The sequence below is a fragment of the Prionailurus viverrinus genome, chromosome C2, assembly GCF_022837055.1.
Source record: "Prionailurus viverrinus isolate Anna chromosome C2, UM_Priviv_1.0, whole genome shotgun sequence".
NCBI classification, from domain to species: domain Eukaryota; kingdom Metazoa; phylum Chordata; class Mammalia; order Carnivora; family Felidae; genus Prionailurus; species Prionailurus viverrinus.
The window spans coordinates 140902979-141024874 of NC_062569.1; the positions used below are offsets into that span (position 1 = coordinate 140902979).

At 40.0% G+C, this 121896-nt stretch overlaps 3 protein-coding genes across 9 annotated transcripts; 2 read left to right on the forward strand and 1 right to left on the reverse strand.

Moving 5' to 3' along the window:
* Nucleotides 1–1944: 1944 nt before the first annotated feature.
* On the forward strand, nucleotides 1945–65462 carry JAM2 (junctional adhesion molecule 2). 4 transcript variants are annotated; one of them, XR_007155492.1, is made up of 11 exons: nucleotides 1958–2540; nucleotides 37577–37642; nucleotides 43741–43848; nucleotides 46054–46206; nucleotides 47833–48035; nucleotides 49876–49975; nucleotides 56531–56638; nucleotides 58557–58572; nucleotides 58923–59066; nucleotides 61197–61239; nucleotides 63375–65462. XR_007155492.1 is itself a non-coding variant. In XM_047874245.1 (10 exons), the coding sequence occupies exons 1-9, from the start codon at nucleotides 2474–2476 to the stop codon at nucleotides 61229–61231; spliced, it is 984 nt and encodes a 327-aa protein (XP_047730201.1). In that variant the 5' UTR covers nucleotides 1945–2473; the 3' UTR covers nucleotides 61232–61239; nucleotides 63375–65462. The 4 variants fall into 4 exon arrangements, 3 of the variants coding, with proteins under 3 accessions (XP_047730201.1, XP_047730202.1, XP_047730203.1); XM_047874245.1 differs by lacking the exon at nucleotides 58557–58572 and having other exon boundaries at nucleotides 1945–2540; XM_047874246.1 differs by lacking the exon at nucleotides 58923–59066 and having other exon boundaries at nucleotides 1962–2540.
* Nucleotides 65463–69845: 4383 nt separating this feature from the next.
* On the reverse strand, nucleotides 69846–79759 carry ATP5PF (ATP synthase peripheral stalk subunit F6). Of its 2 annotated transcripts, none has more exons than XM_047874248.1 (4): nucleotides 79635–79759; nucleotides 75272–75448; nucleotides 70583–70707; nucleotides 69846–70030 (listed from the first exon to the last, which is right to left on the reverse strand). In XM_047874248.1, exons 2-4 carry the CDS (start codon nucleotides 75433–75435, stop codon nucleotides 69993–69995), a joined length of 327 nt encoding a protein of 108 aa, XP_047730204.1. In that variant the 5' UTR covers nucleotides 75436–75448; nucleotides 79635–79759; the 3' UTR covers nucleotides 69846–69992. The 2 variants fall into 2 exon arrangements, with proteins under 2 accessions (XP_047730204.1, XP_047730205.1); XM_047874249.1 differs by lacking the exon at nucleotides 79635–79759 and adding an exon at nucleotides 79502–79629.
* GABPA (GA binding protein transcription factor subunit alpha) lies at nucleotides 79607–120491 on the forward strand. 3 transcript variants are annotated; one of them, XM_047874241.1, is made up of 10 exons: nucleotides 79607–79716; nucleotides 86960–87062; nucleotides 89635–89779; nucleotides 94224–94308; nucleotides 97942–98187; nucleotides 106388–106582; nucleotides 110964–111017; nucleotides 111956–112096; nucleotides 112330–112522; nucleotides 117024–120491. In XM_047874241.1, exons 2-10 carry the CDS (start codon nucleotides 86986–86988, stop codon nucleotides 117250–117252), a joined length of 1365 nt encoding a protein of 454 aa, XP_047730197.1. In that variant the 5' UTR covers nucleotides 79607–79716; nucleotides 86960–86985; the 3' UTR covers nucleotides 117253–120491. The 3 variants fall into 3 exon arrangements, with proteins under 3 accessions (XP_047730197.1, XP_047730196.1, XP_047730198.1); XM_047874240.1 differs by lacking the exon at nucleotides 79607–79716 and adding an exon at nucleotides 80059–80226; XM_047874242.1 differs by lacking the exon at nucleotides 79607–79716 and adding an exon at nucleotides 86523–86828.
* The last annotated feature ends 1405 nt before the right edge of the window (nucleotides 120492–121896 follow it).

A 121896-nucleotide genomic window follows, 5' to 3' on the forward strand; every position in this document is an offset into this window, starting at 1 on the left:
TCTATATCTGCACTGGCCAATAGATTAACCATTACCCCCTATGTTCCTATTGAGAACATCAAACATGGCTAGCGTGACTGGAGACTTGAATTTTAAATTTGACTGAATCCAAATTGACACAGCTACACGGATCTGGAGGCTGCCATATGGGATAGCACAGTTTTAAAACATGATTTTTTTTTCTTCTTTTCATATCCTACTCTAGTGCTTTCAAAAAGCTCTTTAACTGCAGGATAAGGTCCAGAGTCTGTAGTATGGCACTGAATGACTCTCATAATCCAACCGCCTTTTCGGTTCTCGCCACTTCCGCTGGCACTGTAGAACATTGCTTTACCTAAACAAGCCAGAATTTTCCAGCTTTCCATCTTGCTCTTTTCTCTACCTAGAATGCCATTTGCTTATTTTCTTCCTTTCAACAACTACAATTTTTCATGCCTTATAAAGCCCTGCACACACCCTTCAATAGAGGAATATCCCCCTTATTCTTGACCTTGAACAAGCCACTGGCATCTAGCAGTCCAGTTTTCATCTGCAAAGTGGGAATGATAACATTTTCTCCCTTACGGAGTTGTTGGGGGATTCAGTGTGGCACTAGCCAGACTCCCCCACTGAGAAAGCACTCAGTAAAAAGTGCTGTTATTATTTTCTGTTCTCCCACAACACTTAGGTGATATTAGAAATCTCTCCAGATGGGACTTTCTCTCTCCAGACCGTGAGCTCGTTAGTAGCAAAGACTCAGTCTTGTTCATCATTGTACCCCAGCATCCAACACACTGTAGCTATTTGACAAATGCTTTAACTGATGACAACTGAGTGAATCACTTGTTCACCTAGGATGTCGCAGAAAAAAAAAAAAAAGTATGCCTTTTTGTGTGTGTCTTTAGGGAGGAGCAAAAGAGATCCATAGTGGCAAGAACAAGAAAAGAGAATGCCAACAACTCTTGTAAAGCATTATATTTTTCTGGTCACTGCCCAGAAAACTGGCATAAAAATGTGTTGTTAAATCTGTGTCCTCTCCCCTTGCTTGACGGGAGTGTAGCTCTTACGTTTTTGCCATTTTGACTTTCTGGGTCTTCTGCCCGTCTCCTGCCTTGAGTATCCGAGCTTCCATCCCTGTCACCAAGGAAACAGCAGGGAGGTCTCATTCCTCACAGCTCCGCATATCTAAACTCTGGTCGCCTTTGTCCAGTGAGCTAAATTCTTCATGTGCACACCACTAAATCAACTGTCTTCTATTCAGAACTTTATCCATTATTCTACCTTTGAAAAACTGATGTATCACAATTTCTTCTCTTGGGAATGGCCTTTTTCCAGACCTGTCACTATTCTTGAATGCACCAGACATTTTTGGTCCCTGGGAGCAAATAGAAAAATTGTCTGTTTAGCCCTTGGAGTGTGTGCAGTATAAGTGCAGGTCAATTTTAAAGCAGGCAACAGAGCATTCATAATGGGTTTCCCTTTTAAAAGCACAGTAGACCAAAAATAAACCTGACAAAGGGCAGCTGTAGAGTTTTAACATGTGGAAAACTCCACAGGCAGCAGTTATGTAACTGGAAAGAAAAGAAACATAATAAATATTTCACACCGTTAGATGAACTTCCAACTCTGACACGTGAAAAGCAAAGAACACAAAACACACCTTAACTCTCCAAAGAGCACAAAGCTTACGCTGAGAAGGGGCCAAGGCTCTTGCTAAAATCGGAGCCCTGCCTTCCAGCGTGAGTCCTCATTGCTTTTTTTTTTTTTTTCTTTTTTTTCCCCTCTCGCGTCCAAGGCGGAGCCGGCGGATCCCATCTCCCGGCAGCGCCCCCGCCCCCCCGCAGCTTCGCCCGTTGGACAGAAATTTTCCAAAAATCTCCACCCCTAGGCTGAAAACCCGAAAAGTTTTGTGCCAAGGAGAGGGAAGAAAGGAGTTGGAGCGAGGCGGGCGGAGTTGCCCTCCACCGCCGCCTCCCCCCCCCACCCCGCCCGAGCGCCCGCCGCCCGTGCCTCCCGCCCCCCCTGGCTCCTCACCCCGGGGACAGCTGGCAGCCCCCGCGCGGGACCAGACACAAAGCCGATCAATCCCGGCGGCGCGGGGGCGGGGGGACGCCCGCCGGGGCTTCCCTTCCGCTCCTCGCCTCCTCCTGCCCCCTCATTAGGACCCAGCCCACACCTCGCCCGGCATCCACGGCCCTCCCGCTCCCACCCTCCACCCCACAAAAGGAACAGCCCAGACCACCCCCCCCAAGTCCCCGGCCAAGCCAGACCTGCCCCTAGGCGGCCGGCTGAGAAGGCGCCCCCGGCAGGGGGAAACTGACATCCATTGGGGTCCGCCCACCGCTCCCCTGGTCTCCCCGGAGCCGGCCTCTCCTCTCCTGCCCCAGAAGTTCAGCCCTCCCGGCCCCCCCCCACCCCCCCACCCGGGCCCTCCCGCGCTCCGGCCGCCGGGACCCTCGGCTTCCGAGGCGCAGCCAGCTCGGACCCCGAGAAGATGGCGAGGAGGAGCCGCCACCGCCTCCTCCTGCTGCTGCTGCGCTACCTGGTGGTCGCCCTGGGCTGTAAGTTGCTGGGGTACCTCCACCCTTCCGCCCGCGCGTGCTGGGACCGTTCCCCCCACCCGGACCTCCAGCCCCGGGACGCGGCGCGCGCCGACGGCTGTCTCTGGCGCCCCGGGCTGCGCGCGTGTGCCGCGGGGGCCGTCTGGCTTGGCACCCCGGCGAGCGGGAATCGGGGTGCGGGCCGGCGCGGGGGCGGCGGGGGGAGGGCGGGCATCCGCGGTCGATAGCCTCCGATTTTGTCAGTTCTGGTTCAAGAACATTAAGAGTCCACACCAGCAGGCTTCTTGCAAAGTTGGGGTAAGTTTTCAGAGACCCAGGGACGCGAACAGAACGCAAAAACTCAAGCACTACTTCTAAGATGCTAAGATCTCAAGATGGCATCACAGGGAGGCAGGCGCTGGCCACACTCCTCAGGACCAGAGAAGGGGGTCGGGTCAGAGTTTTTCTCGGGTTTCCGAGGCTCCCGACCGCACGGGTGCGACGCAGTGCACTTGTGGGGCAGCGGATGAGGGGAATTCGTGACTGCTGAGCCAGAATTCCTTTTATCCTCTCCACCTGCACTTCTACGTTCGGTTAGGGAAGTCTGGTCTGGGGATTCCAGCCAGCTGCTGTGTCCTCAGGGGACTTCCAGCGGAATGATTGTTAGAAAGATTCAGAAGCTGAATGAACGAGTAGCGGGGGGACGTCCCAAAGCCAATTTCACGGGGTGGTTCTAAACAGGATTTGCACGGATTCTGAGCTCATGAGATTTAAAATCCTGGGAACGTTTCCTATTATTTTGTTTTCTTCGCCTTAACTTTTTAGGAAAATGGGCGAAATTGCAATAGATCTGTAGCACTTAAGCAATCCTTTTGGTTTTATTTTTTTTTTCCTCTTTTTTTTTTTTTTTAACAGAATGGGTTATTGTTGCTATTCAAGTTCTGGTAATATAATATTTAAAATAACCCGCCGGATAAGTGTCTAATACCATAATACAGTGACTTTTTTCTCACGCTCTTACTGCCAAAGTGAGTATTCCTGAACTCGATGTGACGTGAGCTTTGTTCCTGGGGGAGGAAGGCACAAGTTGTCTCAGGGAACGGGGTGCGCTGACCTATATTATAGAAAATCAAACCGGGGAGGCAAGGCTTCACAATAAAACCATTATGCAATTTTGAAATATCAATTGGTATCAGGTTGAACACACAAAAGAAATGCAGTGATGAAGAAAGGCAGCAAAGACACACAGTGGGGCAACTGTAACAAAACTGCTGGGAAAGATACATATTTTGTTGATGGTCCTAAATTTCAAATTAAAACAAGTCTGACTTTAAGAATTGTCACTAATTGAAAACAGACCAAATGGTTTTACTCTGCTCCTTCTTATTCAGTGATCAAATGGGCAGAATAACCTCTTCTTCAGGCTTTGATTAAATCTAACTATTAGCTCTTCTAACCCTGACTCCAGTGGAGGAATAATTTGGGTGTGGGGGGGATCTTTTCTATATCGTTCCTAGGATGCCTAAAAGTCTGGCATTGCAAGAATGTTTTCATTTCTTTGTCTTTTTTTTTTTAATTAACTTTTATTTTATAACAGTTGATTTAAACAAATATTGTGAAGATAGTATGGAGATTTCCCATACATACCACACCCACTTTCTCCTTTTATTAATATTTTACATTAGTCCGTTACGTTTGTCATAATTAATGAAACAATTTTGACACATTATTATTAACTAAAGTCCACACTTTATTCAGATTTCTTTCATTATTATCTAATGTCCTTTTTTATTGCAGGATCTCATGCAGGATACCATATTACACTTAGTAGTCATGTCTCCTTAGGCTCTTGGCTGTGATAATTCCTCAGACTTACCTTTTTTTACCTTGTCAAGTTGGAGGAGTACTGGTGAAGTACTTTGTAGAATGGCCCTTAGTGGGTATTTTTCTGATGTTTTCTCATGATTTCTATACCAGTATGGGCTTGTGAATATTTATTTTATACTTTGGATTACAGTCTAATATGATTATATTTATTTTAGTGCTAACATTCTTCCAGCTTTGGCCATTGGGAGTTCTTCCAGTGGTTTCTGTATCCTTGGACATAACCCTCTCGTTGTATAAATGTATATGTGCATTTTTGTTTGTTTTTAGTGCTTCCTCACTTTCTGGCAACACAAAATGCTTCATGCTGATCGTGTATATTTCCTGCTCTAGTCCTAGGATGAGCCATTTCTCTCAGGAGCCCTGGTTCCTTTTAGTGGAGAACGGTTAGAAACCAACATGCTGTCAGTGTTGTTGAAAAACAAGAGTCTTCTTCAGGGCCAGGTTTCACTCCATAATCCTGTTTGTGGTTTATCCATTCAGGTTTCATGTCCAGATCCCAAAACTGGGTATTACAGGCTATGTATATATCAGCCACTGTTCTAGGGACTTTCTTGAATATTCTCTTTTTAAGTTCTCAAAAATGCACAAGACTGAACATATCTTCAACTTACAGATAATGAACCCCAAGGCTCAGGAAAGCTCACTTACGGAGGCTGAAAAGAAATGAAGCTGGGATTTGAGGATCTGAGGATTTGTTCCATAGATTATTGGACTTCTCTCTTTCTTTTTGAATCCAAGCACTGAACCCTTTCCGCTGTCTTCATTCAGGAAAAGACTTTGTGGATTTCTTATGCTCTAATTATATACTCATCTTCTTAATATCCACCCCAAATATAACTGTACCACCCTTTTATCCTTGATCCTATTATATATAATATCACACTTATTCCATTCTTTCATTTCTATTTGCCCGCATTTTCATCTCTTTCTTAGTAGTCTAGAAGATTTTTGTGGTTGCTGCTGTTATTTAAACTATGATTTCGGTGTACCTGTTGATATATGGACATTTATTTGTGTGTTTAGTGGAACTGTATTTTTCTTTACCATTAAAATGGGAACTCCACGAGGGGAAGAATTTCTTCATGTTTGCACACCACTGTGTATGTGCAATGCTGAGCACAGTGCCTGGCTAATAGTAAGCGTAAATAGATACCTGTTGACCAGCTCTGAAGAGAATGAGGTGGAATAAATGAAAGAAATGTATGGGTGGAATTAATGATTCTGATACACATCATGAAGCCCTAATTCTAAGTAGGTGACGTCTCAGATTTCTCTGAGGCGACATCTAAGCCAAGGAGTCAAATGTGAATGAGAGCAATGTGCTGTTCTTAACACTACATGGCTGGTAGCAGTCAGTCCTCAAATCTGGACTGGAACCAAAGCCAGGCCACTTGGCCTGTGAGTCTGTAATCTCTCATCAACTGATGAGGACTGTGGAGCAGAGAGAAATCTGGATCTTCTGCAAAATCACCAGGTTCTGCCCCAGGGGTGGGACTTACCCAAAACAGCACACCAGGGATCCAGTGCCAGGAAAATCCTGCCCTCTGTAAACATTGTTAAGAACAAAGCACAATCCATTTGTGGGGGGAGAACTGGCTCCATCCAGGCATGGTCTTAATTATTTGATGAACGTAAAGGTCAAACTGGGCTTGCTGGTAGACCTGATGACCGGTTTAAGACTCAGACACAAATGGCATTCAAAAATAAGTCTAAAACAAAAAGTTAGCATAAAGAGAACAGTGAGTTCCCCTTGGCTGAGAACACTCCTTTAACTTTCCCCCGGAGCAGTTTAATGAGAGGAGTCTGTGAATTTACGTATGTTTGCTCTACCCATTTTCTATCACTTTGGTTTCCTCCTGCTGGCCTTGCTGGTAGAGAAGATGTTTTGAACTATGCAAGCTAGCGCTGCTCTGTTTGTCGAAGTCGGACCAGAAGATCTCTGTAAAGGCCATTATTTAAAATAACCTTTTCATCCCATAGCACTGCTGACTCAGTACTCCTGTGTTGCCAGATTGATGCTTTGAGGAAGATAAAGTCGAGGAGGGGAAAAGGGGGCCAGGATGTAGGTCAAGTGCTTACTTTGGCAAAAGCAGAAAAAGAAAACTTAAAACCAGGTACTGTTTTCTTGGGAGGGGTTACTCTTAACATGACTGGGACTCAGAAAAACAACCCAACTGTGTTAGTTTCCTATTGCTGCAGAAACAAATTACCACAGATTTAATACAACACGGACTTATTACCGTAAAGTTCCGGACGCCAGAAGTCTGAAATAGGTGTCACTTGGCGAAAATCACATTACGCTTGGGGGCGCCTGGGTGGCTCAGTCGGTTAAGCATCAGTCCAACTGCAGCTCAGGTTATGACTGCACAGGTCATGAGTTCGAGCCCCGTGTCGGGCTCTGTGCTGACGGCTCGGAGCCTGGGGCCTGCTTCGGATTCTGTGTCTCCCTCTCTCCCCCCACCCCCTAGTCACACTCCATTTCTCTCTCTGTCTCTCAAAAATAAACAAACCCTAAAAAAAGAAAAAAAAAGTAAAATCAAAGTACGCAAAGGGCAGCTATCTTCTGGAGGTTCTAGGGGAGAATCAGCTTCCAAGGTGTTTTTCCAGCTTCTAGAGGCCACCGCCTCATCGTCCCATTCCTTCAGCCTCAAAGCCAGCGGTGCCAGGCTGCCACCAATCTGGTTTTGTCTCTCAGCCTCCCTCTTCCATTTAAAAGGACCCTCATAATTACATTGGGCCCACCTAGGTAATCCAGGATAATCTATCCATCCCAAAGTTAGCTGGTTAGCAACTTTAATTCCACCTACAATCTTAAATCCTATTGACCATGTAAAATAACACGTGTATAGGTTCCTGAGATTAGGATGTAGACATCTCTGGGAGGCCATCGCACCAACCAAAATTACGAAGTGCACAGAAGCAGTGCAATCAGTGCTGTAGCCAAGAAAGTTCTAGATCCCATGGGACAACTGTAACTTTTACCTTTATTATTTTTTAAATGGTTCTAATGTTTATTTATTTTTGAGAGAGAGAGAGAGAGAGAGAGAGAGAGAACAAGTGGGGGAGGGGTAGAGAGAGAGGGAGACAAATAATCCGAAGCAGGCTCCAGGCTCTGAGCTGTCAGCACAGAGCCCGACGTGGGGCTCGAACTCACAGACCTCGAGATCATGACCAGAGCCAAAGTGGGTCGCTTAACCCACTGAGCCACCCAGGATCCCCTGTAACAGTTACCTTTAAATTATAATTCATCGTGATATAGAATTGTGTTTTTTGAGTCATATTTCAGATCACGTATTGTAGCAGTAATGACCATGCACTCTGAGGCTGAGCTCTATGTTCAGTTACTAACTAACTGTATGACCTTGTACAAGTTATTTGATTTCTGTGTGTGTCACTTTATCCATCTGTACTGGCGATAATCCCAGTAATAGACTTACGTCCTAGAGGCGTAGGGAGAAAGAAATGTGTACACACGTATAGCACACATTAGAAAAATGGTCCTGTTAGTATTGACAACATTTGGAGGCAGTGGAGTTAAACATTCATGTTATTGTTTATAATGGATTTCCTGTATATATGAGAGTCCTGTCTAATAGGACTGTATATCTGTGTATCTATCTCCATGAAAAGAACATGCTAGGCAAGTCAAAGTGGGGGTGGAGACCACTTCAGATATGGAGGGAACGATGTTGCCCAGAGGTACTTGGGCAAGAGCAAGCAGGAATGGAAGAAGTCCCTTATGGCCAGAACGTGGAGGAGAGGAGAGGGCAAAAGGCAGCACCCAGGTGGTAGAGGGCCTTATGGGACAGATTTAGGATGTTTGAATTTATCCTCAAAACTAGGAGAAGCCCATTGAAGGTTTTTAATCACTGAATATCAGTTAGATTTGCATTTCAAAGAGAACATATTGGATGGAGTAATGAGAATGGGCAGGGTGGATGGATGGGAAGTTGAAGTGAGGAGCCCAGTGAGATGTTAGTAGAGTGGTCCAGGCTATCACTTCCTAAGTATTTCCTTGATATGGCTTATTGAAATCTATACATGCATATATATATATGTATATATAAAATATATATATATATAAATTTATATATATATATAAATTTTATATATATATATGTATATATATATAAAATTTATTTGTTTTTGAGAGACAGAGACAAGTGAGGGAGGAGCAGAGAGAGAGGGAGACACAGAATCCGAAACACGCTCCAGGCTCTGAGCCATCAGCAAAGAGCCCGATGTGGGGCTCGAACTCATGAACCATGAGATCATGACCTGAGCTGAAGTCGGACGCTCAACCGACTGAGCCACCCAGGCGCCCCTATATGTGCAGATATATAATTAGACATTTACATTCGCCCACGTGGGAAATCAAATACCTAGGTCCTGGTTAAGGAGATTATAGGGAACACATTACACTGCTTTCTGGCCCTGCTGAAAACAGCTGACCAGTATCTAGTCAATGATATATAGAAGTCAGGTCTTACCTGTACTCATGAATTCCTTGGACTGTGTTGGACTGTGTTATCTTATCTTATCTTGTTCTCCACCCTGCTTTCGACATCTGCTCTTTTGTCGTCTTGGGAAGCACACACTTCCCATACGTTCTTTCGGGCACGTAGCCACTGACATATTACGCAATGTCTTCCCTTTGATGTATGCCTAATAAATATGGGAGCTTGAGAGCAGCTTGGGGAGACTTCTCTTAGCCTCCCTCTCACCTCTCTTGACTTGCATGGAGTCTTGAGTAATTCTTTCTGCTGCCCTCAGCTTTGCTGGACAAAGCCAAAAGCTGAACCCACACACCCACAGAAAATTGTTTTATATCTGAGATGTAGTTAATTGAATTTAATCAGGTATTTGAGAAAAAATTGTTCATTGGTTTTTAAGGAATTTTTAAAAATTGTGTGTGCTGCAAATGCTTCTAAGTTTCTGTTCAGCCCCTAACATCTAAGCATGAAACAGTAGCTTTAGGGGCTACTATTTATCATTTTTCAGTATTATTCTCTTTCCCACCCCTGGGTTTGTCTTCCTTCAGTATCGTCTTACGTATTTCCTATGTTGCCATCCTTAGACAGGTGACTGGATTGCATTTGATAGGGAGAGGAGTAGCCTTCTGTGTTAGTAAGTATGTGAGGGTGTGCACGTATGAGTCGGAGACACAGTAAGAGAGAGGTAGGGGTGGGGAGAGAGAGAGGGAGAGAATGTGTGTGCTCACATGAATGCCTGGTAACAGGACCACAAAATCCTACTCTTGGGACCTTTAGGCCGGTGAGTGGATTGGAAATGTTCTGTAGTTTGAATTCTTCCTACATTTTCTGAACAGAGAAGCAAAGAGCTCCTGCACCTGGTCCCATGAAGGTGTTTCAAGAGCTACCCTCTTAGCTCTGCATGGTCTTGGGTCAAACAGCCCTGAGCAGGAAGCCTTGTGATCTTAACAGATAGGAGTTTCAGTGCTTAACTGAAAACTTTTGCCTTTCTCTCTTTCTTTCTTATGTCAACGGCATCAAGGTTTTATTTGTTTCATTAGATTTTCTGTTCTGTTTCAGTTTTCAACATTTTTTACAGGGACGGTTTGGGACTGAGTTGTTTTTATAATGGCAAAGAGTGAAAAAGCCTGACCTGGGCTTACTCCATTATTCTGGGTGTTTCTAGTTCACTCACTCTCATTTTGTCAAAACAGTCACTTGTTTTTGGTTTTTAGTTTTAGCTTTGCCCAGACTCTAAAAACTTGCTAAATACATTATTATGGCCATAATCAAAGACCAAAATAGATCACTGTTGAATGCATTTACTTACACGTTTCATTAAAAACAGTGTATGTATATGGTAAGTTCAAACAGTACAGAAAGGTTATAAGGTGAAAAATAACTCTCCAGCCCCCCACCCCTGGCCTTCTATTCCACTCCTCACAGATAACCCACTCTTAAGTTTTTGGCATATAGTTTCAGAAAACTTGGGGGAAAAAATATAGTCCTAGCATATATGAGCATACCTGTATAGTTTCTTTAAAAATAAAAAGTCAAAATTTAAGGGTACCTGAGTGGCTCAGTCAGTTAAGCCTCTGACTTTGACACAGGTCATGGCCTCACAGTTTGTGGGTTCGTGCTCCGCATTGGGCTCTGTGCTAACAGCTCGGAGCCTGGAACCTGCTTCGGATCCTGTGTCTCCCTCTCTCTCTGCGCCTCCCCCACTCATGCTGTGTTCTGTCTTTCAAAAATAAATAAATGTTAAAAAAAATTTAATAAAAAAATAAAAATAAAAATTTACTGTGCTTCTTGTTCTGTCCTTCCAACAAACCAAATCATATTATGTATATTCTGTGACTTCCTGCAAAGCTTTATTTTTACTAGTAATGAAGCCACAACCCAAAGCAACTTGTCACAAACAGGACTCGTGACAGCATCTCGCAGAGGCCTTTAAAATCCTTAAGGTATATAAAAAAAAAAAAAAAAAATCCTTAAGGTAAAATACAGCAAACCAACAAAAGTAAATAGTGAAACAAAGTGAATAGAACAAAACAGAGGGAGATAAATTCCCAGACCAGTGACGAAACCTAGGAAGGGAAGAATTCCAACTCAGATGCAATGAAAAAGTCCAAAGAAAAGTGTAAAGGCCAACGCCCAGAGAAAACCAACACCAGCACCAGCTAAGACTTACAGACAAGTGCAAACTGGTGCTATTTTTAAAGGAGACCAAAGAAGAAGTAATGACCGCAAATAAAAAGGGAACACGTTGAACTACTGGGAAAGTGCTAAATTTGAAAAGGCAGAATTGTGCTCATGTTTTAAAAAAGGCTCGAGAGGCACTTTCAAATAGGAATGGATTCTAATCAGAAGTCAGAACTCCCACAGTAGCATGAATAGTAACTTGAGTGTCTGTCCAATAATCTAAACATGCAGTTGGCTATGTCTTAAAAGATAGGATAAAAATTCTACATAAGCTGATTGGAGCCATGGATTGTTGCCCTTTGGCTCCGTGCAATACTTTTGGTCCCAGAACAAGTCAGGTGCTTTTGTGTCCTGTGTGTGTAAGGGAGTGAACTATGCCATTTTAGATACAGTGTTTCTCCTTCCCAGACATCTTCTCTGCTCTTCTGTTGTCATTGTTGAAATTTTCTCCATGTGCCAAATGCTACTCCTCCCTGAATGTCTAAGCCCCTTCCTCGTTCTCTTAACCCTCCTCAATTCCCCATTCCCGGTGATATTAGTGTGTTCCTGGTTCTCTTATGGTACTTACTGGGCTGTACCCTTACCATGTTTACATGTGCTGCTCTCTGGATTGTGAGTTTCTTAAGGCCAGAGAGAACACATCTTTGTGTCTCTAGCACCTAGAATCGTGCCTGACACCTAATGGTTCTCTAGTAATTAGTTGAATGTAAGTAAGTAACCTCAAGTGTAATGTTTATTTGTTTCTTACCTTCCTAAAATTACATTTAACAATTTTTTAAAAATATTTTTTGAGAGAGCGAGTGCAAGCAGGAGAGACAGGCAGAGAGAGAGAGAGAGAGAGAGAGAGAGAGAGAGAGAGAGAGAGAATCTTAAGCAAGCTCCACACTCCACTTGGAGCCTGACACAGGACTCAGTCTCATGACCATAAGATCATGATCTGAGCTGAAACCAAGAGTTTGACGCTTAACAGACTGAGCCACCAAGGTGCCCCTAGAATAACATTTTAATAACAAAAGTTGCAGGACATATATAAAATGAATATTTCCTAATGAATGCATAATTTTACTAAGAGAACTCCCTCCTCCCCTGTTAATATGGTTTCCCTAGAGTTTAGAGTTACAAGGTAATATACAGACTGGTCTGCCTTAGGGAGTTTTAAGACATTTTACTGATTGCCTGATGCCTCCTTGTATTGTAAGAAGAAGAAAAAAAAAACCCATATAAGCTCTTGGATTAGTAAGCATTGACTAAAAGCTCAGATGAATAAAAGAATACCTTCTCACAAGTTGCCTGAGATAAAACACAATACAGGATATTAGAGAGTGGTCAAAGTACTCTCTGGGATAAGGGTCCAGTTTTTCCCCTCACAGTCCAATCCCTTTGCCACAATTGGTATCATAGCAACCCATGTCCCACAGTAGGTAAAAGTTTGATAAAAGGTGGGGGGGGGGGGCTTATAAAGTTATCTTTATTTCCAAACCAAAGATGACTTTCCTAGGCATTCTTCTCCAGTAACCATATCTTCTTGTGGGATTTTGACACCTGCTCATTAGCAGGGAAAAATTTTTTTACTGGATCCAGATGACTCATCAAGAAGGTCCAAGGGTACCGTCTCATTGCAAATGCTAGGATTCGATGCATCCTAAGAAATTCAGCTCTTTGCGCTACTCACCCCCATAAAATCTAATGAGCATGTTGAAATGTTTGAACAACACTGCCTGGAACACTGGCCTTCCAGACTTTTTTTTTTTTATTCCATGTCCTACTTCTCTTAAAAAGAGCATGTGCCCCAACATACATTTTTAGTAATGGATTATATACATGTATTTCTGTATCAATATATTATACTAATTATAAAACATATGTAAAGTAAAAAAAACAAATGAGATAATGAAAAATAAGTAGTAACGTCTTGGGACAGAAATGAGGTGGTAATGGCCCCATATTACAGCCCTTGCTTGATATGATAAAACCTCTATCATTAAAACTCTGTGAGACTGGTACTGAATAGACTCACAGACTAATAGAACAGAATATAAGTTGGCCCAAGTTCATTGGAAATTTAGTATAGATGTAAGACCTATCTTTCTATTTATGTATATAAAATACTAGCATCTCAAACCATAGAGAATGCTTAACAAATATCATTATGATTGGGTAGCCATTTGAGGCAAAATGGATCTGATCCTGACACTGTGCATGAAGATAAACTCCAAATGGATCAAAGATCTAGATGTAAGTGAGTAATAAACTCACCACCCCCCCCCCAAAAAAAAACCCAAAAGCGTGGGTACATTTTTCTTTTTTTTTTTTTTAATTTGTTTTTTTCCAACGTTTATTTTATTTTTGGGACAGAGAGAGACAGAGCATGAACGGGGGAGGGGCAGAGAGAGAGGGAGACAGAATCGGAAACAGGCTCCAGGCTCTGAGCCATCAGCCCAGAGCCCGACGCGACGCGGGGCTCGAACTCACGGACGGCGAGATCGTGATCTGGCTGAAGTCGGACGCTTAGCCGACTGCGCCACCCAGGCGCCCCAACATTTTTCTATAAAATATATATGAAAAGAGCATCTTCATGAAAAAAAAATAACATACACAAGTCAAAAGACAAATGACTGATTAAAAAAAGATGTCTGCAATTTAAATCTCAACCAAACAGTATTGTCACTGACGTACGAACAAGCCCTAAATATGGAAAGAAAATAAAAATATAAAGAACAAAATAGAAAAATGGTGCACATACAACACAAACCCCAGAGAGTTCCCAGAAGAAAAATTGTAACAGCTCTTCAGATACAACGCTGCCCTCAACATCACTTAAATGCAAATTAAACTGTCACAGAGATAACGTCTCTTCGCTGCCAGATTAGCAAAAACACAGAACTCATCTGCATACTCTACTATTGAAGCTGTGTGCAAACAGGCACTCTCGCTGCTGACGGGCTGTGTAGTGATTAATCTACTATGGAGAGGAATTCAGCAATACATACAAAAATTACATGTCTACTCTGACTCATCAACCCCACTACTGGGAGGCTATGGAAGGACCAGTCTGTTATCACCTGAAACTACTGACTAATCTTAACATCATTAAACGTAGACATTCAAACATTGTATGATACAACAGGAGGCACATAGCGTTCCCCATGTAGTGTTTATGCTCATCCCTCAAAAAAAAAAAAAAAAAGAATAATTGACCTTTATTTGGATCAAGCCTCTAACCAAGCTAACATCTCTTTATACGAAGGTAGATACACAAATTAGAGATATGGATAAACTTAGAAAGTGGGTGGTTCTATAGAATAACTGACCAGCTTTCCATGACAAGTCAATGTCATGGAAGGAAAAAATAAAGGCAGAAGGGAGAAAAGGGCAGGTTAACTCTAGATTAAAAACAAGATGAGACACGGGGCGCCTGGGTGGCTCGGTCGGTTAAGCGGCCGACTTCGGCTCAGGTCATGATCTCGCAGTCCGTGAGTTCGAGCCCCGCGTCGGGCTCTGTGCTGACAGCTCAGAGCCTGGAGCCTGTTTCAGATTCTGTGTCTCCCTCTCTCTGACCCTCCCCCGTTCATGCTCTGTCTCTCTCTGTCTCAAAAATAAACGTTAAAAAACAAACAAACAAACAAAAAAAAAACAAGATGAGACAAAGAGCCCAGGAGGCAAGTGTAATACTGAAATGCGGATCCCAATTCAAGCAAGATATTAGGGGAATTTGACTAGGGTGAGGTATTAGATTATATTAAGGAATGAATTATAATTTGTTATTTAATGTTATCATAGCTATATGTCTTTAATTTGTATCGATACTACTAAAATAATAAAGAAAAGTGATTGATATGTGTGATTTGCTTTAAAACTCTCAACAACTAAAAGGATAGATGAAGTAAATGTAGCAGTCTTTACAACTGTTGAATCAAAATTAGGAATATATGGAGTTTATCGTTCTGTTCGCTCTACTTTTGTGTATATTTGCAAATTTGTTGTAGGGGTGCCTTGGTGGCTCAGTTGGTAAAGCGTGAGATTCTTGATCTCAGGGTTGTGAGATCGAGCCCCATGTTAGGTGTATAGATTAAACAAATAAATCTTTAGGGGTGCCTGGGTGGCTCAGTTGGTTAAGCATCTGACTCTTGATTTCAGCTCGGGTCATGATCTCAACAGTTCGTGAGTTCAAGCCCCGGGTTGAGCTCTGTACTGACAGTGCAAAGCCTGCTTGGGATTCTCTCTCTCCCTCGTTCTCTGCCCCTCATGTGTGTTCTCTCTACTCATACCCTCACGTGTGCTCTCTCTGAAAAAAAATAAACTTAAAAAAAAAAAAGAAAATTTGTCATACTAAAAAAACTAAACCCATAAAAACAGAAAAAAGAGTGTGATAAATATATAAAAAATCCAATATTTATTTTCTTCACCTGGGTTTTGTTGGACAATCCGCCTTAAAGTCTACTGGTTTAATGAAAGAATAAATAGACCAGAGTCTACTTGAAATATCTGAAATATATGCTCTCTTAAGCTCTATACCTTAGCCAGTCAGTATAAGAAACCCAAATTCTGTCTGAATAGCCCCCTCTTTAGTTAGTCTATTTCACACAAACAGAAAAATAAAATGCCTTAACACAAACAAAACACCCTGTCATTAACTGAACTCCAAGATCCTGGGTTATATGGCAAAATCCATTAGTAAATCTGCATAACAGCTACATTTTTCTTCATAATGTAGCATGAACCTTTTAGTGCATTTCCTTTGAAAGGGACTTTAATATTTTATTCCTTAAAATGTAAAAGTAGCCAATAGATGAATGCATGTCACAGTCATAGACTGATGGCAAGAAAGGTGAATGTAAAAAAGAGTTGATTAAATTCCTAAAAACGTAAAATTTTTCCCTTGCATTTATTTAATGGAGGGCGGTCTAATCAAGCCTCCTTTGTGAACCCTCTGGCTCTTCTGAACAACAGTCTTTTTTATGGGGTAAGGGCATATCCAGCATTTAATGTACCAACTCAAGCACATTTCAGAATTGCTCACGCTTTCTAAAATATTCATTTCACGTTCAAATCCGTGTCATTAATAACTTAATATCAAGTTCCAAATGAGTTCCTGGTAGGACTTAATTTCCCATAGTTCCTGTAACCTTGAGGACTCCAAAGCTCTAACGATTTCTCTAGAGAAGACTCTGGTTATGGGGGAAGAATGAAAGAAGTAGAGGCATTATGGGCAGCCCAGAGCCCGTGTCGGCAGCGTATGCACGCTCTCATTGTAGCCCTTTATGTCAGAAGCTGTTTCTATGCAGGATAACACTTACTCCAGATACACCACGAATTCATGAGCAAGAGAAAATAGAGGCGGGACTTTCACTTCACCTCCCATCCCCTGCAAACCTCTTAGGTTTAGAGTGGAAGGAAGCCCGCGTTCCAGTCCTCTAATAGAATTTATATTTATTTAGAGTCCTCCTTATGTGAACAAACAGGTCATGTCTCCCTTGCTTGTGCCTTCCCATACATTCAACTGCTGTCTTTGGTGGTGAGATACCGAAATTTGCCGAGTAATGATGAGATCAGTTAAGACAAGCCTTTACTGGGAGTGGCTCCGTCGGTTACGCATCAGACTCTTGATTTTAGCTCACGTCGAGATCTCACAATTGGTGAGTTTGAGCCCCACATCAGGCTCTGTGCTGACGGTGCAGAGCCTGCTTGGGATTCTCGCTCTCCTTCTCTCTCTGCCCCTCCTCCGCGTGCATGCGCTCTCTCTTTCTCTCTCTCAAACATTAAAAAAAAAAAAAGTAAGACTTTTTCATTTCATGGGCTAGAATGTTTGAGAAAATTTATTTCTTACTATTGGAAAATAAAAGGACAAATAATTTTGGAAATGGGATACAGAAACACTGCTTTTAGACAGCCGAGTTATCTCACCAGTGAGTGTGTTGAATATACATTGTTTTCTCAGAGGACAACGGATTCTCATCTTTTACCTGGAAGAGTATGAGTCACATTTCCCCTGACTGGGATGCTGGGCAGAATCACCTTCACTTTTTAAATTGTTCAGTTTTATAAATTAGAATTCTGAGTATGTTCGACTTTGGTACCTTGTTGGATTCATCAGTTAAATGTCCAGGTGAAAAGTCTCTACTGGAGGGTCAGAGGACCTCCTTATACTTTAAACCAGAAAGGTCACATGTTTACAAGGAAGCAAAAAGTATGGTCTAAATAAAATGGAGCTTGGGGGTGCAAAGAACTAAGGTGGTGTCAGTTCTGGTCTTGGTTATGATAAGGCTTTAGAAAACTATTTTATTTGCATCTTGTTTTCCTTATTTGTGAAATGAGGAGGTTTGATTTAATGATGATTAAAGTTCTTTATAATTTAATATTTTGTTTTCAAATGCAAAAAAAACGGACCATACTTAGATGATAAAATTATTTTGTATGGCATTGAGAATATGTTTTCGTCTAAACTGCCTTTTTCACAGTTCTTATTGGTTAGAACACAGAGCTTGTTCTGAAAAGAAGCAAAAGATGGCTTTGTATATGTGAAGTCAATTATATATTATGCCTAAAGTCTCTGTTTGATGCAGTAGTTATTAGGAAGTTGCTGGAAGTTTTGAAGGTTAAAGCAATATACAAAAAAAAAATGGGGGGCACCTGGGTGGCTCAGTCAGTTGGGCGACCGACTTTGGCTCAGGTCATGATCTCGCAGTCTGTGGGTTCGAGCCCCGCATCGGGCTCTGTGCTGACAGCTCAGAGCCTGGAGCCTGTTTCAGATTCTGTGTCTCCGTCTCTCTCTGACCCTCCCCCATTCATGTTCTCTCTCTGTCTCAAAAATAAATAAACATTTTAAAAAAATGGTATTTAAGGTAAACAATAATTTTGAGCCTTATATATAGGATAGACTTAGAAGGAAAGAGGTGACCATAGCCCAAGCATGAGGTGATGGGGTACAGGATTAAGGTAGCACCTGTCAACGCTATTTAGGAAGAGTTAAATCCAGAAGGCTTGGAAATTAGAAGTTGGTAAGATTTAGTGGCTGATTAAATAGAGGGAGACATCAAAGAAATCAAAACAGTAATTTCAATTTGTAAATTTGAAGAACCAGCAAAACCATAGTATTTAAGAAGGAATGATTATTTTGTATATATCAGGAGGCAACAAAATATGCAACTAAAAATGCCTCCATAGAGCATTGGAAAGAGGATGAAAGTGTAAATCATCTGTACCTATCCCCTGTACTTATGTGGCAAACAAAGACAGAAAGTTCAATTCACTCAGGGAGAAGACATTCTCTGGGAGAATACATGGAGGCTGATGAGTAGGGCCAAAGGACTGAACTCCTGAGAACACGCTCCGTTAAAGAATATAAAAGAGCAGAGACAATGAAGAAAAAGTGCCCCCGGGAAATAATAATAGACAGCCAACAGCACCAGCATCGTGGAAGTCATGGAAGCGGGGAGGAATTTTGCCAAGTCGGTTATTATCTGGAGGCCAGAAAGAACGAAGGGAGATCAGAGTGAAGTCTTGGCTAACCTGAAGGATTAAAAAAGAAAAATTAGCATTTGAATGGAATTACGATTGACAAAACACTTCACAGGAATTACATTACTTGATTTTCCTGTTAATGTTCCTGCAGGCTATCCTAGAACTATTTTTTATCAAGTCTTCATAAATGAGAAGCAGAGGCTCAGAATATTTTTACGGACACACAGAGGCAGAACTTGAAGAAATTGGAACTGCTGACTCCAGATCCCTTGTTTTTCCATGTGGGGGTTGAGGATACTGGAAAGTCTAAAGAAAGGTAAAGGATTGAGGAGATTTTGAAGGCGCTCTTTGAAGGTTCCATTGAAGGCGCTCTTTTCTGGTGTTCACTTTGGCACTATAAAGTCCCAAGGACAAAAGAGGGGGGCCCTCTCCCGTGTACAGATTTAGACTCAGCATACAGTATCCTGCAGGGGCACTGCAAAAATGGCTGATGTTTTTTGTCATAATAAGAAAATAATTCGAAGGGCACCTGGGTGGTTCAGTCAGTTGAGCATCTGACTTCTGCTCAGGTCATGATCTCAAAGATGGTGAGTTCGAGCCCCGCGTGGGGCTCTGTGCTGACAGCTCAGAGCCTGAAGCCTGCTTTGGATTCTGTGTCTCCCTCTCTCTCTGCCCCTAACCCACTTGCATTCTGTTTCTGTCTCTCTCAAAAATAAAGAAAAACATTAAAAAAAAATTAAAGAAAGAAAATAAAAGAATTTGAGTCCTCCATTTAGACCATGGTTAATGGCTTCAATATCATAATATGTTATTAAAATGCTTTCTCACATTTAGTATATTTGTAGCCTAGTTGTCTCTTAACATATACAAATGCCTTCTGCATTCGCAACTCAAATTGAATTCAAAGCGATATTCACCTGAAGGGTAAGCCATAAGCCTGTAATACATATTTCATGATCTGAAAAATATTGTTTATCTAAATGGGAAAAAATACTCAAACATGAGATCATTCAATATCGTTGAGGGATTTATTATCAAATTTAGTCACACTACAGCAACACAGATCATTTACAAGGGAAATAGAAAAAGTCCCCATAATTTTCTGGCTTGCTTTCTAAAAGTTGATATTAAAAGAAAAACATTAATGTTGTCATAAGCAAAAATAAATATTTTCATATATCACGCCCTTCCTAAATTTCTTATATGTATTACCTTTTAAATTACCATGTGCTACCTGATGATAGGAAACAAGGATTTTTTTTTCCCTTTATTTTGAAATGAAGAATAACTCCTTTAGCTAATTTCTGTGGTACCGTTTTGTAATTTCTTCTGGCTTTTACTACTTCCCAACTTTAGTTTCCATGGGAGCAGGATCAGTCAGAAAATATGTGGGACTCTTTCAGAATGTTGAGTCCAGGATTCCTAATTAGGCTTCAGGCACTTGCAGCTTAATTAACATGAGTCTCTGTGTTACATCTTCGAAGGTAAAGAAAAGTGGGTTATGATCGCACGATGTGTTTGCTTTTCAAAGATTTTTATTAAAGATTTGGGGCAGAGAGCTCTAAAAATCATTTAAGGGTGTGGGAGTGCATGCCTAAAAAAAAAGGAAAGAAATATCTTTAGGCTTACTATTCTTGACAGATAAGAAGACTTAAGAGACATCAATTATCTCAGTTAAATCATCAAAATTGGTTAAATGTGTCTTAGCTAAAAATGCTATCCTTTGAAACCAGCATATTGTGAGTAGGAAGAATTATATTGGGCTTAGATTTGGCAGTGAGTGATTAAAACTCAAGAGGTGGGATAGAAAATAACAGCATTGAAAAGCCACCAAACTGTACCCAAAAGGCCTCAGTAAATCCCGTGTCCTCTCCAAAACCTCCTTCGTAGTTTTCCTGTGCAAACAAGTACCACCAGTGGAACACGGGAAATCACAGGCCCTTAAAAAATTAACTTTATAAGCCACGTTCCCTCAGCTCAGTGGAGAACACTCAGTTTGTAATGCAAAGCTTCCAAGTTTCTGTTAGCTGAAAGTGTGTCCATGGAATTCAATGGGGGAGCTACCAACAGGAGGTGCCTCACTGCCCCAAGGAGTGTTGGGGGGGTTCCGGGGACCTATTTGTCACAAGAGTGGCTGGGTGCTATACATCTGCTGGGCAGGGACCAGAGCTGATAAATCTCTGTGTGCCAGACAATGTGGTAAAATAAAGAATGTTCTTGTGTGCCTCCCTCTGCAGGGACTCTCTCCCAAGTCTCACTGAATGTCCCTATAAGTGAGGACTTTATGACCATCTGAGCCTATGACTAACACTAATTTAGCTGTAAACAAAATTGTTTTTTGCACAACCTTCTTACATAACTAAATATACATGCTTCTATTCCAGTGTCCACAGTAAGCCTTTTCTTCATTTTCCTGTACCATTTGGAATGGCTTCTGTTTTTTTTTCTCCTAAATCCAATGTAACATTATAAGTACAGGCTGATATCTGAATTCTTCATCATTGTGTCGTTCTAGTGTATTCGTGTACAAACATTTATCAGTTGAAATATGTATTATTTTACTATAAATTTTCTTTTTATTTCTCTTTGACATTAAAAGAACATTATATTTAGTTTTCCAAATTTTTTTTTTTTTAATTTTTTTTTCTTTCAACGTTTATTTATTTTTGGGACAGAGAGAGACAGAGCATGAATGGGGGAGGGGCAGAGAGAGAGGGAGACACAGAATCGGAAACAGGCTCTGAGCCATCAGCCCAGAGCCCGACGCGGGGCTCGAACTCAGGGACCGCGAGATCGTGACCTGGCTGAAGTCGGACACTTAACCGACTGCGCCACCCAGGCGCCCCTTTAGTTTTCCAAATTTGATGTATGCATATATGTGTGTGTGTATATAACTATATATATATAGTTATATACATATACATACATATATATACATATATATAACTATATAACTATATATAGTTATATATATATAACTATATATATATAACTATATATATATACACACACATAACATATATATATGAACATATAAAATGTTATGTTACCCATAAAGTGTTTCAGGATAGTGAAGGGCATCAAAAATTTATTAGAAAAAGAGCTTCTGGTAGTGCTGAAAACCAACCAATTAAAATAAATGGATGCTGGGGCGCCTGGGTGGCGCAGTCGGTTAAGCGTCCGACTTCAGCCAGGTCACGATCTCGCGGTCCGGGAGTTCGAGCCCCGCGTCAGGCTCTGGGCTGATGGCTCGGAGCCTGGAGCCTGTTTCCGATTCTGTGTCTCCCTCTCTCTCTGCCCCTCCCCCGTTCATGCTCTGTCTCTCTCTGTCCCAAAAATAAATAAACGTTGAAAAAAAAAAAAATTAAAAAAAAAAAATAAAATAAAATAAATGGATGCAAATTACATGTATTTCATTACTACAGTAAATTCTTCAGTTTGTGGCAGTTGAAGACAGGAAATTTATTATATATTCTATTTTTAGCTTTTCCCTCTCTAAGGTTCATTCTTAGCTGATGTGAGAAAAAAAATTAAATGGGAGAAAAATGTTAAAATGACTCTGCAGAATGCACTGAAGAATACCTGTGTGTACAAGCACACACATTTCACTAAAATGTATGTCATTTTTTCCTTTTATATGTAGTCATGGTAAGGGTAGTTTAGATTTCTGCAGTGTGAAAATTGCTTGTAGATTTTTGTGCAAAGAGGCTATAAACCTTTAATGTTATCAAAGAATTGTTAAAATATAACTAAAGCCTAATACTATATTTTAAATCAACTAATATTTGTGGGTCTAGTATGCCAGGTGGTATGCTAAATTACAAAGATATGTTGTTTATACTATGTGTGTGTGTGTGTGTGTGTGTGTATATATATATATATATATATTAAGATTTTATTTTTAAGTAATCTACACACCCAGGGTGGGGCTCAAACCCAAAACCCCAAGATCAAGAGTCACACGCTCCACCAACTGAGCCAGCCAGGTGCCCCTATACTATATTTAAAATATATTTTATGCTATTTATAAATATAGTTATACTATATATAAAATACAGTAAAAAAAAGTGTGTACATCTCATTTGAAGACAAGACACGTTCAGTTTTGTTTACAACAGACATTTAATTATCTCTTCTTGTATGATGTAGATACAAAGTATGTATGATGTAGATACAAACATGTCAACAGTTCCTAACATCATCATGTTCCTAACACTATTCAATGGAAGAAACTGATATGTAAAAGAGAGTCTGTAATAAAAAAGTAATAAAGGCTTATAAAAAGTGCTGTGTCAGTTCGAGGGAGGGCTGACTATGCACTGAAGGATCGAAGGGGGTGGGGAAGGCTTTACCTTTCATGACATTTGAGTGGGACATGGAGTTATCCACAGAAGTTCACCATTTGTCAGAGGAGTATTGGAGGGAGGGGACTCCAGGAAGAGAGGATGGACATTGCAAATGTGGTGTTCAAGGAGCGTGGGAGCCCTGTGGGAGATGGGGGGACTTGAACATGGGGTTTGTTGGGGGGGGGGGTCAGCGATTGAGGGGGAGGCTAGAAAGACAAGCCAGTTCTGAAAGGCTATTTAAGGGAATTTGGCATTGATCCTGAAGTCAAGGGGAAGCCGCTGAAGGAAGCTACATAGGATCAGGTTGTATTTTAAGAAGCTACCTCATGGGGCGCCTGGGTGGCTCAGTTGGTTAAGCGTCTCACTTCAGTTCAGGCCATGATCTCACGGTTCCTGAGGTTCATAAGTTCCAGCCCTGTATTGGGCTCTGTGCTGACAGCTCAGAGCCTGGAGCCTGCTTTGGATTCTGTGTCTCCCTCTCTCTCTCTGCCCTTCCCCCATTTGCTTGCGCACACCCGTGCTCTCTCCCTCTCTCTCTCAAAAATAAATAAAATTTAAAAATTCTTTGTAACAAAAAAAAGAAGAAGAAACTACCTCATGCAGGAGTGAGGCAGATGAATTACAAACTTGTGCACATTCATTACTCATCCTTAGTAATTTCCCTCCTGAACCAAAGAGCCCTCCCTCCTGTTGAAAGCTAGTTTCTTTTGCTCATGAGAGTCTCCTTGGGCCCTTTGTTCCATCCTCCCTCATATACCTTCACCTTATTTTCATTGCCAGCTCTCTCATCATGGGTTACACACATGTTCAAGTCTCTACAATTTCAGTGGGGAAAAATACTCACCATGATTCTGTAATAAAGTTCTGGAATCGGTGATCTCTATTGGTCTCTGTTTTTTTTACTGACTGTTCAGCCCACTGCAGACTTCCTTTCTCATGCCATTGAACTTGCTATCACTGTATTGCCAACGATTTACTAGTCTCTAAATTCACAGCTTACTTTCAGTCAAAACTTTACTTGACCCTCTGGAACATCCAACATTGTTGACTCTCCCTCCTTGAAAGTCTGCCCATCCCTGACTTCCATGACATCATTCTGCCCTAGTTTTTCTTGTTTCTCTGATTCTCTTCTCTTTTATAGGAGTTTTTCTTGGGCTTTTTTCTCTCTTATTCTACTCCAGTGTTCATGCTCTAAATTACACTTCCTCTTGGAGAGTCACAATGCTTCCTAGCGTAAAGACTCTAATATTTCCCACAATGAAGAATTTTAATTTTTTTAAGATTTTATTTTTGGGGTGCCTGGGTGGCTCGGTGGATTGAATATCCAACTCTTGATCTTAGCTCAGGTCTTGATCTCAGGATTGTGATTTCAAGCCCCGTGTTGGGGCTCCACCAAGTGTGGAACCTACTTAAAAAAAATCTAATAAAGATTTTATTTTTAAGTAATCTCTACACCCAACATGGGGCTCGAACTCACCAAGATCGAGATCAAGATCAAGATCGAGATCAAGAATCGCATGTTGTACTGACTGAGCCAGCCAAGTACCCCCTGTTTAACTCATTAATGGAATTTTCTCAAACTTTCATGACCATGGAACCTTCATCCTTCTCTAAAATGCTAAAAGTCAGTGGCCAGTCTGAGGGAGAGGAGGCAGGAAAGGGGTGTCAGAGAAGAGAACCAGGAGAGAACGGTGTCACAAAAGCCATCCACTATGACAAATTATAAATGCTATTTAACTTTCTCTAAGTGGATGGGGAAGGAAAGTTCCATGGGTAGTCAAGATGTTACCTACAGCTCTGACAGGAGAACTTGCTAGAGGTGGTGAGACTTAGGAGAGGCCTTGAAGATTGGAGAGAATTTTAATGGAGAGGAGGCTGAGCTTCCACTCCTGTGCCCACCTCCTCTCCAAGTGAAGGCTGTGTGAAAAGATAAGGAAGACTACTCATTGTCCTTGAGGATATAGACATGGCTCAGAGCAGGGTGTTTGTTCTAGGTCACTCTTCTTGGAACATAAATGACTCTGGAACATTTTAAAATATTACGGTACATTGCTGGACCTCCGAAAAGAACTGCTAAGATACAAAGCACACTTGTATTAAAGTAGACACCCCCAAATTAATATATTACTGTAATTCATTATGATTCTGGTATTAGAGTTCTTCAGAGAAACAGAACCAAGAGGATGTGTATATAAATAAAAATATTTATTTTGAGGACTTGGATTGTGCGATTAAGGAGGCCAACAAGTCTAAAATCTGCAGAGTGTCCAGCAGGCTGGAGACTTAGGAAGAGCCAATGCTGGAAGAGCCAAGTCCAGGGGCTGTCTGCCGGCTGTCCTCTTGCTCAGGGGAGGTCAGTCCAACTCATTGGATGAAGCCCACCCACATTATGAAGGGCAAGCTGCTTGACTCGAAGACTGTCCATTGAAGTGTTAATTTCATCCTTCACAGAAACATCTAGAATAATCTCTGACCACATATCTGGACATTCTGGCCCACCCAAATTAACACAAAATTAACCATCACAATGTTATTTTAAATTATATATCAAAAGTTTTAAAGCAAATAATTTGACTTTAAAAAATAAAACTTCTCAGGGCACCCAGGTCTGTTAAGTGTCCGACTTCAGCTCAGGTCATGATCTTGTAGTTCATGAGTTTGAGCCCCACATCAGGCTCTGTGCTGACAGATCAGAGCCTGGAACCAGTGGATTCTCTGTGTGTGTGTGTGTGTCTCTCTCTCTCTCTGCCCCTCCCCTGCTCACGTGGTCTCTTGCTCTCCCAAAAATAAACATTTTTTTAAAAATTAAAAAACTAAAACTTCTCATCTTGTGTTATTAAAATTAGAATTTTTTTACTAAATTATACATTTTTAAGACATATTTCTAAAAACGAATGGTGATTAGTTTTAAAATCACATTTTAGGTAACTATTCCTACATACTACCTACTATCTACTGCTACCATTACAGCATTATTTTTTGCTGCAGCATAATGTGAAAATTATTCCACTGTGATAAAGTGTTTTTAATTTCACAATTAGCTGCTTCAAAATCTTTCACAGATCAATCTTGTGCAGCACATCTCTTAATTAAAAAAATTAAGCATAGCTCTTTATATTCCATTTTCATTCCCCCCATAAATTAACTTTGTTTCCATTCATTTGGCAAATATTTACTTAGTGTTTACTACATATCAAACACTTCTTGACCCTTGGGATACAGGTAGGAAAACAAAGGTCCCTGCCTTCAGTGCCTCAGTACATTATATAGTATGTTAGAAGGTGATAGGTACGATGGGAAAAAGAAACATCAAAGCAGGATAAAGGAAATCAGGAAGTTCGGAAGGAAAAAGGCCAGATAAAGGTGGGGTTGCAATATTGAATAGGATGCCCAGAGTAGCCTTCATTAAGGAGGTGTCCTTTGAACACAGTCGACATCTGAAGGAAGAGCCTTTGGGGCAGAGGGAGCAGCCTAAACCTGGCCTGTTTTGAGGATGAACCTGGAGGCCAGAGGGAGGGAAGAATTGAGAAGAGGAGGTTGAAAGGAAGTGAGACCAGACTGTGTAGGGTTTCCAGGCCAGTGTAAGGGCTTCTACCGTTAGTCTGGGGAAAATGGAGAACTGGTCCAAGGTTTTGAGCAAGACTTAGCATTTTAACAGATCACTCTAGTGGATGTGCTGCCATTAGATCTGAGAGGGCCAGGATAGAGTAGAAGACCAGTCAAGGGTCTATTGCAGTGGTCCAGGCAGAGAGTATGGTGCTCAGAGCAGGTGGTAGGAGTGGCGGTAGTAAGAAATAGTTCTGGATGCATGTTGAAGGTAGAGCTAATAGGATCTGCTGGTGAATTGGACATGGGCTATAGCAACGGGACTCATTAAGGACAAGTGCAAACTTTTTGGCCAGAGCAATTGGAATAATAGAGTTGCCATCATCTGAGGTGAGGTAAGTGAGGTAGGTTTAGAGAGAAAGATGAGGTTTGGACATAGTGTTTGAAATGTCTGTTAAGCCTTCCAGTGGCAAAGATAAATAGGCATTTGAATCCGAGTCCAGAGTTCAGCAGAGATCCAGACTGGACGCATATACTTGGGAATTGTTAGGATCTGGGGGTGTTTTGATGCCATGAGTCTGGATCACAGTATTAATGAAGAAGCGTAGAGAAGAGGAGAGGACCAAGAATAAGACTTGTGAGAAGGAAAAGCAGGGAAGCGTGTTGTCCTGGATGGTAAGTGTAGAAGGTGTTACCAAGGTGAAGGGTGTGGTGACTTGTGTCAGTGAAAGTAGTTAGGGAAGGCTTCATCATCATAAGTCACGCGTCATGTTTTGCAGCCCAAAGAGGCTATAGCTGTCCCAAATATGTCACAGCAAGCATAAAGAGGAGGTAGAATTTAAACACAGGACTTCCCACCACTCTGAGGAGCCACTGCAATGAGGACATCATGCTAATCATTTAAAAAGGAAGAAAAAATATAACCCTACCAATTCATTCACTATTTTTGCAATCCATCCATGCAATCTGTGGAATCATTTGTAATACACTGAACTCGCATCGTCACATTGGATAAAAAGCAGTCAAGTGAGAGGGGCGAGCTAAGAAGCAAACATGTGTAGAGCATCCACTGTGTGCCAGGAGGTGGGCTAAGCAATTACATACTTTATTTAATTTAATCTTATAACCAATGAGGGAAGGCACCACTAGCTTCATTTTACAAAAATGGAAACAGGTTTACAAGGTTAAGGCTGTAGCTTGCCCAAGGCGGTGTGACCAGTAATTCACAGCACTGGGTTTCAAAGCCAGTTAGGTCTCATTTTATCTCTGTTAGTTGTGACTTCCTGAAGACAAGGATTTATTCTGTCCTCATCTGTAATCAAGCCTTGGGCTGCCACCTTTAAACAGACAACCCTTTCCTCAGCCATCTGGGCTTGAATGTTGCTCTTTGTTTGATTTCAGATAATCAACAGTTTAGTCAAAAAGCCAAGCTGTTGAAAATGGCGCTGGTGTATTTCGCTCTTTATCCCATTGGATGAGAAGTCAGTTCTGATAGCACCTCATCAAAAAATGAAGTGCTAAGATTGCCTCTACATTGAAACTATCTGGTTGATTCTGTCACAAATCCAGTCTTCCCCACGCTACACAAGATGTCAAACAACCGTTTCACCTGAATTTTGTTGTGGCAATTAGACTTCTACACCCTATTTATGCACAGATACCTTTGTCCATTTTTAACTGCTTCATCTGAATAAGTTTCAAAAATCGGATCTTGAATGGTACCTGCTCATGTCCTGAGCAGCTCAGGACGCAGCTCTGATTTGAATGTCGACAGATTGTCTTAGTTCAGGCTGCAAGAGTGAAGACACCGTAGACCGGGTAGCTCAGAAACAAACCTCTATTTCTTGTGGTTCTGGAGGCTAGAAATTCCATGACCAAGGTGGTGGCAGATCCGGTGTCTGGTGAGAGCCTGCTTCCTGGTTAGACACTGCCACCTTCCTGTTGGGTCCTCACATGGCTGAGATGGGCATCTCTGGGGTCTCTCTCATAAGGGCACTATTCCCAGTTGTGAAGTCTTCGTCCTCATGACCTACTCATCCCCAAAGCCCCGCTTCCTGATCCCACCATATTGGGTGTTAGGATTTCAACGCACGAATTTTGGGAGTGAGGGGGGACGGACACAAACATTCAATCCATGACACAAACTTTCATTAAACCATTTCCTAGTTGACTGGTCTAGTAGACTGACCTTAAAAGGTATGTTTTGATGTTAGCTCACTGTTGGATGTGTAGAACCAGTTTCAAAATGAAAATAATGAGTGAGAGAACTGTCTTTACCTAAAAAAAAACAAAAAAAAAAAAAAACCAAAAAAAAGGGGGGGAGGATTATAGTCCCTGGATGTAAAGCACCTGAGAAATCAGGGTACTTAATTCTGAGGAGTCTTACCTAACAGTGGTAAAATATGACAGTTAAGCAATGCCAAACCATTGTTTCCATGTTCTGCATTTCAGAATAAATGGTTCTGGTTCCTCTGGCTTCCTGAAGACTAATGAAAGGAAACATGAAGCAACAATAAAAATTGGGAGGGTTTCCCTTAGTTTTCAAATCTCTTCTGCAAGTGTTTATGGTAATAGAATTTAATTAATAACATATGTATGCCCTGTAAGGGCTAAAGCTTTTATGAATCATCATCCAGCAGGAGAGATGAAAAATAAGATTCATGCAACCCCCATATTTTAAGAAATGAAAGTTGAGACAGAGGGAGAGGGCAGGGGTGCACTAAGTTGTTGACCATATAAAATCCTTAGTGCTTTAAAGGTTGAACTATCAGACAATGGTTTCTGGAGATCGCTTTCTTTATTATAGGTAGTCAAGTCTAGAAAGCTAAGTAAACTCAATATGGAGAAGCCCATAATTCTGTGCAAAGATGGATTATTAGAACCCTCGCTAAGAAAAATTTGGGGCGCCTGGGTGGCGCAGTCGGTTAAGCGTCCGACTTCAGACAGGTCACGATCTCGCGGTCCGTGAGTTCAAACCCCGCGTCAGGCTCTGGGCTGATGGCTCAGAGCCTGGAGCCTGTTTCCGATTCTGTGTCTCCCTCTCTCTCTGCCCCTCCCCCGTTCATGCTCTGCCTCTCTCTGTCCCAAGAATAAAAATAAAAACGTGGAAAAAAAAAAAAAAAAGAAGAAGAAAAATTGTACCAAGAAAAAAAAAATCTTGTCCTTGCAAGTTTTACAGAATGTACACCCATTGCTAGGCCTTCCCACCCAGGGCCTCGGAGGTGCTATTGTGAGGGAGGGCCCCAAAGCTTAAGCCTTGTTCAATTCACGTCTGGCCTCCCTTGATGCATTTATTCATTATTTGTAAATCTCCTAACTCAGAGAAAGATTTAAACATTAGCAGTGCTCTGTCTTCATTTAAGAAATGTATGGGAATGCAAGCTGGTGCAGCCACTCTGGAAAACAGTGTGGAGGTTGCTCAAAAAACTAAAAATAGGACTACCCTACGACCCAGCAATTGCACTACTAGGCATTTATCCACGGGATACAGGTGTCCTATTTCGAAGGGACACACGCACCCCCATGTTTATAGCAGCACTATCAACAATAGCCGAAGTATTGAGAGAGCCCAAATGTCCATCGATGGATGAATGGATAAAGAAGATGTGGTTTATATATACAATGGAGTATTACTTGGCAATCAAAAAGAATGAAATCTTGCCATTTGCAACTACGTGGGTGGAACTTGAAGGTATTCTGCTAAGTGAAATTAGAGAAAGACAAAAATCATATGACTTCACTCTTACGAGGACTTTAAGAGACAAAACAGATGAACATAAGGGAAGGGAAAGAAAAATAATATAAAAACAGGGAGGGGGACAAAACGGAAGAGACTCATAAATATGGAGAACAAACTGAGGGTTCTGGAGGGGTTGTAGGAGGGGGGATGGGCTAAATGGGTAAAGGGCACTAAGGAATCTACTCCTGAAATCATTGTTGCACTATATGCTAACTAATTTGGATGTAAATTTTAAAAAATAAAAAATAAAATTAAATAAAAATTAAAAAAGAAATGTAAAGATAACTTTATTTGCAGGCTATAAACTTGACACATTAGAAATATTAGAGAATATTTTCGACATTCTGTGCTAATCCGTGTAAAACTTAATTTGTACTCACTACTGCATGATTGTGCTTTCAAAACATGAAAACACTGGATGCATCAAAGTGATTCCCCAAATTCATTCAGTAAAGCAGAGAAGTAAGACTCTGGAGGTCCAACGAGTTTAAAACAAGCATCTATGTAGGGTCAGGGTGGAAAGAGCTTAGTCGATGGTAGAGTTCTCGCATATGTTGCTTAAGTGGCTTTATACATATCAAATGACTGCAGAATAACCATTTCTCTATCCCTTGACCCAGTCAGCCACTGAGTAATCTGTGTGTATCAGCTGTTAGGACATTTGGGGCAGGGATTCCCAGACTCACACACTTCGGTGATTCAGAACCAGAGTTCAGAACCCAGATTCAGAAACGTGGTTTTAGCTCTCTTTGCCCAGAGCTGATCTGAACTCTGGAGAAATGATTTAGAATACCTGCTCTCAAAAATTATTTATTTGACAATTACACTAGTATGTCCATTTCTGCTTAGGAATATAACGATCAGATATTGGTGGTGGTTCTGTACTTTGAATCGTGAAAAACCATATTGCAAGTTAGGAGTTAGTGACTACAATTTCAGATCAAAGGGCAATGAAGAATGTTAAGTTAAAATGTCATCAAGCTCTCAAAGCTTGATGCACCAACTCTAATAAAAGGATGTGCCTGAGACACAATCCAGACCACATGAGTCAATTAGTGAGGAGAGACACTCAGGTTTATTATTCTTTACCTCTCCCATTTTAATGTTCTTTGCTTTTACACCATGTGTCTATTTTGATATCTGGCATCTTTAGTAACAATTTATCTTACTTTTACAAAGATTTAGGCTTCCTGGCACCTTAATCTTAGGGAGAACCAATCAGAACATAGAATGGTCGACACCCATACCTTCCATTGAGTATGTGATTCATATTAACATCTCCATCTTTTTTTTTAATGTTTATTTATTTATTTATTTTGAGAGAGGGAGAGATGCAGAGAGAGGGAATCCCAAGTAGGCTCAGTGATGTCAGTGTAGAGCCCCATGCGGGGCTCCATCCCACAAACCATGAGATCGTGACCTGAGCTGAAATCAGGAGTCGGACACTTCACTGACTGAGCCACCCAGGCACCCTGGCATTTCTTCATCTTACCTTGAGAGCCTACTGGAGTTCAGTTGACTGTTGTCGTCTATCTAAAGTCTATGGTTAGGGGCGCCTGGGTGGCTCAGTCGGTTGAGCACCTGACTTCAGCCCAGGTCATGATCTCGCCGTCTATGATTTCAAGTGCTGCGTTGAGCTCTGTGCTGACAGCTCAGAGCCTGGAGCCTCCTTCAATTCTGTGTCTCCTTCTCTCTTTGCCCCCACCCCTCCTCTCCTCTGTCTCTCTCCCTCTCAAAAAAACATAAAAAAAAATTTTAAATCTATGGTTAATGTCATTGGTGAACATACTGTGTTTGACTGGGATTGTCACTTGGGGAATATTAAAGAAAGATCTCAGAATCCTAAAATGGTTTCTTTCATGTCCTAATGGGGAGTACCTAGTGAGAAATTCAGCCAGTTGATGGCTTTCCAATATCACAGGCCACCATTAAACATTGCAAGATGGGCTTGAAGAACATTTTAAACATTTTTTGAGAATTTATTTTACTGTAAGAAGTTAATTTACTTCATCTCTAATATCACCCCCCCCCCCCAAATTTAATCACTCAGTGGTTTTGGTAACAGAATCCCCTGAAAGTTTCCCTAAATATGCTAAAGCATGTAATTTATATGAAAACAACTATATACTCAATTCTGAAGCACCAATCATACTTTTTATACTCAAGTGATTAAAAAAACAGAAACGAGGAGAGGGCATAAAACTTTAGTGCAGTATATAATAAATATACAAGGTTTATTCAAATTATTCACTCATCATAAATATTTGCCCGTTAACACTTGCTCTGTTAAAATGACAATTTGTTACGTTTCAGAACAATATCTTTACAACCCTAAAGATTGAAAATGAATGTGGGGGTGCTGGCTGGCTCCGTCAGTTAAGCGTCTGACTCTTAATTTCGGCTCAGATCATGATCTCACGGTTTGTGAGATGGACCCCTGTGTCGGGCTCTGTGCTGACAGCACGGAGCCTGCTTGAGATTCTCTCTCCCTCCCTCTCTCTGCCCCTCCCCTGCTCACACTCTCTCTCAAAATAAATAAACTTTAAAAAAAAAAGGGAAGAAAATGGATGTGAAGCCATCTGCAGAGCTCACAGAATCCAGTTTTATATGACTTTCTCACAATGCCTTGTGCTGATTTGAGAATGAGAGGAGAGGGAAGGGTCTGTGCAGCCACACTAACTAGAAGAAACTGCACATCTTTGCTTCTCTGCTTTCTAACATTGTGACCTTGAGCAAGGACCTCTTTCAATCGTCACATCTGTCAAATGAGGATATTAACACAGTGGAGTCGCATCTTATTTAGATGCTAGGTTCTTAAGGGGAAAATTTATTCATAGTCAAAATCACCCTTTAATTCTTTAGATCATCATTAACTCATCAGGACATCAGCCACGGGTAGGTCCAAAGTCACATCTTTTATTTTTCCTTATACTTTGGCATGATTTCCCTTTCTCTGCATATAGGATATCAAGGTCTCGTTAAAAGGAAGGGCCAGAATGTCCAGTTTGAGAGACTAGGACACGTCTGTTTGTGTGTGTCTCTCTCTCCCTCCCCTTCCCTCTCCCCCTCTCCCTGATCCTCTCATCCTCTCCCCCCTTGCATGATAGTGAGATAGATAAGTATATTATCTAACTCCTAATTCCTACTTCATTGGGTTATTTCTACCTTATAAATACACTAATCCATAATAAATACTGGATGTTATTATTTTATCTATTACCACTAGCCCCATGCATCTTTTCAATATTCATTAGCACAATGATTGTATATTAGTGACTGTTAAAGCCACATTTTATTTTCATTTTTGAAAACCTATGAAATAACTAATATCCACAGTTTTTAGAACTTGCTTGGTACTCTCTGTAGTGTACTCTTAAAGCAAAAAAAACCTCTGTGACACATCAATTTTTCGTAACCATGTCCAATTAAAAGTGCTACTTTCTTTTTTCTTAAGTTTATGTGTGTGTGTGTGTGTGTGTGTGTGCGTGCGTGTGTGTGTGTGTGTGTGTGTGAGAGAGAGAGAGAGAGAGAGAGAGAGAGAGAGAGAGAGAATGAATGAGGGGAGGGAGAGAGAGAATCCCAAGCACGCTCCGTGCTTGGAGCCCACCTGAAGTTCAAACTCATGAACTGTGAGATCATGACCTGAGCCATGGAGGAGAGTTGGATGCTTAAAACAACTGAGCCTCACAGGCGCCCCCAAAGTGTTACTTTAAAAATACTTCTATGGTAAATTTTTAAATTGTGGCATAAATATAAATATTTATTCTTAATCATACTAGATTATTCTTAGACACACAAGAGTATTTTAGATGAGCGATAGTGTAAGAAATTTTATGTTTAGAGTTGGGAGAAAAGAAACATAAAAGGTTTCATTTGGTTAGGGATTACTTGACTTGGAGTTGTTAACAATTATGGAAATAATTCTCTCTTAACTTCATTTTATGAACTTCTGCCAGTGATTTTGGAACACATCCAAAAACTATTAGAGATGTTTTGTAGCTAACTTTAAAACAATTGTTGACCTCAGCCAGCAGACCTACAGGACAATTTTTTGTTTGTTTTCTTTTTAAACTCATTCTGGAAAAGTGAAGAAAAAATAAAAATCAGTTCAAGAAAACAGCCAACAGAGACTCTTCCTAAAATCTGTTAGTAAAATGTTGATATAAAACCCAACATTTGTTTTCATAAAGTTACCGGGTTCAAGTTAAACACCACCACCACCACCAACAACAACAAACAAAACACAACTGAATTCCAAGACCAAAAAGGCTTGAAACAAGACAGAAATCTTATAATAAATGATTTAAGATTCACAGCTTTCTGTTTAAATAAGTTCATCATAGATGACCACACATTTTTGATATTTTTACTTAAATAAAAGTGAGCCTAGAAGTAAATAGAACCAGAGGAAGCAAGGTAGCTAGAAGACATCACTTAAAATCGCAGAAATAAATATTCAGGTATCAAGAAGTAGCATCTATTTATTAATTTATTAAAACTAATCCCCTTTATAATTTTTTTGGCCTTCATAGCTTTTCCCATTCAGTCAGTCCTCTCTTAGTATCTGGGACACTTTTTTTTTTCTATTCATATGTATACATATACAAGTTCTGAAGAAATTGATCACGTTTCTGAAGTTCACCGCTGCTACTTTTCCATGGGACTTTTCAAGCGATTTTTGCAAATTTAAGAAATCTTTCTGAAAGGATGTTTTAGCAAATAGGAAACTGGGATTGAGAAGAGGGGAAAACAATTGAGCCCAGGGCTAACTCTTCCGATTTCAGATGAGACTAACATTCGCCTCAAATGAAAGCAGACCTAAGCCTGCTGAAGAAAATAAACTTTCTCAGTAGGCAGTGCAGTGTTTGAAAAGTTCAAAGATGTGATGATGTGGAGGGAACAAAGATTTTCTTTTTCTCTTTTGCCCAGATTTCTCCCTCAACTGGCTTCTAGGGAATAGAAATCTTCATTGTTTTGTCTAAAAAAGGTACTAAAATAGTTCAAAAATCACAAGAAATGCCTGTCACAATCAGAACTTCTCTGAGGGCACTAATTTACACATTGCTAACGGAGAATAGAGGCTTTTTCAAAGTGAGCTTTGAAAGTGTCACAGAAAAATGGTTTGGAATCAGAATCACTGGAAAAACAGTCCACGATCATGCAGCAGGAACGTATGAGATCCTGACTCTTTGAGCTTGGCCAGCTTAGGGTCTTCCCTCCCGATGATCTCTGGAGATCTGGATCCTCCCTTTGGGATCTACAAAACAAAGTTGGGGAAGGAGAGGAGAAACTGGAAAAGGAAGGCAAATAGGGGTGACAGTGGGGTTCAGAGGACTATGGCACATATTCTGGTATGTGACAGACATATATGGAAAAGGGAAAAGGGAGATACTTAAAAAGATTGCTTGGACCCCTTCATTTTTTTTTTTTATTACTATACAAGCAAAAGTGATATTATGAGATCATTCTTTGGTGACCTGAAGCCTCTCTAAGACTGAGCCACATAAGTCTGCTGTATATAAATATATTTACAACTGTGGGGGCACCTGGCTGGCTTAGTCGATGGAGTGTGTGACTTTAGATCTTGGGGTTGTGAGTTCAAGCCCTATGTTGGGTGTAGAGTTTACTTAAATATAAAAATCTTTAAAAATATATATATATATGTATACATATATATATATATATATTTGTGTATATATATATGTGTGTGTGTGTGTATATATATATGTATATGTATATATATATATTTACAAATGCCAATAAAAAGGACCAGCTCAATTCTACATTCTTCTCATAGACACCACCTTTGCTGACTTGCCTAACAAAGATGTTTGCAATTTAGAGATATAGAACCTGAATAGTTATACAGTGTTAGACAGGAGAGCTAGACATTTGAGGCCTGTAGGTTTCTGAGAGTTTTAATTTCACAGTTATATTTGCTGTCCAGGCTTCTAAGAGAGAGAAAAAGAAAGAAAGTTATCCAAAATAGCATGTATTCCTTAGGAGTGATGAAACCCAACACAGGGAAGATTAATTTACATGCCAATGTACATATGGATAAATCAAAGATGGCATGTTTTAGGAAACATTTTTTCTTCCTTCCCAGAAATGTAATGAATTATTTCATAGTTAAGAAATTCTAGGGGCGCCTGGATGGCTCAGTCGGTTAAGCGTCCAACTTCAGCTCATGATCTCACGGTTTGTGGGTTCCAGCCCCGCATCGGGCTCTGTGCTGACAGCTCGGAGCCTGGAGCCTGGTTCGGATTCTGTGCCTCCCTCTCTCTCTGCCCTCCCCAACTCATGCTCTGTCTCTCTCTCTCTCTCCCTATCTCTCTCTCTCTGTCTCAAAAATAAATATAAAAAAAAGTTTTGGGGTGCCTGGGTGGCTCAGTCGGTTAGACGACTGCAGCCCAGGTCATGATCTCGTGGTTCGTGGGTTCGAGCCCCGCGTCATGTTTTGTGCTGACAGCTCAGAGCCTGGAGCCTGCTTCAGATTCTGTCTCCCTCGCTCTCTGCCCTTCCCCCACCCGTGTGCTCTCTCTCTCTCTCTCAAAAATAAATAAACATTAAGAAAAAGTTTTAATTCCTGGTTCTACTACTTTGTTGTTGAAGTCTTAATCATGCCTACCACACCAAGTTGTTTTGAATGTTGAATTGTATCAAATAAAAAAAAAAGTAAAAGCTCTTTTTAAAATGAAAATTTCTGTGTAGGTTTATGAAAGTGATGATACGCCATCATCATCATCATCATCATATTATTATTATTATTATTATTATTAGATCACATTAGCCACCATAACTGGTCAGTCATTTCAATCCTATAGACCGACCAATCGTGGAAAAACATTGAAATGTTTGGGGGAAAAAATAAAGATATTCTGCTTGCATTTTTCATCAAAATTGTGTATATAAAATTTATATGCAGTATATATTATATATATGTTTCATAGTACAAAATACGTTAAATGACCTATTTCTATATAATATAGGTATAATCAAGGGACAAGTTTGTAAAGCAACTTAAACCCTTAAACAATTAGCTTTTATCTTAAAGGGACACTATCTTAGGCAGTATATTGCATATTAAGCTAAATTAAGGGCAAAACCACCGGTTTAACAATCAGGCTTTGTTAAGAGATTGTGTTGTCTGTCATGGAGCCCTAATAGATTCATGGGTTTGGCTTTGTGAAAGAAAAGCAGAAAACCACAGTACAAAAAAATGGAAGAGACATCCACGGTTTGGCTTCATTTTTCTTATTTTGATACTTTAACACCTATGTGTTACGAATGTGTGAAGCAGTCATCAAACTTTAGGCCATTTTTCCTTATTGTTCCATTCCATTCAGATAGTTGCAAGTGGCCTTTGGTACTGTTTTAATTGTCTTATCTGTTTTAATCTTTCAGATCATAAGGCCTATGGATCGTCTGCCCCAAAAGGCCATCAAGTAGTCACAGCAATAGAGTATCAAGGTAGAGTAACTTACTGATTTTCACGGGCTGGGTTGTTTACCTCAAAAGTATGATGCGTGTGATGTTATCTTTCTATTTGTTGGGACCCTTTGCCTTGCCTCATACTGATCCTTCCTTCCAACATGCCACTCTGTGCTATTTCCACTTGAGAATTCTTTCCCCACCCCCTCAATGGAAATTTTGGACATTTGATGAAAGACCTGATGTACAAAGAAGGCCTCTTATTGCGTAAATTATCTGCAACAAAGCAAATCTAATTTGTGAAACTGGTAGATGGAGGTCTTGCAAAGTTTCCAGCTAGCTGGATATGGCAAGTGGAAATTAACACTGCAAACCCCACTCTACCTAACGTATTGAAGATGACATTAATATAGCCCATTTTTTGTTATGATTTTGTCCTGTCAAGTATTTTTATAACAGGGAGTTGGTGTTTAATGGGTATAAAGTTTCACTTTTGCAAGATAAAAAGTTCTAGAGATTGGTTGCTTAACAATGTGAATGTACTTAACACTACTGAAAAATTAAAAATCATTAAGGTGGCAAAAAGTTAAAAGTTATTAAGATGGCAGAGGTTCTGTGTATTTAACCACAATTAAAAAAAAATTTCAAAGCTCTAATAACCAAGAAAAACTTTTTAAGGGCTTTATAAGTTTACTTCAAATATTGACTACCTGCTACTTTTCTGAAGGCTCTTTTACCTAGAACACAATAATACTAGGCAGACAGAAGAATTACTATTTCCTAAGTGTGCTGCTTGTTTAGGCCCGAGATTGTAAACATTTAAGAAACAAGTTTCAAATGTGTCTGATCCCTCTTCTTCAGGCACGTCTCAGGTTCCTGGAGTGTGGAGAGACAGGCTTGAAGGAAAGAGACAAAGATTGAAGAAGAGAACTGGGTGGGGAGGAGCTAAGTAGACTAGTATTTAACTAGTACTTGCACAGTGCCTGGCACATAGTGTTACCTAAGCTTGTGCAGTAAAAATGTGCTATCGTAACCACCAGCCTGCCATTCAAAAGTAACACATCAGTTGATAACAAAACACTTAACTAACTATTTCAGTCAACTGAGTTCTTTCAAAAGTCCTAATATCTTATATGATTAAGCTAACAAAACACTTCTTCTTTATCGTGAATTAGTTTTTTTTTTTTTTCAACGTTTATTTATTTTTGGGACAGAGAGAGACAGAGCATGAACGGGGGAGGGGCAGAGAGAGAGGGAGACACAGAATCGGAAACAGGCTCCAGGCTCCGAGCCATCAGCCCAGAGCCCGACGCGAGGCTCGAACTCACGGACCGCGAGATCGTGACCTGGCTGAAGTCGGACGCTCAACCGACTGCGCCACCCAGGCGCCCCTATCGTGAATTAGTTTTAAGTGGAAAGAAGTGGGAAGAGCAAATTAATGATTGGGGGTAATTTAGGGCTTTGGAGGATAAACAGGGCTGGACAAGATGTCAAAAAGTTGACAAGAAAGGCCAAAAGAGGGATCACACAGTGAGAAGAGAAGATGGGCCAGGATTCTGTGAGGGACAAAGGACGTGAACCGTCCTACTTTGTACTTTCCTGGAGGTTCTTACTGTTGGAACCAGCTGGGTACCATGAATATATGTCCCTGCCCCCGCTTCTGCCCAGGCCCTATGGCATGATATCTCAGTGAGGTCGCCAAAATTATATTCTTCAGTCTTACATTACTTTTCAACAAATGTATTGAGATGAGGGGCGCCTGGGTGGCTCAATCAGTTAGGCATCCAACTTTTGATCTTGGCTCAGGTCATGATCTCACAGTTCGTGAGTTCAAGCCCTGTGTTGGGCTCTGCACTGACAGTGTGGAGCCTGCTCGGGATTCTCTCTCTCCCTTTCTCTCTGCCCCTTGCCTGCTCCCTTCCTCTCTCTCTCTCTCTCTCTCTCTCAAAATAAATAAACTTAAAATGTATTGAGGTGAAATTCACATTCGAGTGAGTGATTCCGTAGCATTTAGTACATGCACAATGTTGTGTAACAACCACTTCTGTCTAGTTGCAAAAATTTCCATCGCTCCAAATAAAATCTTGTACTATTTACATTGCTTATTAATGCGTGTTTTATTTTCAATATAAAAAATCCTTCTATGATGTATTGCAATCAAATGTTAGTCTTACTCCCAAGTAAGCATTTTCTATTGTTTTGTTTCCCCTTTGCTTCTTTTACTTAAGAATTGTACTTTGATTCGATTTCATATGTGCTCCAGTCATTCCAACCTAGCTCTCCTTAAAGGCAAAAAATAGGGGCGCCTGGGTGGCACAGTCGGTTGAGCGTCCGACTTCAGCCAGGTCACGATCTCGCGGTCCGTGAGTTCGAGCCCCGCATCAGGCTCTGGGCTGATGGCTCGGAGCCTGGAGCCTGTTTCCGATTCTGTGTCTCCCTCTCTCTCTGCCCCTCCCCTGCTCATGCTCTCTCTCTGTCCCAAAAATAAATAAAAAAACGTTGAAAAAAAATTTTTAAAAAAAAGGCAAAAAATAAATTTCTATCTTCATCCACATTTTAGTTGCAGGATATCTTATGCAGTAACTTAATTTCAGTTCAAGTCTAAAATATTTTGTAATTTATGTCTCTGCGTAGGTACTTTCCACCTCATTCATTTTTTGTTTCTTGTCTCTACGATGTCAACAAATCATGAATTAATTCCTTCTTTTCGGTACTGCTGTTTTGTGTCACTTCCCATAGCGGTGCCAAGAACAGAACAAGACTGAAGCGAGAGCAGCTTTGCTAGGCTTATAAATTATATAAGCAGCCTTTATGCAGAGTGTCCAATCCTGAGAGCTATAAATCAGTTTAATAGAATGCCTTTTTCTCACAGAAGTAATTTCTTCATAAGTCTTCAGAACTGCTTTGGTAGCATCGATTCTGTTTTTGCGTTACATCAGATTCTGATGATTTTTTAACTTGAGCACAGAGAATAAAATCAAAAGATAAGTGGCAGTACAGAATCCTAGAAAAACTAAAACCCACAGTGCTTTCTATCGATGTGATTCCTAAAAGTGGCTGTTTTGCTACATGAAAATAGTTATTGCTAATAGTTCTTCTAAACAAAGAAATCTCTTTCCTCGAATCAAGAAAGACATGTTTTTGGAAATGAAATAATCATCTTATTTAAAAAACATGGTACATTTGTATGCTTCAGTATGCCTTGCTTTGGGAAAATATGATTTATGTCTGTATCCTATTTTTTGCTGTCTACAACTGAGATAACATTTTAGTTCAAATTCGAGTGATTTTTTTAGGTAAATTTGGGTTGTAGAAAGCGTGGGTTTCTATCACGTCAAGGCGTACTTCAACTACAATGACAAGAAGTTTCTCGTGAGTGAAAGCAGTTATAACCATTGATGGGGCACCTGCTGTGTACCAACTATATAAGTATATTACCTCAAGCATATAAGTATATATATAAGTACATACCCAAGTGTATATTACCTCATGTAATCTTCACAATAACTTCGTAAGATGAATACCATCATTTTTTTCCTTTATACAAATGCGAATATAACGTTCAAGAAGAGTTAAGTAATTTGCCCAACATCGCACACATTGTATATGGCAGAGCTCCAACTCCAAAGTCCGTGCCTTAAACTACTACATTAGGGTTTAGTAACCCTGAGGGCTACCTACAGAATTATTCTGATCATAGGTGCTGTATTTTAGCTGCAAAGAGAGAGGAGAGTCTGTGGTAGTTGGCTTCTCCATTCATTTGGTTCTTTATCCTCAGGTGTTGACGCCATGGTTCCATTTGACTTAGTGTTTCTCACAGTTCTGGAGGTCATGGTGTTGGCACCTTCAGATCTAGGCACTGGCCATTGCCTTGCTTGGAATACTCCCAAAGAAACACGTGATGAATTCCAGTTTCGAATTCTAGGAAATTTGTGTTTAAATTCTAAAGAATTCTAATTTCTTTTTTTAAGTCTTTGGTCAAATGTCACTCTCTACTCTAATTGAGTTGAACTCTGACTACTCCATTTCTCTTTTTCTTTTTACTGCACCCCAACATTCCTGATCTACTCAATTTTATTTCCATAGCACTCAGTCTCTATTCTGATTTACTCTAATTTATTTCCATAGCGCTCATTGCCTCCTAATGTGGTATTTAATTCACTTTATGATATTTCTCATGTACCTGACTCCCCCTGCAAATTGCAAGACCCAAAAGAACAGGGATCTTTGTTTTGCTCACTGATACAGCTCAGGAACAAAGGTGGACACACAGTAAGTACTCAATAGTTGCACCAATTGGAGAGAACATTCCTCCACATCTTACATGGTCATTGGAGTGAAGCTGGAGTGGTGTATTTAGGCAATCCATTGGTTTCATTTTTGAATATAATTTCTGCAGAGGTTTTCCATGGAGTAGCGAGGGGAGAAGTCAAATCTTCTTGGTAAAAAGAGCTGTGTGTGTGTATGTGTGTGTGTGTCTAGTTAAAAGTATATGAAATATATGAGCAGTGTGACTGAATACAAATTTATTCCTAAGATGTAGGCGTGTGGGCTAAAAATGAGTGTGGGTGTGTGTTTAATTGTTGGAAACTCAACAAAATACGGGAAGGAAACCTATCTAAAACTCAAGACTCCGGAAAGTCACCACCCATTCTCCTTAATCAACAGAACAGAACCGTGTTTCCTCAGACAAGTCCCTCAGCACACATTTGTCTTTGTGGCATAATTGTAAACATGCCTGTAAAATGATGTCTCTTCGTAATGTAAACCTGCTCTAAAAACTTCAGGCATTCTTGATAGCAAATTTTGTGGGCTTCCCCCCCCCCCTTGCCTTTCTTTTCTCTGTTCTGTTTTCTTTTTTCCATTACCTTTTATCCTAACAACATGTGTAAAACTAAAAGAAAAATTAGAAGCTACATATAACAAAAAGAAAAGTCATCATCCTATCTCACAAAAATCACCGCTGGGTTAATATTTTCATACATATTCCTACAGGCTTTTTGTCCATATTTGTGTGTCTATTAATAAACCTGGGATAGTACAAGAATTGCTTTCTAATCTACCATATCATGTAATATCCTGAGTTCTTTTTTAAAATGGCCTTCAATCTCCTACATCAAAATCAGAGATATGGAAAGGATTTTAACATAATGTCTCTTCTAGTCAAAGATTGGTGTTTTAGGGTCAAACTAGATGCGTCGTGGGGGAAAAAATCTCAGAAATATGAAGGTGACACTCTAGATTGCCTGATTGAAATGTGCCTTAAAAATATTTACAAGCAGAGTTTCCTTTGGTAACTCAAAGCAGACACAGGATTTCTCCCCACCTTGGTGATCTTGTTTGGACAGTTAAGTGGGGGTTCCTTCAAGGTTCCAGGAATTCTTTAAAGATGTGACTGCAGTAAATTTCCTGTAATAAAGTAACTGAAATGAATGAACTACAGGGAGGCAGTTAAACTTGATGCCAAGACTGAATCTTTTCATAATTTATCTGGATAAAGAATAGGAATCCATGATTTAGTAGAAGTCCATACTGGGTTTGTATTAATACATCCATAGAGAGGGTTATCAAAAAAGGAACCTGAATGAGATTGTAGCTTGTTGATGGAATGTTTGTGGATTCCACAGGCTGGACTGGGAGCCTTTCTTAGGCACTAGGTGTGAAGCACCCTCTCTGTTAACCTCCGTGGCACTCATGGCACTTATCACAATGGATCAAAATTACATGATCTTGTCTGCCTCTTCTACCAAACTGTAACCTTGATGACTGAGACTGGGAATAGTGAGATAAATCATTGACCATGACTGCCATTTTCACATTACTTACTATGTCCAGGCATGTGTGTTTTGCATATATTATTGTATTTGAGGACTCACTTTGACTCTAGGAAATACTGTCTCATTTTACAGATGGTAACCGAGGCTCAGGAAGTAGGGTGAGTAACATAGTGTCGTGCAATTATTATGGAGAAGAGCTGTAATGCTCTCAGGTTCATCATGGAGTCTGTTGAAGTGATTTATGAGTGAATTAATGAATGAATGAATGGGAATAGCTGAAGGCTGTTTAACAATTTACTTAAGTAAAATATAAATTCATAGGAACAATTAGAAAACAAGTATTTTTGTTGTTGTTCCTAGAGGTTATATTAGCCTGCAAATATGCAAAGAAGACCATGTCCTCCAGGTTAGAGTGGAAGAAACTGGGCCGGAGTGTCTCCTTTGTCTACTACCAACAGTCTCTTCAAGGTAAGATGCTGTAGACTTGAGAAGGTGAGAGCAAGAGAATACCAAGTGCAGCCCAGATTCTTTAATTTACAAATAAAAACAGGACAGGGCTAATTATGGACAATGTGGGGTTTTTAATCATTTTATTTTATTTTGTTTCATTTTATTTTATTTTATTTTATTTTATTTTATTTTATTTTATTTTATTTTATTTTAATTTTCATCATGATAACGATACTCTTTAATCCCTATATATTTCCCCCATTCCCCTACCCATCTCCCGTCTGGTAACTATAAGTTTGTTCTCTATAATTAAGAGTCTTTTTCTTGGTTTGTCTCTCTCTCTCTGTTTTTTTTTTCCTTTGCTCATTTGTTTCTTAAGTTCCACATATGAGTGAAAATCATACGGCGTTTGTCTTCCTCTGACTGATTTATTTCTTTTAGGGTAATAGCCTCCAGCTCTATCCATGTTATTGCAAATGGCAAGATTTCATTCTTTTTATGGCGGAGTAATATTCCATTTTGTATATATACCTCATCTTCTTTATCCATACATCTATTGATGGACACTTAGGCTGCTTCCATAATTTGACTATTGTAAATTGCACTGCAATAAACATAGGGGTGTGTGTTACCGCTTTGAATTAGAATTTTTGTATCTTTTGTGTAAATACCCAGGGGTACGATTCCTGGTCCATACGGTAGTTCTATTTTTAATTTTTGAGGAACTTCCATACAGTTTTCCACAATAGCTGCACCAGTTTGCATCCCCACAAGCAGTGTACAAGGGTTCCTTTTTCTCTATAACTTCACCAACACTTGTTGTTTGTTGTGTTTTCGATGTTAGCCATTTGACCAGTATGAAGTGATATCTCATTGTAGTTTTGATTTGCCTTGATGAGGCGTGATGTTGAGCATCTTTCCATGTGTCTTTTGGCCATCTGTATGTCTTCTTGGGAGAAATGTCTGTTCATGTCTTCTGCCCATTTTTTTAATTGGATTATTTGTTTTGGGGTATTGAGTCATATCAGTGCTTTATATATTTTGGATCCTAACCCTTTAGCAAATATATAATTTGCAAATATCTTCTTCCATTCCATAGGCTGCCTTTTAATTTTGTTAATTGTTTCCTTCATTGAAGAAACTTTTTATTTTGATGTAGTCCCAATAGTTTATTTTTGCTGTTATTTCTCTTGCCTCAGGAGATCTGTCTAGAAAAATGTTGTTATGACTGCTGTCAGAAAGATTACTGCCTATGCTCTCTTCGAGGATTCTTATGGTTTCAGGTCTCACATTTAGGTTTAATCCATTTTGAGTTTATTTTTGTGTATGGTGAAAGAGAATATGTTTTGTAAGTATGAGATGAAACCAACAATGACTGAGACCTAGAACACAACACCCCCAAAACAGGACAGAGAACAGAAGAAGGCGAAGTCCGTGGAGACCCTGGACCCTTCATGTCTCAGCTCATTTGTAAAGGATGTAAAATGCAATTGTTCTTGCTGGCTCAGTAGATTAGACTCTTGAGAGAAAGGAGGAAGGGATGGTGTGGAAGTGAGGTGGAGGGTCATTGCTCAGTTGTAATGTTACCCTATGTCCATATCACCATCTAGAAAGCTAGGCCATCACCAACAAGCCTAAGGAGTTAAGACTTAGGCTTATGGGGAGGGGAGTGGGTAGAGGGTAAATACAACTACCTTTAACTGGCGCTTTTTTTTTTGTTTTGTTTTTTAGTGTTTATTTATTTTTGAGAGACAGAGAGACAGAGTGTGAGTGGTAGAGGGGCAGAGAAAGAGAGAGGGAGACACAGAATCCGAAGCATGCTCCAGGCTCTGAGCTGTCAGCACAGAGCCTGACGTGGGGCTCAAACCCACAAACCATGAGATCATGATCTGAGCTGAAGTCAGATGCTTAACTGACTGAGCCACCCAGGCGCCCCTAGTGGGGCTTTATTTTTAATTTTTAATTTATTATACACTTCTTTCCACTTCCTGTTTTTCCTGTCGAATATGTAATGAGCTTTTAAAGCATTGATAATAATAGATGACATGCTAAAATAATTTGCCTCAAAAAATAAAATAAAATTAAATTAAATTAAATAAGTTGCCTCGAAATAATTGAGTGCTTAGAGGCACAAATAGAATAAAAGCGAGGTGACTTGAGGAAGGTAGTATAGGGAAAGTTAGTTGCATTCTTATTAACGTCATTGTCTTCTTTTTCTAAAAGGTGATTTTAAATATCGAGCCGAGATGATAGATTTCAGTATACGGATCAAAAATGTTACAAGAAATGATGCTGGGAAATATCGTTGTGAAATTAGTGCCCCATCTACGAAAGGCCAAAACCTGGAAGAAGATACGGTTACTCTGGAAGTACTAGGTATGATGCGCTTGTGTCTGTGGGATTACTGTTGTCCACCCTCCCTCCCTCATCCCCCAGCCCTGGGGCAGTGAGGCAACCTGGGGCCCCAGTTAGGAAAGTTCTAGAAATCAGCACCTTTCCTGCAAAATCTTGGCTATATCTCCTCTTCACCTCATTTGCTGCTGAAATTTTACTCTCACTAATTTTTTCTGACAAAATCTCTTATCATTTAAGATTAAGGTATCTTAATGGCCCTATCCTGTACATAGGAGCAGTTCCCCGAAGAGTTTATTTTTCAGTACCTTTCAGTATATGTGGTATATCTCTTACCACATAAAATCCTATCACATGAGATGATGGGAAAGCAATAAAACGAAAAAGTAGGCCAGAGAAAGTGTTAGAGGTTATTTGGTAAAGAGGGGAAATTAGCATTTACCGTGCAACTAGCATGTGTTAGGCTTTTTCACATATGTAATTTTACTTAATCTTCACTGACAACTTCATTTTTATAGATGAGAAAATAGAAGCTAAATGATTTCCCAAGTCTACACAGCCAATAAGTGTCTGGACCAGGATTCGGACCCTGGTGGAGTTAACTCCAAAGCCAATATATTTAGTTACTCTGAGACTCATCGATAGATCCTAATAGCTCATGCTGACAGTTAGTGGAGGAACATGGTCTTTTCTTCTCCATAGATATTAATATAAACTGTTGATCATAGAGAGTCAAATAACTCCTCTTCCTTTTTCTATACAACCCAGGGTCTTCCTAAAATGCTAGCGATGCACCAGTATAGTAGAAATTTAATTCAGAAAACCTTGCAGGAGATTCAGCTGGTACATCAGTCTTCCATTGCTACAGAACAAATGATCACAAGCCTAGCAGCTTAAAACACCAGCCACTTACAAGCTCACAGTTCTGTAGCTCAGAGAAGTCCAGGAGGTAAGGCTGTGCTCTCTGCCTAGGGTATCATAAGGATGAAATCAGGGAGTCAGCTGGGCTGAGTTCTTGCCTGGAGGCTCTGCAGAGATGTCCACTGCCAAGTTCACTACTGTTGGCAGGTTTCAGTTCCTGTGGCTGCACTACTGAAGTCTCCATTCCATGCTGGCTGTGAGCTGAGGGCCACACTCAGCTCCTGGAGGCGCCACATCTCTTGCCACGTGGCCCTCTCCACCTAGAGTCCGACAAAAGCATGTTGAATCCTTCCTGTGCTTTGAATCTCTGACATTCCCTTCTGTGACCAACCAGAGAAAATGACTTTTCAAGGGGTCATGCAATTAGGTCAGACCCATCTATGTTATCTCCCTATTTTAAAAGACAGTAGATTTGGGACCTTAGTTACAGCTCCAAAATCTCTTCGAAGTAGTACCTAGATTAGTGTTTATGGTCTAGAATCAGGTCTAGAAATGGCATGTATCACTTTTCCCATGTGCCATTGGCCAGAACTCATGCATGTGACTCCATCTGGCTGCAAGGGGCCTGGCACACGTGGTCTAGCTGTGTCCCCATGAAGAAAGGAAAGGGATCTCTTGAACAAGTAGCCAGTCTCTATCCCAGGGGTCCAATAAACCCATCTTTACCTGGCTGTTAAAATTCTTGTTTAGCTTATAAATAACCAGTGCCGTTTGGCTTCCATCCTTCAGTGGCTCCAGCAGTTCCATTGTGTAACGTCCCCAGCTCTGCTCTGAGTGGAACTGTGGTAGAGCTGCGATGTCACGACAAAGAAGGGAATCCAGCTCCTGAGTACACGTGGTTTAAAGATGGCGTCAATTTGTTAGAGAATCCAAGACGTGGCCCCCAAAGCAGCAACAGCTCATATACAATGAATACAAAATCTGGGACTCTGGTAAGGTCGTGATAAGCATTGGCCTAATAGCAGTCTTGTATTTGGAGAAGAAAAATTATTAGAACTAAAATGATGGAAAATAGAGGGCTGATAACCATTGCTTAAGTGGAGAGAGGGAGGGGGGTGCCGGAAAGATGGCACGTGCCCACGGAAGTGATGGAAAAGGAGATGGGAAGGCCATACAAACAACTAATAATAATAATTTTAACAACTGTCAAAAGGTTCGTTCCTTCAATCTACACGCGCACCGTAACATTTAAATACCAGATCCTCTGGGAAATAATAAAGCATATTGTTGGCTGTGGCTCCTTGAGGAGGGCCACACTCCAGCCCTTGCAGCGTCAGCGGGCTCAGTCAGCAGGTCCGATGAATTTTACACTGAGAACTTGGGCAGAAGACCTGCCGTCACACTTCGCTATATTTACTTTTCAAATTTATTTTTTCTCAGAGCAGGTGATAAAAGCCTCAAGGTGAGTTTGAAATGATATAGATTCACCTTCCCCACTTAGCCTCAACCCTTGAAATATCTTATGATGTCAAAGGGAGGCACCAGGGCAGGACAAGGATGGGTTATTTCCTGAGAAATAAGCAACAAAGACTCCAGTGGATGGATGATAATGACTTCCTTTCAATTATTACTTATGCACCAGTAAATCATTTATGGTTTTAGTCTAACTTGTTGTTAATACTTACCCTTGGCCTTACATTCCTGGTGAATATTTTTATAGTCTGGCTTTGGGGACAGTGAGAGATGATTTCATAAAGTGAAATACACGAGGAGAAGCTTTCTGTCCTATCATGTTGAAGTATACAGAAAAAAAGGGCGATGTGTAGGCGGTGGGTGATGGCAAGGGAGAGAGAAAAGGGAGTTCATGGATCAAAAGCCTGGTTTTTAGCAACATGTATTGCATGAGGATCTAAGACAATGAGGAGGTGCTCCTTAGAGATTCTTGGCTGTCATGGATGCAGTCCACAGTGACCACTGCAGTATTGAGGGTGTGACAGGAGGGCACCAAAAGAATGATTCTGAGTACCCCTCTCACCCTCTGCACTGGCAGGATCCTTTAAGGTGTTCAGGACCCACTGCATTCCCTCCCTCCCTCCCTTCCTTCCCAACCTCCCTCCTTGCCTGCCTGCCTTCCTTCCTTCCTTCCTTCCTTCCTTTCAGAAATTCACAAAGGGAATAAATCCACTAATAAAAACTACGAAGCCTATAATACCAAAGTCTTACCTTTCAGTTATTGTGGCAGAGAGTAGAAGGAGCAAAGGTCAGCCCTTTATTCTTTCAGAATTTTCAAGAATTCTACAACGGAGAGGATCTGTAACCCTGTAAGCTACACCAATTACGATTTTCCTAGGCCCTAAGCTACTTCCTGGTAGGAGTTCTGGCCCTTTAGAGGAAGTGTTGATTGTTTGCTGCTGCAGCGAGCTCACTCGTGGCTGATAAAACTGCATTAGCCCCTTCAGACCAAGGAGGCCTGCCTTTCCGAGGGGTACGTCCCAGGACTTAGAAATACTGACAAAACGTCATACCACCACATGCTGTCAACTTTGAAAAATGCCCACTGCCTTCTTAACCATACCGCCTCCTCAGTATCACAAAACAAAGACACTTCCCCGTATATATTTAAGTCCTTCTCTGTCAAAATAAACAAGAAGCCTAGCTAATTACGCCTGGAAGTCATGGCAGATTTTTGAATTCGCCGTAAAGGTATAAAGGCCTAGGTGGTGAAAAAGGAAAGGCCTACTGATGGCTAAAATTCAAGGGACGCGGTTGCTTTAGGAGTCTACTTAGAGATTTATTGCTTAACGTATATGTTTGTTTTTCTTCCGCAAATAGCAATTTAACACTGTTTCAAAAGTAGACAGTGGAGAATATTTCTGTGAAGCCCATAATTCCGTGGGACGTCGCAGGTGTCACGCGAAGCGAATGCAAGTAGGTAAGCATGAGATACTGGGAGGAGCAGTGGTTTGCAGCCAGAACGCACGAGTGCTTGGGGAGAAGGAGCAAGGGGTAGGATCGGGCCGAGTGATTGGAAAGATAAGCCAGACGGAGTGTTTAAAATTCGCTTGGACATGATGTGTTGCAAAAAGCACACATTCTGTTCTTAGTTCGTCTCCCAAACAAGCCAAGAATGTTTAGCATTATATTGTTGAAGTTTCTTAATTTTTCAGATAATTGTTTTAAAAATATGCTTGTCCAGGCGGCCTTTTTCAAACAAACACCGTGACTGTTATAAATTGCGCAGGGTCAAGGATTCGGTATGGTGTTGGATTTCTAGCTCCATCACTTCCTAGCTACATATTCTTGGGCAAATTATTTAGCCTCAGCCTCCGCAAGATGGAAGTAGTAATACGCTGTCTTCATAGGGTTATTATGAAGATCCAAATAATCAGTATTTGAGGGGGTGCCTGGCTGGCTCAGTCAGTACAGCATGAGACTCTTGATCTTGGGGTCGTGAGTTCAAGTCCCATGTTGGGAGTAGAGCTTACTTTAAAAAAACAAAACAAAACAGGGGCACCTGGGTGGCTCAGTCGGTTAAGCGTCCAACTTCCGCTCAGGTCACGATCTCACGGTCCGTGAGTTTGAGCCCCGCGTCGGGCTCTGGGCTGATGGCTCACAGCCTGGAGCCTGCTTCGGATACCGTGTCTCCCTCTCTCTCTGCCCCTCCCCCGTTCATGCTCAAAAATAAATAAAATAAACATTAAAAAATTTTTTTTTTAAACAAAAAAAAACTCAAAGGGTTATTGAAATAGCACTGGCAGATTGTTGGCTACTTTAGTTGTTGTTATCAGATTATTATTGGTAATTTTTTTCAATCTCCTAAAATACAGTGCTTTACTTATCAGAGTAGGCTCTCAAGGCAAACCATAAGAGATCTTACAAAGCACAAACTGAGAGTTGCTGGAGTGTGGGGGGGGGATGGGCTGTATGGGCGATGGGCATTAAGGAGGGCACTTTCGGGATGTACACGGGTGTTATATGTACGTGATGAATCACTACATTCTACTCCCGAAACCATTATTATACTGTATCTTAACTAACTTTGACTTAAATAAAAAAAAAAAAATGAGACATGTTAAATGTAGTTATGAATCCCTATTTGCTATAAAACATACCTGCCATATTTCGCAACGTAAGCTTCTTAGAATTCAAAAAATTAGTACTCAGGATTCTTTTCAGATTATATGAGTTCCAGAGCAGATACTTACTTTCATTTTATTTTTATATAATTTGGTTCAGTTCTCCCTTTGTGAAAGTCCTGTGTTTTGCAAATGGTTGTGTAATGGAGGGGTGTAGCTGGAGGTCGCACCTGCGGGGTGAAAGGTCACTCAGGAGGGCTGCACCCTGAAGCTGAATACCCATGGCTCCCCTGGGTTCAGGAGCTTGTCTTCATCTTTGTGAGGTCAGAAATTTGTTTTTTCAGTGTGCTCGGAGATATGCAGATACATGCACACTAATTTGTGTTGTTTATGTGCGGTTAAATTCTTGGCATTGTCTTTTAAAGAAAATATGATCTTGTTAGAGGTCAGGATACCCTAACGTATAAGAAACTCAATAGGGTATTCTAATTTCCACAAGTGTCTTTTGGAAATTCAGAGATGCATATTATCCACCAAATTCACTCCAAGTATTGATGGTAACTGACAAACATAAGTGTTTGCTTAAAATATCAGAAAGCATCCCTCTTGGGGCGCCTGGGTGGCTTAGTCGGTTAAGCGTCCCACTTCAGCCCAGGTCATAGTCTCGCGGTTTGGGAGTTCAAGCCCTGCGTAGGGCTCTGTGCCAACAGCTCAGAGCCTGGAGCCTGCTTTGGATTCTGTCTGTCTCTCTCTCTCTGCCCTGGCCCTGCTCGTGCTCTGTCTCTCTCTCTCTCTCTTAAAAATAAAAATAAACATTAAAAAAAAGAAAAAAAAAGAAAGTATCCCTCTTAGTGCTGCTTTGGAGTTATCATTAGAAAAATTTATCAGAACATGTTTAAAATTAATGCATTAGTACAGTGTTTCCCTAACTTCATTCATTCACCTACTATCCTCATGTTTTTTACGGTAGCCTTATTCCCCCTGCAGTATTACTGTTTTAGTTTTTTTTCTTTACATGGTCCCATTTAATTTCAGTGCCTGATGTAGTCTCACCTTGAGAAATCATATCTGTGAAGGCATGGTTTTAATGGACTAGTGAATGTTTTTCCCTGGCCTGGAGTAAATAAATACATACTAGATGAAATTCAGTAGTTGGTGTTTTGCTAGCTAGTATCACCACTATAATTTGACTAGGATTTTCCCATTATCTCCTCTTTCTGGTATAAGTTAGCTTACAAGTTACAATTAGTTTGTTTAATGCTCATCCATTGATCCTAGGTGTTTCATGCCCTTGGTTTGGAATGTATATCTTTTGAAATCCGTAAGAATTCATGAAATCACATATCAAAGGTTTTTTTGGTAAACCATCAGTAGTAACTTGTAACCCCAAACAGAATCTGTTAACTGCTTTAAAGAAGCTCTTTTTGAAGTTCAGAAAGAAGGTAAATCATGGGTCTGGTGATCATTCCCAAGCTGCCCCTGTAAAACTCCACAAGACCCCAGTCCCACTTAGTATTTTAACAGTTTGGCTCCTTTCCTTTCAGTGAGAATAATGATACCTTCCTTTCATACTGGACTTTTTTTTTTCCTCAAAGAAAGAACACAATAGGTTTGTGTGTGTTACATTTTCTCATTAGTAAGGCATAAGGCGGCTTTAGAACTTGCTCTCAGTCTCGCAGTAAATGGCAAATGGCATGAGAACATCTTACCTCTAACTTACAAGACTCCTTCCATTTCACTAAAAAAAAATAAAATAAAATTTATACTGTGTCTTACAGGAGAAGACATTTTTTTTTTCGTTGTTAGATGTCAAATTCACTGTCAAACTGTAAGACAGATTTTTGTCAGATAATAACCTTAAGGTTGAAAACTCCACAGATACCACATTCTTTGACTACTGCAAAGAAAATAGTAGATACAGTTTGGTTCTAAGGAGTTTCATTTAGTTACCAATTTGCCTTAGATTTTGATTATTGTGGATTTTTCCCCCTATTAATTTCATTTTGCCTTAGATTATGAATATTGTAGGGTGCCTGAGTGATGCAGTCGGTTAAGCGTCTGACTTCAGCTCAGGTCATGATCTCACAGTTTGTGAGTTTGAGGCCCACGTCAAGCTCTGCTTGGGATTCTCTCTCTCTCCCTCTGTCTCACTAAATAAATTTATTTCTCTCTAAATAAATAAATAAATAAACTTAAAGAAAAAAAGACTATGAATACTGTGGATATTCCCTCTCTGCTATTTTTATAAAGGTTATTTTGTTTTTAAAGTTTATTTATTTATTTTTGAAAGGAGGGGGCAGCGAGAGAGGAGAGAGAAAATCCCAACCAGGCTCCTTGCTGTTAGCACAAAGCCCGACTTTGGGCTCGAACCCACGAACCATGAGATCATGACCTGAGCCAGTATCAAGAGTCGGATGCTTAACTGACTGAGCCACCCAGGCACCCCTCCTCTATTGTTTTTTTTTGTTTGTTTGTTTTGTTTATTTTTTTTTAATGTTTATTTATTTTTGAGACAGAGAGAGAGCATGAACGGGGGAGGGTCAGAGAGAGAGGGAGACACAGAATCTGAAACAGGCTCCAGGCTCTGAGCGGTCAGCACAGAGCCCGACGCGGGGCTCGATCTCACGGACCGTGAGATCATGACCTGAGCGGAAGTCAGCTGCTTAACCGACTGAGCCACCCAGGCGCCCCCTTCCTCTATTGTTTTAAGTAAATAAATAGCTGGATCTCATTGACCTCTGAAGACTTAAGCAAAATTGAACTGAGTTTATTTTTTTAATTTTTTTTTTTTTTCAACGTTTATTTATTTTTGGGACAGAGAGAGACAGAGCATGAACGGGGGAGGGGCAGAGAGAGAGGGAGACACAGAATCGGAAACAGGCTCCAGGCTCTGAGCCATCAGCCCAGAGCCCGACGCGGGGCTCGAACTCACGGACCGCGAGATCGTGACCTGGCTGAAGTCGGACGCCCAACCGACTGCGCCACCCAGGCGCCCCGAGTTTATTTTTTTAAAATTTTTTAGAGGGGGAGGGCAGAGAAAGGGAGGGAAACACAGAATACAAAGCAGACTCCAGGCTCTGAGCTGCCAGCACAGAGCCCAAAGTGGGGCTCGAACTCATGAACCGTGAGATCATGACCTAAGCCAAAGTCAGATGCTTAACCAACTGAGCCACCAAGGTGCTCCTGAGTTGTTGTTTTGTTTGTTGGTTTACGATTTTACTTTTAAGTAATCTCTACACCCAACATGGGGCTCGAACTTACAACTCTGAGATCAAGAGTCACATGCTCTACCAATTGAGCCAGCCAGCTGACCCTAAAAATGAATTGAGTTTATACCAAGCCATAATTAATGCTTTCTACTCTGGTCAAATTACTCAGCCTTTCAAAAGGTGTATCCAGTTTTCTTTCTTAAAAAAATCAGTTAACATTTCAGAGATATATGAGAAAATTAATAACACGGCATTAGAAAAAAATTTTGTGGGGTGCCTGGGTGGCTCAGTTGGTTAAGTGTCCGACTTCGGCTCAGGTCACAATCTCACAGTTAGTGAGTTCGAGCCCCGCGTCAGGCTCTGTGCGGACAGCTCAGAGCCTGGAGCCTGCTTCAGATTCTGTGTCTCCCTCTCTCTTTGTCCCTCCCCCGCTTATGTTTTCTCTCTCTCTCTCTCTCTCTCTCTCAAAAATAAATAAAAATTAAAAAAAAAATTTGAGACCAGAGAGTTTTATGATAAGCATACTCACTTAAATAATGTTTCTTTTAAAAAAAATCTTTCCCAAAATGTGTGGTGCTTTTAAATATCTAAAATTACTGTTGAGAAAATGCTACCTAAAATTTTCTCCAAGTTATTTAATCACATGCTAATTAATACTTGCTTTTAAAAACAAGAAGCCTTTGAGGAATTGTTCCTTTAAAAAGTATAGGTAATCTACATATTAATCAATACACAGGCGGTACCCAAATGACAGAGGAGTGAGGCTCATGAAATCCTTATGGACGAGCTGGAGAAATGTGATCCAAATTAAATATTTAGACGGATTCACACATAGCTGGATCCCATACCCAGAGGGTGTAATAGATCCTATTATATGAAGGGGGTTGTATAATAGCCTCTTCCATAGTTATTTCCCTAACAAAATCATAATCATCATTTTATTAATTACTTGAATGAGGGTATTTTTGAGGCAGTTCCCAATGACATAAATATTAATCTCGAAAGGTTAATAATCTAATTCTTGGACAACAGAATCTTAAAAAGCCTCGCAGGTTGGTAACAATGGTAGTGATTTCAAAGTGAGTTCCAAAAAATCCAGTTGTATTAGGTTAGAGGGAAGATGACTTAATAACAACAGGAAAAAGTCTTGGGGAGTTTAGTTCATTTTAAACCTAATGGGATGACAGCTTAATGGCATATATGTAGGTGGGTGTGTATATGTGTATATGGACACACACACAAGCCTGATTAAATTAAAGAAAGATGTTACTGATTCTTAGTTTTATAGAACAACTGTGGCACAGCTTTCTTTGGAGTTGAGTTTTCCAGCATTGGTGAAATTGACACAGATGATGATGTAGAAGAATTTTAAGTAGAATTTGGGGGGTATGTGGTGGTGTAATACTTGAATTCACTGAACTTTGAAGGTCACTTCCAGTGTGATATTTAATCTTTTGAAGTTTTACCTCTACAAATGACTGCAAGAGAATATACCATACGTATTATTTCTGAATCTAGAATTTCTTTAAATGTAAGATTCTTGCAAAACTTAATTTTTTTATTAAAAAAATTTGTTTAATGTTTAGTTTTGAGAGAGAGGGAGAGAGAGAGACAGGGTGTGAGCGGAGGAGGGGCAGAGAGAGAGAGAGAGAGAGAGACAGAATCTGAAGCAGGCTCCAGGCTCCAAGCTGCCAGCACAGAGCCCAATGCAGGGCTCGAACTCACAAACTGTGAGATCATGACCTGAGCTGAAGTCGGATGCCCAACCGACTGAGTCACCCAGGCACCCCAATTCTTTTTTTTTTTAAGTGTATTTATTTTGAGAGAGAGATTGTGTGCGCAAGGGAGGGAGGGGCAGGGAGAGAGGGAGAGAGAGAATCCCAAGCAGGCCCTTCACAGACCCTGAGGTGGGGCTCAATCCCACGAACAGTGAGATCATGACCTAAGCTGAAACCAAGAGTTAGCTGCTTAACCGACTGAGTCACCCAGGTGCCCCTCAAAACTTAATTCTGTTAATATTTTCAAGCAATTTTGAACCTTGTCCTGGAAGTGAGTCAATTGAACAGGCTTTAACAGCATGAAACTATCCATGTTTATGGTATAGAAGCCAAGGGGAGCTTTTGTGATTTTTTTTTCAATTCAATAACTACATCTGTCTGTCTGTTTAACCCAAATTCATGCATGGTTTATTTTGCATTCCAGACGATCTCAACATACGTGGCATCATAGCAGCTGTAGTAGGTGTGGCCTTTGTGATTTCTGTTTGTGGCCTTGGTGTGTGCTATGCTCAGAGGAAAGGCTACTTTTCAAGTAAGTGGATTTCACCCTTCTTTGCTAGACAACTTCCAGTGGATATAGTTTTCTTATGAGACATTGTTTCTCCCAATTAGTTCTAACAAACCCTAGATACTATTTTTCATTGGTTTTTCTGCAGAAGAAAGTGTTCAACATGACATGTAGGTGAGTTATGAAGCACTTTGGCAAACATAGGGACAAAAGGCAGAGCTGCCTGATCGGAACATTCAGGAAACACCACAGAATATGTGAGAGGCGCCCTGGAGTGGCGTAATGCCGCAGCACTTACTGGGATAGTCAACATCCATGGATATTTCCAGTATATTTACATGTATTTAAGATCTCTTTACGTTAGGAATTACATATCTCAAGATGTAAATTGATTTCCACTTTTATCATAAGAGGTTTCAGTGAAATATTCTATCAGCGTCGAACAGTGGAATGTGGAATATCAAATTTAGCACCACTGTATATACAAGAGAATTAGTCAATAAAAACAAGTGGGGGAGGGGCAAAGAGAGAGACTCTCTAGCAGGCTCCCCAGTGTCAGTGCAGAGCCTGATGCCAGGATTGATCTCAGGAACCATGAAGTCATGACCGGAGTGAAAATCAAGAGTTGGGCGTTTAACCACTTACTGAGCCACCTAAGTGCCTCACATAGTTTTTACTTCTTCAAGTTTAGACTTCTTATAACTCCAAACCCCCATTTGATGATAAAATATGTTTGATATGAATGATTATAATATGAATTATTAAAAAAATAATGTTTTATTCTCTTAACATATTTCTCTACTCCCGGTCTTTAAAATTATCTGAGAGCTCAAAAGCTGTAGAACTTCATCGCGTCCATTGGCAATAGTGTAGAAAGCAGAGGTTTTTTTTAACAGAATAGTACATTTATAGCATAAGCAAGTTTTAGACCCGTTGTTTCACAGTGAACATTAATTTTAGAATTTAGGTTTAAAAAACATTTTATGCAACACAAAACTTAACCTATAAATAGATACTATGTCATAAAATGTTTCCATGAGCATTGTTTCAAGAATGTTCCCTATAATTAAGAATAACTGCTCTGTGAATTAATAGTTCTTTTCCTTAGTGCTCCAATCTTAGACTAGTATGGATGTAACTTTCTGCCTGGAATCCAGCTGAGTCCCCCTGCTGGCCACCAGTGAAAGTACAGACAGATAAGATTACTCCAGAATTCTTGCCATCTTTATCTCCCCTTGTAAAAAGTATCTGTCTGAATGTTTTTATTGGAGACTTGGTGAATACATTTTTCTTAAAATAATTAAAGATTCTCCTTGGGTATTACGAATTCATTAGTGATGAATATTACTCCACAACCTATCCGAGAGGATCATTTTCTTAAACTTGCTTGCATTTCCGATAAGAATTGGCAAACTATGACCTGTGGACCATATCCGGCCTGCCACCTGTTTTTCTGTGGCCCACAAGCTAAAAATGGTTTTTACAAATGAACATTTGCAATCTGTTTGGTAACAAGGAACACTAACTTTGAATCCTAATTAAGAGAAATGTTATTCCCTCCCCAAAGAAGAATTCTAGTCTTCCAATTAATAGACCTATACTTAAGACTTTGATTATTTTTATATGTTGAATTGTATTAATAAAAATTTTTGGAAACTTGCTCTCTCTTATTATATAAGTACCTACATAATATCCTCAGTTTTATCTACTGGCCTGCAAAGCTTAAATATTTGCCTCGTGGCCCTTTACAGAAAATGTTTGCCAACCTTGATTAGAAAGTACAGATATAACAAGAGAGAATCAAGATTGAGAAAAAGAAATTAAGCCTAAACTCACTTTTATATTAATATATTAACATATATTATGTTAATATATTAATATATTAATCTGCATCATACCATATTAACTCTTGCATTAATGATATACACTTATTCTTTTGTAGAAGAGACCTCGTTCCAGTAAGTATACTTTCTTAAATGCATGCCTTTCCCCCACCTCAACTAATTTTCTGTTAATCATCTGTTTCAAGTCAAACATGAAAAGTTGGTTGTGAAGTATCCTATGGGAAGTGACTCATACTTATCAAGAAATACATCCCACCTCATGCCTCATGCCTATCTGTCAATGTTGCTCAATTACCTAGAGAAGAAATGTAGTCACTAATTTGCCCCTGTAGGCATTTCCGTAGTACTACTTTGGAAAATATATTTGCTGTATTTTGCTAAATTGAAAAATTTCAAATAAATTTTTACTTAACAGCATTTTCACATGTAATTGAATACTTATTTTGTGCCCAACCCTGTCCTAGGGAATGGCAATACGGCAGTGAACAAAACAGACCAAATAACTCTCTGCCTCACGGAGCTTACATTGAAAAAGATGGACAATACACACAAATGTAAACTCTGCAGTTTGTCAGATTGTCATAGTATTATGGCGAAAACTAAAGCGGGTAAGAGAATGCACAGGGTGGGAGTGGAGACTGTCCTTTAGGGTGGTTAGGAAGGGCCTCACTGATGAAGTGATATTTGAGAAAGACCCGAAGGAGCAGAAATCTGTCTGATACCCATGAGAAGAGCATTCAAGCAGAGGAGAAAGAACGGATGGAAAGGTCTTGAGGCCCGGCTTGCCTGGAGTATCTGAGGCATATCGAGGGGATTGGTGTGGCTGAAACAGATTGAGGACAATGGAGAGAGGGGATGCACAAAAGTAATGGAGGCCAGATTACCTGGAGCCCCTTCCGGGCAGTTGTGAGGAGTTTGACTTTGATTCTGAGTAAGATGGGAAGTCGCTGGAAGGTTTTGAATGAGGGAGTAGTATCCTGTTACTTAATTCTTAGAAGCTCACATTAGCTGTTCTGTGAGGAATAAACTATAAGGTGACATAGAGTGGAGAAAGCAGGGAGACCAGTTAGGAAACTACCCAGTAATCTAGCCGAGAGAAAATGGTGGCTGGTTCCAAAGCGATGGTGTTGGAGATGTTGAGAAATGATAGGATTCTGGATATATTTTAAACAATTTACTGATTTGTTGGATGTGGATATGGGAGAAAAAGAAAAATCAAAGATAGCTCCAAGGATCTGAGAAGAATAGAGTTACCATTTACTGAAATGTGCAAGACTTCAGGGGGAGCAGGTTTGGGGGGCTTAGATGGGAAGGTCTGAATGCTTTGGAATTTTAATATTTGAGATGCCTACTAAGCTTCCCAAAAGAGATACTAGTAAGTAACAGAATGTATAAACCTGGAGTTTGGGGGAAATATGTTAACTAGGATTAGAAATCTAGGAATCAGAGATCACCAAGTTTACGTGCACTTGATTTGTGACTGTCCGTTCTGTGTACGTGGAAGTGGCAGACCCAACCCAGATCTATGGTCATTCCCCTCTACTGTCAGCTGCGTGGCCTCAGATACTTGCTCATCTTCTAAGTCATTTTGAAGACTTAGCTGCCTTTGATTTCCTGTTCCCAGACTTCCTACTCAACCCTGGTCTCTCTGTCTAATAATATCCCACTACAAGTCCAAGATGACCTCCAAGTTATCAGGGATAGCAGTAGCAAAGGGGGAAAGTTCAGAAAACAGGTTGCCTGATGATATAGCCGCTCTGCATTCCACCCTAGGCAATTGTAGGGACTTCCACTTTTATTGAATAAGGTAGAAAGTAATGGGAGGTTTTGGACAGCATCATCTTATACAAGGGGAAAGGCTGGCATTGCTATGGCGAGAAGGTAATTCTTTTCTTCAATCACGATGTCTTTGTTAACGCAGGTAGGAATCTGGGAGGCAATATCTTTACTCCTAGATACGTTTTTGCCATTTGTCAAATCCATCACCCTCAAAATTTGGGGGATAATGAATTGGATGTTATATTAATTTGCTAGGGCTGCCGTAACAAAGTGCCACAGACTGAGTGGCTTAAACAGCAATTTGTTTTCTTACACTTCTGGAGGCTAGGGATCCAGATCAAGGTGACAGCAAGGTTGGTTCCTTCCGAGGACGACAAGGGAAGGATCTCTTTCAGACCTCTCTCCTTGGCTTATAGATAGTCTTCTCTCTGTCTTCACATTGTCTTCTGTCTGCCTGTGTTTGTGTCTAAATTTACTCTTCCCATAAGGCCGCCAGCCATATTGGATTAGGGCCCACCCTAATGACCTTATTTGAATTTAATTACCATTTTAAAGTCTCTATCTCCAAATACAGTCACATTTTGAGGTACTGGTAGCTGGGACTTGAGCATGAATTTTTGAGAGGAATACAGTTCAGCCTACAACAGATGACTAGAACCCTAGTTACTGTGTAAAGCTTTCTTCCCATGGGAAAAAGTGAACTTTGATGATAATTGATCAAGCTTTCAAAATGCTAAATGTTAAAAAATTGGTAAGTTAAAAGTGAGTAAGTTTCTGTTCACATAGTCCACAGAAATCTTTAGTCCTAGGGCTACAATGAGATACCTAGGGTTTCCCGGGCCAATCCCTTGCTGCACGGCTTTCTCTGTGAAATTTGTCTACAAACAGAAGATATTCGGTTGGGATTGCTGGCCTTTTTTTTTTTTTTTTTAATACTGTCTTTTATATTCTATAAACAGGAGAAGTAATTCTGCATCTAAAGCCACCACAATGAGTGAAAATGTGAGTATGTTCACAGCATATTTATAGACCAGATGTGTTTGGGAAATGGGGCAGGGAAATGAAGTGATTGTACAGAAATGATGAATTTTGACTTTTAATATACTTTGTGCTAGTGTCTATTACTGGTATTTATTTATTTATTTATTATTATTATTTTTTTATTATTACTGGTCTTTAGAGGGAGCTGAGTAAATGTTAGTTTCCATCCTCCGTCTAGGACGGTATGATAAAGTTGCCCAGCATTTGTAGACCGGTCGGGGCTTTGCCATACCATAATTTTCTTTCATGATGTTTGCTATTATTAGCCAGCCTTCTTAGTTAGCATCATTAAGTCTGGTATTATCAGCTCCATTTCATTGATAAGAACATTAAGACACAAGTTCTCATAGGATTACAGTGGCAGCGCTGGATTCAGGGACCTTGACTCTTGTCAGCTTGCCTCAGCAGATGGCTTCCAACAGATCTGTGATTCCAGGACTCTCCTTTGGTTATACAGAGAAGTTGGAAAATTTACGGATATGGAAGATCCTCTGCTAATACTGAAAGGCACATTCTAGAAATCCCTGAGGAGATGCAATAATTATCTAACTCAGATGGTTTAGGCAACATAATTTGGACCCTTTTGTATTAATACTAGAGTGAAGCAGTAAATACCATCATTGCTCAGACTTTGTAGCTCTCTGCATGGATATTCAACCTTCTGGATTATTTTTCAGGAATGTGGGAAGTAAGGAAGGAAGGTTTCCAATGTTTTTAGAGGTCTAAGCGTTTTCTTGAGAAACAGAGCATGAGTTTTCTGAATTCCTTGGCACTCTGGCAGGGATCCTCTTAGGTATCCTATTTGTAGAGCTTGGGGTAGGCAGTGGACACGTATTTTAAACAGATAAGTGATCCTCATGGATATGAACTTTATGACCCACGTACTGCTGCATGGATTCTTGTTTTCTGTCAAAATTTGATTTCCTAAAATCGTCTACTCCAAACTCCATCATAGAAGTCACTTTATTTGTAGTTTACTACACCAAAATCATATTTTCATTAGTAGATAAGCAGTCTATAACTCCATATTTATAGAAAGCAATATGTAACTCCTATAATTTCTAGAAAATACTCCTTAAATGTGGAATAAAATAATCGCATCCTACCAAACAGTAAGAGACACTTTGTGGGGCACCTGGGTGGCTCAGTCAATTGGGCGTCCGATTTTGGCTCAGGTCATGATCTCACGGTTCATGGATTCGAGCCCCACGTCAGGCTCTGTGCTGACAGCTGGGAGCCTGGAGCCTGCTTCGGATTCTGTGTCTCCCTCTCTCTCCGCCCCTCCCCCGCTCATGCTCTGTCTCTCTCAAAAATAAAATAAACATTAAAAAAAAGGTTTTTTAAAAGATACTTTGTGGTGGAGTCAGAAGAGCAAAAACCTTTTATTTTTTTTTCACTGTCTTCCTCTCAGTTGCCCTCATCCACTGAGAAGTCGAGCCTCCAATTGTCGAGCCTCCAATTTGCCCCAGAGCAGAATTTCTTGGTCTTAGCATTACTGACAATTTCTTATAATTCTTATGTTGTGATTTTTTTTTTAAGCTTTATTTATTTATTTTGAGAGAGCAAGAGAGAGAGAATCCCAAGCAGGCTCCGCACTGTCACCATAGAGCCCAACACAAGGGCTCGAATTCACGAACTGTGGGATCATGACCTGAGCCAAAATCAAGAGTTGGCCACTTGGCTGACTGAGCCACCCACGCGCCCCATTATATTTGTAATTTCTTCTCTGAATTCTTCTATAATGAAATCTTACAATTTTGTAGAAGTCTTTGCTGGGGGGTGCTGTACTGTGCATTATAGAATGCTTAGCAGCACCCAACCTCCACCCTGTCGATACCAATAGTATACCCCTAGCAAATAAGATTTCTCCTGCTCTAACTCCCACATTTACTTCCTTACTCTTTAGGCAAAGTTTCAAAGATCTTGTCTCCTAGTATTTATTTAATTCCCCGCAAAATAGAGTTAGTTAAATATATGCTGGGTTGTACCTGTAAGATTCTCATAGTGCATGTAGCTTTATACTCATAAAATGTACTTCTTTCTTTAAATATGAATGAATACATTATACTTAAACTTGTTTTTTTTCCTTTTCCTAGGATTTCAAGCATACAAAATCTTTTATAATTTAAAATAATGCCACCTTTGAGATACACCAAAACCACAGTTGTTACACAAGCTATTAAAAGATTTAAATCTCTGCTTTGTCTTACATTTGCAAGGAGGTACAGGAGGAGATTAAATTGGTATTTCATTCTAATTTTTATGATCGCTAAATTACTTGACATTGTTATTTTAAACAAATAGTTCTGTCAGCACCTAAATAAAATACGGTCTGGCTTCTTGTTTCTGGACAAAGTTAAAAGAATCACAATACTTTATAGTATTCTGGGGTTTATGAGATGTTAAATGCCCTAACTTCTGGAGGAAGTTCGATTGTGAAATGAACCCACAGAGCATGAAAATATAAACTGCATCCACTTTCTGTACAAGAGTCTGATTTAGAGGGTTCAGAAAACACTCTAAGACAGATGCACTCTAAAACACTTTGACAGATGCAAAGGGAACCTCTGATCTTATTTCTACCAGAATCCTCTTTTCTCCCCTAATACAATCTTTATTCCACTGCTCATTTATCACTAATCTATTCCCAGAAGGGAGGTAGCAGGAGTGGGTCTTATTCCCAAGGGTTTGCACTTGGTGTTTATTTTTATTTCTGAGAACCAAAAACAACACGAAGAAATACCTAATGACCAGAGCTCACTCACCTGATGTCATTGATTTCTTCATTAAATGTAACTTTGAGAGTCGAACCCAAACCCAAATGCCTTCTTTCCCTTGAGTTGCTTGTTGCTGTTTCCTTCTCCTAAGACCGCTTTGAAGATCATCAGTGAACTTGACATCAGACCTCGCCACTGGACCCCACACACATAACCTTGCAGGCAGGCACCCTTCTCTGCATGATGGGGACTTCATATTTGTCTCTGATAATCATGCAGTGAAATTCTGGGCTGGGTCAAGTCCAGAATTAATAATCAAATCCAGTCCTGCTTATTGAAGAGCCAGAGATACAGAGAGGAGAAAGAGTTGTCTAACAAATGAAATGAAAAATCAGTCCAATCATCTGATTTCTCCACAGTGTCCAAGCTAGTGTTACAAAGTGAAAATTCCAATGATCCATGTAAGAGTAACTAGGCTGTGTTAAAAAGTATAATCTTCTATAACTTATTGTGATTATTCAATTTATCTTGAAAATAAAATATGGGTAGGGCATTTCCAGTTCTGGGCAAATCTGGATGAAAAGCTTACAAACTTTGACAACTTTGAACATGGTTAAGCTACTTTTAAAGGAATCCATTTTTCCCTCAACAGACAAAGCAAATCCCAGGATTCACTGGGCCAACAAATGGTACCTGGATACCACACCGGGTCACTGGGAAGATGTCTGTTGTCAGACTGTGCCTTGCCCCCCACTCTTCTGTGGCATTGGATGCTTCTCACCAGACTCCTTGCAATATTTCCTATAAAGGGCCAGAGAGTGGATATTTTAAGCCATACTGGTTTTATGGTGCCTGTTACAACTACTCGACTCCACCTTGGTAGCACAAAAGCAGCCGTAGACAATAATAAATGGCACGTTTGTGTTCCAACAAAACTTAATTTACAAAGACAGCAGGCATAGACAGGACTGGGCCCACACGCATACTTTCCCAACGCCTGGTGCTGAAGCATGAGAAAAACACCTATCTATAAGCTTTGGCCAAAAAAAAAAAAAATAAATAAAAAATAAATTAAGCTAAATGTCGCCCATGCTTTGATTTGGTTTGGTATAAGGAATGCTTTCTTGTTGCATGGCCAAGGGTCCAAGAGTGTATGTGAGTCTCAAAGATGGCTCTTCAGGCATACCTACCAGCACACAAGATCAACTTCTTCAATTTAAATGACACAGATTGTGGGGGAAAACATGCAGTGCCTTACTAACAGATGAAAGCTGCTGAGCCATTTGGCTAGAAGACTCATCTTATAAAGTGTTAACATATAACACTCTCTGAGTCAAATATGTATTATACATTATCTTAATATATTGTACGTAGCTAAGTAAGTCATTGTGTACAGGATGCTTGCTCCCACACAAAGGACATAATGTTGAGCACTCATTTTCCATTTATTAAAAGTATATCCACCTATATCTGGACTTGTGTTTCCATTTGCTTTTGAGGAACTTGAATATTAACAATATTACAATATTGAGGCAAAACCTCATTATAATTCAGAGAGTTTTGATTTTCTTTTCCTGCAGTGAAATTGTGTTCTATAAGGATGAGGGCTCTAAAATCTCTAATAGCAAGTTTTGCTTGGTTTTAATTATCGTTGTTGCTATTGTAACTAGATTTAATTTATTTTTAGTTAGGGGTTTAACCTAACTAAATCTGGAACGATTGTTTTTTAGTATAACTTTGCGAAGAGTTTCCTTCATCTCATGAGTGGTTTTGTTTGATTAAAGTCTATGTTAATAAAAATAGCTGAACTTGTTCAACTTTTTAGGCCCATTTAACCGGTGCAGGGGAAAAGTCATCCACCTATCGTTCAATAAAACCTGGGGAAACTATGCCCTCTTACCATCTATAGCTACAAGGTTAGCTCTTCAGCTGCTTAAGATTAGAATCTCATCTTTCTTCTGGGTGCCTGCCAACTTCCCAAATGCTGGGGGGAAAAGAAAATACCTTGCAAATAAAAAGTCAGAACTATTAAAAATTTTATACATGTGAAGTGGGGATGGATGGAGGTGCAGGTGTATACAATCTCATTCATCTCAACGGTATTATAAAGCGGATCATGTGGTCATTTGCAGACCAGGAAACAAACTCAAGAGTCAGTGTGCCAAGTTCACAAAGGGAAGTGAGGGCTCATGGTCTAAGAAACACAGGTCCATCTGATTCAGGATGTTTCATACAAGATGTTTTTTCTCTTGCCCCCAACATACTTTCTTTTAGATTCTTACTTCTCTCATGCCACACCCTCTCTTCACCCTTAGTAATCTCTGGCTAGTTCACCCCTCCCCAGTCTCACAGCTCACAACCTTTTTCTGTCTTGCCTATCCCCAAATTTTGCAAATTGCAAATTGTAAGTGCCTGCCGAAAAGGAAATAGCTTTTTTGAGCAGGGTGAGAGTTGGCAAAAGGTATCAAAGGAGACAGCAGGAGATGGTGAAGGACCTGTTTCCCCAGGTTCTTAGGACAAGGATGGTAAGTTTCCCGTACTCAAGCAGAGGCATCATCTAAAGTAATTGGCCTTGTGCCTTCTTGCCAGTGTCTTACTGAGGTCAAACATCTGAAATAAGACTGTCCTACTGGGATGGGGAACAGGGGGAGTTTGGAAGAGGTGGAGTTGAAACAGATCTCCCACTTAGGTAATCTGTACAACAGGAAGACCTCCTGGCCCAAAGAGACCCCCAAGAATTTATACATGCAGCCCCTAACCAGAGAGAGCCAGCATTTATAGGCTCTGCTAAAGCAAGGGCAGCAGCAGAGAACTAGTAACAAAGACAAAAAAATCCCACACTAAATGGATTTAAATAAGCAAAAATTGCCTAGAACAGAAGTCTTCTTTGGTTATCATTAAAGGTAACACTAGAGGGGGGGCGCCTGGGTGGCTCAGTCGGTTAAGCATCCGACTTCGGCTCAGGTCATGATCTCAACGGTCCGTGAGTTCGAGCCCCGCGTCGGGCTCTGTGCTGACGGCTCAGAGCCTGGAGCCTGTTTCAGATTCTGTGTCTCCCTCTCTCTCTGACCCTCCCCTGTTCATGCTCTGTCTCAAAAATAAATAAACGTTAAAAAAAAAAAAAATTTTTTTTTAAATAAACGTTAAAAAATTTTTTTTTAATTAAAAAAAAAAAAAAGTAACACTAGAGGGGCACCTGGGTGGCTCAGTTGTTTAAGCATCAGACTCTTGGTTTCGGCTCAAGTCATGATCTCACGGTTCATGGGTTCGAGCTCTGCATCAGGCTCCATGCTGAGAGCATGGGGCCTGCTTGGGATTCCCTCTCCCAGTCACTGCCCCTCCCCTGCTCACATTCTCTCTCAAAATAAATAAACTTAAAAAAAAAAAGAGGTAACACTAGATAAGACATGTGTCCCTTTCCAGTTCTTTGTACCTTTCTTCAACTCAAATTCCCTCTTTCGATAAGGATGGTAGTCAGGAGTGGATTCAGGCCCACCCAAAGGGCCTAACTTTAACTCAATCCCATCTAAAAGTCCTATCTCCAAGTACAATCACATCCAGAGGTGCTGGGGGTTAGGACTTCCATAAATGAATCTTAGGGGAACACACTTCAACCTGTGACACCAGGCATGGGAGAAGAAAAGTTACTTTCAACACGAAAACCTAAGAGGCTGAGGTCATTTGTGATAAACATCTCAGGTAGTAAGTACAGGATAAGGAGTGTACTGGCAGACTGAAGTGACAGATAAAGGCTGGAGTTTGCAGGGTTGGGGCAGCCTCACCAGAAAGAGGAAGGGACTCTGAGGAAGATGAAGTCTTTAAACATCTGACTCAAAGCACCACTGTAGCATTCAGCCGGGAAAAAGAGCGTACTTCCCTGGTCAAAAGTTAGCAATAAACGCCCTATGATGTAGGGCCCGGGAGTAGGGTACTTAATGCAGTGTTCTTACAGCCCCGAATCCTTATGTTTACATAATGAATGAAGAGATTGGGATGTTGAAGCAAACTCCAAATAGTTGCAGGGAAGATTTTTAAAAATATGAGGGGTATCTGGGTGGCTCAGTTGGTTGAGCAAACAACTCCTGATTTAGGCTCAGGTCATGATCATCGCCCAATTTGTGAGATCGAACCCCACATCGGGCTCTGTGCTGACAGTGCAGAGCCAGCTTGGGATTCTCTCTGCCCCTTCCCTGCTCATGCTCTGCTCTCTCAAACGTGTATGAGAAAGTAGGTGTGAAATTATAAAAGGTAAAATACAACTAACCTGAGTGGCAGAGTGAGGAAAGGGAGACGAAGGAGGTGCTGAAAAGGATCAGGCCCTTCTAGACGGGCCTTTGCACCTCGGAGTCAGGCAGCTTGCCTGCCGCAGGTGGGTGGAGGTGCTTCAGAGGAGGTTAGAGAAAGAACCTGAGCAACTCGGCTTCCTCAGTTACCTTTAAATAGCACCATAAAAAAACCATTGAATTGTTTCAGTGTCTGCAGTTATTTAAATAAAAGGAGGTCAACTGAACTGTCACTGCTTAGCAGCATTTGAAGAAACTGGGGCTCTTCTTCCTAATACTTTACCCTCCCCAATTCCGATTCCACACATCTTACTAGTTTAATCACACCTGTATCACTAGGAAATGTTTGCAGGTCTTTTGGAAAAGGTAGTCCTGAGCAGGTTTGACTCCAGCTAGAATGGCACCCACAGTAAAAATCTACTCCTCTTTTTGAGTGAGCTAACCTCATAAAGAAGGCTGACTTTTGACTTCGTATTTAAAAAACAGAAACAAAAACATTTATCAGCAGAAAGAGCTGGAGAAAGTCTGCAACCCCATGGTTCCGAAGCTGTACCAAAGCGCAAGGGGCACGTGGGAGGAATGCCTGGAGGCTTCCCTGGTGGTGCAGCTCCCCCATCGTGCTGCCTCCTCTGGGCCCAGACAAGGCATGTTCCACACACAACATTTGAAGGACCCAAATTTGTAGCAAATTCCATGGCTATTATAAAGTCGAGTTGCCATAGTAAATAAACCGGTCATTCTTGATACTTGAATATGGACCATGTGCCCAGGGAAAGGAAATAAACATTGCACTTTGTAAGCACTGTATTTTTTAAGTGGAAAATACAATGTCTTAAATAAAATTATATTTAAAATCGGTACCAAAAAACAAAAAAAGCCTTTAAAGGTTTATTAAGATCCGTATTTACTGACACAAGTCAGATTGTCAGATATAAAAAGGCACAGCCGATTTCCTTTTGAAAAAAAAAAAAAAAAAAAAAATCATTTCCTCAAGAGCCAGCTACGCTAACTGAAATCTTGATGTGCCTGTTATGCCGCCTACTTGCTGGGTCTCCCATCGCTTGGGCAAAACACCATACAGCTTACTCTTTCCAAGGAGGCTCCTTTGTAGAACCCCCGCCTGCTCCCAGCTTTCCTTCCTCCATCTGTGTAGCACAGTAATACATCTATGATCATAAACTGCAAGGGAAGAGGAGGGACCTGGCTGTTGGGATAAAAGCATTTAACGTTTGAGGAGATGGTAGTTAAAACACAATGAATGTTCCCGTGTGTATTCAAGCTTAACTTGAATTTCCTGGAAAAGCTATGATAAAAGGTTTACAAGCCTTTTCTTTATATTCTGGGAACGGATGTAACATCCCTCTGTGGCAAACATTCCTTACGTCAGGGTGGCCTCCTGAGGCGGGAAGTCTCCACTAGTAAAAGGCGAGCCCCGAACACAGAGAGGAGCCTCGCAGGTTGTGGGCAAGTTGTGGCCAATTAACCCAAGATCTCCACCTGTTTCATTAGAGCCAACTGGGCAGATTTAAAAACAATGCTGAAACACAGAATTCAATACACTCAAATATACACTCAACATCACCAAATAATTTATTTGGAATCAGAATTAAAAGAACACATTTGACGGTTGAGAAACGTACGTTTGTCCCGATACTTCCGACCAGTTGTACAACTAATCTAGGACAAATTACCAAATACATTTTACACTATTTCTTCAGGACTGGGGTTTGTCGATAACTTCAAATTTGGGATCTAAGAAAAGGAACAAAAAGGTCCACGCTTAGCTATATTGCAATAAAATGCATTATCTAGAAGGCTTCAATATTTAACTGCTCAATTTTTTGATTTTTTTTTAGTATCTATGGTTTTTTAACACCTACATAGAACTATTACAATTGATAATGATTTATTAAGCACTTACTATAAACCAGGCTATTAACTGACTTCACATATTTTATGTCATTTAATTACAACAACCACGAGAGAGGTATTAGAATTCTCCCTGAATGTCAGATGGGAAACAGTCACCAGTTAACTATCCAAGATCACACACTTCATAGGTGATAGTGTCACGATCCAAGATTAGGGAGTTTGATTTCAAATCCCCACCATTTGACCTGTTACATAATCTCCTATACCGATGGCAAGCATTTGTACGAGAGCTTCTCATGCAAATGTCACTGTCCTAATAAATTTACGTGTGATTGTCATTTAATCCTCTAAACAACTCAAGTATAAGGCATAAATAGTCTCGACTTAAAACAAATCTCCCCCAAGAATGAATCCATGATTGAAGACACTTACCTTCAAAATTGAAGTTAGGGAAAGTATTCATGTCTGCTTTACCATACATCTGCTTAAGCTTAAAAAGCTCTCTCTCCAGCTCTTGCTGATACTCTGGGCCAGTATCAACAGGTCCTCCGGATGCCCTGTTGTGGGCAAATGAACAAGTAAAAACTCTTCTTATGCACTAGTTTACAAAACCAAAATTACTTTTTACCATCAAGTTTCAATAGACCTTTTAAAAGTCATCATATAGGGAAAAACGTAGCTTCTGAAAAAAAGCATTTCCGCTTGAATTTCAATTCAAACTTCTATAATGATGAGGTATCACATAAATGAGGCAACTTCAAACAAACTTCTAACATTCAAGGTTTGAGTATCAAGGATGTTTATCAAGTCATAATCTCTTGAGGTCTAAGTTGTGATAAGATATAATGGCTAAGTCCATGGGTTCCCTGAGTCAATGACTACTTCTGTTTCAATGTCAGCTCTACAGTTTATTGAAACTACATACACTGAAGCAAGGCACAAAACACTCTAAACTTTAGTTTCCGCATCTAAAACTGAAGGCCCTACTTAATGATGGTGTGACGAGAATTACAGAGATAATGTACATGTACCACTTAACACAGTGCCTGGCCCACAGTGAGGTGACATAGTGGCCAATAAGTGCTATTATTATTATTATCCGATTTAATTCAGCCACCACTAAACGTCTTTTAAAAGGTCTTAGTAACCTTAAGTCTCTATAATATGGGCCTAACAAAGCTGCAAATATTTCTTACCCTCAGAGATTTTGCCATTTAGGGGAAAAAAATGTTTAGAAACATCCGTGCTATAAGAGAGTTATTGATAAGCTTCAAAGACATGGCTTATCAAACAGCTACTCAAGTTGAGGAGAGAGCATTTTTGCGGAGCTAATTGGAAAAAAGTTTCATTTTACAAAGGTGGCATTTGTGACAAATGATGCGTTTGGGTCAGATTTTAATTTCAGACATTCTAAGACTGAGAAAGCAAAGAGTGGAGGTAATAAAAAACTGGCTGTCTGTGGAGAATCAGCCATCTAGATGGAAAAGCCAGCAGGACTCAGGTCACGGGAGGCCTGGAATGTTAAGGCGGGGGGTGTGTATTTTATGTGTTAAGCAATAAAATGACAAAATTAGAGTCGTGCTTTGGGAAGATAAATATAGCATCAAGACCAGCAGTGGGGCCAATTAGATGTAATTAATTCTTTGCAGAAATTCTGTGTTTGTCATGTTACTGCCCGCCTATCATGAACATAATAAACAAAAACTTTGTAAGTGAGAACTCCATTAAGGGTAATAATATTTTTACATATGCCTATGATCAAAGTAGAGGCCTTATGTTACAGAATTTCCACAAAAATATAGAGACAACTCTGTTTTTTTTGTTTTGTGTTTTTCCAGAGACAGCTCTAATTTAAGAACTTGTTAATGATGCTTGTTCTCATGGACTCAGTTTTCTTCTACATCAGCACATGCAATAGAACCTTCCGTAATGAATTGTATCTGCGCTAATTAAGGTGGCCACTAGCCATATGTGGCTAGTGAGCACTAGAAATGTAACTAAGGACCTGAATTTGTATTTATACTTAACTGCAATTAATTAGATTTCAATAGGCACATGTGGACAATGGCTAATGAAATAGACAGAGGAGCCTTCAACCCGACACTTTAACGACTGTCTTCTAACTCTGGGAGCTACAAGTTTCAGACAGTGCTTTAGTACATCCAGCCAGTCTCACCAATATTCTAGTTACTGACAGATGATGGCTGCTAGAGAACTTTCATGTGGATTCCTATGATAGAAAGAGGCCAGATCTCATCTACCTCCTCAACTGAGTATGTCTCCCAGCCCATCTTATTATTATATCCCCAGGATCTAGCATGGCGACCTGGACAAAGCAGACACTCAAAGGATACTTGTTTATTTCATGTAAAAAATACTAGGCATGCTAACTTACTGAATCACTTCATTTTTATAGCATCCTCTGAAATACGTGCTGTTATTATCACCCCCATGTTACGTACAGATAAGGTATAGCAGCTGAATAACCTGCCCAAGGCCCAAGTGCTAATAAGTTTCAGAGCTGCATTCCAGGTCAGAGTCCGTGTGCAGAACATTTTCCCACACAATTTGCACAAATGAATGAACTAGAGTCCCCTTAGATTCAGAGTACATCCCAGGGGCACCTAGCTGGCTCAGACGGTTGAGCATGTAACTCTTGAGGGTCCTGAATTCAAGCCTCCTTTGGGCGCAGAGCTTACTTAAAAAAAAAAAAAAGAAAAAAAAGAGTACGCCTCAGGATTGACTTCTTATTGGACAGGCTTTTTAAGGACAAGTGGAGTGCAAACAGCATCAACACTGAGATGCCACACTACCTCTGGACAGGAGACACTCAAATGAGTGTCAACGGATCCTGCACACCTGCTTACTGAATAGTGTGATTTTAGACAAATTCTTCTCTTTTAGCCTTGCTTTTCTAACATGTAATAAGGGGATAAGATCTATAAGACTGTTGTGAGAATTTCTTAACAATGTCTTCATTTTAATCCTTTAGCTCTCTCCATCCTTAGCTGTGGTAAGAACAAAACCTTTTTTGTTAGTTGCCCAGTCTCAAAGTCTCAGGGCTCTTTAACTGTTCCTTCTCCTCTCTCTCTCCACCAGATAACCAAGACCCAGTTCTCAGTCCCTCAATGTCTCGACTGTCACTTTTATATTCCCACTGCTGTAAAGACAAGGTTCTCATCAACCTTGTCAATCCAATGCTTGGATTGTTACAAGTTTCCTACCATGTCTGTCTGTCTTCTCTACTCATTCCAATCTTCCTAATACTCTGATTAAAATTATACAGAGTACCTTGTTCCATCCTACCATTCTGCTCAAAAACCTTTAATTCCTCATAAATGCCTATCATCTAATACTTTACCTGCCCATCTATAATCGAGGCCTCTCATAATCCCCTCATTCCGACCCCATTCTCATCCTTACTGCTCCCCACTCTCCTCATACACTCTAGTCCTGGGAAGCAGCATTACACAATTTCTCAAACCGACCTGGTCGTTTCAGTTTTCATGCTTTAGCTCACACCACTCTTTCTTCCTAAAATATATCCTTCTCCCCCTCCCATTTATCTGTGCAACCTTCACACCAATTGTTCATAACCAGAGGTAGAGATATGTACTGATAGCCTTTCTTGGTTTTGAGAACCCTTTGAAGCTATAAACAAAATCATGTGAGTAAGTTCTTCACAGTTTTAAACTGAAGGGCTGATCCATAGCTGTCCATATTCTTAAAAGGGATAAAAGATCTCAGGGGCACCTGGGTGGTTCAGTCGGTTGTTTGGCTCAGGTCATGATCTCACGGTATGTGGGTTCGAGCCCCGCGTCGGGCTCTGTGCTGACAGCTCAGAGCCTGAACCCTGCTTCCGATTCTGTGTCTCCCTCTCTCTCTGTCCTTCCCCCACTTGCACTATCCCTGTCTCTCAAAAAATGAACAATGTTAAAAAAAAAACCTTTTTTTTAAGGATATCAAATACTGCCTCCAGCAAGAAAGGAACATTCCTTTCTATGAAGTCCCCAAACACTGAATGTATCACTATATTAGTATCTAACCCATTTTTCCTCATAGATTACCTTATACATTCCTACAAGCTTTCCACCCCATCAGATTTCAAGAATATTATGGAAATGCAGTATGGCTTTGTTCTGCGGCCTACCACAGTTAATAGCCCAGTGCTTTGCACATGGTAGACAACTAAATAAAATGAACACCAAACTGCTCTGTATCGCTTTTCATAAGATTGGGGGTTGAATCTGATGATGGCTAAGGTCATCATTCACCTCCAAAGCTGTGTGGTTCCGTAACTGTGTTTATCCTGGACTTTGCTTTATGCCACTTCCCTCTTGACCTTTGACATTCCCAGAAATACAGAACTATGGAAATAGCATTAAAGAAAAAAATGCTGGGTTCATACATTTCCCCCCCAAATCATGATGTCAAAGAAAGGGCACTAAATTGATAATTAGAATATTTTGATAATATGTTTTTCCTACAATTAGTTTTATGACCTTAGGCTAATTAATGTCTAAGGGACTCAATTTTTTCAAATATAGTTCCTAAATGATTTCCAAGATCCTATAGACTTCTAAGAATTGGCTCTAGTTTATAATAAATGACATTATAATGACAATACATCTAAAATGGCAATAGAGGGGTGCCTGGGTGGCTCAGTCGGTTGGGTGTCTGACTTCAGCTCAGGTCATGATCTCGCAGTTTGTGAGTTCGAGCCCTGCGTCGGGCTCTGTGCTGACAGCTCGGAGCCTGGAGCCAGCTTCTAATTCTATGTCTGTGTGTCTCTCTCCCTCCCTCCCTCCTTCTCTCTCTCTCTCTGCCCCTCTACCGCTCATGCTCTGTCTCTCTCTCTCTCTCAAAAATAAACATTAAAATGACAACAGATATAATGGAATTCTCCCTTGGAACTCATATAAGATAAAATTTGGGACTTTAAAAAAAAGAATCAAGATCTTTATCTTCTTTTGGAGCACCTAATGAACCTCTATGTCAGCAATCAGCTCAGTGAAGGTCTTAACAGTTTCAAAGACCTAGTAATTTCTTTTCCCCATCTCACAACTTACATATATCTTGAATATTTATATTTACTCCACAGGTGGTTATCTACCCACTTACTGTCGCTTAGTTTTGTATTCTCTAATCTTATCCACGAAGAGTTTCTGTACAGGATCAAGTTCCTTATTAAATGCCACTGCTGTAACACCGATGTTCCTCCTCAGATGCACTGAGACCATGGACCGCATGAGAGAGGAGAACCTGAAGAGCCTCTGGAGAATCATGGTGATTCTATTACTGAAAACAAGCACGACAGTATTAACATACTTTAAAATGTACATAATTGTAAAACACCTCTAAGTATATCATATGGTAGGAATCTAATTCTACTAATTGTTACAGAAGTCAATCATAAATCACACCAGAACTTGCTCAATGCTAAGAACAGTCACCTGACCAGAGCTCCCTTCCCCCTCTCCACTCCCCACTGCAAGTTTTTTTGCTTCTTAACCAAAAGGCCCTGGGACCTAGGGGGCAGTTAGAAACAACTCAGGCCTGTGTGCTGGGTTAGATGCAGAGAGAAAGCACAAAATCTAGGATGAGGTATTTCTTCTCCATAAACTTGGTCTTGGACCACAGGTCAAGAATAAGCATAGTCAACGTAGCATGTTAGATAACCGCCCATCTCAGGCAGAAAAGAACACTGGCCCCCAGATTAATGTGCCAGGTTACCCCGAGCCCCCTCAGAAGACCAAAAGGGAGCTGAGCACGGAGACACGGGCCCCATAGCAGGGGAAAGTGTTCTGCCTACTCCAACTGTAGGATTCCAGGCATTCAAGAATACTGTAACAGCCAAATCTAAGTTCAAAAGAACCAGCCCAAGGGAGCCCACCAGTAAGAGAGAGAAAGTCAAACAGTACAACCTAATCAATAAAACAGAATGAAAGGGGTGCCTGGGTGGCTCAGTCGTTTGAGAGTCTGGCTCTTGATTTTGGCTCAGGTCATGATCTCACAGTTCGTGGGTTTGAGCCCCACATCAGGCTCTCAAAAATAAATAAATAAGCATTTTTTAAAAAATAAAAAGAAAGAAAAATAAGGACTTAAAGATTTCCAAGTCTTTAGAGCTCCTGAAACTAAAATATATGATTTTCTAACTAAAACATTTCAGCAAATAAGGGCATCTGGGTGGCTCTGTCGCTTAAGTGTCCGACTTCGCCTCAGGTCATGATCTTGCGGGTTCGTGGGTTTGAGCCCCGCATCCTGCTGTGTTGACAGCTCAGAGCCTGGAGCCTGCTTCAGATTCTGTGTCTCTGTCTCTCTGCCCCTCCCCCGCTCAATTCGACTCTCTCTCTCAAAAATAAACATTAAAAAAAATTTTTTTTAAGCATTTCAGCAGGTAAAACAGAAGATGATTTCAGTTGAGACCTAATTTAGTACCTTGAAAGATCAAATGCCAAAAAATTTCCAAATTACAACAAATAAATGCAAACAAGAATTCCAAAAGAAAAAGGATAAGAAAGCCATAAATAATTAGAAGAAATTTCCCTCAGATTGAGAAAGAAGATGTCTATTAAACGGAGTTTACTAAACCCTACGTTGGAATGGGGATCCAAGATTCACACCTCAATACAACCTGGTTAAAATTTCTGAATCTTACAGATAAAATGAAACCTGCCATGCTAACCTGAGTCCCATGAGCCTCCAAAATTACCTATTAATGACCATAATCACTGTCGTCTTGATGCTGAACTTCTATTAAAGTGCTCAAAGTGTGGTCTGTGGGCCAGCAATAGTATACAAATTGTGTTACTGGTCTATCGTAACAAAAATCGTTAATAACGATTTAGAAACTTTTATAACAATTGGACAGAGTCACATATATCTGTTGAATAATAAAAAATCAGTTTGTATTTTGGGTGTCTTCACTGTATGTTCTTTCATCTAACTTTTACAGTAACTTTTATTGTAGTTTTCAAAGGTAGCCACAGGGTTAGGGGAAAAATGGTCCTCTACTACTGACAGTTTGAGAAGCACTCAGCTAGAAGACCGTAGAGTAACACAGGAGTTCTTGAGTTGGGACAGCAGTATACCTCAAGGGATTACTGGCAATGTCTGAAGACATTTTTGGTTGTCCTGACCGGGGTATTACTGGCCTCCGGTGGGTAAAGGCCAGGGATGTTGCGAAACATCCTATAAAAACCAAAACAAAATAACAGCCATCCCACAACAAAGAACTATCTGGTCCAAAATGTCAATAATGCAAAGGCTGAGAAGCCCTGGAATCGCACATAAAAACTACCAAAAGAACTCCCATAATCAACAAAATATCCTTCACCTGCCCCGAAAGCAAACTATTGGGAGAAATTCACCATACATCACCCCTTATACCCCATCAGAGAAAAATACTTAAGACTCAAAGCAAACAACAAACAACCTTAAAGTGCTACATATTTACCATTCCCATTTTACATACACATAAACTGAGACTTAGAGATTAAGTACCTGGCCCAAGGTTACACGGTAGAATCTAAGTGGACACGGATCTATTTTAAAAATTGTGCAACTCAGGGTGCCTGGGTGGCTCAGTCGCTTGAACGTCTGACTCTTGACTTCAGCTCAAGTCATGATCTCCCAGTTCGTAGTATCAGCACTGAGACTACTTGGGATTCATTCTCTCTCTCTCCCTCTCTCTATCTCTCTCTCTCCCTGTCCCTGCCCCTCCCTGGTTCAAGGAGCCTGTGTTCTCTCAAAAAATAATTTTTTTTTTTTTTTTTTTTAGAAAATCATGCAATTCAAGGTGCTATTTTCCCTTATAGTAATTTAAGAACATGCTTAATACTCAGCAATAAGGTCACCTAACATTGGTTCATCCCAAAATACTTTGCAAAGTATTTCCGTATATATTCTCCTCTTCAACCCTTAGGAAAACATTATTAACAATTAGGGGAAAGTGTTCTTACCCCTCCTTTACAGAAAATAAAACTATGTCAAAGAAAAGTTATTACACTGCCCATATCTCCACAGTCAATTTGTTCTAACTCCGATGGCAAAAATCGTGTTATTCCTATTAGGTAAAGTCTGTTTTCATTTTTTCAATTTCTATCATCTAAGAATTTTATGTAAGTAAGCTCTACGCCCAATGTGGGGCTTGAACTCAGACCTGGAGATGAAGAGTTGCACGCTGCACCAACTGAGCCAGCCAGGGACCCCTCTATCATCTAAGTATTAACGATTCCCAAATCACACCTCTAATTTTAGTCGTTTTTTCTGAACCCTAAACCTACCCATTCAACAGGTCTTTTCCTTTCCTAAGTCCTACGGGACCATCCAATTCAACCTGTCTAAAAAATGAACACATAATCTCACTATCAAAACTTGTTCTTTCTTTTATTCCCTTTTATTTTTTCACTGAGTAATATATGAGTGTCCACTGTCCACCGTCATGCAGAAGACACGTTATTACACAAATAGGTGTAAAATACCAAGTGTGATAAATTCTCTATTCAAGTACGATCGCCCCCCCCCCCCCCCCCCCGAACCTGTGACTGGGATTTGACGTAGAAAGACTGGGGAAGGCAACAGCAAGAAAGGGTACACATGAGAAGAGGCCTTGTGGTGAGAGGGTGCACGGTTCTCCAGCTTACAGAGATGACTGACCAGCCTAGGTTAGTACTTTCGCGGCCCATTCCGTGCATATTCCTAAAGTCAATCCACAACCCGCCTAACCTGACCCGTTCTCTTTCGCCCTCCTGGAAACCTTGTTTTGTTCGCCTGCGAACTTTGGCCTCACCCCTAACTCAAGAACCCCCTTCTACCCCAGTCAACGTATTGTTTCTTGGGGGTGAGGTGTAGGGTTGTGCAGGAAAATGAGAGTGTAAAACAAACCTGCCTAGCCACGTTTCAGCACTATCAATATTTTCAGGTGGGATGCAAACTTTTAAGATTACCGTCACCCCTTTCCCTCCTATGGTGCTCATTCTGCTTTCAATAGTTGGGCACGACCTCCTGCGCGCCCCGGTACGGCAGGCCTGGCCGCAGACCTGTCCCGTGGGAATGACCTTGAGCTGCCCCAGCTGAGCCGCGGGTCCGGGAACCCCTGGCCTCCTTGCCTCGCGTACCACCCCGGTTTACCCTCAGAGCAGGGATGACCACGCCGGAATCTACCGCAAACTTCAAAGCCTAAGGGCGCCGAGGTCAGCAGTGACCCTGGGCCAGACGGTAAAGGTGCCTGTGACACCAGGCTGCTCTATACTCCTGAAGGACAGAGGTAATAGGCAGCCCAGGCCCCAAGAAGAAACCCAGAATCTGAGTCCCAAGAGGCCAAGCTAGTCTAGCAACCCTCCCAGTCACCTTGCACTCAGTCCCGAGCTGCCGGGGCCTCCGCTGCCGCCACCGTTCTACTTCCGGCCCTGGCTCCACCCCCACCCGCCTACCCGCCATCGCAATGCATTATGGGCCGCCGTTTCAGTCGGTCGACACTCACCGGACAGGAAACGTCTCGGAGGCGGTCTGCGACCGGACAGCTCTAGGTGAGACAGAAGCCAAACAGGAGGAGGAAGTGGAGGGTAAGTGCTTCCGGGTCCCTTGGCGAAGCCTCCGCCATCTTTCCTTCGCCTAACTTGACCTGCTGTCTTTTTCCCTCCTGGAATCCTTGTAGTGTACGCATGCGCACTTTGGTTGGCCTGTCCCCTAGTTCAGTCCTCCCGGACCCAAGTCAGCATCCTGTTCTTTGTGGTTGTTGAGCTGTATGATTTTGCCCGGAAAGTGAGAATGTAAAACAAAGCGGATTGGGGCGTTGGGCATTCTTGTGCCTCGTGAGCCTCCGTTGCCTCGGGCGTTTGTTTCGCGCAACCTGCTGGGAGTTGTAGTCCTGGACCCGGGGGTGCCTGGGAGGCGGGAGGGGGGTTGGAGTTTCTCAGCGCCGATTCCGCGGGAAAGGCCTAGGGGCCTTACACTTCGAGTCGCAGGAGCGGCGGGTCTTACTGGGAGAAGCGCTGCACGTGGAGCCCGCGCCCCTGCTGTTCTCAGCCGGCTCTAGAGTGCGGGTGGGGGCGACGGGGCCGATTCCGGAGCGGGTGAGTGCGGCCGCGGGGGAGGAAGGGAGCGCGGGCCCGCGCGGGCCGGCCTCGTTCCGGGGCCTTCTCACCCACAGCGGCCCCCCCGCGGCCGCCTCTGTGTTTTGTTTCCGCTGGTCCCCGGCGCTGTGACTCCCATTTCCGTTCGTGGAGACTTGAGGGAGCCGGGTGGGGAGGGGCGGGTGAGGCAGTGCGGGGAGCGGAGGGGAGGGGCGCGCGGCGCGGGGCCCAGGGAAGCTGCGCGCCCCCGGGCCCCGGGCTACCCGTGTCACCTTTCGCTGCTCTCTTCCCTTGCTGTCCCGTCCTCGCCAGTCCGCCGTCCTTGGCGGTCCGCAGTCGCCGAGGTCGGGACGAGACCCTGACGCCCCCGGGATTTCAGAGGAATGTTCTCAACCAGTCTCCTCGCCGCCCAGCGTTGCGCCAACACTTCAACTCCAGTTACCTTTCTAGAACTGCCCTACAATAGCATCAAAGCCGTTTATTACTGTATATGATGTCCGTAGGGATCTATTTTAGCAATGGGGAAGTGAGAAAAGGGGAAAACAATGGGTTAATGTAGTTTGCCAACATTTTTAGTATTTCGTGTACTAGAAGATAAGCCGCCTGTACGTGTTTGCGGTGTATTAGGGAATCCTGACTTGCTTTGGTGAACAGCCAAACAGTGCCTGATACTGCCTTGCCAGATGATGAGTAGTGATTTAGAAATACTGCCCACTTCATAGTTGCCACTAGTGAATTTCAGTAGCAGGAATTCCAGGTCTGACTCGTGGGAGGAGATTTAGAAAGGTTCCCGGGAGCAAAGAGCTGAGCAGTGATAACATTCCTAGGTCCTGTGTGATTTTAAGCTTAAGGAGAAACTGATCAACTCGTAAACAGCAACTTCAGGGGAACAACTTGTGTGTATCAGGATTTGACCCAGGCTTTCGAAGTTTTTTTTTTGTTTTTGTTTGTTTTTTTAGACCTAGTCTGGCACTAGGTGGACTTAAGGCAATTTTACCTGAATTGTATGTATGTCATGAGAGATACATAGTCTCGAAGTAACAAAATAAGGAGCTAGATGTTAAATTGAGATCAGTTATGAGAGCTGAGTTATGGGGAGGCTGACTACTAAATTAAAACTGTTGAGTTTACTCCCTCTCCAACTTCTGTTTGTAAAACTTCAAATCTGCATTCCTGGAAATTATGCAGTGAAAACCTCCCCAGGCAGGGGTGGGGGTGGGTGGTCACCAAGTGTTAGCCTTTCTCCATACTTGCTTTCTTACTCTCTACACACACAGATGTATGTGTTTTGTTTTTTCTTAACCATTGACTTTATTTTTCAAAATGTCTTTTAATTTCCTCTGATACTTAAAAGTGTTTGTTAGCTTGGGGAAATGTGCTGTCATCCTTGCAGGTCCTGCCACACTGTACTTCTATTTATTTTATCCTTTATTTATTTTCCTTTATTGGGCAAAATTTTCTTAAATTCTGTAAAGCAGCAATGCATTCCAATGAAGAAATACAATCCTCAAATTTATCTGTGACCCCAAAAGAGAATATTAAACATAACTGTATTTTAAAAAAAAATTATTTTTGAGAGAGAGAGATACTGAGCACGAGCGGGGCAGGGGCAGAGAGAGGAAGACACAGAATCTGAAGCAGGCTCCAGGCTCCGAGCTGTCAGCACAGAGCCCGATGAATGGCCGGAACCCACAAGCAGAGAGACCGTGACCCTAGCTGAAGTCGGACCCTTAACCGATTGAGCCACCTAGGTGTCCCATTCATTACTGTATTTTAAAGAAAACTAGTCTTTCTAGGAATTTTTAAAGTTAGTTTGTATCCATTTTGTGAAGTGTTCTGAACTCCAGGTTAGATTTAATCTAGGAGAAAGCACGGTTTTGGGGGGAAGCCCTCATGGGGAGAGGCACCAAGTAATGCTCTCTTCCTCATTTTCTTAAGTATTGACATAAAATTGTGGAAAATTGGTTCCAGAAAAAGAGGTAAGCTCAAGCAGTGATATCAAAGATTTGGATCATTTCCCAAACCTCGCCACTGTTTCTCTAGCCTGGAGTGAGAGAGAAAGAGATCAATTCTGAGATCAATTCATGAGTAATGTGATTTTTTTCCGAAAGCACATAAAGTGTGCTCATTTTTTGCTTTATTTGGCACCTTGTAGGCACTGATCTATAACTTTTTTGGAAGCTCACAGGATAAATTACTTTTAAACACCTCCCTGTTTTAGTGCTTGTTTTAAGTCCAACGACAGGTATCCCTGCTGTGAAGCCTGTAGGGCCATTTCTCAGCCTCTGGTTACTTCTTCATTTCTATTTTTCCATAGTTCCCAGAAATTTCACTTGTTTTCTAATTCTTTTGCCAAGTTGGCTAATGGAGAGGCTCATGGCTGGCTCAGTTGGTAGAGCACGAGACTCTTGATCTCTAGGTCCTGAGTTCAACCCCCACGTTAGGTGTGGAGCCTCCTGATTAAAAAACTAATAATAAGTAAGTAATGGAGGTGAAAGTGAGGAATAAATGTAAGCCCTGAAAACAAAACGTAAGTGATCTTTTTAAGTGTCGTTCTGCTATAAACCTTATTCTTGCTTTTTCCTATATGGAACAGCTTTGTGATTGTGTGTGTAAACATTATTTTGTTGTTTCTCTGTGCTAATAAAGTTTCCTAGCATGTGCTGCTTTTTTACAATGGATACTCCTGTTGGCTTCAGCTTCTGGCTATCAGCAACAAAGCTGCCCTGGACATCCTATTATCAATCCGTGTGAGAATATCTGTAGTGCTTATCTAAGGGCAATATTACTGGGTCGTATATATAAGCATACTTCAGTTGAGCAAGTGCTGCTAGATTTTTCTCCAGAACGGCTACACCTGTCCATACAGAGGTAGAGGATTTTCATGTCCTCATGTCCCTACTATTTTCTGTAGTCAGCATTCTAAGTTTTGCCATACATACACCAGCACATGGTATAAAGTGATAATTCTTTATTTTAAATTGCATTTTGGATGATTTGAATTTGAGCATTTCTTCATATCCTTCACCAGTTTGTTTTCTTTTCATGTGAATTTTCTTTTCCAACATGCTTTGGTCTTCTGATTTTTCCTGATTTTTTTGTTATCAATTCGAGGAATTCATTTTCTAATATTCCAATTATTAGTCCCTTGTCACTTTTTAAAAAGAATTTTTTTAACGTTTTTATTTATTTTTGAGAGAGACAGAGTGCGAGTGGGGGAGGGGCAGAGAGAGAGGGAATCACAGAATCCGCAGCAGGCTCCAGGCTCCAGGCTCCAAGCTGTCAGCACAGAGCCCGATGCGGGGCTCGAACTCACAAACTGTGAGATCATGCCTGAGCCGAAGTTGGACGCCCAACTGACGGAGCCACCCAGGTGCCCCAGTCCCTTGCCACTTTTGAACACTGGAAGTATATTTTCCTACTCTGTAGCCTGACTGTTGAACATAAATCTTAATTTTTATGCAATCAAATCCATCAGTTTTTCACCTTATGGTTAATGTGTTTGGGATTTTATTTAAAAAATCCTTTTCTATCCTTAGACTGCAAAACATTCCCCACCATTTTCTTCTATTAGCTTTATAGTTTTACCTTTCGTGTTTAAGCCTTTTAGACATCTGGAGTCAATTTTATATGATGTGTAATAGTCCTTATAGTGTTTGCTTTTTCAACACATACTAATGGAATGCCTGCTAAGGGTGAGGCACCGTTCCCAGTACTGTACTTTGTATACGTGTATAAACAAATACTCTTGCCCTGGGAGCTTCAGTTATCCTATCAGGTAGGTGCCTACTGGCTCATCACCTATTTTGCTATAGTGCTCAGTTTGAATTCCACAATTTTATACATAGCATCAGTTAAGGGACAGGCTTTGTGGTGTCCTCCTGGGAGAACAGAAAACTTAATTAGTCAAAACTTAATTAGTCCGAAGTCAACAAGAAAAGGCCTTAATCTTTAAACCATCCCAAACAGAAGTCACCTGGGGCCAAGTCAGTCTGCTGGGTGTACATGTTGTGTACCTATGCAAGTGGAGAACTCATCCCCTTATTCTTCCTTATAGGGCAGATGTGAGAGCAACCTTGATAATGTGGGGAAAATCAGATTATCTTACACCAGTCAGTCTAGATTTAGGTACTAGCTAGAGACTAACTTGTCAGAAAACCAGCCCCAGCTGTTAGAGATGGTGGGACTGAAGGAGAGTTATACTCCTTCTAAAGTGGGAAAAAAGACCGTTTTCTTCTACTGTGTGACAAATTACTACACAGGTAGTGGCTTAAATATACCATCAATTACTTATATGCTGTTCTGGAAATCAAGTCTGAAATGAGTGTTTCTGGCCTAAAATCAGATGTGGGCAGAACTGTGTTTCTTCTAGAGATTTCAGGAGACAATGTGTTTCTTTTTTCATCTTCTAGAGGCTGCCTGTGTTCTTGTGGCGCTTGTGGTGCCTTGCCTCCATCATCAAAGCCAGTCAGTCGTAACTGACCCCTGAGTCTTTCTCCCTTTGAATCATTCTGGATCTCTTCAGATTCCCTCTTCCATTTTTAAGGACTCTTGAGATTTTGTTGGGCCCAACTAGATAAGCCAGGATAATCTCTATTTTAAGATCAGCTGATTAGTAACCCTAATTCCCCTTTGCCATGTAACTTCATATAGTCACAGGTTTGGGGTTATTGTGCCTCTCACAGAGACTTTGGTCCCTTGAGAAGTTGAAACCTGGCAAAACTCTTCCCACCTCAAGAAGCTAGACAAAGTCCCTGGTCTAGACAAACCAATTTACGTTCCTGGAGTCACTTGGACAATATGGTCTGTGTGCTTTGATGATAATAGAATGGAGGAAGAAAGTGAATACAGAAATTCATAATAAAGTATGTTAGGTGCTGCAGACAACAAGAAAGAAGAAAGGGGTATAGAGAAGGCCGATTACAGAATTAAATGGGGGTAGTCAGGGTATACCTTATTGGGAAAAGGAGATTTGAGCAGAGACATCAAAGAGGTGAGGGATTTAGCCCGGAGGACATGTGGGGGAAATAGGTGCCAGCCAGACAACAGCAGGAGCAAAGACTGTAGCAGCAAGAATTGGAGCAGTAATGGGGTGGGGCTGGGGGTAGATCTGGTAGGGCCTTGCTGGCCACTGTGAAGTGTTTAGGTTCTACTGTGACTGGTATTGATCAAAGGAGTGCTACAGTTTAAAAAAATTTTTCTTTAATGTTTATTTATTTTTGAGAGAGAGAGAGCGTGACCAGAGAGAGGGAGACACAGAATCCAAAGCAGGCTCTAGGCTCTGAGCTGTCAGCACAGAGCCTGACGTGGGGCTCGAGCTCCTGAAACACGAGCTCATGACCTGAGCCGAAGTCAGACGCTCAACCGACTGAGCCACCCAGGCGCCCCAGGAGTGGTACAGTTTAAAGAGGATCACACTGGCTGTTGTACTGACTGAGAATGGACGGTAGTGAGAGCAAGGGCACAGAAAGGGGGAAATGTGTTAGCAGGGGTTGTGGCAGTATTCCAGCTTAGAGATGGTGGTGGTTCTCATACTCGTGTGCATTTGCGATATAGAGCCTGTCTTTGAACAAACCATGGTTCAGTCCCACCTGGAAGAATGTGGACTTAGGTTGTTACACCTAAAGTGTCTCGTGGAGCCACAAGCAGCTAAGCATCACTGACCTCTGGATAGTTGTCATGTGAGGACGTGTGTGTGTGTGTGTGTGTGTGTGTGTGTGTGTGTGTGTGTATACTCATATATACTCAAAATAACATTGTCCTGTTGTGAAGATTCTAAAGCATTTGAATGCTTGTGCCCTGCGCTCCATAAATCGTGGTTATTATTTGGAATGAGTATTTAAATTCTTCATTTAGTCAAGTCTTCTAAGTGGGAGACTCTTTTGCAGATATTAGAATACCAAATTTAGAGGACCATTTCCTTGTAAGTCAAAGACACTTAGAAGTGCCTTTTAGATATGATAGTAAACTTAGAAAACTCTACTCTGGACTGTATATGGAGTCCAAAGACAAATTCATTGATCTCCGGTGAGATGGTAACAGAACCTGGAACTTAACAGCATTAATACCTCAGAAATGGCCACGAAGAAGTATCAATATATATAGCTCTCTTATGCATTACTTAGCATTTTTTAAATTATAATGGTTTTGTATCAATGATAGTTTAAAGCAGCAGGTAATAATTTTACATGAGAGAAATAAAAATTGAAATTAGTGCTTTGTTTAAAATACATAAAAGCATATCTAAAAAAATCTCAAGATTATAACATATAATCAGGACAATAATATGCCTATCTATAATGATTTGCTATTTTATTTTGCTATTTTAGAATGCTGTACTGACCTTTATAAAACCTGTAATTTGTAACACTAATGCTTTGCTATAAGTTCTACTAATGTATAGCTTTTAGCTGAACAACTATGGTTCATCTCCATGTTAATTTTTAGGGTACAGGTGTGAATCTGTTATTAAGACTGAGTTGCTATAATAGAATTGACATACCTTTCACTTGATTTTGAAGTAACTTGGATGAGTTTATTGACCGAGAGTTTGGGCCAGAAAACATCCCAATAAATACAGTGGAATGATGAAGTCATGTCAGGTTAATATAAATAATCGTTGTGGATTTTCTTTTATGTGCGAAGATTACTTCCTCCTCTTCTGCTTACCCTCTGCTTTTATTTAAATTGGATTTCTGCTTTTTGTGTAGCATTTCTGCCTTAACTCTTGCAGGACTGACCTATTGAAATACTCTAACCATGACTAAAAGAGAAGCAGAGGAGCTGATAGAAATTGAGATTGATGGGACAGAGAAACCAGAGTGCACAGAAGAAAGGTTGGTATTTTCTGAATTTACTACTTTTTATAATTCTCAGCATACCTACTTAAAAATCAAGCCATAGTTTTTGGTGGGGAGAGGCTTTTTTTTTTCCAAATGACCTTAGCATTTTGGGGAGATAATGTATTGCTTTTTTACCTTTGACTTAATGGCTTTGTAGCTGGGAAGGAGAGACAGTTTTAAACTAAAGTTAGTAATAAATATAGCTGATAATGGGTCCCTACTTTTCTCTGTAAAGCAGATGACATAATACATTGAAAGTAAAAGGAACTGAAGAGTAGAGGACTTCTGTGGAATAAAAAGGTTTAGAACAATTCTGTGTTGAATGGACAGAATTAGTAAGGTTGACAAGGATGCTGAGCATTGAGAGTAGTGCTGAAATTTAAAACTTAAGTTTTTAATAGAGCTTTCCAGCATGTTTGATTATGCTATTTTCTCTTCCTTTAATTATCAGATACGTGTGTGTGTATATGTACATTTGTTTATGTCACACATTACCCCAAAACTTAGCTACTTGAAACGTGCAGCATTTATTATTGCAGTTTCTCAGAGTCAAGAACCTGGAAGCAATTTAGCTGGATGGTTCTGGCTCAGGGTATTTCATGACCTTATAGTTAAGCTGTCTGTCACTCTGGACCACTGTCATCTGAAAAGTTGACTGGGGCAAGCATATTTGCTTCCAAGATCACTCATGTGGCATGTGGCAGGACCACTCACTTCCTGACCCACGTGGGCTTTCTCTGTGGCTACTCATGACATGGAAGCTGGCTCCCCCTAAAATAAATGGTCTGCCAAAACCATAAGAGACTCTTAAATACAGAGAGCAAACAGAGGGTTACTGGAGGGTTGTGGGAGGGGGGATGGGCTAAATGGGTAAGGGGCATTAAGGAATCTACTCCTGAAATCATTGTTGCACTATATGCTAACTACTTGGATGTAAATTAAAAAAACCACAAATGGTCTGACATAGTGCTTTCCAAGATAGACATTGTAGTCTCTTTCTAAATTACCTAAGAGGTGATATATCACTTCTGTCTTTGTCTTTTGGTCACACAGTCCAACCTCCAAACAGTGTGGAAGGTAACTACTAAAAGGTAGATTATTAGGAGGTGAGGATCATTTGGTCTCTTGGAGCCTGACTTGCGTGTATTTATGTTTATGTAACACACACAAATGGCCCACATAACCTAAAGTGTTTACTGTTTGGCCCTTTATAGAAAATCTCTGCAGATGTCTCTTGTAAGAAATTGATAGTTACTACATTGACGAGGGGAGTAGCTGTAAAGGAGCAGTTATTGCTATGAAGCTGTCGTCTGTACATTGTTGTTGTGCAGGAATTTAGGTCCAGGGATATGAGAACATTCTCAATTTTTCAAGAGAAACTCAGTTTTGCATGAAATTTTCCAAAGTTTAAGTAGTATCAACAAAATATTTAAAAAATTTTCAACTGTTGAGCTCACATAAAGTGGGTCTTTAAAATCTGTCTTAAAGTGACATTTCTTTTAAAGAATGATTGTTACAGAAAAAGGAAAAGATAGCCTATTGTGCTATAGCTAAGGAATTTGTTAGAAATACGTGGCCAAAAGACCCAATTGTTTTACCTTAATAAAAATAATAGTAATAGTTTACTAGTATTTAAAAATAATCTTTGTTTTTAATCATGAGTGTTCTATTATGAACTTTTGTTAAAGTTTTAGAAGAAATTCGGGTTATGTACACTAGTAAGTGATATTTAGGAATATCATGCATATATCACATTATACTTGGAATTTATGTGAAAATGGAACTGGACAAATTTTTAAATACATGATGCAAATAAGATTCAAATCATATTAAACATGCTGTGAAACTTAGTTGAACTCCAGATTCACTAATTTAGCAGAAATTATTTGATGTGTGTCTTCTATTCAACACCATATAAGGATTTGAAAAAGTATGTAGAATTGTTTGCCAAGATTTTACTCTCATGGAACTTACGATTTCATAAAATTCAAAGTATGAAATAACAATACGGAAGAGCCTCAGAAAGCTTTAAAGCAGGAATATAATTTTTTTAATGTGGAATTATGCTGATTATAACCAGTAGTTCTCAGATTAAGTTAAATCAGAAGTATTTTATGTAACTTACATTTTCATGCCTTATTATTTACATTTATGTTGGGAAAGGAAATTAGTAAAGATGGCATACAAATTTTAGGGAGACTTTTACCTTCCATTCTGGGCCTAAAATTTTTCAAAATGACTTGAAAATGTAACATAATGCAAACATTTCCCTGTAAATATTGTATATGTAGTATTTCTATATGTATACACACATATGGACATTTATATACCTAGAGAGATATGTCTGCAAGACTGTATCTTCACATTTCAAGCTCACATTTCTCTGCAATTCAGTATTCAATTTGGCAACACTAGTTGGTGACAAGCCTACCACTATGAATAGTGTCTATGCAGAAATGAGTTTCAAAGACCAGAAATGTGTTTTGATATTGAGTTTTGGTTTGAGCGTATTGTTACTTTAATATCCAGGGTAAAAATGTTAACAATTATATCCTTTAACATTTAGCATTGTAGAACAAACCTACACTCCGGCTGAATGTGTAAGCCAGGCTATAGACATCAATGAGCCAATAGGCAATTTAAAGAAACTACTAGAACCAAGACTACAGTGTTCTTTGGATGCTCATGAAATTTGCCTGCAAGATATCCAGGTAAAAAAAAAGTTTTGGTTTTTTTTTTTTTTTTAGATTTATGTTTCAGCATTTAAGTCTGCATTAGAATTTTTTTTTTTTTTAAGTAATCGTTACACCCCAGGTGGGGCTCAAACTTAGAACCCCCAGATCAATAGTTGGATGATCTACCAACCTGAGCCAGCCAGGCGTCCCAGAAATGTTTTCTTGTTAGCCTTTTATCTGTACAGCTATAGTCATTATAACTAAATTTGACCTGTTTTACAAAATTTAAGCATTTAGGAGTAAAAGTTATTCCAGCAAAATTCTCTCCATTCAAAATTGCATTTAAAAGATTGAGTACGAGGGGCGCCTGGGTGGCGCAGTCGGTTAAGCGTCCGAGTTCAGCCAGGTCACGATCTCGCGGTCCGTGAGTTCGAGCCCCGCGTCACGCTCTGGGCTGATGGCTCAGAGCCTGGAGCCTGTTTCCGATTCTGTGTCTCCCTCTCTCTCTGCCCCTCCCCCGTTCATGCTCTGTCTCTCTCTGTCCCAAAAATAAATAAAAAACGTTGAAAAAAAAAAAAGTTAAAAAAAAAAAGATTGAGTACTAAACGAAACATTTGCTTTTTACTTTACAAATATAAAATAAGTTCAAATACACGTGAATCAAAGCCTAAACATAAAGTAGTGAGAAGCACGTTGACGTTGGAACCTGCAGTGTGCCCTCCTCACATCCTGTTTCTAACTAACTTTTAGCTTCTTTGTGCATTAGTTTCCTTATCTTCAAAAAGGAAAAAATTGCCTAAATGATTTTTATATTCCTTTCCATATTTATTTGCTCCAGCAATGCATTTCGGATAAGAACTTAAGTACCAGTGTATATATTTCTTAGAGTTTATTGCAATAGGATTTTACCTGTGGTAGTATTTTAACAGTGCATTATGTTTTCAGCATATTCATAGTCGTATTTTATGGTATTCTTTCAAGAAAGGTAGTATTTTCATGTATAAAAGGTAGTGGCTTAGATAGAATTGCTCAAATAGTTTCTCCAGACCTTCCTTGAATATAAGAGTAAGTATTAGAGTTTTATACTGTTTTTGTATGCTAATTTATATGAATACAAATGGTGTCCTTTTTGGGATTATTTGGTTTGTTTAATCTCTTCTCCCCTTTGTTTGCCTCATGACGTAGGTACTCCATGTGTTGTAGGACTTTTACCTTAGTTTTTTAGAAATTCAAATCATCGTATGTCTATTTTTTTTTTTTAAGTTTATTATTTTGAGAGAGAGTGCATGGGAGGGGAAGAGAGAGAGAATGCCAAACAGGCTCTGCATTGTCAGTGCAGAGCCCGATGTGGGGCTCAAACTCATGAACCGTAGGATCATGACCTGAACCGAAACCAAGAATCTGATGCTCCACCATCTGAACCACCCAGGCGCCCCTGTCTATTATTTTTAAATAATATTTTGATGTAGAATAAGTTGAAATGTTTAGATGAAATTTGTGCATTTCACTTGCCACTCAACCATACTTTTATCTTTTCCTTTCAGTAAATCTAGTGAATGTTGAAAGGGACAAGGATCTTGCTCTTCCAGAATTAGAGAATGTATGTGAGTCTAATAATATTAGAATTTTTGACATTTAAGTCTTTTCTTCTTTTGGAGAGAATAAATTAGCACAGTCTTTTTGGAAGGTAGTCTGGCATTCAGTGTCTATTAATATTGAATGTGAAATACCAAGTAGCTCACCTCAATAAATTGTTCTTACAGAAATCCTCACCTAGGTGAACATCTGAGATATTCATTGCATTGTTGTGCAGAAACTGAAAATAACTCAAATGTTCCAAAAACAGGCTTAGATAAATAACTTCTGTAGATTGGCATTTAAGACAGCCGTTAAAAATTGGTGAAATGGAACTGTATGGGCAGTTTACCTTGAATGAAAACATAATTGCAGGGGTGTCTGGGTGGCTCAGTTGGTTAGTCACCCAACTCTTGATTTTGGCTCAGGTCATGATCTCGCAGTTGTGGAAGATCATGGGATTGAACCTCACTTTGGGCTCTGTGCCGACAGCATGGAGCCTGCTTGGGATTCTCTTTTTCTTCTTCTCTCTCTGCCTCTTCCCTATTCTTGGTGTCTCTGTGTCAATTTATAACAATTTGTTGAGGTGAGCTACTAGGTATTTCACATTCAATATTAGTAGACACTAAATACCAGATTACCTTCCAAAAAGACTGTGCTAATTTATTCTCTCTCCAAGAGAAGACTTAAATATCAAAAATGTCTCTCTCAAAATAAATAAACTTTAAAAAATAATAATTGCAGGACACTGCTACATTATATCATTTAACATTCACATCAGTTTTTGAAATCAGCATTTTTTTTTTTTTTTTAATTTTAGAGAGAGCAGGGGTAAGGAGAGGGACAGAGTTGGGGAGAGAGAGAGAACCTTAAGCAAGCTCCATACTCAACACAGAACCCATCACAGGTGTCGATCCCATGACCCTAGGATCATGACCTGAGTCAAAATCAAGCATCAGATGTTCAACCAACTAGCCATCTAGTAGCCCCCAAATCAGCATATTCTTAATTACATTCTACAGATGTAGAAACTGAAATTTAAAGAAGTTAAAAATTTGCCCAATGCATAGCTACAAAGAGGTACATTGGAATTTGAGCACAGGCCTATGTGACTCCAAACTCTTTACTTGTTTAAGGCAGACTTTTTTTTTTTTAATGTTTATTTATTTTTGAGACAGAGACAGAGCATGAACGGGGGAGGGGCAGAGAGAGAGGGAGACACAGAACCGGAAGCAGGCTCCAGACTCTGAGCCGTCAGCCCAGAGCCCGACGCGGGGCTCGAACTCACCGTCCTTGAGATTGTGACCTGAGCTGAAGTCGGACGCTTAACCGACTGAGCCACCCCAGGCGCCCCTAAGGCAGACTTTTAAAAAAGTTTGTATTAACTTAGTGTCACTGGGCTTTACCTCTAAAATAAAGGGGAATCTGGACTTGATCTCTTGTCTTTCAGCTCTAACATTTATTGTTTTTTTTTTTTAATCATACCTGACCTAACCAAAATGAAAGTATTACCTGCAAAGTACCAAAAGTATCATAAGTTCTCAGTAAATATTAGTTGAATAATACTGGAAATATGCATCATTCATAGTATCACAGAATTCAGAGCTACCGTAGTATCTAAAGCCTTTTGCAGTCCTCCCTGTCTCCCTTTCTCTCTTAAAAAGAATGTGAGGATAGCATCTTCTCATCTTCATAACAATTAACCACATGCATCTGGAGTCAGAATGCTTGCTGCTTGTGGTGATGCTTTTGTATTTTCAGATGAATGTCGACTTGAACACTGATGGGGAGTGGCAGAGTTATGCTCCTTTGAGGAGTATGTGAACTAGCTAGGATATACAGTACTGTGTGAGAGTTCACTGTCAGAGTTCCACATGCTGTAGCTTCTACTGGATCGTACCCGTGCCTACCTCAGAGAGGAGGAATCTGGGTATCGGGAGAGTTTTTAACAGAGCGTTAAGCAGAGAGACTTCTTTTAAGGAGTGAAACTACCATGTTTGCCCTGTCTTTCTGCAGGATTATACAGAGTGTTTTGTCTGTGTTCGCATTTAGACCTAAAGTCATTTAAGATTTTAGGTTTTATTTGTATGACTGCTTTTTTAATATTAGAAAATGTGTTTGTACCATGACTACAGCATTGACTGAATTCTTGGGAAGGGGAATGGGAGGAGCTTTGTGCCTCCAGCTGCGGGGAATGCAGACACACAGATGTATACATTATTCAAGATAATTATAGTGCTAGTGTGCTTTTAAAATGGTGACAGAATGTCTGGAAGGCAGAACCTTACATTTTGTCATCAATTTCCCATTGTGTGAAATGCATTGACTGTTAGGCGAGGTGAAGGATAAAAGCACTAATACTGAAAGGATATAGACTTATTGCGGAAGATATCAAAGCTAGGTCAGGTGTGAGCTCATAAGTCCTTTAACTTTATTAACTGTATTGCCAGAGATTTAGAGTTAACCTTGATCTTAAATGTGTGGCATTGGTAATTCGGGGGACTTGGCAAAAATTATGTTAATAGATTTATATAAATCTCCCCACTAATTAAACACCCTTCTTTATTTATGACAGGAAAATTGCATTATCTTCTACTTTAAATATATATGCAGAATAAACAGTAATAATGCCTTTTGACATTATTTAAAATCCTAACCTCCAGAGCTAGAGAAAACCACCACCTCAAATAAATTTGGTTAATTTATGTTGTCTTTAATTACTACCATGGTGGTTAAAATATTTTTAATTTCGACAAAGAATAAGTGATATGACAACTTGGATAATTAGATGTGTTCTTATAATTCCATTAGTATGCCTCAGTAATTAAGTCCTGTTTGGTACATCCATTTATATTAAACCAGATGACTGAACTAAAATTTGCCTTTATCATTTTCCCATGTTTAGCTGGATCCAGAACGAAGTTTGTTTGACCAAGGAGTAAAGACAGATGGAACTGTACAACTCAGTGTACAGGTAATTTCTTACCAAGGTAAGCTGCTTTTAATGTTGTTACTTTAAAGTCTAGTTTGTGTTTTTTTTAAATATGAGAGAACTCAGTTTTACAAGTTTTAGGTGTTTTAGGTGGTTGTCTGAATTACTTTATGTGATGTTGTAGTCACATATTCCTGTCTTTGGTTTAATTATTATATCTGTCAGGGTGAGGTAGATAGTATAACATATTCTACTAGTTTACTTGGAGAAGAATATATTGTAAAGTAGAGAAAGGTGGAAATACACGTTCTGGTTGACTTTCTCAGAACAGTTTAGCCACACTGCAGAACTGGATTGCCAAGGAAGCTGTTGCCCTGCCATGATCTGGAAAATTCCAGATCTAAAATCCACTACTATAGCTGTCAGCTTAGAACCATGCTGCCCCCACAGTGATCCACATTAGCCAAAAACGTGGCTGTCATATGCCTGCTTGTCCCTTCTTTACTCACTTCCTAATAGCAGGCTTATGCCAGTGATTCTACAACCTGAATCCCAACTGGAACCCTAGCTCCAAGGAAATCTAGTCTCTACAGTTTAGCACAGAGAGAGGAATTTGCACAAGATATAGAGTGACTCAGTCACCTATATCCATCACAGTATTTTACTAATCTTGTTTAAGTACAAAAGTTAGAAAATTAGGAAACCATTTTGGGTAGGTTGAATTTTGGTTTTTAAAAATGTGGCTTGTTGGGAGTTCTGACCACAGTTTTAGACTAATTTAAATGTTTGAACATAATGTATTGCTTATAATCGCATTTCACAGATCAAAGTATTCTCAAACTATGAAAATGGTAGCTATCTCCTGATCTACAATTTCCCCCAGAATGACCATCGTTGGCAATAAGAAAGAAAATCTTTGTTTTCTTCTTTTTTTTTTTTAACTTGTTTCATTTTTTATTTTTTAAAATTCACATCCAAATTAGTTAGCATATAGTGAAGCAATGATTTCAAGAGTAAATTCCTTAATGCCCCCTACCCATTTAACCCATCCCCCCTCCCACAACCCCTCCAGCAATGCTCAGTTTGTTCTCCATATTTATGAGTCTCTTCTGTTTTGTCCCCCTCCCTGTTTTTATATGATTTTTGTTTCCCTTCCCTTATGTTCATCTATTTTGTTTCTTAAAGTCTTCATATGAGTGAAGTCATATGATTTTTGTCTTTCTCTGACTGACTAATTTCACTTAGCATAATACCCTCTGGTTCCATCCACGTAGTTGCAAATGGTAAGAATTCATTCTTTTTGATTGCCAAGTAATACTCCATTGTGTGTGTGTGTGTGTGTGTGTGTGTGTGTGTGTGTGTGTGTGTACATATATATATATACACACCACATCTTCTTTATCCATTCATCCATCGATGGACATTTGGGCTCTTTCCATACTTTGGCTATTGTTGATAGTGCTGCTATAAACAAGGGGGTGCATGTGTCCCTTCGAAACAGCATACCTGTATCCCTTGGATAAATGCCTAGTAGTGCAATTGCTGGGTCGTAGGGTAGTTCTATTTTTATTTTTCTGAAGAACCCCCATACTATTTTCCAGAGTGGCTGCACCAGCTTGCATTCCCAAAAATTCTTTGTTTTCTTTAAAAGCCTAGTGACTTCTTGCAAGTGTAGGGAGAGTTGACTTGATGAAATTTGAATGGAGGATTAGAGATTAATTTTAGGAAATTTTTTTTCAAAAATTCTAGTTCTTTTTCTCATGTATATTTGAAAACTGACTTATCTTTGTATCAGAAAATGAATGATAAGCAACACAGTTTATTATAGAGTTGGTTTTCAAAGAGGTTTCAAGGTTTTCAACTTTAAAGTTGACTTTTGTTTTTTCTTTCAAATATACTTTGATTAAATTTGATATAGATTGTAACAGACGCAATGACCAAACAGTAGCTGTTAAGTAATATGATAGTTTCTTAGAGCTGTCATCATAACAGAAGTATCTAAGATGATTTTATAAAGGCCTCGTTTATTCTGTTTTGAATATCTTAAGAATTTGGGGTGTTTTTTTTTTATTCAATAGAAAATGGAAATCAGAAGTTAATGTGTATTCAGCAAACTCAGTGCCAATTCATTTTTAACACATGTACTTTGACCCTTGAAAAGAAGAGCAGTCAGGGGCGCCTGGGTGGCTCAGTCAGTTAAGTGTCCGACTTCAGCTCAGGTCATGATCTCACGGTGTGTGAGTTCGAGCCCTGCATCAGGCTCTTTGCTGACGGCTCAGAGTCTGGAGCCTGCTTCGGATTCTGTGTCTCCCTCTCTGCTCCTCCCATGCTTGTGCTCTGTCTCTCTCTCTCTCTCAAAAATAAACATAAAAAAATTTTTAAAAGAAAGTCAGTCAATAATCTTAATTTGCTTAGAAGGACTTCTACAAATTCCGCAGGTGAGTAGCTACTCCTTTATATTCTCCCTAGTCTAGTTTTTATTTTCTAATCCATATTGGTACTTTTTCTTTCTAATAAATGTTTATAAGTAGCTGTGCGTGTGGTGGTAGTAGTGGTGGTGGTGATGGTGTTAAATTATCTAAGACTTAGTAGAAAAGTTGCAGGGGTGCCTGGGTGGCTCAGTCAGGTAAGCGTTAGATTTCAGCTCAGAACATGATCATGTGGTTCCTGTGATCGAGCCCCACGTAGGGCTCTGTGCTGTCAGCTCAGAGCCTGGAGCCTGCTTTCGGATTCTGTGTGTCCCTCTCTCTTGCCCCTCCCCCGGTCCTCCCTCCCTGCCCCTCTCTCTCTCTTTCTCTCTCTCTTGAAAATAAACATTAAAAAAAAATAAAAAACAAAAATGTTACAAGAGGAGTAAAAGAATTCTTGGATGTCCTTTACCTAGATTCCCCAAATGTTAACTTTTATTTCATTTGCTTTGTTCTCCGTCCACCTGTCCCCTTGTTATCTTTTTTGCCCTGTTTAAGAATAAGTTGCAGGGGGTGCCTGGGTGGCTCAGTCATTTAAGCATCCAACTTCAGCTTAAGTCTGATCTCACAGCTCATGAGTTTAAGCCCCATGTCAGGCTCTGTGCTGACATCTCAGAGCATGGAGGCTGCTTCGGATTCTGTGTTGCCCTCTCTCTGTGCCCCTCGCCTACTCACGCTCTGTCTCTGTCTCTCAAAAATATATAAACGTGGGGTGCCTGGGTGGCTGAGTCATTTGGTGTCTGACTTCAGCTCAGGTCATGATCTCACTGTTCATCAGTTCGAGCCCCACGTCAGGCTCTGTGCTGACAGCTCAGAGCCTGGAGCATGCCTCGGATTCTGTGTCTCTCTCTCTCTCTGTCCCTCCCTCACTCACACTCTGTTTCCCTCTCTCAAAAATAAATAAACATTTAAAAATAAATAAATAAACAAACATAAAAAAAAGAATACGTGTTGCATACATGATCTTTTTCTGTCCCTAAATACATCAGTGTATGTGTTTTCTGAAAACAAGGAATTCTTTTGTATGACATTACAATTATCAAAATCAGGAAATTAATCTTGACACAATACTGTTATCTACTAAAGTTCCATTGAATAATTGTATTTATGTCTACAAGGGAGTATTTGCTCTACCATTTGGGAGCGCATAAACTAAGCTAATGACTGTTTAGTGACTTTTATGCATCCATTTGAATTTACTTTTTTTTTAATTCATTCTTAAGGAATTGAGCCTAAGCTAAACATCCTTGAAATTGTTAAACCTGCGGAAACAGTTGAAGTAGTTATTGATCCAGATGCCCACCATGCTGAAGCAGAAGCACATCTTGTTGAAGAAGCTCAAGTAATAACTCTTGATGGCACAAAACACATCACAACTATTTCAGATGAAACCTCAGAACAAGTGACAAGATGGGCTGCCGCACTGGAAGGTTACAGGAAAGAGCAAGAACGCCTCGGGATACCTTATGGTAATAAAATACTTAATTATGTGCTAGTAGTATAATAGGAATTAAGCTTGACATAGAAGATACTAGGGTGAGTAAGTTATAATCTATTTTAAATGTAGAATATTTAGGAAGAATATCGTTTTCCTTATTTTTTTTATCCCCTTTGGACAAATATTTTTGCAGATGTTGGGAATACAAAGAAATAAAAAAAATCTGCCTTCAAGGTGTTCATAATGTAGTTGAAGACAGAGAAGCTAAGTGAAAGGAAATCGTTGCCATAAAAGGTAGCATGCTTTTAAGCTGTAACTTACATATATAAAGGGAATATGCTGTCACAGTCTCAAGGGATCACAGTGGCCTGTGTGGAAACTGGGAAAAGGTTTATTACAGACAAAGAAACTGATGGACAGAGAAGGGCAGACCAGACAGGAAACACATGTGCAAAAGTTAGACATGGGAGTGAGTATTCAGGAGTAGTGAGGTTTGGTGGAGTTAACTCTCAACAGTATAGAACTGTTTTGATTGATGGACGTGACCGCGTGGTGGGAGTGCATGGCATATGTTGGTGCACATAGAGACCGAATGAAGGGAAAACAGAGGCATGTTATAGTTGAGTTGTGGCTAGGTGATAATGTCTAGGTCAGCTTAAACTTGATAATTTCTGGGGAAAGAAATGAATGAAAATAGTGATGGGGCTGAGCAGCTGACTCATGGATTGTGTGAGGGTAGAGAGGAGAGATTCAAGTACTGATGCAACTTCTCAAGCTTGGGTGCATATAGGGTAATCATGATATTGATGAGAATTGGTGACATTTTCATTACATGTTTAGTGAACTACATATGCCAGGCATCATGTTAAATGCTGGGCTTTTGATGGTGCATAAGAAAGATAGTCCATGCCCTCCGGAGCTTAAGTGGGAGAGTTGGGGAAGTCTGGTATTGGGAAGATTTTTTTCAAGGGAAAGTGGTTCTACTTTTGAATAGTACCTACTTAACTAAAGGTAACCAGAAAGTATTTTCAGGTATACAAGATTTGGACTGGAGATAAAGATGTTTTCTGGGACTCCACTGTGTTGAATTTATATTGAAGCCATAGAGTATATGCAGTCTCTGATGGAGAGAGAGAAAATGGAAAGGAACACAGTGTTAAAGACTGGTTCCTGGAGCTTGTCAGAATTTCAGCTTGAGGAGAAAAGAAGGGAGACACAGAATGGCTGAAGACATAGAAGGAAAACAAGAAATGTATATAGTGACTGAAATTGAGAAAGAGTTTTAGATGGGCAAGAATCTCCACACTGCCAGCAAAGTAAAAAAATGCCAACTGAGTAGTATCTGTTAAATTTGGTGATCAGAGGTTTATTGGTAGGTTTAGAAAAAAGTAACTGTAGAGTTAAAGATGAGTTACAGGAAATAAATAGACATGGAAATGGAAAAAACTGAATATTAACCTTTGATGGGGAGGGCAAATGGGAAGAGTGTTGAGAGAATAAGTAAATATTATTGAAGCTTCAAGAGTTGTTGATAAGCTGAGTATTTGTAGATAAAATGATATGGCACTAGCCGGAAAAGGGTAGATGAAGAAAGCCAGGAGAGGGACTTTTAATTGGCAACATAAGAAGGTAAGTCCAGTTTGGAGGAGATCAAGCTGTTCCTCAGAGACGGTGTAGTTGACAGTATTCTTACCTATTTTTGACGTGTGGAAGCCAGCATAGATGTTGTACTTGACCTTCTTGTTACTGAGTCACCCCTGAGAGGGGAAATGCTGAGAAGGAAAGAAGGAGCATAAAAACATTTGAAATAATATTTTATGGTTTGCTAGACTTGCAACAAGAACCTTTTGGGAAGTAGAATCCTTTTTTTTTTTTAATATAATTTATTGTCAAGGTAGCTAACACACAGTGTATACAGTGTGCTTTTGGTTTTGGGGGTAGATTCCCGTGATTCATTGCTTACATACAACACCCTGTGCTCATCCCAAGAAGTACTCTCCTCAATGCACATCACCCATTTTGCCTTCTCCCCCGAGGAGTAGAATCTTTTATGGAGAGTAATATTTAAAAATGAATTGTAGAGAGCAAGATTATAAACTTTGACTCAAAGTTCCTACCAAGGGTATTATTTACTTAGAATAAAGCTCTTTTCAAACACTTGACATTTATTTAGGTATAGGAAGATTTTTTTTTAAATCATTGTTTTTTTTTTTTTTGTTCCTAAAATCATTAGCAACTGGAAAGTTTTAGGAATGTAATTACTGTTTTCTTAGGAAACTATTGTTTCAGGTTTCTTTCTGCACGTAAGGGTAGTCATTTTGCAATTGCTTGTTAATTCTGTGCAAAATTGAAATATGGCTGACTGGTCGTAGCTACTTTAAATCTCTTTGAAATATTGGTCCACATTGGACAGTTCCTTAAAGTTCATTTTATACGTATCAGTTTTATATCTTGACAGGAGCTTAGAACCACCTGTTCATATATGTACAATCCCTTCACTTTGAGATTTTTCCAGGACTCTATTTTCCTGCTGTTTTGTTTTTGTTTTGTTTACTATTTCACATTTAAAAGCTGTAGATGAAGCTCAAATTAATGAATTTATAGTAGTTAGAAGTCTGGTCAAATGGGATGTTCAAACTGACTAAAAGTATTTATTCTTGTCCTTTTTTAATAAGAATGTTAAAAAGATGACTATATTTGTTTATTTTTATTTTTTCTTTCAGTTGTTTGAATAATTAAGAAAGATAGTCACATTTTTGGCTCCCCAAATTGTCAAATATTAACATTTTAAAATATTACAAGTGTTGGGGCACCTGGGTGGCTCAGTCAGTCGAGCATCCGACTTCAGCTCAGGTCATGATCTCATGGTTCATAGGTTCGAGCCCCATGTCAGGCTCTGTGCTGACAGCTTGGAGCCTGCTTCAGATTCTGTGTCTTCCTCTCTCTCTGTCCCTCTGCTCATGTCTCTCTCTTTCTCTCTCCCTCAAAAATAAACATTAAAAAAAATTTTTTTTAGTACTACAAGTGTAAAATACCTGGTACAAAAAGAGAAGAATGTAAAATTGTTTATGTTGATTACATGCTGAAATAACATTTGGATTCATTAAATGAAATTATTGTTAAAATAAATTTCACCTAATTTCTTTATTTTTTAATGTAGCTGTTAGAAAATTTTTAAATTACACGGTACCCTGCATTATATTTCTATTGGACAGTTGCTGATCTAGACAATTGTAGCCTTCAGTTCTGGGAAATTTTCCTGTATTAGTCTTTTGATAATTACCTTCTGTGTTTTTCTTTTCTTTTTTCTGAAATTCCCGTTCAATCTCATGGGCTGATCCTCTGTGTCTTTACTCTTCCACTTGTCATTTCTGTATCTGTCTGTACAACTTTGCCAAATTTCTTGTCTTTATATAACAACCTGTCCTGAGAGTTACTTTCACTTTACAAGGACTCTTGATATTTGTTTGCTGATTTTAGTATTCTGAGCTCAGTATTATGGATATCATGTTTTCTCTTACCTCTCTGAATATTTTCATTGTTGTGTTGGGGTTTGTAAAAATTTGTTTTCCATTTTGTTATGGCATTATTTCTGTCTTTTCTGGGTTCTATTTTTCTGTTTATTTTTGTTTGTTTTTAGACTCAAATATCTGATTATTCCTGCTCATCTGTTCATTGAGTGAATAACTTTTTTTTTAATGTTTAATTTTGAGAGAGAGAGAGAGAGAGAGAGAGAGACAGAGGTGAATGGGAGAGGGGCAAAGAGAGAGGGAGACAGAATCTAAAGCAGGCTCCAGGCTCTGAGCTGTCAGCACAGAGCCCGATGCGGGGCTTGAACCCATGAACCACAAGATCATGACCTGAGCAGAAGTTGGATGCTCAACCAACTGAGCCACCCAGGCACCCCTAACTTTTTTTTAATGTTTACTTATTTTTGAGATCGTGTCAGCGGGGGAGGGGCAGAGAGAGTGGGAGACAGAGTATCCATCCAAAGCATGCTCTGCACGGACAACAGTGAGCCAGATGTGGGGCTTGAACTCATGCACTCTGAGATCATGACCTGAGCTGAAGTCAGATGCTCAACCGACTGAGCCACCCAGGCATCCCAGAGTGAATAACTTTAAGCTAATTAGTTTGAAGCTCTGGAAGGGGTTTCTTGACCATACACAGGTAAAATGGGGTATTGGTCATTTCATTAAAAGATTTGAAAGTGCCAATATGTATAGCTCTTTTTCCTGGGTTTCTTTAAGTTTTCTTGGAGAATTGGCCAAATACCTAACAGGGGTAGAACATTGCAGTGAGGATTTATGGTTGACTTGTATGTGAATGCTGCATTGTGGAAGTGGAAAGGGAAGGGCAGAGGGTCTCACTCTTCAGTTTGTAGACTTTTATTACTGGGATCTGTTCTCCCAAGATCTGTTTAATGTCTGTCACTGATCTTAAAAGTGTTCCTGGGAGTGGGGGAAGGGTTACGGACATGTGTGTTGAGGGATGCTTCTGTTCAGTTGGCTCCTGAGAATGAAGGAGAGGCCCTGAAGGTTCTGACACCACCATACACTTAAAATCAGTCCCCTGATTTGTATTTCCCTGATGAGGAGCGATGTTGAGCATCTTTTCATGTGCTTGTTGGCCATCTGGATGTCTTCTTTATTTTTTTTTTTATTAAAAAAAATGTTTTTTTTAATGTTTTTTTTGAGAGACAGAGAGAGGCAGAGCATGAGTGGGCGAAGGGCAGAAGGAGAGGGAGACACTGAGTCTGAAGCAGGACCCAGGCTCTGAGCTGTCAGCACAGAGCCCAATGTGGGGCTTGAACTCACGAACCGTGAGATTATGACCTGAGCCAAAATCAGATGCTTAACCGACTGAGCTACCCAGGCGCCCCTGGATGTCTTCTTTAGAGAAGTGTCTGTTCATGTCTTCTGCCCATTTCTTCACTGGATTATTTGTTTTTCGGGTGTGGAGTTTGGTGAGTTCTTTATAGATTTTGGATACTAGCCCTTTGTTCAATATGGCATTTGCAAATATCTTTTCCCATTCCGTCAGTTGCCTTTTAGTTTTGATGATTGTGTCCTTTGCAGTGCAGAAGATTTTTATCTTCATGAGGTCCCAATAGTTCATTTTTGCTTTTAATTCCCCAGCAATAGCACTGCTTGGAATTTACCCAAGGGATACAGGAGTGCTGATGCATAGGGGCACTTGTACCCCATTGTTTATAGCAGCACTTTCACCAATAGCCAAATTAGGGAAAGAACCCAAATGGCCATCAACTGATGAATGGATAAAGAAATTGTGGTTTATGTACACAATGGAATACTACTTGGCAATGAGAAAGAATGAAATATGGCCTTTTATAGCAATGTGGATGGAACTGGAGAGCGTTATGCTAAGTGAAATAAGTCATACGGACAAAGACACCATATGTTTTCACTCTCATGTGGATCCTGAGAAACTTAATAGAAGACCATGGGGGAGGGGAAGGAAAAGTAAAAAGTTAGAGAGGGAGGGAGCCAAACCACAAGAGACTCTTAAAAACCGAGAATAAACTGAGGGTTGATGGAGAGCAGGAGGGTGGGGAGGGTGGGTGATGGGCATTGAGGAGGGCACCTGTTGGGATGAGCACTGGGTGTTGTATGGAAACGAGTTTGACAATAAATTTCATATTAAAAAGAAAGAAAGAAAGAAATCAGTCCCCTCATTTACCATGTACACCTCTTCTGCTACCTGGTGCCACCATGACCCGAGCCAATAAGGGGGTTCTGCAGGCAAGAAACTCTTCTTGCTATATTCTCCTTGAAAGATATATTAGGTCATAGCTTCTCCTGCTTCACTGGATTTTCACTCTGCTTATGGTCTTCAAAAATAAGTTGAAAATCTCCCATCCATTTGTCATTTCCACTCATGGTCCTGTGAGTTTACTTCTTTTAAAAAAATCCTTAGCTATAATTTTACTAGGGTCTTAGAGAAAATAAGCAGGCGAATATGCATGGACAATTAGTTATGTTAAGAAGTCCTAACGTAGGAGAGAAGTCCTAATGTAGGACAGAAGTCCTAATGTTATCTAAGAAAACAAATCAGACTACTTCTATTTTCCCCCAACTTTTTTATCTTGACACTTTCTTCATGTTTTTGTAAAATGAGGTTACTTGAACTTTTAAAGGGAGTTGTGTTTCAGGATAGCTTCTCTAACTTCCCAGAACTCCTTCATCTGTTATTTTCAATTAATATTAAAAAATAGAGCCGGTAGGGGCCCCTGGCTGGCTCAGTCAGAAGAGCATGTGACTCTTGATCTTGGGGTCGTGTGTTCAAGCCCCCACGTTGGTTGGAGAGATTACTTAAATAAATAAAACTTTAAAAAAGAGCCACTTGCTTGCTCAGTTCCTGCCTGTTCCCTTACTCCACTTTTATCTGGACCTCCTCTCTCTTTTTCCTTGGTGTTCCTATGCTACTCAATTTCGATCCCATTCCCTCCGGTTTCTCCTCATTGTGGTCCACTCTCCTGGATGTGATCCGCAGGCTCAGTTTGTAGAGCTCACAGATGCTACACTGCCTCCAGCCCCTTCACCTTTACCTCAGACCTTTGGGCTCACCTGTTACTGGATTGGGCAGGACTGGTTGAGCTGCTGCTTTGGCTTGGCCTGTCATGCTTTCAGTAAGAACTCCCTGGCTGTGTTTACATTCTCCCATGCTCAGAATGAAGAATGGGTCACATGTCCCTTTGCTTCCTCCCCGCTTTGCTGTCTCCTCTACAGATAACTGACACCATGAAGGTCTGTGACTGTTACAGCTTTGTCTTCACCTGTGTGTATTTGGGCTTTCCTGGGGATGTCTTGTCACCTCGTTTTATTGTAAATATACCTGGATTTTTGGTTTTGCTCTCTAGTTGCTTTTAGTGGTATTTTTTTAACATGTGCATTTAGAGACGTTAAAAAACTTCACTGCCATCCTCCTCCCTTCACCTCTTTGTGAAAAGATCAAATAAAAAATCAGTTCTGTGACTATCAATCCTCTATTATGTTTGATTCATTTTTTACTATAAATTGGCTCTTGATAAGTACCTAAATGTTTTTTCCCCACTTACTCCTATTGAATAGCCTGCAGCTTAGGGCACGTAACCAACGCTATTTGGATAGGTCATCTTCTCCATGCAGAAGGATCTGTATCAAAATTAATTCAGTCAGTATTTATTAAATTTATATGGGTAAAATACTCTGTTAGATGCCGGGGATACAATTAAATATTCGTATATGTTGGCCATCCTTTTCATTTGTGAATTCAATTAGATAGTAACAAATGATGAGGAAAATGAATTTATTTGTATTTACTTTTTATAGATTTAACAAATTATGCATAAGGCATTGTGGTAAACGCTGAAGATACAGTGGTTTACAAGACACAGCCCTTATATTCAAGACCTTAACGTGTTACAGGGAAAGACAGCTGAGTAAACATGCAATTTGCATGTTGTAAGTGCCACCAAAGGGTAGAGATACAGGAGCACTAGCTTTTTACAAGAAACAAAAGGGAGGAAAGATTATGTTGTGCACAGTTTGGAGAATAAGTCTAGCTCCTCAAAAGCCCCTTATGGATTTTTTTTGGGTTTTTTTCAGTGCACCAAATTGTACACAGCTACAAAATAATGTTTGAAACTTGAATAACTTAACCCCATTCTCTCTAAAGTAATCACATATTTTATTCTTCCAGTTGACCCATTGGAGAGCAATTTTCTACTGTTTTTCTTAGTAAAACTCCAGACTAACAGATGTAAAACCAGATGAAGTCATTACAAATTTAGGTTGAAAAATTTAAAAGGAGCTGAGGAGAAAATACATCATTAAAATTTATTTGGGGGCACCTAAGGTGGCTCAGTCGGTTAAGCATCCGACTCTGGATCACAGCTTGGGCAGGTCACGATCTCACAGTTCATGAGATTGAACCCCGCATTGGGCCCTGCACTGACAACACGGAGCCTGCTTGGGGTTCCCTCTCTCCTCCCTCTGCCCCTTCTCGGTGCCCCCACCCCTCTCTCTCTCTCAAAGTAAATAAACTTTAAACAAATTTTTTTTAATTTTATTTGAGTTTATATACTTTACTTGGGGAAAAAAAAGCCTGTCTGGATTTTATCTCCATATATATGTGTGTATATATATATACTTATACGTATTGACAAATTAACCGTGCACTCATGTAGTGTCGAGATAGAGCTAGGCTAATGGTAATATTTTTCTCTTTAGATCCTATACAGTGGTCCACAGACCAAGTCCTGCACTGGGTGGTTTGGGTAATGAAGGAATTCAGCATGACTGATATAGACCTTACTACACTCAACATTTCCGGAAGAGAATTATGCAGTCTCAACCAAGAAGATTTTTTTCAGCGAGTCCCTCGGGGAGAAATTCTGTGGAGTCATCTGGAGCTTCTTCGAAAATGTATAAAATTTAAGTTATTACCTATTTGCGTTGTAACTTCAGTTTAATTTTATTTCGTTATAATTTTGTCTTCGTTGTGCATTGTGGTCATTGATAATAGCAATAATAATTAACACTTAATTGTATAAGGCTGTGCTGGGAGCTTTATATGCATTATCTCATTTAATCCTTCTAATGCCACAGATCCGTACTTTCCCTATTTTTTAGATAGGAAAGTGAGGCTTAGACAGCTCCACAGGGTACAAGGCTAGGGAGTGGCAGGGCCAGGATCCAAAACCAGGCTGGTGAACACTAGAATCTCAGTTCTTAAGATGCTGTGCCGCATACTTAGCTCTCTTCATAAATTTTAGTCATTGACTTTTATTTCATCCGTCAGTTCTTTCATTTACTGTTTATCTTCTAGAAATTTAAGATTGTCCACAGATGTCGTCCCTGTTTCTTTTCATCATTAGTGGAATTAAATCTTCTACAATTTCTTTTCATTGAATGGGATCTTAAGAGAAAGAAGTGTAAGTGTGCATCCCTCCATCTTGAATCGAAAGCAGCTAGTTATAAGTGTTTCCATGTTGGCTCCACAGACATTATTATTATGATTAAGTGACTATATACAGAAATTAGAAACTACTTGGCTGACCAACAAAAAGCTCAAGTAAATGCAAATTATTTTGTTTGAATTTTAATCCCTCTTAATCCACTTTAATCCAACAGTGACTATCTGTTAAAATATTTTAGCAGTAACCTGTTCCCTAACACCCGGTTTAGAGGCCAGAAATGCTAGCCAGACACACATACTTTTCCGAATGGGTGAACAGGACAGACTCTGACTTTGGTTTTGTAATGGTGTATAAAGGTACCTGGTAGGGTTTATTATTCTGTTATGTGCCTGGTAAAAGAACAGCTCAGGTTGGAGGGATTTTACCTAGTAATTGACCGCCTGGGGTGCATTCTCTACTGCTGAGTAAGAAATGAGCTCTGGAGACAGGGTTTTTCCTTCACTGATTATAGTTTGTCTCTTTTATGGAATCTCTTAAATATTGGAAAACATATCTATGACACTGACTCACTACATTCGTTACATTTACAGGGTTTATTTCCAGTTTTTCTTAATAGGTAAAGAAATTAAATGTTCTAGTTGAAGTTTTGTCCTTGATTTCACGGTTTTTTTTCTCCTTCGTGCCTTTCAGATAAATAATGAAAACTCTTGAATTGTTTCAGATTTTTAGCATATGAGCCATGTTTACTGAAATGTTTTCATATACGAACTCTAAAGATTAGGACAGGACAATGACGGTGCTTAGACTGCAGTTTTGATTTTTCTCAGATTGGCGGGTTTTCTCTCTCCCCGAGGGCAGCACTTTGTTGTGGCTGTCTGGTTCTCCTAGTGCTTCCCAAAATCTTTAAAGCTCATTCAGCGACTTTTCCTGGTATGGGGAGTAAAGGAATCTCGTGTATCTGTTCATTCATTTCCTTGAAGTGGAGTGGGTCTTCCTCGGAAAAACTCTGCCCTGGAATGTTATTTTCAAAAGTAGCAAAGCCCCACAGCTTAGAAAAGTATCTTGCAAATTCCTTGCTTATCTGGCCGTGGTTCTTTGCTTTGTCCTGGCAAGGAAGGTCCCATCTGGTTTGGGATCCTAATGCCCAGTTCTGAATTGGGGGATTGGTAGGTTGATGTGTAAAGGCTATTTCTGGCAGATTTTCTGTAATTCACAAGCCTCATTCCCCAGAACAGACTTTTCTGAGCACAGTCAGGTACTCTGGCCCGTCTTGTAGCGTGAAGCCTATAGCATATGTCTTAGGAACCCGGCATCGATCATCTAGTCATCCTCCGTGATCTTTCAGGAAGAAGCAGTGCTGCACAGACAGAGCTGCTTCTTCATTCATGTTAGATTCTCCACCTGGCTCACCCCCACCTTCTTGCAGTTCATCTGGAAACTTCATCCGAGTCCTGCTGTACTGGTGAGGATAATTAGCAATATTCCATTACTGACAGCTTTTTGAAGAGCCTCTTGAAATGCTGTCACCAAAGCCAAAGCTCTCAGTTTGCAGAGGACCTCCTTTAGGAAAAAGAATTGCCTTGTATCTTTAGTGTCTAAAGTTTCTTCATGAAATGGATTCATTTCACCCAGAGCGCTGCCTCTTAGGATGATTCTTTTGTACGTGGCCAGGATTTGAGGGCTACAGTAGAGGAATATGATAGGTAGTCTGTGTGGTCTTGAACCCAGTTTTCAGAACCTCCTCTGTGTTGTGCCTTAATCTTGAGAGTTCCCAGGAGACAGACCAAACTCCATTCTGAGACTCAGAGCTTAGAAGCTGATCTTACAGGTTGGTAACACATGGGTTTTGTGATGGTGACTCCCTGTGTTGCCTCTTTTTTTTTTTTTTAATATATTTTTTAAATATTTATTTATTTATCTTTGAGAGAGAAAGAGAGAGAGAGCATGGGAGTAGGAGGCGGGTGGGGAATCCCAAGGTGGCTCCACACTGTCAGCACAGGGCCCAGTGCGGGGCTCAGTTTCATGAACTTGTGAGATCATGACCTGAGCTGAAATCAAGAGTCAGACGCTCAACTGACTGAGCCACCCAGGTGCCCTTCTTTTGCCTCTTTTTAGGCTAGGGCATCTGTGTTCATTTAAGCCACAAATGGAACAATTTCTGTTTCAGTAGCACTTTGCTTCTTCAAGGTGCCTTTATAAAATTTGGGGGGAATTCTACAAATGTGGGGCATGGATTTTTCTTCAAGAGAGACAACAGTTCTTGAGGAGAATGCTCAGAACTAGGAATCTGGATGAAATAGTAACATCTTCGGTTTCTGGAAAGTTAAGCTTTGTTTCATGCATTGTGCTTTTTTGTTTGTTTGTTTAAGTTTATTAATTTATTTTGAGAGAGAGAAAGCACAAGTCAGAGAGGAGCTCTGAGAGGAAGAGAAAGTCCCAGGCAGGCTCTGCATTGTCTACACAGAGCCTGACGCAGGGCTTGAACCCACAAACTGCGAGATCATGACCTGAGCCGAAGTCAGACACTTAACCAACTGGGCCACCCAGGCACCCTCGGCATTGAGCTATTTGAAAGCATTTTTCTTTAATCCTCATAACAACCTTCCTTGTGAGGTGATAGGTGGGGATATCTCATTTAAACATGAGGAAATTAATGTTTAAGTTGGTTGAATAATTTACCAAAGTCACACAGCCAGTAAGTGAGGGCTAAGATCAGAACGAAGATCTATCGAGGCCAGTCCCATATAATTGTACAATCCCCCAAACTCAGGACCCCCAAAGAAAGCTCCCTTCTGACAGGTAGGGTTTAGACTTCTTTTCAGTTTCTCAGCGCTTCCCAGTTCTGTGTGCCTGGAACCAGGCCCTGGCATGGCGCCCTAAGTAGCGCTGTGTTGGGTGCCCAGGCTCTAGGACTCACTCAGTACACAGGTGATTGCTGGTAGGAACAATTTCAAGAGAAAAGAGTCCAATCCATGATGGACACTAAATAGGTTGAAGTGTTAGAGACTGGGAAATAGGAACTCTTGTTTAAGAAATAAAGAATAGGGGGCGCCTGGGTGGTTCAGGCAGTTGAGCGTCCGATTTCAGTTCATGATTTCGCCGTTCGTGAGCTCAAGCCCCACATTGGGCTCACTGCTGTCAGAGCAGAGCCCCCCCTCAGATCCTCTGTCCCCCGCTTTCTCTTCCACTTCCCCGCTTGTGCGCTCTCTTTCTCTCAAAAATAAATAAATCTTTAAAAAAAAGAAAGGGTAGCAAAAGATGAGTGATGAATGGTTCTCTAAAGGGTTATATTAGGACTTTTTACAATGTAACTCTCATATGAGAGCTATATTTGTAACCATTATTACATTATTTGTTTCACTTGTGACTTTTAGGACCACTACAATTTTATTGAAAATTTAGCTATCTTTAAGAAGGAGCCTTTATAAAGTTAAAGCAATCATATTCAAAACTTTTATCCAGTCTGTTGGATTAATAAATGATGAAGATCTGTCATCTTGACTGAGAACGTACATCTAAAGAATGTAGATCTAAGCCATTTCAGTGTGGTGTATATAGTCTCATCTTTGATCTGATCTTGAAGAGTCCCCTGTTTTACATGGTTTTATACAGAAGGAGATATACAGATATTTATGTTTAGAAAACCGTGATTCTCTGAATAACTTTTCTTACCATTCAAAGAATTAGAGCTTTCCATCTGCTACTTGTCTTAAAAATATCTTTTCCTTGCAAAGTGACTATCAAGTATTTCTTAGGTTATTGTGCCAATGAGTTTTGTTGAATGCTTTGCTTTTTTGTTTGGTTGGTTGGTTCGGGTGGGTTTTACTAACTTGAGTTTGATTTTCTGGATTTAAATATAAACAGAAATTTTTATGTATGTTCTTCAGATGTGTTGGCAAGCCAAGAACAACAGATGAATGAGATAGTTACAATTGATCAGCGTGAGTATTCATGCACATAACATGTGGCCCATTTGTCAGTAAGAAATTTTTTTTTTAATTCACTGCAAGGTAACAAAAAGAAAAATTAATTTTTAAACTTTTATGAAATATTTTAGACATACCAAGAAATGAAGTATAACCATTTATGTGCACCATAAGAATTAGAACTTTTATATATCGCATTAAATGACTGTCCTGAATTTGGTGTTTATTATTCTGTGCATATTTTATATTTTTATCAAGTAGGTAACCACACTTTATAGTATTGTTTTACACATATTTAAACTTTTCGGTAAAATGATCATAAACTGTACATATCCTTCTGTGACTTGCTTTTTTGTTTGACAGTTATGAGACCCATATTGATACTTGGCGGTGTAATTTCATTCATTTTCACTGCTGTTAAATATTGTTTTTAAAACTCTGTGACTGGCACTGAATGAGTATTTGTAAGAATGAGTGTGAGATTCTCTATCCCAGGAGTTCTGTGCTTCCCACCTGGTGAGGGATTACCGTAGCTTTTCTCAAAGTGGGGGCAGGGGTTTGCTCTCGCCAGCAGTGCATGGGAGTTCTCGTTTGTCCGTATTTTCTCCAACATTTGACACACTGTTGTTAATGAAGAAATATTTTGAAAACAAACGTTTTCATAATTCTTTGCCTAACATATACACACCACTAAGTTAATTCCAAATAAGATCAACACTTACTCCTCAAGTTAAGATTCGCAGACCATACAGCAAACATCATACCTTATCCCCTGAACTTTTTTGGCGATTTTGTTCAAAACTGTTGTGGATTAAGGCTTTTTTGAAACGAGGCCTTTTGTTGAGCTAATTAGAGGGGCATTAGTAACACTAACTGCATTCTGTGTCTTTCAGTAATTTTTTTCACTGCTTGTTGTGGAAGGGAAGAAAATTTCTCCTTGTTTTTCTTTGCAGCTGTGCAAATTATTCCAGCATCCGTGCAGTCTGCTACACCAACGACCATTAAAGTCATAAATAGTAGTGCAAAGGCAGCTAAAGTACAGAGAGCTCCAAGGATTTCAGGAGAAGATAGAAGTTCTCCTGGGAACAGAACAGGTATTTTTGCATTATCTAATGGTATTTTAAAATTTGTCAAATTAATGTGTATTTCATTTCATTGTATGAAAATGTGAATATGCTATTTCCCTGGCAGTATTTAAACAGCATTTGTAAACAAATGTATTTTTAGCATGGCTGGGAATGAATGACCCAGAGAATCTGTTTGTTGTCTTTGGCCTGCTGTTAATTCATGGCACTGTGGTCAGCACTTGTCCTTCTTGTCCATGTAGGAAACAATGGCCAAATTCAACTATGGCAGTTTTTGCTAGAACTTCTTACTGACAAGGATGCTCGAGACTGCATTTCTTGGGTTGGTGACGAAGGCGAGTTTAAGCTAAATCAGCCTGAACTGGTTGCACAAAAATGGGGACAACGTAAAAATAAGCCTACGATGAACTACGAGAAACTAAGTCGTGCATTAAGGTAGGCGATGATTTTTTTTTTCTTTTTAACATTAAACCTTCCTTAAAAATGACCCCAGAAATCTAAAGGTTTTACATTTATGTTAAAAATGACTTTTTACAAAGATCTTTAGTGATAATATTGAGGAACAGTTTCCTTAAAAGATGATTCCAAGCTTATTTGTTTTTATCTGGTTGAAAAGAATATATGTGTTTAACTGTTTAATCTCTGAGTTTTCTGTCGTTTACCTAACAGATAAAGATGTTGTCATTTGCATAGGTGAATTGAGTGTAAAGTTTAGCAAAGATGCAGATATTTTCCCTTTTTTATAATTAGGTGCAAAAGGTCGACCCATTCCTCTATTTTTTCTTCCCCTTCAACCTGCCTAACTCTGAATATCCAACCTTCACACTGAATTGGAATAGAATAAAATCATTTATAATATCCCATAACTTGTATGAATTTTTTTGACAGAATGACTCTCAGAAATTATGCTTACTACAGTGGGAAATTCAGTATGTTCATTTAAGTAACTGAGAAGTGGGATATATAGAAATATCATGGAATTACTGTCTTTTTTTTGGAAGAGTGAATATAGTGTAAAATAGCTTTGCAATTTACCTCTGTATTTCTAAATAATATGCTTTTACTGCTACTTCATGATTCACTTGAACATTGTGAATTTCACACTGAGAGATTATGATTTACCTCCCATCACTCCACACACACACACACACACACACACACACACACACACACTTTCTCCACTCTCTTGTCATTACATAATTACATGGAAATTGTGGTTAGATCAATATTCACAGTTATAGGATCATGATCATGTGAGTACTGTTACAGGATTATTTACTTTTCCAAAATAGCATTCCTAAGTAACTAAAATGCTTTCTTTTCAATGTGCTTATCACTTATTTAGTCTCACACACTTTGCCAGCTATCTAAAGATCCTTTCCATATACTTAGAATTAAAACTTTCATTTTTGATGGTTGCTATGAATGTATATATACAAGTCCCTTCAAAATTACACATAAATTATTAGAATTAATCATTAAGATGTCAGTTCTCCCCAGATTGATATTAAGTTTCAATGCAGAGACCATCTGGATAAGTTTCTTTGTAGAACTTGACTTGCTGATTGTAAAACATATATGGGAACATGAAGGGCGCAGTAAGCAGGGCATGTGAGGAAGGAGAGCAGTGCGGGAAGTGCTGGAAAGCTTCGACAGTAAGACAGCGCATGGCTTGCTTAGGAGAGACGAACAGACCGCAGGTTACTACAATGGAGAGCCCACATAGAGCCAGGTATATAAGAGGATTTGATTTAAAGATGGCAGTGGGGGAAAGACTTGCTTTTCAATCAGCGGAGCCAGGACAGTTGGCCATCCATATGGAAAAAATGAAACTTGAGCCCTTCCTTATACTATACTAGTAATCGGTTCCATGTAGCAAGTCGATAGGAAAACTAGAAAAAATAGGCAAGAGACTGAAATAGACACTTCAGAATTTAGATGATACAAATGGCCAGTGACCATATGCCGTGGTGCACAACCTCATTCGTAATCAGGGAAACTCGGTTGGAAACCACCATAAAATGGCACAACACATATCTTCGAATGGCTAAAATTAAAAAGATCGCTGGTACCAGGTGTTGTGAGCACGGGGGTGCTTCTGCACTTTTGGTAGGGACGGAACCTGGAACCCAGCGGTTTCTCCCCTAAATATTTACCCAACGGAAGCGTCTGCATATGTCCGCACACGTGCTCATAGCAGCATTATTTATAATATCCAGAAACCAAGTATCCGTCTGCAGGAGAGTAAATAAATGAATTATGGTAAACGAGAGTGGACTGTGTATCCAAGAAAATGAACAAAGCTACAAGCGCTGATACAAATGCAATGTAATGTAATGTTCAGTCAAAGAATCAGACCCAAAAGACTGTATATGATTACATTTATAGTGTAAAGTTCAAGAAACGAAAATTAAATTGCAGAGTTTAGGGATGCACTTTTGGGTGATGAGAGTGTAAATACAAGCCATGAATTATCATCATGGAACAGGATTGGATTGTGTTTACCTTTTGGAGTAAAGGAGGGGTGGTGATTTCTGGGAAGGGCCTTGGAGGGATTCTGGGGGCTGGCAGTGTTCTGTCTCCTGACCTAGGTCGTAGTTAACAGGCGAATGTTCACTGAAATAAATCACTGAGCTGTTCACTTGGGTGTGCTGTTTATGTAATACAGTTCACAATTTAAAAGGTTAAAAAAAGACAAGTTTAAGAAAAATCCTATCCAGGAAAATACAGGTATTGTGTACCTTTCTACTTCATTGTAGAGAGGGTACAGATGTGATGCTTGCTATTAGGTGTGGTTGTATGATGCGTCTAGTAGATTGAAAGACACGTTAAGTAAAATTAAATTTAGTGTTTGTATTCTTTATCCGTTCTTACCAAGAGACAGAAGATTATACCAACTCCGTTTTTCTCCTTGACATGTAAAACCACTTTCTTCTTTTATTTTACTTTTTTTCTCAAGTGTCTGTTACAGCCTTACGTATTATGTAGAAATTTTCTTGAGAAGCCGAAATACGAATCTCGTTTTAAACTGGATGACAGGAAGTTGGTGGTTTTTGGGCTGAGATCAAAATTCTGTATTAACGTGATTGGCACAAAAGGAAACACAAGAACGGTGCCCACCCAGTGTGTGGTCTTTCTTACTGAGAGAGTCAACGTGACCGACTGTGACACTTTTGCTCTTCTGGAATTAAAGAAAAGTGACCTAATTTCCTGCATGTAGATCCGCCTTTTCACTAATGGGCTCCTGATTAAATTGAATGATTTTTGTAATAAAATCCTGCCAACTGTGGTAGTTTACATCACTGGTATTTGGGCAAATAGTCATTCCTTTCATAGCTGCTCATTGTCAGATTGGTAAGATGGGCAGTGCAGTTTTAAAACAAAGCCTTCACATTCCACCTGCTCAGATAAGTCTTGACTCACCTTTTCCCTGTTACTGGAATTGGCAGCGCATGACAGTAAATCAGGTCTGTTTTTCGGAGTATAAATCTAGCTCTATTTCCATCTCCATACAAACCAGCAGTAAGCTAGACTTCTAGAGGGTTTCCCACAGAGGCAACTCTTGCTTCTTTATGATGTCTTCTTTCCTGGTTTTCTGTATCCTGTCTTTCTTCTGGCCTTTTACTTCTACTTTTGAGGCTCCCTGTTAGATTCGGAGAACTTCTCTCCAAGTTGAGCCTTTACATATTAAAATGGTGATGGTGAAGGTGTGGCTGCATCACAAAGGATTTTGTACAATGCAGAAAAGAAGGGGACATTCCCACAATCCATTGAATATGTATATTAAAATTTTCTTCTTATTATATGGGTTCTTAATTATTGACATAGCTTATACTTTATAGAGGGCCGTGTGCCAGTCATTGTGTGCTAAGTAAGAGCACTTTGCAAAGATAATCCTTTTAATTCTCAACAATTGGGGCGCCTGGGTGGCTCAGTCGGTTGGGCAGCCGACTTCGGCTCAGGTCATGATCTCGCGGTCCGTGAGTTTGAGCCCCGCATCGGGCTCTGTGCTGACAGCTCAGATCCTGGAGCCTGTTTCAGATTCTGTGTCTCCCTCTCTCTGACCCTCCCCCATTCATGCTCTGTCTCTCTGTGTCTCAAAAATAAATAAACGTAAAAAAAAATTAAAAAAAAAAAAAGAATTCTCAACAATTCTGTGAGGGTAAGTACTATTTTTAACCTCATTGTATAGATGGAGAATAAAAACTTTGCGGGGCACCTGGCTGGCTCAGTCAGTACAACATCCGACTCTAGGATCTCAGGGTCATGAGTTCAAGCCCCCATTGGGTGCAGAGCCAACTTTAAAAAACAAAAACAACTTAGAGAAAATTTGGCTTTCCTGTGGTCACAAAATCACAAAGGTAGTTAAGTAGAGACGCTGGGTTTTGAATCTTGACATTCTGACTCCAGGCCCTTGTTCTTAGGTTCTGTGACCACTCTCACGGTTTTTTGTTTTGTTTAACATTGTTTATTTAAAAAAAATTTTTTTTTCACCGTTTATTTATTTTGGGGACAGAGAGAGACAGAGCATGAACGGGGGAGGGGCAGAGAGAGAGGGAGACACAGAATCGGAAACAGGCTCCAGGCTCTGAGCCATCAGCCCAGAGCCCGACGCGGGGCTCAAACTCACGGACCGCGAGATCGTGACCTGGCTGAAGTCGGACGCTTAACCGACTGAGCCACCCAGGCGCCCCTAACATTGTTTATTTTTAAAGTAGTATTTTATCATAATTGTGGAAATGTGTTGAGCATTGAAATTTTAGTAAGTCATGTTTTGAAGTTTGCTTGGACCATAACTTCAGTGTTAATTGCTGTTGGGGTAGACGCAATACTCTACCAGGCTCCTGTTTATGGAAGAATCTGTGAAATATCGTAAGTAAGAAGTCCAAATTCTGTATTTTTTACATGGTCCCAATGTGTCCTTCTCTTTTTAAAGGTATTATTATGATGGGGACATGATTTGTAAAGTCCAAGGCAAGAGATTTGTGTACAAGTTTGTCTGTGACTTGAAGACTCTTATCGGATACAGTGCGGCAGAGTTGAACCGCTTGGTCACGGAGTGTGAACAGAAGAAACTGGCGAAGATGCAGCTTCACGGGATTGCCCAGCCGGTCACGGCGGTCGCCCTGGCCACTGCTTCTCTGCAAACGGAGAAGGATAATTGAGCCCGGACCTTCTGGGAGCCCAAGGTCTTTCTTAAACGTTAGAGCAAGTGTTGCTCTTACCTTTATTACTGAATTTGAATCTTCTTTTATTTCTAGACTGTACAATCTGATGCATGATTTTTTTATAAATGTTTCATACTCTTGTGAATTTGGATCTTTTTACTTTGAAGCATATATTTTAGAATACGTGTATGTTAAGGATCACCACAATGTCTTCAGCGTGAAGTCAGGCTCATTGTGGGATAGTTTGGTAACAGTCAGGAAAGCTAAACTGGTCAGTATTAATGTCTAGCCCTACCAAAAATAGCCAGTAGCATCTGAGGATGAAGAATGAATGAAGTATCTCCAGGAAACAGTCTGGCTTAACTATTTTTGAAAATATAACTGTTTCCCCTCTCTGCTGCTTTAGATGTTGCTTTACATAGAACCAGAAAGTGGAATTTTTCACAGCTACAGCATGTGTGCCTGTTTCATCTAATCAAGCAGAGCTAAAATATTCATATCAAATAAAACTATAATATTAATAAGTTACTAAACTGAGAGTATCAAGTTATTAAAATAGTTTATATATTTGCAAGCAAAGGACAATAAGAAGTCGACTGGCAGAAGAGCACTGCCGAAGAAGGAGATCCAGGTTGAAATCTGGCTTAACTCCAGCTAATTTTAAGGATTTTTCTGTATAGATTCTTCATAATGTCAGGCCAGGATTTAAATTATTTTAAGAGAGGCATTTAATTCTAATAAACCAACTATTACAAAAATCCTGAAATGATCTCTGTTTTTCCTGTCAGAGATTGAAAAAAACGGAAAGGTATACCTCAGCCAGAAAATAAAAGTTTGGTTTAGTTTGGTTTGGTATGGATTGCTTTGTTTCTTTCTTTGTTTTCATTGCCTATTCTGCCTGCAGGTGTATTATGCAAAAGCAGCTTATAGAGTCATTGTGTTTCTGATCAAAGGAAGCCTTGAAATCAGTCTGCAGTTAACCTTACCTTTCCAGACAACAACAAATTAGTTGCCAGTACATTTAAAAGGAAATTCTGACCTCCAGTATAGGCAAGTCTTCTCTCAAAACCAAATTTCCCATCTATTTAACTTTTTCCTTTTGAATATCATGTATGTGTGAGTACCCGTATATCTGTATACATGTCCAATTGACCATTTTGTTGTATGTACACATATATGAATACATGATGATATTCAAAAGGAAATGTATTTTAAAAGACAATACCTCATTTAAAAAAAAATTTTAATTAAATGATCCCCATATCTATGAAAACGTCATCACAATCCAACACTAAACAGAAATCACTAGAAATGTCTTTCTTTTTTTGCTTGGTTTCCTTTCTTTTTTTCTTTTTGTTTTTTGTTTTAAGGCTGCGATACATGAATCGAAAGGAGATACTGGCAGAGAGCTTTTTAATCCTCTTAGAGCAGGAGATTGATTCTCAGATATTTCTTTATGCACCTTCTCCCCATCATTTCCTTTATAGCCATCTCCCTGAACAGCTTTATAAAAGCTCAGCTGATACTTTTGTCTAACCCGGAGGAAAGGCAGTGGTAGTGAGTCAAGGAGGCATCGCTTGCAGTCGCTGCCACCAGAACCAGATGGTCGTTTGTGTTGAGCCGTAGCAGGAGGCGAATTTAGGAACAAGCAGGAGAGGAAGGATCTTCTTTTCTGGTCACCTCAGATCGTGACTTGAAGTGCTGTGGCTAGAGGACTGTGTAATGTCAGTCCCTTTATATTATCAAGTCATTTAAGGCCCCCCAGTAGATGCCGGAAAAAAATAAAACTTGTAGCTTCTATTTTTACCTTTTTATAAACACATACAGAAGAGACTGACAAACTATTAGTTTAATTTGGGCACGGCGACTGTAAGAGTATCTGAGTAGAATGACAGCATGAAGTCCTGTATAGAAGCTCCAGGTTCACGTAAGAAATAGATCACTAAAAAGGTTTTGCCCCATCTTCTGGTCTGGAGAGTTGACACGTTGCTTATAGTTGTAAAACCATAAAAAAGTTTACTCTTCTGGTATATTATCAGCAGCTTAAAAGTTTTGACTTTAACATTTAAAATGCTTTTGCGGAGACATTATTTTAAAGTTTTAGCAAAGATGACAGACTTCCTCTATGTTGCAATTATATGTATATGTGTATTTTAAGGCAAGGAACACCCACGTTCTTTTAGATCCTAAAGTCAAACTATTGCTTCTTTTCTCTAAGTCCTCAGGTTCCTTTTTTTTTTTTTAAATACATCCTACCCATTTTTCTTCCTTTGGCAGTTTTTATTCCCCATTATAACTTGAACAAGGATCATTCTCCTACAGGATCAGGTGCTATTTCTTTCTTCTTCATCTGTCATCATCACTTCGTATACTGTAACACAGGTGAAGTCATGAGACTCATTTCCCCAGTGGAGTCAAGAAACTCGAGTGACTTTTTCTCAACTTAAATATTAAATTGTTCCCATCGTCCGTGTTGAGGTTACAAATCATCAGAAAACCAGGTAGTCTCTTCTTTTATTGAAAGATAACTTGTGTCGTAAGAGAAAATAGAATTCATGTTATTCACTCTTTGCTGTTCTTATGAATAAATTTTCAATAGGAGAATTTACGGTATACTTAAAGGAAGAAAGAATCATTGGCCATCTTTTGTACCCTCTAAGTACAAAAATAAGGAAATGCCTGTTTTTGTTTTAAAACTTGTTTTCCGCATGAGGTTCTCCCTGAGCCAACTTTCATACGTAGCTAGCCCGGAGTTGGAAAATGCGTGTTGATCCTGGAAAGTCAGACACATTAAACGGAAATGCCGTGTGGTTGACCTTCACGTGGAACGACCGGCTCGACACGTTCGCGTGTGTGCATCCGTGTCCGTTAAGTACTTGTTTTTCTCTCCCGATTAATGGGGACACTCGAGTATGATACTCCTTTCAAGGGCTGTACCTCCCATCACTTTGGCTGAGGTCAGCTGTTTTCCATACTCATCGTTTTATGCTACCGCCTTTTAAAAAGAACTAGTGTATCTTTGAAATAGCACAAAAATGTTTTAAGATTCATAATTACCAAACAATCTGTGACTAACTTGATGTCTTCACATCTAGAAGGTGTAAAAATATTGATATTTCAGTGATATTTCACTTGCTGCCAGAAAAAAAAAATATTCTCAGTCTTTTGTAAAAGGAAGGAGGATTTTTGCCTACATTTTTACTCTTTAAATAAAGACACTTATACGGTCATAATAACAATTATGTATTTCTTTGTGGGTTTTATTTTTTTTGTAATTTTACATAAAACAGTTATTTTCTATTTTTACTCAGATAAAATATTTGTGCATAAAATGTAAAAATAGTAATATGAGAAAAATAAAACTATTATACAGTATATTTCTGTGTTTTTGGAAGTTTTTTTCCCTGCATAAAAAAAAAATGGTTGTCAAATTCCTGGAATATTGGGTTGGAGGAAAATATGACCGTCTACATCTGCTGTATTGTGCATGAGTCCCATGTACTTAACTATCGATTTGGGAAGAACTGACTCCACAACTAAAATTAGATGTTACAGTTTAGTCTTTATTTTTTAAGTTTATTTATTTAGTTATTTTGAGAGAGAGAAAGAGCAGGAGTGGGGGAGGGGGAGGGGCAGAGAGAATCCCAAGCAGGCTCCACACCATCAGCTGTCAGTGCACAGCCAGATGCCGGGCTCAAACTCACAAACCAGGAGATGGTGACCTGAGCCTGAGTCGGCTGCTCAACTGACGGAGCCACTCAGATGCCCCTAGAGTTTAGTCTTCATGAGAAAATAGATGAAATCGCATCCACAGAGCCAAACTGGTTTAGAACAGCAACAGAAGAAACAGGGACACTGAGTGTTAGTAATTGTCAAAAGCAAGCCAATGATTGTTCAGGTAGAGGTTCTTGGTAAGCCATTTTTTTTTTAAACTAAAAAATTACCTCTTTATGTTGCCTGTGTAACAACAAGACACTTCAGCCAGGACCAGAGTATACGGAATCAAAGGATTCAGGGAAAAACGTGCTGTATGTTATTTATGGTCAAGCCAAACTCTGACATGCTTAAAAAATTACGGCTTGGTGAAATGAACTGCTTTAAAAACACAGTCTAATTTTACTAAGTTTGAAGTCATGAAAATAATCGGAAAATTAGGTGCATTTGTTCTCTCAAAACACTGGTTTTTTGTGTGTGTGTACGACTCGAAAGCTTAATTTGCAAGCCAACTACTTGTTTAAAAGGTTTTTTACTACTAACAAACTGATTTAAAATACTAACTTAGAGTGATTTTAAAACCTCTGGTGAAGGACCACTTTTATTTCCAGTGTGTCAGAGACCAAAACTCTTACATAAAACTCTCAGATGCATGAGTAGAGGGGTGGAGGACATGGGAAATTGTTTAAAGGGTATAAATTTTTAGCTTTGCAAGATGAAAAAATTCTGGATATTGGTTACACAAGAATGAATATACTTAACATTACCAAACTGTACACATACATGTGGGCAAGACGGTAAATTGTCTATTTTACCACAATATAAATGTTTTTTTGAAAAACGAATCACAAGAATTTAATAATTCCATGTAATTCACCATATTACACAATACAGGGGGACAAACCTGATCATCTCAACAGAGGCAGG

Bases quoted from the DNA above. Each gene is read 5' to 3' on its own strand.
- GABPA (XM_047874241.1), top strand. From the start codon at position 86,986: ATGACTAAAAGAGAAGCAGAGGAGCTGATAGAAATTGAGATTGATGGG. The intron at 89,780-94,223 runs GTAAAAAAAAAG...TCCCATGTTTAG, and splicing joins TTTGCCTGCAAGATATCCAG to CTGGATCCAGAACGAAGTTT. The intron at 98,188-106,387 runs GTAATAAAATAC...TTTTCTCTTTAG, and splicing joins ACGCCTCGGGATACCTTATG to ATCCTATACAGTGGTCCACA.
- ATP5PF (XM_047874248.1), bottom strand. From the start codon at position 75,435: ATGATTCTCCAGAGGCTCTTCAGGTTCTCCTCTCTCATGCGGTCCATG. The intron at 70,708-75,271 runs GTAAGTGGGTAG...TGCCCACAACAG, and splicing joins GAATACAAAACTAAGCGACA to GGCATCCGGAGGACCTGTTG. The intron at 70,031-70,582 runs GTAAGTGTCTTC...TCCTTTTCTTAG, and splicing joins CCCTAACTTCAATTTTGAAG to ATCCCAAATTTGAAGTTATC.
- JAM2 (XM_047874245.1), top strand. From the start codon at position 2,474: ATGGCGAGGAGGAGCCGCCACCGCCTCCTCCTGCTGCTGCTGCGCTAC. The intron at 46,207-47,832 runs GTATGATGCGCT...TCCATCCTTCAG, and splicing joins GGTTACTCTGGAAGTACTAG to TGGCTCCAGCAGTTCCATTG. The intron at 56,639-58,922 runs GTAAGTGGATTT...ACCCTGTCCTAG, and splicing joins GAGGAAAGGCTACTTTTCAA to GGAATGGCAATACGGCAGTG.